A 121,587-nucleotide genomic window follows, 5' to 3' on the forward strand; every position below is an offset into this window, starting at 1 on the left:
ACTGAGGATAGATGAAAAACGTAAAGCGTCTCCGAATATGCAAGAATAATATGCATCAATTTAACCAACATGGTTGCGTTGGGCATTCTGCAATCATACTGGTCCTACTGTATAGTTGAGCATTTCATAAATTTTCAATTCTCCATAAAACTTCCCGAACTTGGAACAGCTAGAAAACGACAATTTCGATATGGGATTCTCATAAAGGTAATGAAACTTTCATGAAACCGTTGTCAATTTCACATGCTCCATAAGAAGGGGACCAAGCAATGACTATTATCTCTCAACTCGAAAACAATATTGAGTGAGCTATTTCTCTTCTAAGAGAGACCAAAGCACAAGATGGGACTTGTTACTGAATATGCAACCGTGAGGTAAATGGAAAAACAGTTGACTGTTTGGTATACGACTGCTTCTTGCTATAGTTCAGACTGGGAGCAACAAGTGAGACTAGTTGCCCCACATAACTATCAGCTCCAACCGATCCTTTGGGCTACAGAATTCAAACAGGACTACTAAAAAAATAACGCAAGGTATATTAGAATTAAACACCAGAGCAATATACTAAGTAATGAGGTGACTCTGGTCCACTTGAGTTACAAACTGCCACGTGGACTAAGTATACTAACTTTGTAGACCAGTCTTTGTATATAGAAGAGCAAGACAAGACGGACAAGTCTCACGCATCAGTCTCTTGGGTTTGGTGCTCAGTATATACAATTACGATTTGCTGTGCCTCAAAAATTAACATACAAGTACGATTGGTGCTTCCTATCACCAATTCATTCACACAAGAACTTAAGTACTGCGACTGCATCTATCACCCAGGTCATTTGTTTGTTCATGACCCACCAGAAAACATATTACTTCCAGTATTTTCTTTCATCCTTTCATCCCTTGACCTAACAGAATTTCTTTGAAGACATTGGAAAGTGACTAAAGCATCTGCCCACCATTGTCCCCATTCAAAAAACATTATTTTCATGTCTGGAAACAAAAATTCTCACTAAATACCCAACTTATGAATATTAACAGTTAATTCTAGAAAAATGCCCTATGGCCCCTATATGTTGAAGGAAAATCTATAAGTTTGCACAATCATCATAACAACAACAAAAACAAATCACATACTATCCCACTAGGTGGAGTCAGCTAATGATGTCATTATCACGATCCTATTTTAGTTTCCACCAGGAACACTACTGCCTACAATAAAACCCAAGAACTCGATTTTCTGGGGAGGTCAAATACAGGGTTTCCAATCCTAGCAGAAGAGGGCTATCCATATTGAATCTCGGAATGGTGGATATAGTCATGCGGATTGCGCAAATGTGTCCATAGTGACTAGGGTGGACCCACATTCAAAAAACGCCCTCCGGCACAACAGATCATGAAATGATAATTGAGGAAAGACTGACCATTTTCAAAGATGAGGCCATTAAATGCAGAGCAACCAGGGCCTCCACTGTACCAGAGCAAAAGAGGGTCTTCTTTAGGGTTTCCCTCTGTCTCAATGAAGTAGTAGAACATCTCGGCATCCTCAACAGAGATGTACCTAAACAATCAAGACAGACCCCAAATCACAATTTTCACTACTTATCCTGAAGGAAAACCAAAAAGAACAAGAAACAAACACCTACCCAGTTTCGAGCATAAAGGGAAGTTCACCATCAAAACCGGGCAAAGTCTTGACGATTGTGGCTCCCAGAGCTGCATTGGCCGAGAAGGCGACAAGAAGCAGCAAATGCACGAAAATCTTAGTCATCTTCGTGACGCCGCTTCACACACTCGCTGCTTCAGCAGCAACTTTGTGCAAAATTTCTTTACCCTTCTTTTCTTTTTCCTTTTCTGGGCCTCTCAAATCTTGGTGCAAGCTCTTTACGGCGCTTGTGTATGCACGAGAAGATGGAACCGTATATATGTTGAGGCGATTTCAAGAAGTGGGGTGGTGAGCTTGTCGGGAAAGATGTCATCTTTTCTTGAAATTTAAACGAGAGAAGGCGGGCAGCGGAATGGAAGTCTTGGTAGAGACCAGAGAGCGAAGGGAGGACTTTGAATTTTGGTTGTGCCGTGCGTTCTTGGGTCTGGGAATACGAGAGAGATTTAGAAAGGAGGGTTTGAAGCACGGTTGGTCAATGGAGTTCCGCAGGCGGTACTATGGCAGGCAGAATCACCACCCTACGGGCCGTGTCAAACGTCGTACGCTCTCTGTCTCCGCTTCCCAAATGGTCCGAGGGAGGAGGGTTCAAGAGTTGCCCTGAACAATTTTTTAACCTCGTTTAATGTCGAAAGTTCGATCATAACAGGGTCTCCAATAGAAATGCGAGCACAATGACGTTTGATTTGAAGTTTTAGAATGTAATTATGACTTTGTTCAGCTCGACAATGTAAGTAAGGGAAAGCGACACTTAAATGGCATTTCTTTCAACTTTATCCCAACGTACAACGTCGATCGTAACTTTAATTTGTTTAAAGGTTACCCCCGAACTTTATTCAAACGTCATCCCCGAACTTTTAAATTTATTCAATATGATCTCTAAATTTTTTAATTATATGGAGATGCTTAATGTTATCATTTCATTAATTTATATTCAATTTAAATTCATGGACAACATTGAGCATCTCCATATAGTTTAAGAACTAGACGTGAACATAAATCAAAAGCTTTAGAAACCACATCAACAAATTAAAAAGTTCGGGGGCGACATTACGCGTTGGAATAAAAGTTCAGAAATCATTGTGCCATTATCCCTATAAAGAACAAAGAACGAATTCTAAAGAATAAATCGAGTGGTAAAGTAATTGATTCTAGTTCCGCAATCACTTGGAGTCGCGCAACAAGAAAGCACACTCTATGAATCCTGGTTCCGATATAAATGACGACCCCGCCTTTAATATGAACAACTAAGTCGAACCCTTGCACCGAAAACAGAGGAATTAATGAACGAATATTCAAAATGCCGTGCGGCTCTCCCAAAGTAATTTTGATCATAATTACACTAGTTATTAATGAGATGATAATTGGGAAGAAGATCGAAGAGTGAGAATGAGAGATTGATAACAAGTAGTACAAGGTTAAGAATGGGTCTTTCCTTTTTAAATCGTAAGATATACGATGAAATTTTATCTGTCGGATGAGTTAGTGTAATCTTTATAAAAAGAATAATCAAACAAAGAAGCACAACAGCTATTGAAGTAGTCGTTCTTTAAAAATGGCTACTTCAATGGCCATTGAGCAATGGTCGTGTCGTGCCAAGGCCATCCTTGGGTCAAGCACAAACCATACTGAACAAACCACGCCGGCACAACCCTTTACTATAACATAAGGGTCATGCCAAGGACTGTCCACACAATCCGGAACGATGGGAGGGCGGGGGCGGGCATAAGTGCGTCAAAATTTTTAAAATATGTTGTCAAAATGAAGTTTTTATTTTTTTTGGTCGAATTGTCAAAATGAAGTTGTGTCCTAAAATTTTCAAATAATGCAACGAAGTCCTAAAACTTAACACTCGTGCAATGAAGTCTCCGTCCAAGTTGATGAACAAAAAATGACAACGCAGCTTTTCCGTTTACTTAAAAATTTGTCCACGTCGATTAAGATGACGTTTCTCCCTCTTTAATCCTTCAAAAATATAAAACTCTATACACAGTTAGCCCCATATTGAATTGCAATCCTTAAATTTTGGCACAAGGGACCTAATCCCCATATCGAAGGCTGGACAGTAGAAGAAAGAATGAGGGGGCCAACGTCTTAATCAAATGGCGTAACTCTTAATATGGTCAACTTGGAGTAACCTGCTATTGTGGCCTTCAATCACCAATTCTCCCGGTGGAATAAGGAAGAATACAAGAAGAAGGTTTCATGGTTGAGATAATTTCGATAGTACAAGTTGCTGTCATTTCGTGATTTGGGGAGTAAGATTGATATATTTTTTTGATGGTGTAATTGAATTAGTGATTAGTGATGCTTTGAACTTGAGCTAAGTACGATGGTACAAGTTGTTTTCATGGTTGAGAAAGTGATCATAACAATTTCTAGTATATTTTTGTGGGCCGGAAACAATTTTAAATTCTTATCAATCCATTGAAAATTAGCTTGTAGATTGGCGATTGAGACTTGAGATAGAGGGGACAAGAGACTTGTGAATACGGTTGGGCTAACTACATTTCCAATTTGTTGATGACCAGCCGGTCCTTCTTGTTAGGTTAGGGCTTCTTTCTTCTTTTTGTCTCTTCAATATTTTTATTATTTTTCAACCAACATGCATGCTGAATTCATAAATTTGTTATGGAATACCTAGAATTTTAAATGTTAAATTGCACTATATTAGAAATAGTCAATACCAAGAGTGAGAATGAGAGATTGAAAACAAGTAGGAGAAGATTAAGAATGTTTTTTTTTCTTTTCAAATCATAAGATATTTAATGGAATTTTATTTGTGAGATGAGTTTGCGTAATCTTTAGAAAAGATTATTCAAAACAAAGAAGTACAATGGCAATTGAAGTAGTCGTTCGTTATAAATGGCTACTTCAATAGCCATTGAGCAATGGTCACATCGTGCCGGCTTATCATGTCGTGCCAAGGCCATCCTTGGGCCGAGCACGACCCATAATCAACAAACCATGCCGGCACGACATATTATTACTATAGCAGAATGTCAAGCCAGGCACAGTCCACAAAGTGTCAAACAAGGGGAGGGTGGGAAGCGGGTATAAGTACACCAAAAGTTTTAAAATTTGTAATCAAAATGCAATTAAATCCTAAAACCTTTAGATAATGAAAGCAAGTACTAAAACTTAAGAATTCATGCAATAAAGTTCTTTCATTAGCTCCATCTAAATTGATGGACAGAAAATGATGACGTAGCTTTATTTATTAATTTCTCTCTCCTAGGTGCCGTTTACTTAATTGAGTTGTCCACAGTTGTTCTAAAGACGCTGCTTCTCCGTCTTAAACCCTTCAAAAATATAAAACTCCGTAAACAGTGAGCTTCATATTGAATTGCTATCCTTAATTTTGGCACAAGGAACCCCAATCCCCATATCAAAGAATGGCAAGTAGAAGAATTAGCGGGCCAGCGTCTTAATCAAGTGGCATAACTCTTAATGAGGTCAACTTGGAGTAATATGCTATTGTGGTTTTCAATCACCAACTCTCACCGCAGAATAAGAAAAAATACAAGAAGAAGGTTTTGTAGTTGAGCTAAGTTCAATGGTACGGGTTGTTGCCATTTCTTTATGTGGGTTAATCCAAAGATGCCAAATCGAGTACAAGACATAATAGTCAACTTCCTTGAAAGGAATCAAGCGTTTTGCTAATCAAGCCAGTCGAGGCGTGACAAGATCAAACGTGAGCGCATTGCTACCTAAAATCAACACTCAAAAGGCGAAAAGAGGCATTTGAAGGAGGAGCTTGCACGAGTGAAAAAGGATTTTCCATCCATGTTTGTTGGTTCTATGTAATGTTAGAGTTGGTGAGATTAAAGTCTTCCATGGTTCTCTAGTTTTGTTGTGGTGATTTGGGAGTAGGATTGAGATTTTTTTTTGAAGGTGTAATTGACATAGTGATACTTTGACGTGAATGTAGCCACTTCTATTTGAGATCAAGTAATGAAGCCACAATTTTTTTTAAAAATTTTGAACATATAATGTCCAGTTCTTTATGTAAGCAGTTTTTCATGTGAGTATCAAATGGGTTGAATAATCATCAAATTTGAAGGAACATTAATCAACAATAAAGCTGCATCAATAGACTTTGAAACTTTTTATCCATTGATAATTTAACTTTTCATCTAATTCTATTCAAAGCTTAATTTTCTGACAATTAAAGCTTAAATCATAGTCATGAGTCTTAGTTATAGATAGCTGAAATATCTCTAATGATTACTATATCATATGACATAATTATATTTTTTAGTAAAGTTAACTAAAATATGACAACAAATAATAAAGTGGTATTTAGTATATTCTAAACCATAACTACAAATCTAAATCACCAATATCATTTAACAACGATATGGCTCTTATAATTATGACTAAAAATATAATAAAGTACACATATTACTGTAAAAAAAATTATAAGTATCTATGAATCGTAATCATTTCTAGTTTTCTGACCAAAAAAAAAATCATTTCTGGTTCGCAATCTTAAGAATATGATAAGCCGATAAATTAGCTTTGATTTAACCTCATCTGTGGATATTATTGGCTTATTTTTTTTTATTCCTAACTTAACCAATGTGATTCTTGTAAACATGCAAACAAAGAGTCCAAGAATAACTATTCTGTCGTGCAAACCAAACTAGAGAGTAACTATTCCGTTCCCATTCTTGGTCTATCATATTCTTATGAATAGTTTTGGGAAATTGTCCAATTAGTTCTAAACCTATTTTACGAATGTTAATTCAATCCTCGACTTCTCAATTTTGTCAATTCAAAGTTCCAATGTAATCCTTCCAATTAATTTTCGCCGAAAATCGCTGATATGGCGGTATGTCATGTAGGACGACCAATAATGACTTAACCGCCAGATTGGAATTTCCCACAAAAAATGACCAGAAGGACCACATTAGAATTTCACGCAAAGTTTTAGGATTAAATTGGCAAAACTAAAACGTTTGGGATTGAATTGATATTTGTACAATGGATTTATGATTGAATGAGTAATTTTCCATAAATAGTTATCACGTTCCTGCTTTATTTCATTTAGTGAACCAAATGTCACGTATTCCACAAAACAATTTCACAAAAACCTGCATAGTTTAATTTGTAGCGTGGTTTTGTTTCCATTCAGGCTTACACTTGTTCTAAGGCATAATCAAATTAGCATTGTGGTAATCAAACTGCACCAGAGAAAATTTCACTCCATTGAGCTCAGAGATTTCCCATGATGGAACTTTAGAACTTTGAAATATCTAACCTAATGTCACCTTGGAGATAATAAGCAAGTGATCATAACAATTTCTACTACGTTTTTGTGGGCCAGAGACAATTTTAAATTCTTATAAATCATTGGAATTTGGCTTGTAGATTTGGCGATTGAGACTTGAGATAGAGGGGATGAGAGACTTGTGAATACGGTTGGACCAACTACATTTCCAATTTGACAATAACCAGAGGGTCCTTCTTGTTAGGTTAGGGCTTCTCTCTTTTTTCTTTTTTTTTTCCTCTTCAATATTTCATTATTTTCAACCAACATTCATGCTGAATTCATAAATTTGTTAAGGAATAACTAGAATTGTATATATATTATTCATGGTCAATACAATGGGTGGATGAGAAATTTAATTGAGATCTAGCTCGTGGGAGAGGGGTCTCCATGACTTTTAGCTATAATGTCAATGAGATCCCACAAAGGAGAAATTAGACCGAAGTCATCCTAAAATTGGAGAAGCCAATTACATGTGATTGGAACGTTATGAGTGGACCCAAATCTCAAGATCTCCTCATTCGATCTCTTTCCACTTTCAATTTTTCTTTAGAGCGTGAAGTTCAGGCTAGCAATCAATTTGTCTTCACTCGATATATGGGGGTCACCCGTCCCGACCATACTAGTAGATTGCGACTGGGGAACTACTAGGGCTTGTCTCAGTGTGCACCATTTCCACATGGGAGTAGGGAGGTGGGGCGTTTGAAACTCCCCTCTTTCGAATAAGGGGGGATTATGGGTTTATGGAGTTTTCTCAAATTGGTCCACTAGAGACTCGCCAAGCTTCTCGTAGAGGAGCTCCCAAAGTCCAAGAGTACACTTGGTATACCAAAAAAAAAAATTTGCAAACGAGGGATCGAACTTATCATGATGATAAGACAATAATGTGCTAATTATAACGTCCTATTTATTTCGCGAAAAATGATTGATTTGAAAAATATTATCCTAAAAATGATCTTTTTTATCCCTTACAAAAAATGAATTAACGAAAATAATTTTCTATCAGCTCGAGAGTTGGTCAAATAAAAAAATATCAATTTACTATCGATTAATATAGATTTAATATATATATGCTTGGGGAAATTTTCAAATCTCTAATTTTTTTTTGTCGATCCTATTCTCTCTCTCTCTCTCACTTTTGCTCTACCTCTTTGCAGAGTGTGGGAGTCATTCAAAAAAATTTCACATCAGTGTCATCCGTGTCGTGTAAGACGGCTAACGTTCACGTCATTAATTTCCAGCCGAAATTGATCAGATGGACTATATCGACAGATTAATAAAATATTTGGAACTAAATTGGCCAATTTGAAAAGTTTATGACTGAATTGGCACAAGTGTAGGTTTAGAACTTTTTTGATAATTTTCCCAAGATTCGACCAGTAGCCAAACTTAGCCCTAAAATTGTTCTACAATATGATATGGCAAGAAAGAACGAGACCCACGATGGTTTGAGCCATGGAATGCTTCCAATAACACATTCTATACTTTGCTCTCAATGCTACAAGTTCCTTATCCCTCAAAACCGGGACCATCTCATAAACTCATGGAAGCGAACAAAACCCCTTTTTTGGATAATCATTCCAATAAAAGAAAAAAGTAGTATTGACACATATCTTCTCTCTACTTCCCAAGAACGGTAGGTCCAACAATTTCTCTCCATCCATCAAGAGAGAAATAGGAAATCGAACGGGAGGTGGTCGAATCATGCCTCCTCCCTGCTTTGCCCTCATTCTTCACGTGGGCGTCATTGCAAATTCAAACGTTCGAGATCTGCACGAGCCCACGAGCCCTATGAGGGTCCGCGGGGAAAATTACCAAAAAAAATTCTAAATTTATCGCGATTGTTTCAATCAATCGTAAATCTTTTTTGGCTAATTAAGTCCTAAACCTTTTACATTTGTGCAAATTCAGTCCATCCGGCAAATTTTAACCGGAAATAGCTGGCGTGAATGCTAAATGTCCTAAGTGGCACAACCGGCACTGATGTGCCGGTGAGGACGTCAATAAACTTATTTCTTTCCGAATTATTTATTTATTTTTCTTTTCTTTACTTTTTCTTTCTTTTTCCCTAAACTTAGGGCCGGCGAGGGCTGCCCTTGCCGGCGTCGGGCGAGGGCTGCCCTTGCCGGCGTCGGGCAAGGGCAACCCTCGCCCTCGCCGACTTCCCTCCGCCATGGCTGGCAAAGGGAAAAGAGCAGAAGAAAAAAAAAGGGAAAAAAAACAGAAAAGGAAAAAGACGAAAATACCTTGGGCAAAAGTATTGTGGGGTAAACGTGTCATAAGTGGCATAGTTTGGGGTTTTTCGCATCACAAAAAAAGTTCAGGGTAAATTTGTCACAAGTGGCATAGTTTAGGATTTTTTTGTGATGTTTTCCCTTAATTTTTCCGTGAAAGTGCGATTGTTTTAAAATACTTTAGAGATATGAGATATTCACTTAAAAAAAAATTATATGTAATAGATCGAGAGAATTACTCCATACCGTCCAAAACCTATTGATAGGATTCCAATTCAGTCCTAAAACTTTCCAATCTTGCCGATTTAGTGATAATCCTTTGCTCGAAATTCTAATGCAGTTATTTCGATCCAATTTCGTCGATAATCGCTAACGTGGTGGTCTAATCATTATTGGCCGTCCTACGTGGCACGTCGCAACATTAACGAAACGTCAACGGTTTTCGGTGAAAATTAGCTAGAAAGACCACATTGAAATTTTGCGCAAAGATTTCTATTTAAATTGGTAAACTTGAAAAGTTTAAGATTGAATCGACATCCGTACAATAAATTTATGACTGATTGGGTAGTTTGCCCCTATTATATCTTAAAGTCAACTTAAAAACGTGAGTCAAAAGAGCGACGGAAATCGAGAAGTAATGCTTTGGACTTGAGAAGTAAGATTTCATATATCTAGTTTGGAGAATGAATGGACCATTAGTGCAAAAGGAGCGGGTGGAAATCGAGAAGTAAAACATGTGAGAGGAGGTAAACGGGAATGGGTGTCGTTCATTTAACTTAGTTTAAATGTGGACATGTTTACGGAATCGTATGGATTGGACGTTTTTCTAATAAAAAAAAATTAAAGTTATGTAAATATTTTGTGATTTTTATAGTACAAGCAAGTATAAATAAATCAAATCAATGTTAATTTGAACATATGAAATATTTTCTTCATAACTAGCCCTTCCAAAATATATTGAAAGACCCATTGTTCGAACGAATAGTCATGTTTTACGAAATACGCAATTCTTATATGAATGGACACATTACTTTACTAATAGATGCGACTCTCGACAACAATAGAAAATCCCCGATGAGCCTTTCGGACCCCCCCATTTGGAGGCGAGCCGAGCAGCATCATCCTTTCACGGCCGAGCACTGAGATGCTCTTACACCAGGCACCACCCTCGCCCCGCATATCCTCCGAAGAAGGCGGCATCCCCGACCGGAGTTTTCCGCCAAAACGACATCCCGAGTCAGCACAACTGGAAAACCACTCAAAAGACCCTTCTTAGATAGCGTGAGCCAATATCAGGGATGGATGGTGCACGACCAAGACCTCGTATAAAATTTTGCGGGACCGCTTTCAATGTTTTTAAAATTTCTAAACTCTCGAATAATAAAAAAATCGATTTAATATTTAAACTTGATAATATTAGATTTGTACATCATGTTGTCTATCAGCGTCGCACAAAAGTTTTTGCAGCACGTGTAAATCAATTTTCACGAGTCATATTCTTTGGTTAGATAAGAAGGAATGATCGGTGAGCAGAGGCAGACTTCAAATTGACCAGGGTCACTACAAACGAAAGACAGTTGAACATAAATTCCTTGGTCGCCCGATGCCATTTTTTTTGCTTTAATTACTCCGATGTAGACATGGCCACGGGCCGGTTTTGGCCCGGAACCGCCCGGGTCAAACCCGGGACCGGCCCGTTGATCGGGCCCGTGGTTCAGAACCGGAACCGGCCCGTGGCCTACGGGCCCGGTTTAAAAAAAAAACTGTAGATAAGTGGAAAAACTCTTTTTTTTCCTCAAATTTGATTACAATATACATTTTGATTACATTTTATATTGAATAATTCATTATTTCATAATTTGATAATTCATTATTTTTTTATTTCATAATTTATTTTTTTAAATTTTTACTGGCCGGTTCCGAATCGGGCCGGAACCGGAACAGGCCCGGAACCGCCGGTTCATACATGGCCACGAACCGAAACCGGCCGGTTCCGAGCCGTGGCCATGTCTACTCCGATGGTCCTTGTACTTTTGTTAAATCGCGGAGGCGGCCCATGCATTCTAAACAATTTAACATGCGACACCCATTGGAACCCCGCTTCGATTGAACTGATGAAATATGGCGAGGGCCGACTTTAGTGCGCGCATCTTTTCTAGTGCATGTACAAGGAAAGGTCTGTTTTGGAGAAACTTTTACTTTTCGATTTTTACTCGTTTTTTTTCCCAATCTTATGGGGCATGCGGTTTGACTTCTTTTATTGTTCGGCGTTTGAAATTATCGCAACAAAAACAAAGGTTGGCACTTAGATACAGTTACAATGTTTCCATAATTTACGTAAAGGTTTAGGTAAATAGTCATGTTTTATGGAAAATACGCAGCTCTCTTATATGAATGGACATATTCCGTCGCCAACAACTTAACTCTCGACAACGAAAGGAATTCCCTCACCAAGCCTTTCCGACCGAAGCTTGGTGGTGACAAATTCGCACCAAGTGGCTTCGTTGTTCCTTGGCCGAGCACTAAGATGCTCTTACGCTAGGCGCCTTGATGGGAGTTTTCCTGCGAAAGCGACATCCCGAGTCGCGCAGTTGGAACTCAAATGACCCTTCTTGGCTAGTATGAGCCCAATGTCCGGGATGGATCGGTCGAGATCAAGACATCGTATTAAATTCGGTGGGACTACTTTCAGGTTTCTAAAAGTTTAAACCATCGAATAAAATAATTAATTCGTTATTTAAAATTTGTAATATGATATTTGTAAATTGTTTTCTTCAAAAATTTTGCGCAAAAGTTTTTGCACGTGTAAATCGATTTTCACATGTCAAATTCTTTGGTTAGATAAAAGGAATGACAGGTGAGTAGAGTCAGATTTCAAATTGACTCGGGCCCTACAAGCCAAATTCTTGCGCTGCCCGTTGAATTCCAGAACAAACGAAAGACAGCTGAACAGAAATTCCTCGGCTGCCCGATGGCCCCGATGCATTTTTTGAGTAAATTACTCCGATGGCCCTTGTACTTTTGTAAAATTGCGGAGGCGCCTCATGTATTCTAAAAATTTTAGCATGCGACGCCCCTTAGAACCCATTTCAGATTTCATATTGAAAGGTCTGTTTTGAAGAGACTTTTACTTTTTGGGCTCCGTTTGTTTCGCATAAAATATAACATTTCTGAAAAATGTTTTTCGAAAAGTCATTTTTCAGGAAAATGATAATATCTTCTGGTGTTTGGCTGAATCTAAAAATGAACTGAAAAATATTTTCCGTCGTTTGGTATGAAAAATCTCGCTTGATTTTCCTAAATAAACATACATTATTCGGGTGCTGGTAACTTGTGCATGGGCAGCCGAAGAACCGGATATGAGCACTAGAGTCTCGAGTCTGGCCTTAATGAACCCCGACCCATGCATCGGCGATCAGGGCGCGGGCACAGGCACCTGGTCCCAGGCGCAACCTTGATGGACCTGAGCACAAGTACCGAGATCTTGGGCCGAGGTTTGGCCTCTGTGGACCCAGGCACGGCCTCTGTGGACACGGGCTTAGGTGTTAGGGATCCGAGCTCAGGTATCGGGATCCTACGCTTGGCTTTTGTGGACCCGAGCTTGGGTGCTGGGGCATCGGACACGGGCACCGGGATTTCGAGGCCAACCACGATGGACCCCAACATGGGCGCTGGGGACACTGGAGTCCCGAGCTCGGCCTTAGCCTTGATGGATCCAGGCCTAGGTGCCATAGACCTGGTCTTAGATGTCAAGGACTCGAGAACTAGCGTTAGGGTTTTTGTGCCCAAATGTCGAGTTTCAAATCTAAGCGCTCATACCTAGTCATATTTTGGAAAATAATTTTCGATTTTTCAAAGAGGGAATTATTTTCCTGAATTTAAGCATAGGTTTTCAGTTGACTCATTTCCCTAAGCTAACCAAATGCCGGAAAATGAGGAAAATGTATTTCCGAAAAATATTTTCACGAAATAACGAAGCCTTTTTTACTTTTTTTTTTTGCAATCTTATGGAGCATGTGGTTTGACTTTTTTTTTTTAATGTTCGATATTTGAAATTTTCACAACATACAAAGTTTGGCACTTAGATTCACCTACAATGTTTCCATAATTTATGTAAAAGTTTAGATAATATTTTAAATTTTGACTGGAAAATTAAAAAAAATTGAGTTTGACTTTTTCAGAAGTCAAAACAAACGAACTAAATCAAATTTTATGAGTAGGTGTTTTCACAATTTCGCGAAAGCACGAGAATTGCCAAAGTTCTAGCGATTATAGCGGCAACTGTGATGTCATTTGCTAAATGGTCTTTTTCACGAGTGCCCTTGAGACAATTTATAAATTTATGTTAAAAAAGAGATATTCGATTCTCAAAACATTGATTATGCATATCATAAGGACTTCATATTGTACTATTTCCTCATTTGATTGTTAATAAGTGCTCAAGGTACACTTTTTTTAATTAGATCCAATACTAAGAAAGAAGGATAGGAAATCTAATTTATAAAGGCGACCCCCAAAAGGTTCTAGGAACTTCGTAATCATGAAGGGCTATTCCAACTTGGAGAATGACACATTTGGCCCACCAAAAAGGGTTGGAGAATACAAGTTTGATGCTGGTGGAGTCAATGGATTGGCCAGTTGAGCCACCACTTCCAAAGGCTTTTGGGCCCATCTCCACTCATCCTGGTCTAGACATGGATTAGGAGTCAAGGGATCACACCAAATCTCTCTTGAGATTGGAGTATTTCCTCGGAGATACTAAGGCCGGTCCGCCGAACCGGAATACGAACCACGACAGACTCTCTTTGGGTGCTTCGATAGGCCTTGCTTAACCAATCTTCGAGATATAGTCTAACGTCATGGTTTAGCACTTTGCTATATGAATCGAATTTGCGATCTAGATTTCAGTATCTCCAAGAGTACTCTTAACGACTGTCGTCGAGGATTTTGCATAGAGTATGCAATCGGAGCGCACCGGCTCTGGATTATGCACCATGCGTAATAGGCAGTAATTATGTCTATTTGCTACATATTCAAACTCATGAGTCATGAGGACCGTCGCATGATGAATTTGGTCAACATCATCATTGACATCAGGAAGAATATTTGAATGTCGAGGTCAAACCATAGTAAATGATTCCAGCAACTAAGTTGGGCCGATGACGTTGAGCTGGCATGATTGGCCCTCCAAAGCATCTTAGTGGTTTTTGCCCAAAAAAAATTTGGGAAGATTGCATAACTTTTATTTTCTTTAATCTAAGGATAACATAGGAAAATATTGTTGCTATAGTGGCATTTGGGAAAAATAAAACTGATAGACCTAATCAGAAGTACAAATAGAAGATAAATGGGTAGATCGAAAGATAAGTTGATTTACAAATTTCATGTCAATGGGATAGCTTACGTATATTTTGAAAAATTAGTTGAGCCGAAAATTTGAATAGCTTGTGTAATCAATGTTTATAGTCCTTGTACCTTCGTGCTTGATGGTATAGTTCCTTCGGCTTGTTTTCCATCTACTTTTGTTAATGTCGACATTTGAAAGATTGTCATAAACTATTTCGACTAATATCCATCCTTATCATTGTTAGTAGAGTTTCCATAAAAAAATGTTATATTTTCGGAGTTACTCTGTTATCATTTTTTCACGATTATTTACTTTATTTCTACGATTTCCGTACCGATACTTACGAAGGTAAATGGGATTATTCGAGTCAACCTAGGGCTACGCATGACAACGATTATGTGCCCGGGAACAGATTCTGCTCAGAAATGATTCTTTTTTATTCTATGCTCGGAATTGATTCTGAGCATTTTAAGGCGTTTGTTAACGGCCCAAAATTCCATCCCTGGAATAGAAAAAGAACAGAAATGCGTTTGGTAACGCCACAAATTTTTTTTATTAATAATATTTTTAAATATTTTAATATTTCTTTCTTTTTTTTTCTTTTCTTTATTTCTTTTCCTCCTTCTTGGCCATGGCCTGCTCGCCGGCCATGACCGGTAAAATATTTTTTTATTAATGATATTTTTATTAAAAGTATTTTTTCTTTTTTTTGGCCATGGCCTGGTCGCCGGCCATGACTGGTAAAATATTTTTTTTATTAAAAATATATATTTTTAATTTTTTTGGCCATGGCCCTGTCGCCGGCCATGGCTGGTAAAATATTTTTTTATTAAAAATATATATATATATTTTTGCCATGGCCGGTAAAATATTTTTTTTATTAATAATATTTTTTATTAAAATATTTTTATTAAAAATATATATTTTTTATTTTTTTGCCATGGCATGGTCACTGGCTATGGCAGGTAAACTATTTTTTTTATTAATATTTGTTTTGGCCATGGCCTGGTCGCCGGCCATGGTCGGTAAAATATTTTTTATTAAAATATTTTATTCTCGTCAGATCCGGCGAGGGCGGTTCTCGGACCGGACATTAGAAGCTACATTAAAAATCAAGAAAAGGAAGAAGAAAAAAAATTGATTCTCAAAATTGTTCCTAGAATCAAGAAGCTACTTTTTTTTATTCTTGAAAACTTATTCTGGGAACAATTTTTGACAAAATTGTGCCCAGAATCAAAAAATTAAACAAACGCATTTGTTCCCAAACCGATTCGGGAACAAAAGAAAGAATCAATCAAACATTTGTTTGGCAAGTTGTCATGCGTATCCCCTACCGGCAAATGAAACGGACTGGACTCGACAGTTGATGGGGATTGACTTTTCTGATTTTGAGTTCGACCTCAAGCTATTTATATATCTAATTGAGTTGACCCTATGCTTGTCAATACTAAGCTGAACAGGCTTTGCGAGCCTAATCCAGCATCTACTATTTTCTCAAGAGAAAGTTATAGTTCTAAAAATAGATACCAAAATTCTTAAATCTACGTTTAGTAAATATGATTAAAATTTATTCAACAGGCTTTGTGAGCCTAATCGAGCATCTACTATTTTCTCAAGAAAAAGTTAATACTTCTAAAACTAGATACGAAAATCCTTAAAGCTACATTTGATAAACAAGATAAACATTTATTCTATCCTATGCTTAGTTTCCATCCAAGTTAGGATAAGACTGGACATAAGAGTGATATAGCTATGATACAAATATTCCATGTAAGGGTGAAATAAATGTGGGTAGGATTTTTTATGTCCAAGATATAAAAGTTAATTTTCTTAAATAACAAACTTCTTAAATTAATAAATTAAAATAATAAATAAATAATTAATTCTATATATAAAAATAAAATTCATAATAACAAAACAAAATAGCTTTTAGTTCATGTTAAAGATTCACGACTCCTCCGTAACAATTTGGTTCACGTTGAAACTCCATGAAAACGGCGAGAGAGTCAGAATTCTCGTATTCCATAACTCTTTGGTTCACGTTGAAGGTTCACGAAAACAATAAGAGAGTTGAAGCTTCTTTTTGTCTGTAGCTCTTTGGTTTGTTCATGAAAGTGGTGAAAAAGTCAAAACACTATATTTTCATAATCGCGAGAGCGAATGATCATGCTTGCTCTCTCTTACTAGATTTGGCATTGATGTCACTATCACTTGTTACATTTCTTGTCATAGTTGAACCTATGGCTTTGGAATATTGTAATGAGCTCATTTATTGTTTAAGGTTTTTTTTTTGGTCGAATATTGTTTAAGGTTTACATCGTACAATAATCATGGATTGATTACTGGAGCTCATTGCTCATTTATATCCCAATCTAGTCTAAATTTTTGGGATTTTTGCATGTATGATTTCAGGGTTTCGCTTTCCTTGAATTTTGTTGGTGTACAAGTCCAGTTTCAAAGGATATCGGAGGACTTTTGTGAAGGTTTCGCTTTCACAAGTGTCATATATGTGCTCATTCAACTTGTTGCTCTGAACAGTCATGGTGTTGGGGACGCCGGGGCAAAATCGTAGCAACAAATGGAAATCTCGGTGTGTGCTTACTACTTAAGATGGATTCAGTGATCGGCCGCCAAATTTGATTTGAAGAAGTCATTGATTTACTTTTTGAGCGGCTGACTCCTAATATTTTTATGATGATTCATCTTATTATCTGGAGTTTGTTTTATTTTGAAGTTGTCTGGGATTGGACTGCGTTATTTTTCTTTTATATTTCGGTGTAAATGAATGAAATCTTACTTTGCCAAAAAAAAAATTAGAATTAAAGGAGTCTTGGCCATTTTCCTTTTGCAACTTTGGAAGCGTTCTTCACAAGTAGTCTTCTTTAACGGTTACCAGCAAAAGAAAAAAAAAAGTAAACAATAAAATTCTTTTTTTTACTTATACCTTTTCTAATAATTGCCTTACTTTTCTCGTACCCGAAAATTAAATTAATGTCTATGAATATGCAATATAATCCTAAAATAAAATGAAAAGAAAATGACACCACCAGTAACAAGCAAGCCTCCCATTGATTTGATTCCGTTAATTCGCATAAAAAAACATGAATTTGGAAAGAAAATATCACAAAATGAAAAAAAATTGAGAAATGAAAACTTAAAAAAAGAAGTAAAAAAAAAAAAAAAATGAAAATGGGCTTCTCAAGGCTGGTGATTCTGGGTGTAGATGTAATCGAGGTGAGCCTCTAGGGTTCTTCGCATCAAGCGCTCCTCTGCTCCTCCTCCGCCGCCGCCGCCGCCGACGCCGCCGCAGTCTTCACCGACCACCTTCGAACACGCGCGCGGAGACGACAAGAAGAAAAGGGTAAAAGATCAGAAACGAACGAGCGGACATCTCGCGACGGATCGACGTGGTCTCGAGAAAACCGAATAGACTTCGAGGAGCTAAAAAAGCAGGAGGGAGGTGGTACCTGAGGCTGAGGCTGCGTCGTCGTCCATGTCGAAGCCGAAGCGGCGCCGCGGGACGCCGGGTCGGGGCGCGCGGCGGAGGAGACGGCGGCGAAGGAGGCGGCGAGGAGGGCCAAGAGGGCGAGGCATTTGACTCTCGGAGACATCTGCTCTCTCTCTCTCTCTCTCTTCTTCTTCTTCTTCTTCTTCTTCTTTGGTTTTCGAGTTTTCTCAGGATGGGTCAAACAACGCAGAACAAGACACGGAGAAGAAGGAGAGCCAGTTCGAACGTATTTATAGCGGGGGTGCGGCTGATGAATATCATTAGCAAGGGGGCACAAGTGGAATTGCAAAAGTCACGCCATCAGCATTAATGCCAAGGAAAACAATTCAGGTGCCATAACTTTTGTGCGTGATGCTCGTTTCAGAGTACTATAACTTATGTATGACACTTACTTGAGGATAATAATTTTTTTTCATCACTTAAGTGTTACATAATTTTTCAATCGATCACGTGAGTACCAAAAATATTTGAAAACTTTCACGTCGGATTTCCTGCACTTATGTGAATATTTTTAAAAAGTTATGGCATTCAAGTGATCAGTTGTGGCACTCAAGTGTATGGTTTTTAAAAGTTATGACACTTAAGTGATTAAAAAAAAATTATAATGCTGAAGTGAGCACCTTATGAAAGTAATGACATTTATACTGATCTTATCCTAAAATGTTGTGTACAATTTTTTTTTTCTTTTCCTTTTGTTCGAACGTTTTTTTACGTGATTTGAGCCCTCTGATTCCTCGATTGCATGTTAACATAGTTAATCAATGAATCAGATGACATGTTCGACATATATTCTAGCCAACTTTGCATGAAATTGGAAGACTTTTTTGTCTCGCCCCTGCTGCGCGGTGCATTTGATAGAAAGAATACATGGGGCAAGTATGACAATGACTTTAGGTCTATCGGGCGGGGAAAGGTCCCATGAATTTATTCTTTCCTCGATATGGACGAGTCTAGGCGGGCCACTGATTTAGGCCGGTCCGGCATTGTACTTGACGCTCTCAATCCCGACGCCTAGACCTTTTTCGTATACCAAACCCAAGTTAAGCCGGACCCGCCTATCAATCATGTCAAATTGGTACACATTCAAACCCATGAGTAATGAGGACACAAGCGTAATGAATTTGGTCAACACTATCATGCATGTCTGGAATGATATTGAATGTCCAGGTCAAGCATATTCGATTATTCTGTATACTAAGTGGACCGATGACATTGAGTGGGAATGATTGGCCCTCCAAAGAATCTTAGTGGTGTTTGCCAAACTAAAAAAAAAAAAAGAGGAAAAGGAAAACCAGTGAGATTAAAATTGTTTGACTTTGAGATTAATAATGATGAAGTGATCGGTACCTTTCATTTTCATTTTCTCCATTCAATATACACCAAGACTACCTGAACAGAATGAATTTATTCAAATTTGTTTTTTTTTTAATCTAAGGATGTGGTAGGAAAATACTTTTGCCATAGGGGCATTTGGTGAAAATAGAATCGATAGACCCTAAAATCTTTTTCCCCCATCAATACTACCAAAAGAAATATACAAATACATCAAAAGATAAATTGATTTACAAAATTTATGTCGACGGGATAGTTTATATGTATCTTAAAAATTTAGTCAAATCGAAAGATCGTAATAGTTGGTGTTGTAACTGTTCATATGCTTCTGTACCTTCGTACTTGGTGATAGAGGCCCTTCAGCAAGGTTTCCATCCACTTTTGTAATATTAACATTGAAAAGATTGTCGTAAACTATTTCGGCCAATATTCATCCATATAATTGTTAGTAGAGTTTCCATTAAAAAAATTATATTTTTGGAGTTACTCTTTTACCATTTTTCCATGATTATTTATCTTATTTTTATGATTTTCTTGAATTTCATGTCATATTATATCTATTCAATCCTACTCTGATTAGAAATTCATACGAGTGAATACAACCTAAGAGTACATACCACATGTGCATACACATATATTATACGAATTTGTTTGAGCTTTGAAATCAAGCTCTTAAATAGATTGCAACAGAGTCGAGTTAAATCATTTACATTTTCTATTCGAATAAAATTTCGATAATCAAACGAACTTGAGTCATTGCATCATCCAATCCCATATCTCATGTCTTCTTTCCATCCATGTAAATCTCAATATCTCCCCCTCCCAAAAATTAGTACAATGAGCTGCCTTACATTAGATGTTGCCAACAAAAACAGAAATTTTGTGTAATTTAACTTCCAAATTAATGGAAATTTTTATGAGTGGATTAAACTAAAGTCTACTAGAATTTCAAATTAGATCTTTCAGTTATATTTACTAATTTATTACAAGAGCAAGGATTTCATATTCTTTTTCCTCATTCTAAAAAAAACTTTTGAAATTGATCCTGGTTAGATTTTTTATAGTCTTAACAATTTCTTATAAATTGATTGGGCGGATAAAAAAATAGCTCTTAAGTGGGAAGCAATTACATCTCATAAATGGCAAAATACAAGGTATCATCTTATAAATGGCAGAGGGGTCACTGCTCAATTTGGTCTTACATATGGGTTAGGAAATAAATATAGAAATCAGAAGAATATATTAATTACTAAGAGGGAACATGAACTAGAGGAGGATAACAATCAACTTAGGGAGAGCCTTTGACTTAGTGCAAGGTAGGTGGAGTTGCAAGCATATGTATTATGATTTGGATCTAGATGCTTGTTATGGTGAGAAGGTGCAATTGTTCCCCAACTCTCATGTGCAAACCCACATGGGAACTTATGCAAACTCATACATCAATAGGGACTCTCCCTAAAATTCATCCTAAACCTCCATGGTTTTGTCATTTAATGAGCTGGTATTATAGACTAATATGGAAATTGATTAAATGAAGTTAAGAATAATATGAAAGATAAGAATTGAGAAATTTCAATATATGGATAAACAGTACATGAGCCAATTTATAAGCTTTATTGGATAACTATTTAAGGTAACAAGATAAACATAATACCAAATATAATCAATCAAGGATATATGCTATCAAAAGAGATATATGTAGAATTAGGAGAGATATGCAGAATCAAGTAAATATCCTAATATCGCTAGCATCCCCTCAAACGCAAGGTGAGTTGAAACAAACCAACTTGAGTTTGAAAAATAATCCGAACAATGTCATAAAATCTTCGATTGTCATGAGATAAGTGAGCGAGAAAGAGGAGTTCAATGGATCTGAGGTGGGGCGGTGCATGTCATGGCTCCAAGCTTCCGTTGACGACAAGATTTCACTATATTGCTCGTCTCACAGTGGCGAGTTTGGTGGTGATGTCGGCTTCTCGAGACAAGAAGTGAAAAGTTGAGAATCCGAGGCCGACAGCATATGTCCTTTGTGGTCTACTGTTGTCGAAACCGTCACTGAAGAAACGAGGTTGGTACAGCTGGCGTGGCTATAGCAAGTGGAATAAGCCAGGCTTTGTTGAGCGAAAGTTACTTTGCGAAGACGCTTCTTCATGGACACTACATGAGCACCCAACTAAGTAACCAGGCCATTTGTATCCACTATTCACTAAGCCTGTAATACCTAGACATAGCCACAATTGCCTTCTCATAATCTTTCTCCGCAAATGCACATTCTAGGATTGCATGTCTAGCAATAACCAAACCATCAACGATAAGTGATGATGTCATCCAAACTAGCCATAGGTGTTGAACCCAACTGTGCAGCCAATGAAGCGGCAAGGGTAGCACGAGATGTGAGAGCTATCACCCTTGCCAACATAAGAAGTTCATTCTCTAAGAAATTACAAAAATGTAAATCTTCAAGGCTCGGAGAACTTATGAAAATGTAAATCTTTAAGGCTCCGAGGTAAGAGATCAACTTGTTTTATAAGCATTGAGAAATAACATGCGCAATTGCAGCACCACTGACACCCAAATGACAGACATAAATAAGTATCAGATATAATGCAATATTTCCTAGGGCTCCTACTTTTCTTCTTTCTTTTTAATGCAAGGCGTGTTTTGAGGCTTCAAGGATACTAGGACTCCTCTCTATGCCACTGTTGTTGGCGAGGCCACGAAAGCCCTTGCCAACTTTGTTGGCCACAAAACCAAAAAAAAAGGCAAAGAAAATAAGAAATAAAAAATTCAAAAAAAAATTCAATATTTTTTTAAATTGTTCATATTAGCATCAGCTGTGCCACGTATAACGACTGGCATCCATGTCGGCAATTTCTAGCTAAAATTGATTGGAGCAACTCAATTGGCAAATGTAGGACTAAATTGGCCAAAACGAAATGTTTAGAACTAAATTAGCACAAGTGTAATAAGTTTAGAACTTTTTCGGCAATTCGATAGTGGATCGGGATCTTTTAAATTGGGTAATATCCATAATTAATCCTAATCCTATGTTTTTTCTATAATAAGTCCGGATATCTTATCCACATTTGACCCTCAATTCAATTTGGGAGTGTGAAAAATAATGACTCAGCAGTTTTTATCTCGTGAGGAGTCCTTATCAAATTCGTTCTCCTTATATTTTAATTTAAAATATTTTTCTCTCTCCCTTTTTATTTTCACCCTTTAATTTTCAGAAAAGTTGAAGTCTCTGCTGCCGCCGCTGCTGCAGCATTGAACAAATACTAATTTTTACTTTTATATTATCTTATTTATCTATTTTTAATTTCGTTATTCTTTCCCATTTTCGATGACAGGTCATTAGATACGATGTTATCTGTCCACCCATCATCGTCGTCATCATCACATAGTTAGCAAAAAGCGCGACAGATTCGGTCTAAAACTAACTTTCTGGTAAGCCCACGCATCAATCTCGACCTTTTCGAAAATATCTCCGTCGACCCAATTCGATTTCCGGTACGATTTTCCTGGGTTCATGCTGTTTTCGTATAAATACATCATCTTTCCCACTGCCGCATAAGCAGTGTTCGTTTTTCGAGAGGCATTGATTGATTCCGTAGTTTCGCAAGGCCAAGGCTGTCCGGGGAAAGCTTTAGTTTACTGTAAATGTTCTTCGCTTGATTTTTCTACTTCTTTTTCTTTTTTTTTTACTGTGAGTTAATTTCCTATGCATGCATTAGACGTTAGATGCTGAGGATCCCGAGTGATCAGTGTAATTGCTGCTGCTTGTTTGTGTCGATGATGATGTAAATGTGTTTGCTTACATATCTGATGATTTTTGGGTGTTGCTGATTTTGAAATTTCGGATGATGGGTGATTTCGTTTTTTCTTTTTTGGTTTGTTTGTTTCGATTTGGATTGATTGTAAATGCAATTTCGGATAATGGGTGATTTCGTTTCTTCTCTGTACTAGTCTGACTATAGCTGGAGTGGTAAAGCAAAGTTCCTCTTTTTTTCGTTGTCTTGTGTTTTTTGATTTTTTGAATTTGACCTCCTTGAAACTGAAGTAATTTCCGGTTATATGTTTGTGATTCGGGCTGGATTATGCAAACAGATTGGCTACGCCGACATGCCCTGCCACTGACGTTGGTGATGAACGTGGTGATGCTGATGATTGGAAAGGAGAATTTTTCCCGAGCATTCCTAACACTAAGTATGAGGTGAGGCTTTTCGGCGGAGAAAAGTTCCGCTTAGCTTCGATTTCATTGCAATTTTACTTAATCAACTTCGGGTTAGGGCCTGCAAAAGTTCACGGAAGATCGTGTTTTGTTTTGGCTACCACTTGCAGATTAAAGTTGTAAATATGATTATGTTGTGGTATATATTGAAACTTGAAAGAACTTTCAGTAATTTTGCTTGAGAACTCAAAGTCTAATTTTGAACTGTGTTATATACTGTTGGAAGTGCCTGCTGGTTGAGACTCTCAATTTGTATGACGTGTTTCCCGTTTAGGGTCATTCATGCAAGAAGAACCCACTAGCATATAAGTGGGAATAATGCCGAAGAGGAGATACTAGGCAAGAAAATGAAGGTGGGTTCTTTTTCTTTCCCTTGGTTTCTTTTTTTACTTTGCAGATCAGTTGGGCAGGTTACAAATTTTGATAGCTGGCTGGTGCTTGCAGGATTGGCTAAGATTCAGCTTCGCCTTTTGGCACACGTTCAGGGGAACAGGAGGTGACCCGTTTGGTGCTGCCACAAAGTTTTGGCCCCGGGAGGATGGCACGAATGCTTTGGCTATGGCCAAAAGGAGAAGTAAGAATTGTTTATCTAGGAAGTGCTCAATAACTGTGTTTCAGTTTGGAAAATATTTTAGTTTGGATTGCATATAGGAATCAGTGGTGACACCTTATGATTTTATTCTGCATTCGATGAACAAAACAGTGAGGGCCAACTTTCAGTTCTTGAAGAAACTTGGAGTTGATTGATGGTGCTTCCATGACAAGGATACAGCTCCTGATGGCAAGACATTGCAGGTGAGCAAATACTCGAAGTCATTTTTGGTATCACAAGTTCATATGTAGATTTCGGTTGTGCAGGAAAATTTTGGAAGACAAAATTTGTCGCTGCTTATAATCTTAGAAGAAAGTTTGAAAAACCCTTTCTTAACTTGTGCGAACACAGTTGCCCGTGAAATTTTTTAATCCAACAGTAGAGCTTAAGTTTGCTATGTCGTTTTTGTCTCAGGAATCTAATGCACCCTTGCTAATGAAAAGTCGAGAATCAGAGGCCAACAACATGTGTCCTTTGGTCGACTTTGCTGTTGGAACAATAACTTAACAAGGTAGCCGATACAACTGACATGGCTAGCAAGCAAAATAAACTAGCCATTGCTGAGCAAAAGTTACTTTACAAAGACGCGTCTTCACGGGCACTGCACGGTTGGATGTCACATCACCCAGGTAAGTGATCAGAACATTTGTGTCAACTGTCCACTAAGCCTGTAATACCCTATGCCTTCTCATAATCTTTCTTCACAAATGCACATGCTAGGATTGCCTGTCCAGCAATAGCCAAAACATTAGCAATAAGTGATGATGTCGTCCAAATTTGTAAGCATAGCTGAAATGCAGCCATAGGTGTTGAACCTAGTCGTGCAACCGGTGAGGCAACAAGGATAGAATAGGATGTGAGAACTATCACCCTTGCCAACATAAGAAGTCCATTTTCTACGAACTGACAAAAATGTAAAAACGTATTTAGGTTGGGTTCAGCTCATGCATCATTCTCAACTTGGTATCAGAGTCTTAAGTGCATCGGTTGCACTTTGCACCCTATGCGCCTCGTTCACTCGAGTGCCTCATTCGCATTTGACCAAGTGCCATAGTGGTCGTGTTACACATCCGTGACGGATGTATTTTTCGCGTCTTCATGGCCTCGAAAAGTAATTTTTCTATAACAATCAATTATGTAGGTAAGCTAGGAAACCAACCAAGTAGGAAGGAAAGATACATGGCATTTATTGAAATAAAAACAGTAGTTCTGGAAGTGGTGTCCACTATGTGAGAATAATTTTAAGGTACATTCGTAATCATAAATGTTGTGAAAGAAGTCCCTCTCGGAGAAAGCGCTGAAATCCAATTCCAGTTCCCATTCTCCAAATACTAGTTACAGCGACTCATATTTCTACAAAACCGTTACTCTTAGAGAGAAGAATAATGAAACAATGGTTATAAGGGAGGCCAAAACCATGATATATGCATTTGACAAAATCTTCACTCTTAGAGAGAAGGAATGATGAATCAATGGTGATAATGGGGGACAAAACTATGATATATGCAGTATAGACAAATACTAATGCTCCAAAATTGACGCCATCAAAGACAAAAGCCATGGAATTGATGGCTTGTGTAACTGCAACGAATGGAATGCCCAGAAATATGAGATGTTAAACATTGATATCTTTCGAGAATGCTCCAAATCCGAATCTCAGGCCAACTCCAACAATCACAGCAAGCCCTAGGCCGAGAACAATTCCCATCTACGTGATTTAATTGTTGAGAAGTTAGAATGCCTAGTAGTAAGTAGCACGTGTGGGCTCTAGCATTGCACGGTTGGATGGCATAGCACTCAGCTAAGTGATCAAGACATTTGTTTCCTCTATCCACCAAGCCTATTATACCTTAGACGTAGCCACATTTGTCTTCTCATATTCTGTCTCTGTAAATGCACAAGCTAGGATTGTCTATAGAGCTAACACGTGCTGCTTACTACTAGGCAATCTAACTTCTCAACAATTAAATCATGCAATGCTATGCCATCCAACTGTGATTGTTGGTGTTGGCCTGAGATTCAGATCTGGAGCATTCTCGAAAGATGTCAATGTTCAACATCTAATATTTCTGGGCATTCCATTCGTTGCAGTTACACAACCTATCAATTCCTTGGCTTTTGACTTTGACGGCGTCAATTTTGGAGCGTTAGATTTTGCCTATACTGCATATATCATGGTTTGGGCCTCCGTTATTACCATCGCTTCATTATTCATTCTCTCTAAGAATGACGGTTTTGTCGAATGCATATATAGTGGTTTTGGCCTCTATTATTACCATTGTCTCATTACTCTTCTCTCTAAGAGCAATGCTTTTGTCGAAATATGAGTCGCTGTTACTAGTACGTGGAGAAAGGGAACAGGAACTGGAGCTTGGCACTTTCTCCATGAAGGACTTCTTCCATAGCATTTATGATTACAAGCGTACCTTAAAACTATTCTCACATAGTCCAGAACTATTGTTTTTCATTATTTCAATAGATGCCATTTGTCTCTTACATTAAACTGTTTCCTTCCTCCCTGGTTGTTTTCCAAGTTTACCTACATTTGTTATGTAAAAAAAAAAAATTCGAGTGTATGAAGACTCGAAAAATACATCTGTCGCGAATGTGTAACACAACCACCATGGCGATTGGTCAAACGCGAATGAGGCACTTGGGTGAACACTATGAGCAGGTATGTATTTATTTTGCTATGGGATGCACCAGGTGCACTGGGGCGCACAAGGTGCGAAGTGCACTCGATGCACTTCGAACTATGATACCAAGTTCAGAATAATGTAGAGATAAGGCTACGTTTGATAGTTGGGATAAAATTCAGGATATGATAAATTTTATCCTATCCTATGTTTAGTGTCTGCCCAAGATAGGATAAAGTCGGATATAGGAGGGATATAACTCGGATAAAATTATCCAATGGGGGAGGTAGGATAAAAATGGATAGGATTTCTAATTTCCATAATATAAAAATTAATTTTCTCGAATAACAAACTTGTTAAATTAATAAAATTAAAATAAATTTGAATATAAATATTATTTGAATTTTAATATAAAAAAATTCAAAATAACAAAAAAATAACAAAATTTTCGTTTTTATTTATTCTTATTCTTATTTATATATTCAAAATTTCTTTATCTAGTGTGGTATAAATTTGATATATATAAATCAATACTAATATATATTTATTACATATTTTAGGTATATTATTATAGTTTACTATTTAATAAAATTTTCTTAGAGAATGATGGAGGGGAAAAAAGAAATAAAAAAACAAAATAATAAAAAAAGAGGAAAAATAATAAAAAATAAGCAAATAGAAATGAAAGTAGGTAAGAGTGTCGTGAGAGATTTTTATCATCTCCGCTTGTGCAATTTTTAGATTCATTTACATTGATATGACGTTCATAGCAAATAATAGACATGACAAGAAGTTAAAATATTCGGCTTTATTTCCGCGCTTCACCAAATAGTAGATAAGATATATCAAATCCCTTGAATTTAATATCTTATCATATCCAGTCCTATCCTGGCTAGAAATCCAGACGACTAAACGCAGCCTAAGAGTTGAAAATTTTCAATATAATTTGATATATTGATAAAGAGTACATAAGCTTATTTATAAACTTTATTGGATAACTATTTAAGGTAATAAGATAAATATAATACAAAATATAATCAATAAAGGAAATGCATTATCAAAATAAATATATGCATAATCTTTGATAAATATGCAGAGTCAAGTAAATATACTAATATTGCGGTCATCGACTATCGCCCAGATTTAATTTCGCAAAGCTAGCCAAATAACGAACTTTAAGCATTAAAAGTGCCGAGTTAAATAGAATTAAAGATCCTTGGCCTTTCATCTTTTCTAACTTTGCAAAGCATTCCTCATAAACAGTTTCCTCTTACGGTTAACAGCAAAAATGAAAAATAAGATATCAATAAAATTGTTTTGGAAAAATTCCAAATAAGAGCATGAAATGCCATCATTTTCTCAAATAAGGGCATGAAATAGATTTTGTGTCAAATAAGAATCTGAAGTGGCATGTCAGTCTCAAATAGTGGCGTAAATTGGCCATGGTAGTTTCAAATAAAGGTCTGACCTCGCCGATTGTCGGTCAGCGAAATATTCTGGTCGGTCAAGGGCATTGGTCAAGGCCATTTTCATCCAAAGATAATTTTAATTTTAAATTATTTCTTCTTTTTTTTTTCCTTTTTCTGGTTTTCTCTTTGTTCTTTGCCAATGGCTGAAGACTGACAAAGCCCGGGAAGGGCTGGACGAGGGTCATCCTTGCTCGATCTAGCAAGGGCCACCCTCGCCCCGCCCTTGCCAAACACTGGCAATCAAATCTTATTTGTGCCATCCTATCCTTTCCAATTTAACATAAACTAACGAATGGTAAATTTATCACAAGTATACCGGTTTGGGGTTTTTGGTGGTCAAAAAATTAGTTTGGGTAAAATTTGTCACATGTGTACTAGTTTGGGGGTTTTGGTGGTCCAAAAATTAGTTTAGGGTAAATTTGTCATATGTGTACCAGTTTAGAGTTTTTCATGGTATTAACCCTACAAAATTCAAATGACTCACAAAAGGAAATAGATCACACATTCTTTTTTTTTTTGTGAACAATGCCAAAACTTCGTCCATCTTATAAAAGGGGGAAAATTACCAAAAAAATCCTAAATATATTGCACTTGTGCTAATTCAATCATAAACCTTTTAATTTGGCCAAATTTTTTTTTACTGCAATTTGGCCAATTTAATCATAAACATTTTGACAATTTGCCAATTCAGTATTAAACCTGTTAAGTCACGTGGGCTTTCCCCCTTCTCTCTTTCTTTTTATTTTATTTATTATTTTATGGTTGTTTATTGGTGTTTAGGGCTTGGCCCATCTAATGTAAACGATTATCTATTTTAAATAGAAGAAGTGTGTCAAACCTAGTGACACACTGTATTCTCTCTCTCTAAAGACGCTCTCTTCTCTTCTTCTTCTTCGCCATTTTCATGGTATCAGAGCAAGGGTTTGTTTCATCCATTGTTTTGATCGGCCCTCACCTTCTTCTCCTTCTTCTTTTTTTTTTTTTCTTTTCTTCTAAAATGGACATACAACATCATGGCTTCTGAGCCACGGATTTGTGCAGCCTGCCCAGTGGTGTAGGCTGGTCTCCTTGTTCCGGTCCAGAGGTGCCGGTTTCTTTGCGTAGAGACCTAGCAAGTGTCCCTTTTCTTTTGCAACAACAATGGCAGGAGATGATCGACAGAAGGAGGTGAAGACGGGTGATGTTTCTACGAGCTCCAGCAGTACCGAGGGTGTTGTCTCTTTCCCAACAAGACTGTCTGATGAAAAATTGGAAGGAGCCCTAAGTTTTCAGATTTGGCGAAAGACTATTCTTGTCTGTTTCAAAGGTATGGGTAAGGCTAAATACTTGACTGATTTGCCTCCTGAGTCTACCGACCCTAATTATTTGAGTTGGGAGATTGAAGAGAACCATATCTTCGGACTTCTTTTAAATTCCATGGATCGCAAAGTTAAGGTTATGATTGCTAATTGTCCGACTGTTCGAGATGTGTGGAATCGTTTGGCACTACTATATTCAAACACCAACAACAAATCTCGTGTGTGTGATGTGTTGAAGAGATTATTTCAACTCAATTAGGAGGAGCGGCCTATTCAAGAGTTTTATACTGAGTTTCAGGCTCTGTTTGATGAACTTGATTTGTTGTGGCCGATTCCAACTAGTCCTAATGAGATGATTGCACAGAGGGAGCAGCTTGGTGTTATGTGTTTCTTGTCGGGTCTTCATCCCGGACTTGAGCCAATAAAAAATCAGATCCTCTCCGAGAGGGTTCCCATATCTATTTCTGAGGTCTATAATCGGCTAAGTAGTGTTACCATTGGGGCTCATATTCCGTCTGTGCAACCAGAATCTAGTGACAAATCCGCCCTGTTCTCTTTTTCTAGGAGTGGTGGATCACGTGGTGGTCGTGGAGGTCGTGGTGGCCGTGGTGGCCGTGGAGGCTGTGGTGGTAGTAAGGACCAACGTGTTTGTCATCATTGTGGTATGCCCGGTCATCTAATGAGCAACTGTTATAAGTTGCACGGTTATCCGAGTAGTAACAAGTTGGCTAATGTCTCGGCACTTGCATCTTCTGAGATCCAGGAGTCTTCTCCTGTTTCAGGGAGGAGAATGATTGAGATGACTGATGAGGAGTTTGCACGGTATACTCAGTTTCAGGTGGATGGGCAGGCTTCTACTGCTACATATGCACAGACAAGTAATCATACAGCATGTGTTTCCATGTCTCGTGGCAAATGGGTTGTTGATTCAGGTGCTTCAGATCACCTAATAGGAACAGTAGATAATCTCACAACCTATTCCTCTTCATCACATGTTAGTGCTATTACTGTGGCGGATGGCTCTTCAGCAATTGTAAAAGGGAGTGGGACTTCTAGTCTTACATCATATTTAACATTGTCTTCTGTGCTTTATGTTCCGAAGTCACCTTTTAATCTACTATCGGTTAGTCAGATCACAAAACAATTGAATTGTTCAGTCTCATTTTTCCCTGATGGTTGTGTTTTTCAGGATCTTTTGACGAGGAAGGCCATTGGTAGAGGAAGGGTCGAAGGAGGAGTCTATGTTATTGAAGCCACACCACCGTCAGTAGCCTGCTCCACCACATCCCCTAGTCCATATGAGATTCACTGTCGTCTTGGCCATCCAGCTCCTACCACCCTCCAGAAGTTATATCCTCAGTTTAAGAACGTTTCCTTTGAATGTGAGTCATGTCAGTTTGCTAAGCACCATCGTGTGTCTTATTTTCCTAGAGTCAATAAAAGAGTCTCAGCTCCGTTTGAGTTAGTCCATTCAGACGTATGGGGTCCTTGTCCTGTCGTGTCAAAGCTTGGCTTCAAATATTATGTAACTTTTGTTGATGACCATTCACGAATGACATGGGTCTATTTAATGAAAAATCGTTCTGAGGTGTTCCAAATTTTTTGTGAATTTTATGCTGAAGTTCGAACTCAATTCTCCACTTCTGTTAAGTGTTTGCGCAGTGATAATGGTCGGGAATATTTATCACATCAATTCATGTCGTTTCTTTCCCGTAATGGTGTTGTCCATCAAACTTCTTGCCCTGATACACCTCAACAAAACGGTGTAGCAGAACGCAAGAATAGGCATCTGTTAGAGGTTGCTCGTGCTCTCTTGTTCCAGCACAATGTCCCTAAGTCATTCTGGGCCGATGCAGTTTTGACCGCTTGTTATCTTATCAATCGTCTTCCTTCTGTTATTCTCAATGGAGAAATTCCTTTCCGTGTGTTGTTCCCTACTAAATCTCTGTTTCCTCTCTTTCCAAAGATGTTCAGGTGTGTGTGTTTCGTTCGTGATACACGACCTCAAGTCTCTAAACTCGACCCTAAGTCTCTTCGTTGTATTTTTCTAGGCTATGCTCGGTATCAGAAAGGTTACCATTGTTTTTCTCCTGATCTAGGTGGCTACATTGTCTCTGCAGATGTTACCTTCCATGAGTCTCAATCTTATGGCACCAAGGATGATTCTCCATCTACTTTCTTGGAGGATGTTCTGGTCCATCGTTCTCGATCGAGTCCTACTTCTGAGACATCATCCACACCCACAGCTCAATCTAGTCCTACTTCTGAGACATCGTCCACCCCCACAGCTCAATCCACTGACGTGTGGTATGGTCGTATGTATCATCGGCAGCCGACTCCTGTGATTTCTTCTACCCCATCCAATGTGCCTTCTGATGACTCATTGGATCCTCCTCCGGATGCATCTTCGCCAACGCCACCTCCGCTGGATACCTCTCCATTGATACTGGATCTCCCCTCAGATGATGAGCCCATTGCTCTCCGTAAAGGTATTCGTGCTTGCCGTGATAGACCTGTTTATACTGACTCTTATAAGGGTTTATCAGTTCAGACACAGGCATTAATTGCCACTTTGGATTCCATCTCTGTTCCACGATCAGTTTATGATGCCTTGGCTCATTCTGGTTGGCGTGCTGCTATGGTGGATGAGATACAGGCCTTGGTTTAGAATAAGACGTGGGAGCTTGTTCCTCTTCCCACGGGTAAGCAAGCTATTGGTTGTAAATGGGTTTATACTGTCAAGGTTAATCCGGATGGCTCGCTTGAAGGCTCGTCTTGTTGCTAAGGCATATGCTCAACAGTATGGTGTTGATTATTTTGAGACTTTTTCCCCGGTGGCTAAAATGGCCTCCGTTTGGTTATTTATTTCTCTGGCAGCCTCCCATGATTGGATCCTCCATCAACTTGATGTCAAGAATGCTTTCTTGAATGGACATCTTGACGAGGAGGTGTATATGGAGCAACCTCCCAGGTTTGTTGCTCAGGGGGAGTCTCATAAGGTTTGTCGGCTTCGTCGCTCCTTATATGGTCTCAAGCAGTCACCTCGTGCATGGTTTGGCAGGTTTACTACAGCTATTGTACGGGATTTTGACATGAAGCAGAGTATTAAGGATAGTTTTGTTTTCTATCATACTTCTCCTGCAGGTTGTATTTATATGGTTGTCTATGTGGATGACATTGTGATCACTGGCAGTGACTTAGCAGGCATTTCTAGGCTCAAGGAGTTTCTAAATAGTCAGTTTCAAACCAAAGATCTCGGTCCTCTAGGATACTTCCTTGGTATTGAAGTTTCTAAATGTAAGAATGGTGTTTTTCTGTCTCAGAGAAAATATGTGTTAGATTTATTGCAAGATACAGGGCTGTCTGGGGCAAAATATTGCGAGTCCCCTATGATTCCTGGTGATAAGCTCATGCCACAAGAAGGTTCCCCGATTCCAGAGCCTGAGAGGTATCATAGATTAGTGGGAAAACTCAATTATCTCACTATGACCAGACCTGATGTTGCCTTTCCGGTTAGTGTTGTTAGTCAGTTTATGGCTGACCCTCGTGTTCCTCATTGGGAGGCTGCTCTGCGGATTGTAAAGTATCTAAAAAAGGATCCCGAGAAGGGTGTTATCTATCAAAATCATGGACATTCCCGCATCGAAGCATTTTGTGATGCGGATTGGGCTGGATCTCCCGCTGATAGGCGATCTACATCTGGTTTTACTATATTTATGGGTGGTAATCTTGTCTCGTGGAAGAGTAAGAAGCAAGATGTGGTTTCTCGGTCTAGTTGCGAAGCAGAGTATCGCTCAATGGCAAGTACAACTGCTAAGATTATGTGGCTGCAGCAGCTTTTGACGGAAATAGGTTATTCTGTTGATTATCCTTCTAAATTATGGTGAGATAATTAGTCAGCCCTACATATTAGAGATAATCCAGTTTTTCATGAGAGGACTAAACACATTGAAGTTGATTGTCACTTTGTCAAAGATGCTTTGCTCAGGAATGTCATCGAATTTGGATATGTTCTGACCAGTGATCAACTTGCTGACATCCTTACAAAATCGAGTACTGGAAAGAGGATAGAGTTCATTTGTAACAAGCTGGGCATGATGAACATCTATGCTCCAGCTTGATGGGGAGTGTTAAGTCACGTGGGCTTTCCCCCTTCTCTCTTTCTTTTTATTTTATTTATTATTTTATGGTTGTTTATTGGTGTTTAGGGCTTGGCCCATCTAATGTAAACGATTATCTATTTTAAATAGAAGAAGTGTGTCAAACCTAGTGACACACTGTATTCTCTCTCTCTAACGCCGCTCTTTTCTCTTCTTCTTCTTCGCCATTTTCAAAACCTTTCAATTGTGCTAATTATTCCTAAAAATTTTGAAGATTTGTCAATTTAGTTCTAAACCTTTTAACAATTTGTCAATTTAGTCTTTTCGATCAATTTTGGTCAAAAATTGCTGACGTGAATATTTTTTAAATTTTTTTCTTCTTTTCTTTTCTTTTTTTTCAAACCATAGGTCGGCTAGGCGAGTTGTCAGTCGATCCTCGCTAGCCCATCCTCGCCAGCTACAGGCAAAGGCCGGTGATCCCCACCTGGTCGAGGGGAGGACGTCGTGGCCCTTGTCAGTCACAGGTGAGGGCTGCAAGCCTAGGCCCTTGCCTATGGCTGGCGACCTTGCCGGCCCAGGGTTAGAAAAAGAAAAGGAAAGAAAAAAAATAAAAAATTCAATTTTTTTTTAAAAATTATAAAAATTATCCACGTCGGCCGTACCATATAGGATGGCCGATGCTAACTAGACCGCAACGTCGACAATTTCCGATCAAAATTAGCCAAAATGACTAAATTGGCAAATCCTTAAAATGTTTAAGACTTCATTGGTAAATCTTGAAAATGTTCATGACTTAATTGATACAGTTAAAAAGTTTATGACTAAATTGATATATCGTCAAAAGGTTTAGGTTTAAATTGGCCAAATGAAAAGCTTATAACTGAATTAGCACAAGTACAATAGGTTTATGACTTTTTTGATAATTTTCCCTATAAAATGGTGCTATAAGGACCCACGTAGGCTGATTCTAAAGATTTTAAACTATACTTATTTTAATAAAAGTAATAGCTGAGCCATTCATCTCATGAGATTTTGCTATATATAAAGCAAGACATACCACTAGCCTGAATCTTTTCAGTTTCCTTCTTTATCATCCCTTCACTTCATAGATTATTATATTCTGACATGGTGCAATGGATAAGCTCAGAATAATGATTAAAAATCAGTTCTAAAAATAAAATTAAAAGGAGAAAACCTTGTTTAAGACTGCTGTCAACATCTTATGATTTCAGTCCGACTCTACAAATTCAGCACCTACCTTTAATTTGGAATAAAAATTTTCATGAAAATGACCCTCTCGATTTATTTTTCTTATTATTCTCCTCTCTTGTTCATCTCCTTTGAGGAAAATTCATTGCGAAAGCGATGGCTGTTTGAATAGTAAATCATTGTTCGTGTGTGTACGGAATCGGTGGAGAGTCCGCCTGAGATAATTTAGCTAATATTTCATTATATAATGATACATAAATTTATCGATTAATGATGCGTTTGTTTCGCGAAAATTTTAAAATTTTTAAAAACATATGACTATATCGCTCTCAAAAATGAATAAATGAAAAATATTATCGTCATTCATGAAAATAGTTAAACATAACTTATTATTGATAATGCAAATAATTTTTATTGAATAATTTTTTGGGTTAATACCATGAAAGACTCAAAATGGTTCGCATTTGATAAATTTACTCCAAACTAATTTTTTGACCACAAAAAACCCCAAACTGGTACACCTGTGACAAATTTACCCCAAACTAATTTTTTAACCATAAAAAATCCCAAACTGGTACATTTGTAACAAATTTACTCTCCTTTAAATTGAATTAAGACGACGAAAAAGACAAACCGGTACACTTGTAACAAACGGAGGGTGAAACCCCAAATTGGTACATCTGTCAACTGCCATATATCATCAAACTCAAAAATTAGAAAGTAAAATTTAACGGAAAATAACGGACGGTAAAATTATTACAGATGTATGAGTTTTGGATTTTTGGTGGTCAAAAAATTAATTTTGGGTAAATTTATCACAAATGTACCAGTTAGAAGTTTTTTGTGATATTAAGTTTAATTTTTTAAACAATATAATCAATCATTTTTCAAAAAATATTTTTGAAATCTTGAGTTTTTCGTGAAATAAACGCACCTTAAAGTTAACGGGTTTGCACATGCAGAAGACAAAATCTAATTGGGGTTTGTGCATATGTTTTAACCGAGGATTTAGCCAACCCTAGGAGCTTACTTTGCATTAGATGTTTGATTATCCGAGTGAAGTTAGCAATGGCCTCTCTAAAATGTTGAGGATGGTCAACTCTAGTTAGAAGTAGGGCTGAGACCTTGGACCAACCCTGGATCGGCCCAACCTGGCCGATCCTGGTCTGATTCCCACGGAGACTAGGTCAGTCCTTGGTCATTAGAACCTTGGACCTTGCATTGTACGAATTGATCCTCGGTCTTGAAACTTTAGGGTTGGTCCAACCCTAAAGTCTATATAATTATTATATTCTATATTTTTGTTTACTTTAAAGCCTACCATAGCAACTGTGCCTCTGTTCTTTCTGTTTCTTATGCGGTTTTGCCATGTAGAATTGTAAAAAAAAAATTTGTAGAAAGAATTGTAAGTCAGAAAATAGAAACCCACTTTTTTTTAATCAAAAGAAACCCACTTAACCGGTTAACCTAGCCTTGATTTGACCAAAAAAAATAGAAACCCTCCTCTTCGTTGCTTGTCGTCTCACTTTGTTTGCTCCCCGCTAGCCTATGATTCCTTGCCATGCGCCACTCGCCTCGCTCTTAGCTCTGCTCGCTCACCTCGGCCTTGCTTTCATGTGTTCGTTTATGGTTTGTTGCTTTTAGCAAATGGAGATTTCTATTGTTATCTTATATTAGATTTATGTTTGATATGTACCGGTATTCATAGTTTGGTTGCTCAATGTCGTAGTGTTGATGGATATGAAATTTGAAAGAGTATATATGTACTTGCAAGGAATATAAAAAATAAAACAAAAAATAATCGGTTGGTCCCGAATTGACCCTGGAACCGAACCCGACCCATAGGGTTGGTCTGGTCCTCGGTCTCAGGCTCAAAAGGGTCGGTCATTGGTCCCAAAAATTGAGGACCAACACTGTGCGGGTTGTTCCCAGGATTAGGCGGAGGACTGGCCCAACCTGGATCATGATCACCCCTAGTTAGAAGTTGACTTAATGGTGTAGAGGCCTCAAGTAGTGATAAATGAAATGAAAATATGATATAAAGATGCAGGACATATAAATGGGAATATATTGGGTTTTGTCTTAGAAAAAATTGATGAAAAAAAGTTTAGCATAATTGTGATGGAACTAGAAAAATGTGGTCGTCGCGAGAATTTAAACAGAGAGATCATTAGATGTTAAATCACGATCGTGCAATCAAATATGTATGGACTGAATACATAAGATTACATTTTTGTTTAATTACTTGAGAATGGGTTGAGATGCATGTGTATAGAGAAGTTTCGACAAAAGGACACCAGAAGTGCCATAACTTGTGTACGGAGATCACTTTGGTACCATAACTTTTTTTCGGATCAATTTGGTGCCAAGTCGGAGGAAAATAGATCACTTTAGTGACTCCGGCCAAAAAGATGACCTGGCATTTATATTTAAAAAAAAATGGTCTGAGTTATACACGTGGAAATTAGGTGGCTTTTTTTCGAATTTTTTAATTTTTTGATTAAAAAAAAAACGTTGCAGCAGCGGCGAGGTAGCCCTCGCCGCTGCTGTCGCCAACCCACCGCCGCCCGGAACGGCCGGCGGTGGTGGGCGAAGTGGTGGGCGAGGGCCGGATCCGGCGAGGCGAGACCTCGCCGTCGCGACCCAGGCAACAGCGAGGTCTGGCCTCGCCTTTGCTGGGCGAGGCGAGACCTCGCCGTCGCCTGAGTCGTGACGGCGAGGTCGGCCTCGCCTTTGCTGAGCGAGGCGAGACCTCGCCGTCGCGACCTAGGCAACGGCGAGGTCTTGCCTCGCCTCTCGCCCAACAAAGGCGAGGCTAGACCTCGCCTGGGTCACGACGGCGAGGTCTCGCCTCGCCTAGCCAAGGCGAGGCCAGACCTCGCCATCGCCTGGGTCGCGACGGCGAGGTCTCACCTCGCCGGATCAGGCCCTCGCTGGGTCTCGACGAGGGTTGCCAGGCCCCGGCCAAGGGCCGGCGAGCCTCGCTCACCACCGCCGGCCCTTCTCGGGAGTGGTGGGTTGGCGGCAGCAGCGGCGACGGCTCCCTCGCCGCCGCTGCAACGTTTTTTTTTCTATATAATTTTTAATTTTTTTTTAAAAAGTACACGTCAGCGGGCTAAACGACGTCGTTTTTGGTTTTTAATGCTGACTGGACCTCTCCGGCGAGCCATGTCAGCGCCACATCGAATTTCCGGCGAGCCACTTCAGCATTGGCACTAAAATGATCGTTTTTAAAAAAAAAAGTTGGCACCAAAGTGTTCCGAAAAAAAGTTATGGCACCAAAGTGATCTCCGTACACAAGTTGTGGCACTTCTGGTGTCCTTTTGCCGAGAAGTTTCACATCGGATAACTAGTGTGGTATAAAGTAGTTAATATATGTTAGTTGGCCCATAACTTATTGTTTAAGCTTTTGAGTGAAGGTGGATCCAATTGGACATGTTGACGAGCTCGGACTTGGACTCTCCCTCGATGATTTTCCCAACAAATAGTATCAAAGCTGATGATAGATTGGTGGGACCCCTAATATGTTCTGGTGTTTGATGAATATCTCAAGGAATGAATCCGGTGACCAACGCAGTTTTCGGATGGTGGGTCTTGTGGCGTAACAACGTGGGCACGATGGGTATTGATGGAGATTCAAGTTTGAGATATCATAATCTAGAAGGATACCTGAATTAAGGGAGATCAAACTTAATACTGAACTGACACGTGAAAAGGTTATTGTTGAGATGCACATTTGAGCTACGTTAGAAAAATCCCACATCGGAGAATTAGTGTAGTATGATGTAGTTAATATATATTAATTGATGAACATCTATAGTTTTCATACCTTCGGAAAATTACGTATTTAAAACCAAAAACATTATTGAAATTCATCTAACTAGTACTTCGTTAAGTTTGACATCATCTTTGATAACGGGCGGAGTGACCCAGATTGGAAACAATGCCAAATTGAATTGCTAATTAGGTAATTCATGCCACCATTTTTGTAATCACATCAAATATGTCTAAGTCAAGGAGCTTAGAAGCAACATTGTGCGTGAGGTTGTTCCCATCGAACATTAGGTGTATTATCTTTATAGGAACAACAAGTAGGAACTCCAATCATGATGCTCATTCTAATTCCCACTGAATTGTCCGAAAAGAGAGCTCACTACGTATCACGCATGATGGTTCTTTCGGTTTGTGCCCTCCTAATCATATGCACTCTTTCGCAACTCATGATTAATCATGGGTCAAGAGCAATGTCTTGCATCATTCTTTTGTGCATTTGGTGAAGGTGGATTGGGTGGGTTTTTGACGGTGAAAAAGTGAGCATCTTGCTTGTTTAGTAACGTTTATATTTCTCTATTTTTCCGTTCTTTTATTTTCCGAAATAGAAAAAGAATAAAAATCCGTTTGATAACGTTAGTTAATTTTTTTATTCACCAGAATAGAAAAGTGGTCAGATAATTGATTTGGAATAGAAATAAGAAGTAAAAAAATCTACTTTTCTGTTCACAGGAATAAATAGAAAAATAATATTAGCTCTCTCTCTTTCACAAGATATTCTCATACTAAATCCAAAACCCCAAAAACTAAAACCCTAAACCCCATACCCAAACCCTAAACCCCATAAACCTTAACCCCAATACCCGAAATCCAAAACTTGAAACCCCAAAACCCAAAACTCAAATCCCTAAACCCTTAAACCTTAAACCCTAAAGCCCGAAACACTAAACCCAAAACCTTAAATCATAAAATCGAAACCCTAAAATTCCAAAACCCCAAAACCAAAACCCTAAAATCGAAACCCTAAAACTTCGAAACTCCAAATCCTAAACCCCAAAACCCAAACCCTAAAACCTCATGTAACATCCTGAATTCAACCCACTTTTGTGATCAATGAAATGAATGGTTATTTCTCATTTCGTTTTAGTAAGTCTCGCCCGGAACTGATCATTCTCAGGATACTGACCAATAGGGAATGGCTAACTAGGAAAACGGTACGTGGACCCAAGAACTCGACCGTGAATCAAGCCTAATTCCGAGAAACGACGAGGAAATGTTTTGGGCCAACGGGGGCCGATCCAAGGAGGGTGACGGATTTGGTTTGGCCAACGACGTACGATCGGATCGCGGGTGATTCCTCACGACCGAGAGTACGCGTGATGAACAATCCTGAACTTGTTCCTAGCGATCGCGACCCCCCGGAACTAGCGATAAATCCTCGTGTTCTCTTGAAAATCGAGACCGCCACGACTCGAATATCCTAAGTCAATACGCGTAACCCCTAAACAGCCACCCGTTAGTGAGATACACTAAAATCGTACTTGAGTAGAATTGATCGTGGAATTGAATCCGGACTTGAGTGTCGAATTTCACGGACGTATGCGACTATTTTGCAAGGACAACGTCGTATAAGTGTGGCCAATTATATTTGAGATCGGTGTGATCGAAAATTGGAATTTCGGACCGGAAATGAAAAATTACCAAATTGCCCCTAAGCCCTAAGTGTTAATTCCGAATTTTTAGAGGATAATATGGTATTATTCAGCCCCTAATTGAGCCGAAAATTGATGGACAAAGATGCCCCCCATCACTTTTGCTTATTCCCCAATTGCCCTTAGATATTTTTGGTCTAGAACTAATCTTGGCCCTTGATCTTGATTGGATTTGATGGGTGCTTAAATATCGGCCATTGGATCATGTTCTTAGAGAGTTGGGTAGCCTAGACATTGTTAGTGGGGTGGTTCAACCACCCCCACTCACCCATTTTACACAAAAACCCACTCTCACTTTCTCTCTCCTCTCATTCTCACCATCACCATCACCGGCCACTCTCCCCCTCTCTCACGCCTCACTCTCTCCCACTCTCTCCTTCCTTGGCCGTGAGCAGCCAAGCCGCCGGAGCAGCCAGCCGCGGCCACGCCGCCACCGCTCGCCCCTCCCGTCCGCCGACCAGCTCACCACCACCATCCGACCGTCTCTCTCTCTCTCTCTCTCTCTCTCTCTCTCTCTCTCTCTCTCTCTCTCTCTCTCTCTCTCTCTCTCTCTCTCTCCGTCCTACCACCAGCACCATCATCCCCCTTCGCCGCCGTGACCAGCCAAGGACCACCGCCCGTTGCCGCCGCCGTGGGGATCGCCGGCGCCGCCGTTGAACCTGCTTGAGCCAGCTACCGTCCAGCCCATTTTCTCCTCATTGTTCAGCCACTTTTGAAGCTTAAAACCCGGTGAGTGGAAACCCTAACCCTTAATTACGATTATGTGCACTTTAGACAAGTTTTAGGGGTTATTAGGGTATTTTAGGGGTTGATTAAGTGGCCATTGATTAGGGTTGACTTTGTGGCTATTTTGGTGGTTTAGTGTGATGATTTAAATGTGATTTGGTGGCCTAGAATGGGCTAGTTGTTGACTGATCATTGTGGTCTTGATTTGGGCTAATATGTGGATCATTATGGGTGCAATGTGTGGGCTGAGCATTGGCTGATTTTGTGGTGATTTTAATGGCCTAATGTGATGATTTGGAGGTGGATTAGTGGCCTAGGGTGGACTGATTAGTGGCTGTCCATTAGAGGATTAATTGGACCTTGTTCGGTGAAATTGTGGATTAATTGTGAAATGGCCGGGAGTGCTTGAGTTGTCCATGTTGTGGCTGATTATATATGGTTTGGGGTGATTATGTGAAGCTATGATTGAGTGCTTGATGTGGTCGTATAATGAGAAGCTTCGTGGGCCGTAGATTTGTGTGATGTTCGATGGCTTAATCGCGTGTTTCCGTGTGCCAATTTATGTGCCGTGGCTATTGTGATTGAATTGATTCATTGAGCATGTTGTGGCATTAATTGAGCATGTGGTCAAGTTAAATTGAATGCTCAAATGTGGAAATTATGGATGCCCAAGTGTTGATTGTTATGGCCATGAATTGTGCATATTAATCATTGACATAACATGTGCATCATGTGAGTGTGTACGATTGGCATCGAGCATGTGATCACCTAAATCGTCCTGATGTGTTTTACGCGGGGTTCAAATAATAATTGGTGGATGTGTACGTGTGATCACATAAAACCCTGATGCGTGTTACGCGGGGTGTTGAACCCATCTTGATGCGTTTTACGCGGGACGATGGCCGGACTACTGGAAGATGGCCAACCTGATGCGTTTTACGTGGATTGTGTCATGAGCCTGATGCGTTTTACGCGAGCCGGAGATCGATCGATGAGTAAATGACCTGATGTGTTTTACGCGGGTCGAACCTGATGCGTTTTACGCGGGTCGGTGAATAAATGGAAAATCGGCAAGTGTGCAAGTGTGCAAGTGTGCAAAAGTGCATCGATGAGACACGAGTATGAGCATGAGCATGTGCATGACATGCGTCGTGGCCAAGTGATATTACGTGTGTGGCATGGTTAGGTTCTGCACTGTTATTGTTATTATTATGTGCCTAACCTGCAGGGTCAATTATATGTTGGATTTGGGCCGAGGGCCTAAGTCATGTGATTACTCAATTGTGTGCTTAGTCAATACTTGTCCGGGAGGTGCATGTTAGCCTAATTTAGGATTAGGGGGCCTACTCGCTGAGATTTATTCTCATTGTTGTTTAAACACCACTTTTCAGACCCCCAACCCTGAAGATGGTAAATGCGTCGCTTCGTTTTGGGATCCCGTATCGCATAGAGCGATCGGTGACTGAGTACCCCGTAGGGAACGTGGAGACTTATGTTAGGTATTACAATATAGTTTGGGTCGACGAGGGCGGGCCACATTTCCGGGCCCATCCTTATCTCGCTTGGTGTTTCCGGGACCAGTTCGGTACTCATGGACCTCTTAGGACCTTCGACGTTCCGTTCAATATATTAAGCCAGCCGAATCCGCAGGCCGCCGATGGAGAGGTCGTGAGCTCCGCTGCCACGTCCGAGGAGGATTCCGGCGCCCAGCCAGTCATCATCGGGATGGATACCGAGTCCGAGGGAGAGGAGCCGATGGACTGGGAGTCTGACATCGAGCCGGAGCCGAAGCCCATGGAGCAGGAGCTAGAGCTGGAGGATGATTCCGGGGTGGAGTCAGTGGACGCCGAGTCCAAGCCGGATTCGATGGATTCTTAGTCTGAGTCGTCTGATGACTCGTCCGAGTCCTCGGGATCCGATTCGGACCGGTTGCCCTAGGGTTCGTCCTTGACCATGGTTAGGTAGGGCCGACACTTTTTGATAGGAGCCTTTTTTATAGATAGTGCCTGACCGCCCGAGCCACCTACCCCTTTTTGATGTTAGTGGATGTTGACCCATATTTTGGTTGGTGTATATTGCCTGGCAATGGATATTGTAAATCTCTATTATTAATGCAAGTTGTATTTATAGTATTACTGCTATCCTTGGTCATGTTGTTTATTTACGTACGGATGTGATGTTGCTTCCGCATGTGCCTTGATCTCTGTTTTGGGTTTTGGGTCGGCGACGCGTCCTGGGACGTCGCACTTGAATCGACATCGGTTGGGTTGTCGCGTGCCGTAGGGTTCGGGGCGTGACACCTCAACTCAAAACCCAAAACATTAAACCCGAAACTCTAAAACCTAAACCCTAAAATCATAAACCTTAAACCCTAAATACCTAAACTCTAAATCCTAAACTGCAATTTTCTCAAACACCACCCAGTGCCAATTATATATCATAATATATTATGATTCTATTTCTAGGACAGTTTTATCCAAACATGAATTGTTAAGTCTCCACGGACACTTTTATAATTAAATGAAAAAATTGGGAGTACAAATTTTTAGGGTTGTACCAAGCGCATTTAAGTTCTTTTTCTATTCCAACAATAGAAATCTTATACAGTTACCAAACGCGTTCTTCCCCTTATAAACTCGTTCAGGGAATAAAAAAAGAGAAAACTATTTCTCAACATAAATTGGTCCCCAGGAACAGAAATATTACCAAATATACCCTTAGCATGGCAGATTGGTGATGAGGAAGGGCTTGTTTCCATGAGCTTTTCAACGATAACTTACCATGCCAATGCCATACACATTCATTCTCTCTCTCTCTCTCTCTCTCTCTCTCTCTCTCTCTCTCTCTCTCTCTCTCTCTCTCTCTCTCTCTCTCTCTCTCTCCTTCCTTTATGAGTTTGTTTGCTTTTGGGATATTTAACGACAACTTATCAGATCTAATGCAATATTCCCTAGGGGCTCCTGCAATTCTTCTTTCATTTGCAATGCAAGGCAAGTTTCAAAGCTTCAAGGATACTAGAACTCCTCTCTATGCCAATGTTGCAGGAGATCTCGTGAATATTGCATTAAATCTGATACTTATCTATGTCTGCCATTTGGGTGTCAATGGTGCTGCAATTGCGAAAGTTCTATGTCAATACTTAATATCTCTTATTCTCCTATGGAGGTTGATGAAAAAAGTTGATCTCTTACCTCCGAGCCTAAAAAATTTACATTTTCGTCAATTCTTAGATAATGGACTTCTTATGTTGGCAATGATGATAGCTCTCACATCTTGTTCTAACCTTGCTGCCTCACTGGCTGCACAGCTGGGTTCAACACCTATGGCTGCATTTAAGAATTGCTTATAGGTTTAGATGACATCATCACTTATTGCTGATGGTTTGACTATTGCTGGACAGGCAATCCTAGCATGTGCATTTGCGAAGAAAGATTATGAGAAGGTAGCTGTGGCTGCATCTAGGGTATTAGAGTCTTAGTGGATAGTGGACACAAATGTCCTAATCACTTAGCTAGGTGTTGTGCCATCCAACCGTGCAGTGCACATGCGATGCCCGTACCCACACGTGCTACTTACTACTAGGCAATCTAACTTCTTAACAATTAAATCGTGCATATGAGATTTGTTCTAAGCATAGGGCTTGCTATGATTGTTGTTGTTGGCCTGAGATTGCCCCTACACGACCTATCAATTCCTTGGCTGTCTTTGACGGCGTCAATTTTAGAGTATCAAATTTGGCCAATACTGCATATACCATGATTTTGGCCTCCATTATTACCATTGTTTTTGTTAGGATTGCGCAGCAAAAACCCGATACCTTTATCTGGGGAGATCGCCAAGAGAGAGTACAAGTCCGAGCCTGAGCTCGTCAACATATTTAGTTGGATCCACCTCCACTTAAAAGCTTAAACCATTGAGTTATTGGCCAATTAGGATATATTAACTACTTAACATCACACCATTTATCCAATGTGAGACTTTTCTAACACAACTCACTCGTGCACTTCAACAATCTCCCTCTCATGTGTGAGCTTAGTGTTATCTGCTCCCCCATAATTCAGATTTCCTTTTGCATCAATGTATCTAAACTTGAATCTCCAAGTCATTGAAATGCATCTGCATCACCAGACCAACTGTCTATGGTCTCTTCTCGCCAGACCAACCGTGTTGGCAATTTCCACTCGAAATAAGCATTGATCATGAGATTTCTTTCTTGAGATATTCACCAAATACCGAAACAAATTGGGAGGCCCACCAATCAACCATCAGCTCTGATACCATTTGTTAGCAATGCACAGTAAAAGCCCAATACCTTCATCCGGGGAGATCGCTAAGAGAGAGCCCAAGTCCGAGCCCGTCAACATATCTAGTTGGACCCACCTTCACTCAAAAGCTTAAGCCAATGAGTTATTGGCCAACTAGGATATATTAACCACTTAACATCACACCATTTATTTGATGTAGGACTTTTCTAACACAACTCACTCTTGCATTTCAACAGTCTCTCCCTCGTGAGCTTAGTGTTAGGTCTGTTCCCCCTTAATTCAGATTTCCTTTTACACCAATGTATCTCAACTTGAATCTCCAAGTCATTGGAATGCACCCGCATCACCAGACCAACTGTCTATGGTCTCTTCTCTCAAGACCAATCATGTTGGCAATTTCCACTCGAAACAAGCAACGATCATGAGAGGCCCACCAATCGATACCATTTGTTAGGAGTACGCAGCAGCAGCCCGATACCTTCATCCGGGGAGATCGCCAAGAGAGATGCCAAGTCTGAGCCCGTCAACATATCTAGTTGGACCCACATTTACTCAAAAGCTTAAGCCAATGGGTTATAAGCCAACTAAGATATATTAACTGCTGAACATCACATCACTTATCCGATGTAGGACTTTACTAACATAACTCACTCATGCACTTCAACAGTTTCATTATTCATTCTCTCTAAAAATGACGGCTTTGTCGAAATAAGGGAACTGGACCTTGGCCTTTTCTCCGGAAGGACTTCTTCCACAACGTTTATGATTACGTACCTTAAAACTACTCTCACATAGTGGACACCACTTCCACCTAGTGTTCTTCAGTATGTCCATAGATGCCATATATATGTGCATTTGCGGAGAAAGATTATGAGAAGACAGTTGTGGCTGCGTCTAGGGTATTACAAGCTTAGTGGATAGTGGACACAAATGTCCTAATCACTTAGTGTTGACACCTAAATTTTGATTAACCATTTAGTAATTAATTGCATAGAAATTAGGGATTAAATTTTAACCCCTAAACAAAAATATCAAAATTGCATAGCATATAGTTTAGGTTCATATAGGTTAATTGCATTCCACATCGAACCAGCGGTGGCAAGTAAGCTGAAAATTCATCATGTAAATCAAGCTCGGGCGCCGAACGAAATTCCGCTCATTCAGAGGATGGGACAATGGGTCTTGGTTGTTTTATTTTGAGCTTAAATTAGCCCATTGAGAAAAGCTCAAATTAATTGAACCCATTCAGAATTAAAATAAAATTAGATGATAAAGCCTAAGCTGAAGCTTACTAGGATTAGAGAACCCAGTCAATTAACCTAGGTATGCGATATAAATATGCCATTATGCGTCATAATCAAAAGGGGCGCTTATAATTCCTAGAAGACAATCCTTGAGAGCAGAATTTTCAGAGAAAGCGAGAGCAAGAGTAAGAGAGAGAGTCAGTCGCATACGCGCCCGCCCCACCGTTGCACCTCCTCGCGACAGCTTGGAGACTCCGCTGGGGACTTGAGTTAAAACTCTTAGTGGACTTAGGCCAGTTTTTCTTTTCAAAAAAATATTTTTGTTTAGCAGTGAGGATCCCGGGTACGTCCCTAACATTTTAGGTGTTAAATGTTTTTGCAAAATGGGCGATATAAGGGGAGGCGTGATTGTTAACCATTGTTTTCCAGGGAGGTGTTTTGATGAATGGTTTATTTTATACACGAAGTGCATTTTGATATAACTTCTTGTGCATGCCTTGCATTTGCACTACACCACATACGCTACTCGCTGCCGGACCTGGGCGGTACAGGTTTAGGATGGTGCTGAGATAGTGGACACCCCGACCACACCCGTGTGGTACGAGTCATCCTCCTCGGTCCCGAAAGTTCTTTTACAGTGTCATTGAGTTACCACCACGGTTGCAACCCTGCAACCAGGGTCGGCTCCTTGACTGAGCCGGAGTCAGGGGAACCCCGGCCTAACCACCACCATGACTAGTTTAGCCTGGTAATCCTCGTGTCTCCACTTTGCAAACCAGAGTCTAGATAGAAATCGAACCTCACATTTCATGCGCATATCTATGTGATTGCCATGGTCCTACCTGGTAAAGTAAGCCTTCTGAACCTTTATCTTGCAATTTACTTATTTTCTCATTTTTTTGGGTCGGTCCATGATGGGTCTAGATCGGTTTTCAATTCGAAAGTAATAATCATTGAGTCCTTTGAAAATAAAAAAAATAAAAAAGAAAGAAGGCTTTTTGGAGAATTTATTTTCAATCTATGTCTTCATTTTCCTGGATGTGTCATAGGTCATTATTTTCACAAGAGGTTGTCATCGTTTTTATAACAAAAAATGGCGAAAAAAAAAAGCTTTTGAGAATTTGTTTTCATTTCATAGTTTCTAGGGAGTCTTAATTTTTGGTTTTCCTAGTTTTATGATTGGGGATTTCGATGCGTCTATTTCCTAGGTTGTGTCTAGAGTGTTATTTATATTTCTTTGCTTAGAGCACTTTTCCATAAAGTCTTGTTTATATACGAGTATTTTTATGAATAAACTAAGAATGAAAAAGACTAGAAAGCGTGTCATGGACCAACCTTGTCTTGACCATGTGCTTATTTGGTTCATTTCTCTTGAATTAGGTGACTACGGATCATCCACAGTTATCGATCTAACGCTCGAGCCTCGCCAAGGGGAAACCTAGCCGAGTTCCTTCGTTGTTGCTCCTCCGCCACCGTGAGCTCACCGCCCAACACAAACCACAGCTCCATCCACCACTTGCCGTTCTCGCGGTGACTAAGGCTTCTCTGCATAAACAGCATCCTTGTCTTTTTTTCTCGGAGCCCCATACGTTGGCCAACCGCCAAGCCGAAACGCCCCTAGCTGTGAGCCACCACCGCGAGGAAGTTGATACTCAAGCTAAGTGATTATGGATCGTCAACCACCGGCCGTTCCCACCTGGCCATGAGAGAAAACAAGTGCTCAGAGTGAAGTGCCGAACCGCCTTGCTAATATCGAGAAGGACCTGAAGCAGGCCTCTGTCATTCTCCAACAACTCTCAAGGCAAACGGCGCATCTGTCGGACTGCTTGAAACAACTCACCATGACCCGTCCCTTTCCTCAAGGGCCAAGGGTGATGATTCAAACGAAGCCCTTCAGCACCGACTCGAATGACAAAGCAGTCGTACCTGGCAGTACTATTGAGTCCCCTAATCCTAGGGAGTTGAGCACCTTGCGTCCAAAGTTCGTAAAGCACGAACAAGGTAATCGTGACCACGCCGCCTTCATCGCGCCGCCTCGCTGCCACCACCACACCGACGACCCCGCCTGAGCCTCCCGTCGCTGCTGCCCCGACGGTCGCAGCCGCTCCTCCACCGCCGCGTCGCTTGCACCCTTCAATCGTGATCTCCAGCCAGCTCGCGAGACAGCAAGCACCAAGCTTCACCTGACTTGCTTCTCCGACGACAGAAAAGAGAAGAAATACAAGTTCTGTACATTGGAGGCTACACAATTTCATATACGGCTACAAGACAGCGAGAGGGACGCGCCACCTTGCCGCCATCGTGACCTCGCACCAGTAACGTAACAATACCAACAAATCCAGTAGCATCGGCTATTGTCAGTTGATCACTCACGCCTTCCTTGTGTCTGACGGCACCCTATCCGCGCCGTTGCTGCCTCGGCTTGCCTCAGCGACGAAGTTCCAGCGAACGCCTAGCGACTCTCACCCGATACCAGTGGCGCAAGCGAGAGTCAAGCAATCCCGTTGGTGTCCAGCCTCTCAACGCTGATCCGAACCACACCGGAGCTTCTCCAAAGCGACAATACTAGTTTCGTTCTCCTTATTCAGTAAACCTGACGAAGTCAACATTTTGTGGTGCCCAATTTTGTCTCTTTGCTAATTTCTTTTGACCCGCTAACTACACTCCCATTATGTCAAGTTCAGTGTAATCGTCAAGCATCTCCAATCCACACATGAGACAGGCACCACCGAGAGGTCCATCTTTGGCCACGAGTCATCACCGTGAGCATCCACGGTCGAGAACCCCACACCGCGAGTAGCCCCGTCGCTAAGTGCCACCATCGTGAAGTAGCCGTCCTTGCCGCGAGCCTCGCCGCGGCCAGCTTGGTCGAGCAACCGTGAGATACCATTCCGCAATCCCGATCCGCCGGTGATTCAAATTTGGAAAGTAATCCGCAAATCAGGTAAAAATCTCTATCCGGTATATTTTCAAAATATTTAAATTCTTAGTTTGAATATTTTGAATATTTTGTGAATATTGTGCGATTGATTAGATATCTTAGGATAATATTTGCGATATCTGCAATATTCTAAGATACCCTAAACTAGGAATTTTTTCTAATTTGGTAACGTATCTGGACGACTATCCGACCTTATCCCTAAGGTACGATACGCGGCGATACCGAAAATCGTTATCTTATCCATAATCACTTGGATACGATAATAGATTTTATTCGCTTTCCAAATTCGAATAATCAGTTTTCCGTTGATATCTATAACCCTATAGATATGACTGTTAATTTGATTTCTTTTCCTAATTCAAATTTGATAAAAAGAATCTTGCGGATTGCGTGGATTGTTTGAATGCAGTTGTTATCTTTGTTTGTTTTTTTTTAATAAAGAAAATCCAAAAATATGTTAGCTAGGATTTAAATTAGAAATTTTGCATGTTTAGGGAACCCTAAATGTATCTACAAGATAGGATAATTATTTAATTTAAATTAGGACTTGAGATAATTTATTTCCTAGTTTAAATTAGGTGTTATTCTAATCCTAATAGATTATTTAGGTTATTTTAAGATTCCGAATTTCCATGAAAATCCCAAAAAAGAATGAGTTACTTTAGGATAGATTAGGATAGATTGTATTCTTAACTTGAGTAACTTTTAATTTCGAGTTTTAATAAAAAAAATATCAAAAAAAGAGTTGTTAGATTGCGTGTTATTTTAGACATTTTTTTTATTTCGAATTTCATTGGAAAAATACCAAAAATAAATCATTTGTCCGTCGTTAGAATTAAGTCACGTCGTCGCATGACATATAGTTCGCATGCTAGGTTGCATTAATCGCATGTCATTTTTGCACATCATTGCATATAGGTTAGTTTGCATTTTAATAAAGCGCAAACCCTAAAGAACACCTCGAGTGCCTTGCTTTGTTAATTAGAAATCATATTAGGATTATCTGTATGATTTTATACTAATAATGCATATGCTTGCGTTGCTCTAAGGTACGTCATTTTCCTAATCTTGCAATTTATTTATTGCTTTCTTGGGTGTTAAATTAGTGGTTTGCGTACCCGCATGAACACCTCACATGTTAGTGATTAGGTAATAAAATGGATTCAGACTGCTGCATAGACATTTTTTGAAAAGAAAAGGTACCGAAAGGGCGTTAGACTAGATCTAGCGTAATCAAGTCCCCAAGCTTAGAATCTCTGGTTCGTAGGAATAAAACATATCTCGCTATATTTTATTTAGGTTTCTAATCGACCTACCACAAATAGATTAGTGGCAACTCCAAGTATTGAAAACTTTTGCATGTTAAAAAAAACTTAAACCCTGAGTTGCGAATTGGTAGGGCTTGAGAGAGCCCGAGTTAAGCTTAGACTTAATAATCCATTAGCCTTATAAATTTAGGTCGCAACACTTAGCTAGGTGTTGTGCCATCCAACCGTGCTGTAAAGATGCAGTGCCCATGCAGTGCTCTCGCCCATATGTGCTACTTACTACTAGGCATTTTAACTTCTTAGCAATTAAATCATATAGATGGGATTTGTTCTTAGCTTGGGGCTTGCTGTGATTGTTGTTGTTGGCCTGAGATTGCCCCTACACAACCCATCAATTTCTTGGCTTTTATCTTTGACGACGTCAATTTTACAGTATGATATTTGGCCTATACTACAACATGGTTTTTGCCTCCATTATTACCATTGTTTCATTATTCATTCTCTCTAAGAGTGATAGTTTTGTCGAAATATGGGAATTGAACCTTGGCGCTTTCTCTGGAAGAACTTCTTCCACAGCATTTATGATTACATATCTTAAAACTACTCTCACATAGTCGACACCACTTAACCCAGTGTTCTTCGTTATTACCATAGATGCTAATATATGTACATTTTCAAAGAAAGATTATGAGAAGGCAAATGTGGCTACGTCTTGGGTATTACAATCTTAGTGGATAGTGGACACAAATGTCCTAGTCACTTAGCTAGGTGTTGTGCCATCCAACCGTGCAGTGCATGTGCGATGCCCGTGCCATACCGTGCGGTGCGCTTGCCCAAACGTGCTACTTACTACTAGGCATTCTAACTTCTTAACAATTAAATCATGCAAATGAGATTTTTCCTTGGCCTGGGGCTTGCTATGATTGTTGGCGTTGGCATGAGATTGCCCCTATACAACTCACCAATTCCTTGGCTTTTGTCTTTAACGGCATCAATTTTGGAGTATCATATTTGGCCAATATTGCATATACCATGATTTTAGCCTCCATTATTACCATTGTTTTATTATTCCTTCTCTCTAAGAGTGACGATTTTATCGAAATATGGGAACTGTACCTTGGCCCTTTCTCCGGAAGGACTTCTTCTACAGCATTTATGATTCCGTACCTTAAAACTACTATCACTTAGTGGAAACCACTGTTCATCATTGTTTCCATTACGCTTCCTTCCTACTTGGTTTGTTTCCTAGTTTACATACACAATTATTGACGATGTGTCGTGGACGTATAACATGACCACCATGGTGCTTGTGTCAAACCCGAATAAGGCACTCAGGTGATCGCATGGATTTATTTTGCAGCGGTTGAGAATAATGCGGAGTATAACAATTGAGAACTTTAAATATAGTTCAATATATCGATAAATAGTACATGAGCCTATTTATAGGTTTTATTATATAACTATTTAATGTAATAAGATAAACATAATATAAAATATAATCAATCAAAGATATGCACTATCAAATATATATATATGCAAAACCAAGTAACTATCCTAATATCGCTAACACTTGCAAAGCATTACATAAAATTCCTCTTTGAGTATATACACAATCAAAGACAAAACCATTGTTATGGAGCTATTCTTTTTCTCTTTTATATTTTGGCCAGCATAGAAGGCTCGATTTCAGGTCAACGCGACTGTCGCCCATATGCTTAATTTCGACAAAACCCTAACGGGGAATTAAAATGAGTATTAAAAGTGCAGAGTTAAATTAGAATTAAAGGAGCCTTGGCCTTTTATCTTTTCTAACTTTGCAAGCGTTACTCGCAAATAGTCTCCTCTTACGGTTACCATCAAAAGAAAAATAAGAAGACAATAAAATTCTTTTTTACTTATATCTTTTTTAAATTATCGTTTTATTTTTCACCTACCCAAAATCAAAATCACTGTCTATGAATAAGCAATATAATCCTAAATAAAATGAAAAGAAAGCATACTTCCCATTAATTGATTTGAGCAATACACGCAAAAACACATTTATTTGGAAAAACAAAAAAAAAATATCAACAAAGAAGATGACGGCGACCGTCTAGGGTTCTTCAAGGCTGTGGATTCTGGGTGTAGATGTAATCGATGTTACTCTCAAGGGTTCGTCGCATCAGGCTCTCCTCTTCTACCCGGCCGCCGCAATCTTCACTGACCTTCGATCCCGAACACACAAAGATGATGACGCCGACGCCGACGCCGATGCCAATGACGAAAGGTAAAGATCAGAAACGAACGAACGAACGAACATTGCGTGATGGATGATGGACTAATGCCGAGAAAGCAACAAATTCGAGGAACAAGAAGCGCGCAGGTGTACCTGAGGCCGAGACTGTGCTGTCGAAGCAGCGCTGCCACAAAAAGCCGGGTCGGGACGTGCGGCCGAGGAGACGGCGATGAAGGAGACGACGAGGAGGGCCAAGAGGGCGAGACATTTCACTCTCGGAGACATCTTCTTCTCTCTATCTCTCTTACTTCTTTCGGGATTTGATGTTTCTTCAGAAATACAGAACAAGACACGGGGAAGGAGGGCAAGTTCGAACGATTTACAGCGGGAGTGGCTGATGAGAATTAAGTGGAAGGGGCAAAAGTGGAATTGCAAAAGTTATGCCAGTAAAATGGCGAGAAATGATCTTAAATCGAGAGTGGAACCCGCAAGGAATAATCAAATTTCCTAATTTACTCGATTTGAGCAATCAAGTCCATCCTAATTTATTAATTAGAATGCCCAGACAATTTGTTTTCCTTTTCCTTTTCTCATAATGTTTTGACATGATCCAAGTCCTCCAACTTGATTCGCACAATCTAATCTCCTAGCTAATCTAATTTGTGCAACCTAATCCTTCCTAATTTATTAACTAGCATGTGTATAATCAAATTTCCTAATTTATCTGATTTGTGTAACCCAATCCTTCCTAATTTGTTAACTAGCATGTTTGTAATCAAATTTCCTAAATTACTAATTAGAATGTCCAAGCAAAGATGCAGAATTCAAATGATTCACGAAAGGAAATAGATCACACTTTCTTTTCTTTTTGTGAACAATGCCAAAACCTCATCCATCTTATAAAAAGGGGAAAATTACCACAAAAGTCAAAAATCTGTTGCACTTGTGTCAATTCAATCACAAATTTTCAATTAGGTCAATTAGTTATAAAACTTTTGACGATTTGTCAATTCAGTCTAAACCTTTTAATTGTGCTAATTTTTTCCTAAAACTTTTGACGATTTATCGATTTAGTTCTAAACCTTTTGACGATTTGTCAATTTAGTCTTTCAGCCAATTTTGGTTAGAAATCGCTGACGTGAACAATATTTTAATTTTTCTAAATTTTTTATTTTATTTTTTTGTTCTCTTCTCTTCTTTTCTTTTCTTTTTTCCAACCCTAGGCCAGCGAGGGAGGTTGCTGGCCAATCCTCACCAACCACAGGCATGGCCGGCGACCTTGCCGACCTAGGGTTAGAAAAAGAAAAGGAAAGAAAAAAGAAAAGAAAAAATAATAAAAAATTACAAAAACTATCTACATCAGCACAGACCGTGCCATGTAGGATGGCCGGCGCTAACTAGACCGCAACGTGAGTGATTTCCAGCTAAAATTATTTGAAAAGAATAAATTGGCAAATCCTTAAAAGGTTTAATATTTAAATGGTAAATCTTGAAAATGTTTAGGACTAAATTGACAAATCGTCAAAATTTATGATTAAATTGGCTAAATTGAAAGGTTTATGATTGAATTGATATAAATACAATAAATTTATGACCTTTTTGATTCCCTATAGAAGGGTGGTATAAGGACCCACCTAGGCTGATTCTAAAGATTTTAACCTATACTTAATTTAATAAAAGTAATAGCTGAACCATTCATTTCAAGAGATTTTGCCATATATGAAGCAAGACATACCACTTGCTCGAATCTTTTCAGTTTTCTTCTTTATCATCCCTTCAGTCCATAGATTATTATATTCTGATTGACATGGTGCAATGGACAACGCTCAGAATCATGATTAAAAACCAGTTCTAAAAATAAAATTAAAAGGAGAAAGCCTTGTTTAAGAATGCTGTCAACATCTTATGATTGCAGTTCAACTCTATAAATTCAGCACCTACCCTTGATTTGGAATAAAACCTGTCATGAAAATGACCCTCTTGATTTATTTTTCTCATTGTTCTCCTCTCTTGTTCATCTCCTTTGGAGAATATTCAACCGTTGTTCATGTGTGCTCGGAATCGATGGAGAGTCCGCATAAGATAATCCAGCAGAGATGTCATTATATAATGATACAGAAATTTATCAATTTAGGATGTGTTTGTTTCACTAAAAATTTAAAATTTGAAAAATATTTTTCAAAAAATTGGCTATATCGCTCACGAAAATGACTTAATGAAAAATATTAACATCATTCACGAAAATAATTAGGCATAAATTGTAATTAATAATGAAAATAGCTTCTATTGACTAATTTTTTTAAGCGATGTAATCAATCATTTTCTAAAAAATGGTTCTCAAATCTTGAGTTTTCTGTGGAACAAACATCAAGTTAACGGGTTTGCACATGCAGAAGACAAAATCTAATTGGGGTTTGTGCATATGTTGTAACCAAGGATTTAGCCAGCCTTAGGAGTTGACCTTGTATTAGATGTTTGATTATTCGAGTGAAGTTAGCAAATAGCCTGTCTAGAATGTTGAGGATGGTCGACTCCAATTAGAAGTTGACCTAATGGTGTAGAGGCCTCAAGTAGTGATGAATGAAATGAATATAACATAAAGATTCAGGACATATAGATGGGAATATATTAGGTTTTGTCCTAGAAAATTTTGATGAGAAATAGTTTATTGTAATTGTGATGGGACTTGAAAAATGTAGTCGTCTCGAGAATTTAAATAGAGAGATCATTAGAAGTTAAGTTACGATCGTGGGATCAAATTTGAATTGAATATATGAAATTATGTTTTTGCATGATTGCTTGAGCATGAACTAATAAATATGCAACTATCGGGTGAAGATACGTGGTTATAAAGTTGCCGAGTTATGTGCCCCATCACCCGAGTTCCAAAAGACTCGACACTAATTAGTAACCATAAATTGGGTTTGTAAGCCACATAATCCACGTTGGGATCATACTTCTATCGAAAATACTTGATTACTTGGGTAAGGAGTAGATATGACATGGATGAAGAATTGGACGAAACTTGGAAATGTTGATAAATCGTTTCTATTAAAGACCAACATCTATAGTTTTCATAAGTCGGGGAAATTACGTATTTGAAACTAGAAACATAGTACTCCGTCAAATCCGGGATCATCTTTGATAAAATGGCAGAGTGACCCAGATTGAGAACAACGGGAAATCGAATTGCTAATTAGGTAATCACACCACCATTTTTGTAATCACATCAAATATGTCTTAAGTCAAGGAGCTTGGAAACAACAATGTGCATGAGGATGCTCACACCGAACATGAGGTGTATTATCTTTATAGGAACAAGAAGTAGAAACTCCAATCATGAAGCTCATTCTAATTCCCACCGAATTGTCGGAACAGAGAGAGCTCACTGTGTATCACGCATGATTGTTCTTTCGGTTTGTTCCCTCCTTCCTAATCATATGCACTCCTTCACAACTCATGATTAGTCATGGGTCAAGAGCGAGACTTAGCATCATTCTTTTGTGCATCTAGTGAAGGTGGATTGGGTGGGTTTTTGACGGTGAAAAAGTGAGCATCTTAGCATGGCAAATTGATGATGAGGAAGGGTTCGTTTTGATGAGCTTTTCAACGACAACTTACCATGCCAATGCCATACACATTCTCTCTCTCTCTCTCTCTCTCTCTCTTCCCGAGTTTGTTTGCTTTCGGGATAGTTACACAAATGGTCTCTAAGTTTTAGCTCAATATGCAATGTTTTACACGAAGTATTAATTTGCTCATTGTGATATTATAATTTTAGCCTAAAGTACAATGTCATTCCTAAATTTTTTAATTGTTCAATTTGGTCTAAATGTTCAATCTAGTCCCCAGACTAGTCATGGCCACGGGCCGATTTTGGCCCGGAACCGGCCTGGGTCAAACTCGGGACCGGCCCGTTGATCGGGCCAGCGGTTTGGAACCGGAACCGGCCCGTGGCCTACGGGCCCGGTTCCGGTTCCAAAAAAAAAAAAAAAAAAAAAAAGAAAAAACCTGCTGCTGCACATCAGCCCCACCCCCACGTTCCCACCCCCAACTCCAGTCCTCCTCCTCCAAATCCCTCCTTCCCCCCTCTCCCCTGCGCCTCCTCCGGTCTTCCCATTTTCTCCTCCGCCCGCCCCTCGTCTTCCCAGATCTGACCCCCGCTGCCGTTGCCCCCGCCCATGGCCGCAGCCGCCGACGCCGATGCCCCCTCTTCCTCCCCCCTCGCTACCCTGCGCCTCCTTCCCTTTTCTCCTCCGCCCGCCCCCCGTCTCCCCAGATCTGACCCCCGCCACTGCCCATGGCCGCAGCTGCCGACGCCGACGCCCCCTCCTCCTCCCCTCCTCACGACCCCGCCCAGCCCCCGGAGGAGGAGGACCCCCCGCTCCTCCTCCCCGTCCCCGTCCCCGTCCCCGTCCCCCTCCCCCTCCCCCTCCCGGCCCCCTCCTTCTCCCCCTCGCCGCCGCCCCCGTCTCTCACTTCATCTCCTCGCCGCCTTGAACCCTGCCTCCGCCACTGTGGCCAAGGCCGCGAAGCCCGAGCAACGACCGACGGAGGACCAGGCGTGCAATTTTTATTTTATAATTTATTTTATTAATTTTTAAATTACGAACCGGAACCGGAACCGGCCCGGAACCGTCGGTTCCGAACCGAAACCGAAACCGAAACCGCCCCCTTGTGGTTCCGGTTCCGGTTCATACATGGCCACGAACCGGAACCGACGGTTCCTGAACCGTGGCCATGTCTACCCCAGACTATGTGAAAATATTCAATGTTATCCTTCCATTTATTCAAATTCAGGAACAATCATTCCATTGAATATCTTCAAATGATTCAGAGACTCAATTAAACAAATTAGCGATTTAGGATTAACATTACACATTGAGCTAAAGTTTAAGGACTATATTGAACAAATTGAAAGTTCAGGGATACCATTGTACATTAAAATAAAGTTTATGGACTATTTCGATCATTTTTTCTTTCGCTTTTCTATATGTCCAAAAATAGCTCTCCTAAACTTTCTATATCATAATTTGTGTGGCAATGGGAGGCCCCAAACTAAGGGTCCTTTTGGTTTGACTTTAAGGGAATTGTCTTTAACAAAATGCAAAAATCTTTGAGCTAAAAGGGATTTTTGAAATGCAGGTATTGTTTAGTAAAGTATATTTTTAAAATCACATTTGAAAGAAACGTAAACATAAATACCGTTTGGTAAAAAGTATATATTTTGTAAATAACTTTTGCTAATATATTTTTTTAAAAAGTCTGAGGTGGAGCTCAGCCACCGGTGCCCGCTCGCCGGCTAGCCCAATCTCAGACGAGGCTACCTAAGGTCACGCAACCTCTCCCTCAGGCGAGGCTACCTGAGTTAGCCTGGGGTCACGTGACCTCAAGTGTCGCCTGGGGTCCCGCGACCTAGGCAATGCCGCCTAAGGTCAGGCCAGGCAACAGTCGCCTTAGACCGCACAACCCAGGCCAATGCTTGTCTGAGGTCGCCTTAGACCGCACAACCCAGGCCAATGCTTGTCTGAGGTCACATGACCTCAAGCATCGACTGGGTTGCAAGACCCAAGCAACGGTCACCTGGGGTCCCGCAACCCAAGCGATGCCGCCTGAGATCACACGACCCTAGCCAACGGTTGCCTAGGTCGTGCGAACCCTTCACGACCCCTCAAGCGGCGGTCCGAACTTGCTTCTCTGGGTAAATTAGGAAAGATGATCAATGAACTTGCATTCTGAGAGTGCAACTTGCCAAAATACCTCCGAACCTACCTTGGGCCAAAGGCATAGAGGCTTTCGGAAATGCAATTTCCCCAAAATTCTCCAAAAAATTTGCCAAACACTATTTGCATTTGGCCCATTGCAAATGCTGAACCAAACATGCCCTAAATCACAATAGAATTGCCCCCCCACGAGAAATCGTTTATAACATTAACAAAAATATCTTTTTGACATTCCATCATGAAAAACTCGAGCACGAGGATGGAGTGTTGTACAGACTAAACTACCCTTACAGGCCACGCGTCTATTAGAGGCGTTGAGGACAGATAAGCAAGCAATCGATGATCATCCGATCTTCGTGGTTAATCAAGGGGGGCTGTAATCATACATGAACTGGTAAAAACAAGTGAGACGATGAAGGTTCCGTCTGAGTATTGTACATACACAAATGAAACTTGTGACTTGCTGAATTGATGAGAAACTTACACGAATGAATGCATTTTGAGGGATGAGTAAATCGCTACGATGCTCGGAGATAAATAAATTAAGGAATGGGAATACGCATATTCATCTAAACAAAACCAACAGGCAGAATATAGAATCCGATCGACTGTAAGAACCTATACTTGCAACTTTCACTGCAAACATATGGAGACTACAAAAGATTAATCTTGTGACATAATGTCCACGTAGTTAGAAATATTACTCTTAGCTTCATCTGTTATTTTCCAGCCCGGGGGAGTTTACTCAACCCATTCCCCGGTTTCCCCCACTGCTCATGTGAGTGCGCAACTCCATATGAAGACCTCCTTTTTTGTAAGCATATAGCATTCCTGCTCGAATCTGCCCGCCCAACCCAAGTAAGAATAAGCAAACCTGACAGACCCGTCTTTTTTACCTCACAAGTAAAGACGGTTGCTCATTTTTAGTTAGCAAGGCACTGTATTTTCGGTCATGTAGCCCTAACATCCTCTTATAAACTCCAGGGAGGAGATGATGAGCACTAAAAGCCTCCCAAAGAAATGAATATAAACAATCATCTATAATTACCAGATATCCGGAAACAATTGTTCATACCAATCCAGCATATGACATAACTATACAGAAAGAGCAACACTTTCTTGTTTATACTTCAAATTCATCTGATTAGATCTACTAGGTTTTGGTCCAACTCAACTATCGGATTAGAAAAGGGCACATTCAAGTAAATTTCATATTGGATTAATTTCACAGAACCAACAAAATTCTAAAAAAAAATTCATAGTAGTTCCCAAAAACACATGGGATATCCTCACAATTTCTCAAAAACCTGAGGGATGTTAAATTAACTTACTCCTTTGTTTAGAACTGCAAGGAAATATTATTTTACTCACTATAACTTTTAGAGGAATTGGAATTTCCCCCAAGAGAAATCTGTCTCTCTCTGAATTCTTTCGGGTAATTGACCTATTCCTATAGAAGCTTCTATTTCCTATATACATCAAAGGCATCCACTACACAATGACTCCCTTAACACAAAATTCTTTGGTCCCTAAAAGCAATCCTGAAGTCAAAACCTTTTCTAGAACTCGAGCTCATCCTTCATAAGACTCCACAATCAATCCACCACAGCCGTTTATTTGCAGATACACACAAGTTAACAATGCACATGCTTGATAACTTTGTCTACTTAAATGTATTGACCCGAATTGTGGTATTCATCTGAGAATGAGTGGGATTTGAATTCATGAAACTAGCGCTCTTTTTCACCTTTTTTTCCCTATGATACATCAAAACTTTGATATAGACCACCCTTTGATTCCTTCCACTCACATGAAACCAATTAAAGTTTTCTAGTTAATCTAAACTATCCTTACTTCTCTCCCTTCAATCTCTTGCAGTTATTGATCTGTCCTTTTCATAGACATGGGTCAGAATTTATTTGCAGTAATTCACTTTTTCGAAATTTTAGAGTATCAATAAGCCACTACTGATCAATCTTGAAGAGCAAATCCTCATAAGCCTACTTAGCAGTCGAAGGGGATTTGCCCTGGTTGCTATATTGGTGAAGAGTAAAATGTTCATCAGCAACTGCATGTCGAAAATACTTGAAACATATGCTCACAAATTGTTAAAACATATCCAACAATGCCTTCTGCAATGGTCAATAATTCTCTCCACTTTTCGTTCTTTCACATACAGAAGAGAATGGGTTTCCTTTAAGAGTCCTCTAAGCCAGTTCAAAATTCTCTAGCCCATAAATCAGACGGGTTGGTGTCATCATGCCAAGAAACAGGGCACAGGATGTCATCAAGAATTGCTAGTTTCTAAACATCCCAAAACACCAACTACAACACGCTTTCAGTGAAACCTCATCAGTATCAAGATGACATTTTCCTATATCTGCAGTAAACCCACCTAGGCCAGATGTATGGCAACCAAAATAAAAATAAAAGAAAATAGAAGATGTGCACTCAAGCTCAAAACACATATAAAACAGCTCGTTTTCTCTACATGAAAAGTGATAAAATGACTAACAGACTTAGCTGGACTTTGCAGGGAGCTTGAAAAGGTTCACAGCAGCTAAAAGATGAACAGAGCCAAACTACTAATTTCTTACATCTTCACCGAATTCCCCATCTTCAAGTTCCTCCTCATACCCACCACTTCTATGATAACCATTTCTGTGATCTCTCTTGTGTCTCTTATGGCGGCTTTCGCTGTCAGACTCGGGAGTGGATTCAGGCTGCACCATAAGTTATGCAAAAACAAAAAAAAAAATCAGCACACTAGTGCTGTTAGGAACAATTGGACAAACCTCAAAAAGGAGGACTTGAAAGAATAGAGTATAGAAATGGCCAAATGATATGGAGATGAACAAAAGAGGAAGTGGTTGACTGAGATGAACAAATGAGGACTTCAAGTATTACTCTGACCTCCTCGTTGACGGAGTGAAAATACCAATTAGTAAGACAAAACGTCAGAGAGAGCGAAACCAACAGCATTTTCACTTGCCCTCTGATTCTCTCTTTCCCTACAGCAGTGCACCACCAACCACTCTATAATGTATATTGCCCTCAATACAACAGATCTCCCCAGAAAAATCTAGCAAGATAATAAATGCATCCTTCGAATAGCAACTGAAAGATAATAAGGGCACCAGTTTACAAGACAATAAACATCCTATCCTAGTCTCAGCAATGTCACTTCAATGGTGCTCTCAGTTTCAAAAAGAAAAAAAGGATAGCTGTAGCAGGTAGGGGTGTAGAAAAAAGTCCAGTGCCCTGAAAAGCCTGAACTGACCCAACTTTTTTGGATCCGGGCTAAGCTCGGTCCAGGCTTTCGGGCCTGACTTGTAAATTTTCCGGGCTGGTTCGGTTTTCGGGCCTCAGTATCAGAGGCTAAAAAAAACTGGCCCCGCCTGAGAACACATATAGAAGATATGAAAAAGTTAAAACACAAGAACCCTAATACTCATTCTCATGCCTCCTCCTTTAGCTCTCTCAACTTCATATCTAGCTCTCTCAACTAGGGGTGTGCACTGCTCCTATTCAACCCGAAACCGGTTTAACCGGTTTGTTTCACGGGTTGCACCGGTTTTGAAGCCTCTTTTAAACAAACAAAAGAATACTTTTAAACCCATTGAGAATCGAACCATGGTCTTCAACATGAACAAATAACAATATAAACACTCAACCAACATATGTTTTTGTATTGAAATGGTGCAACTTTTATATGTCATTACAAAAATTTGATTTTATAAAAAAACAAAAAATGGGCCGGTTCTCCATTAGAACCACAAACCAAACCGGAACCAAGCGGTTTAGGAATCAGCGGCTCCAGGTGGATTCTAATATTTTGGAACCAGGAGTCATGGGGTTGGTTCCTAGTTCTAGTCCGGGAACCAATCACCCTTAACTCAACTACCGCTCATCTCCAGCCTTGATCGATGCCACAACTCCAACGTCTGTCTAGGTATCCAACAATGACCAACCATGAAGTTCGACCAAACATCCACCAATTCTGGCCACGCAACGACAGTGGGTGATTACCCTGACCGCTTCAAAACCAAGCAATGACAACTGTGTATCGCTAGAAAACTCGTGAAAAGTGACCACAACCAGTGATGGGACATCAGTAACCTCAAGCGTCGGTTATCTGTTATTGCCTTTTCAACTGTGGTTTGGTACCCTTCTCGGTGTATTTGTTGGTTGATGTTTCCCATTCTTTCTGTGGTGGTGTTAATTTGGAACTTTTAGGTATTTTTTTGGCCATTTTGAATGAAACTTAGGAATTTTTTAGATTTAGGTCACCTTTTGCTCCTCATTTGCAGTTTTCTCAGTGTCTGTCAAACCAGGCTAATCCTGAACCAGGATAGATTTGGTCAGGCCAGCCAGCGAACGAGACCGGGTTAAGCTTTCGGGCTTAGAAACATCTGGCCCGAAAAGTTCAACCCGAGCTTTCGTGAACGCCCCTAGCTACAGTTGCTTCTACAGATATGAATACCGGTGGTAGGCAGTTCAAAAATAATGATTCAGATTCATTCAGTGTGTGCTGCCTCCAAGGATTGTAAGTACTATGCCACTCAACCTATATCCCAACAAACATAGAATTAGGCCCCAAAAGTGAGAATAAATGCTTCTGCTTGAAGCCAATGACTGGTGGAGTACCACCCTTTTAAAACAAATTCTCATCTAAACATATGAGCTGGAACTAATCTTATTTACGTCTTGGTTTCATTGGAAAATGCTCCGCTATGAAAAGGAGCAACAACTATGAGCAGACTAAAATCTGAGCTTGAACATTCACAGGGAAAAGGCTGCAACAATCCAAGTTTTGTTGATGTTGCTGCAGTACTGCAGCAGTTGATCACTTCTTATGACGATCTGAAATACTGGTAATTACCATTTATCTCATGGGCCTTGTTAACGAGTGCTCCTAGGGCACTTGATAAGCATACTTTATATGAACATTTGATTTTGATGAATATGTGTTCACGTTGAACTGTCATCTTGTGTCACTTGAACACCGCATTTCGACGGGATTTACATTCATGCAGCTTCTATCCACCTACTAACTTGAAAAAATTTCGTTAACCTTTCTAACATGATATTATAGCCTGGTTCAAATCCTTCATGTCCATTTAAGTTTATTCCACGAGCGGTTCCCCATTCTTTAGTTCTGGTTGCATTCTTTTTAATATCTTATTCTGATTTGCAAGAGAGAAGGGTTGCTACAGTGTTATCCCTCGTTGCTTAAGTGGGGTGTTTCAATGGGCATATATACATGTAATCTCCCCTCACCAAATAGCTTAAGCTTTTGGATGTGATTTTCTACACACACACCCACTATGCTATGGCTGAGACTGCTCAAAATGAAAGTACATATTAATGTCTTATAACTCGGAAAAAAGAGCGAAACCTTTTGGTTTTGTTCCACTGAGCATTCTAGGTGGAGAAAGAAGTATCCTACACTGTAAATTGTGATGCTGACATGCTCTAACAAACATGACTATTCTGTCCAGAAACCACAACTGACATGGCAGCTCTCTTTGTGGTATGAAACCACGAGATTTAAGAAATCCAGCCAAAACTGAAACAGAGAGACAAGTCCACTTGTATAACTTTTGCACATAATCTCCTCTAAAAGGAAATGGCAGCTAGCTCAAGCTAAGAAGCAGAGGAAATTCTAGGTACCTGTGTGGCCTTCTTATGGTCACCATTGTGTCTATGATTTTTTTCAGAATGCTCTGCCTCAGCAATGTCCATATAATCTGCTGTTCTATGAATATGCCTGTGACGCTTCCTTTCACGATCTTCACCTGATTTTTTCCTCTTATATGATGCACGAGTCTCAGACAAAATTTCTCGGTCACTGTCTGCTCCGTTGTCCCTCGATTCCTCCTCCTCTCTATCATACCTATCCTTTTCTCTCCTATCTTTCACTCTTTTCCTTTCTTTTCCCCGCTTCTTCTTTTCCTTTTCTGCCTGCAAAGAAGCAAAACAAGTATAGACAATAAAAACTTGAGGCAGCAAGTACCAACGCACGAAATTTTGCATGGTCATAATAATTTTGACTTTTTAAGCCTTCTCTTTCGCCATAATGTTAAGGTACTAAAAGTAAACACTTGAAGTACTAGAACTGAAACAACACAGATCAAAATGCCATAGGAATCTGTCCTTAAATTGAGCTAAAAAGAATGAGCATCTTGCTACATTCCATCTGATTTTTGCATCACTACTTCAATTGCAACATAGCACCGAATTTTGAGGTTCCTTTGGCCTCACTGTGTTCTGGCAAATCTCTTGAGATAATGGAGCAAAGAGTATATCATACATTTTTACTTTCATTTACCAATTGAAAATAACAAAACCAAAGGAGAGACAATCAAGAGTGTACACTCTTAAATAAAATATCTAGTACATGAATTAAAGCAGATAAGTACCTTTTCCTCCTTGTGTTTTCTTGTTTCGTGATCCTTCAATTTTGTTATGTACTCTTCAAAAATATCCTGACAATAGATATCATCACCGATTGAACTGCACAAGAATTTTTGTGGCAATGTCAGATTCTAGCGTATGCAACAGCATCTCAGAAAAAAAATGAGAAGTAAATTGAAGCTGGATATTCAAATATCAAGGTAGGATAAATACTGTGGATTGACAACCAAATATCAGACTTAATTCAGTTCCCATATGCAGAAAAATCCCCTCAGCAAGTTAAATTAAAATAACATAGCAATTAGATGACAGGTTTAGCCCATTTACACGATAGTCTGTAGAATAACAAATGAAGTATGGCTGTTTTCTTCAAACAACTACATGCCATGATATAATCAAATTTAACGTTGTCCTAAGCTATACCTGTACTCATGACTATTTTCAATCAGTTGTTTGCACTCATCCCATGTTGAAGATGGAGTTATTTCCTGGAAATGAGTAGATGAAATTTAGATAGCAAAAACATATCTCTACAATATGCAGATACATAAGATGAGTGTGAAGGTATATCGTTGACATCCATTCTCAATACCCTTATAGTCGTAAGTAAATCGAATAACTTATCACCGAGTCGTTTACGCTTTTTAGCAACTCTCTCTTCTTTCTTCCGAGCTCTTTCCAGCAAGTCATCAAACACTAACTGCAAAAAGCAAGAAAATCCAGGTCAGATGTTTCTATTGCATGATAAAGTCTTAACTGTTTAAGCTGAGCTTATATATTAGGTTCCTTCTCTCATTAGTCTCTCTTCTCCTTCATCCAACCCATTTTAGAAGTCAGGCTCATATCTTCCGTATTTAAAAACATTTCACAGACAAATTTACTGTTTTTCCTTGCTTGCAATTGAGCTGAACATTCTAAACTCAAGCCCCTGCCTAACTTCTTGGTGAAAAAATCAGCCACCTTGCCAATCAAAGCTATCAAATTCTAGCATATCGTTGAGAACTTTTGGTATGTCAATTATTAATAAGTTGAGATATATTTTCCCAAATTCTGGCCCGTCTCACCATCCAAACATTAAATATCATGGTTCAGCCGGAAACCGCAAGTGCTGAATCCATCCATCAGTCTGTCAGTAGAATGTAATCATCCAATTAACAGTCCCTTTGTACAGTCACCCAATCAACAGTCTTTGATCTCATAGAAGACATCCAGAGATTTCAAAGTTTCAACTAGTAATTATAAAAGGTTTCACTAATAGAAGTTGAGCTGCTTAGCCTATCGATTCAATGAAAACAATCAATTCTTTCTCCATTCATTTAAGCTCTTAGTCACGAGATATATGAAACTCACCAGGGTAAGAATGAATTTTTTAAAAGAACTGTCAACTGCTTAATTGTAAAACCTATGTGATTGACTTAAATATTCCGAGGTAATTTACAGGAATCTAAGCAACCAGCTTTTGTCAGCAAAAATCACTTTGTTGATTCGACATGGTTTCTGACTGACTTTCTACCATATCATGCCTAAAAAATCATGATTACTTCAGTTGTTTGATTAGGTAGAAATATTTAAACATTTAACGTCTTTGCTTTCAGCACACATGATCATATAACAATAACAATTCATACTTCAACTATTTACTCCAAATAGTACCAATAAAATACAGGCTACATATAACCAACTTTCAATGTAGTGCAACAGCAAATTTCAGAGGCCCAACAAACAAGGTATGAATCGTAACAAGGCCCCAATAAATTGTTCTGAAATAGTCTGTACTGAAAAAAAAAAACACTATGTGGACCATTATTGAGGAGCCGGAAGGAAGAAGCAGGTGGTGAGAGGGAGGAATTAACAAGCTGAGAAAATAACTTACTTTAAAATTAATTTCTGATATAGGTGCGCCACGCATATCATCTGCAATGGATCCTCTCAGGTCTTCAACAGTCCAGGTTGATGTTAAGGAGATCTGATACAAGCCAGAAGATTAAACAGGACGACATAGGCAAGAAACAGCAAAACCCTCAAATCAATCTTACCTTTCTAAGTTTTACTGCATCATCTACTTGAGATTTATCCTCCTCATACTGCCAAAGGAAGAAAAGTCAGAATTTGCCACTTTCCAAGCACATATTTTTCATGTTCTATAACGGCATCATAGACACAACTCAATAAAGTAAATTTTCAAGAGCCATAGCAACAAAATTAGTGAAATTGGCTTCAATTGACCATTGCATGATCTGGAAGGAGACTAAGACATGAGATGGCATTATTCAAAATAACTTTGAAATCATACTTCAAAATCAACCAAAGAAGTAATAGACTCTTGTGTTTCACCGAAAGAACACTAAAAGATAATGAAGAGCAAAATCTTCCTGCAGCATTGGCGTACTCAGTGAAAGCACTAAGCAGAAAAACAATTCATTTAATAAATGCTTATCATGTAATTCCCAAAGGGGGAAAAAGAAAGTATGGGGAAACAGGTGAGTTCCCTATATAAGAGTGACTATATTGATACGATGTATGTCGCCAACTTGAAAGCTCTAAGTGAAGAAAATAGAGAGGGGCATAATCTGAACGAGTGATTCAGGTAGTTCCGTTGAACCATACGTGTTTATGCTATTTTATCTACGGAATTACAATGCAAAATGAGGCACGATGCATGTTAATCACAACAAATCTGTCACAAATCAGGAATCAAATTCTCAAATGTAAGACTGCAAGTTCAGCATTTGGATCCTCTTACATGATTGCATCCCTTTGAATAGCAGAATATCAATATAATGGATTAACGTCCTTATCCTGGTTGTGTATAGCAGCTGCAATATTGCACTCACGCAGCTACCACTATTGGTCACTACTGCGACAAGAACAAAATGCATGCCAATGGCAACCAATTCCAGTCTTATTGCTGAGATACGACCTCACGAGACCTCTACTACAATTTGAGACCTTGGTCCTTAATTAAAGTAATGTTCACGTCTCTAACCCTTCTGCTAACTCCCAGCATCCCCACCATAACATGACAGCTTTTAACTGTAAAATCTAAAACCCATATTTCAAATGTCCTAACCATACTGAAGAGGTTCGTCTAACATCTTTATTCACAGCCACACAACTTTTTCTCTGGCATAATAAATCTAGGATCTATGATAGATGCTCTAAAATCTGAAAGGAGTGACTAATGTATTAAGATGGTGAAGACACAATCTAGTATTACAGAAACTGCTCTTAGTGGAGATAACTCAGTAAACCTTGGGAAGAGATGGTACCTAAAAGCAAACTAATTTACATTCTTGAGACAAGGCTTCACAATACAGACAAGTACATTTAGTAAATAGAATTAGAGTTCAATTTTAGTGGAGAAATCATTCAGAAATCCTAGAGTCTTGAAATTACTTCTAAAAGTTGTAAAGTTTTTAAGAACCACCATGAGACCAGCAATGCAATATAAAAAATATTGATAGAAGGGAAAGCACCTATGATACACAAATCATCGCCAACAAGAGAATTCAGAGCAGTGGGAAGACCTGAAGTATTAGTTTCATGACGATAAAAGTAACAACGCTGGCTGAAGTAGCTCCAGTTAGGGGCATTATGAGAGATGCTAAAAGGGCCAATACGTGTGTATTAATAAGTGGAGTATTGACATGTAAAGATTCACTTAGCCACTGCCAGCCAGGTGTAGTCCAATGAAGGCTTGGTTGACAGTTTTACTTGGCAATCATGTCCTAGAATCATTAGAAATAAGATCCAGAATTCAACATGAATCATTATAGAAGGATGGAATTATTTTGCTGTTATTGATAGGCACAATTCATTTACACAGAAACATGTCCGAAGAAAAACTTATATGGGTTTCAGCTATTAAATAAATTAAGAAAATGAATTCGAATTCCAACTCAATGTACACCAAAAATACTTGACATAAAGGCATACTTCACCTGTTTCTGTAGTTCCTCGGCAACATCTTCAAACAAATCTTTTGGCGTTGAACCTGCCGTATTTGACGCAACTGCCATATATGCTGGTAAATCTTTAACCTAGAACCATCACAAGTAAAACAGATAGGTAGTTTAGTAACTAAACATATTCATTCTATAGAGGAAACAGGTGGACTCTAACCGTCATGTAGTAATCACGCCAAAGAGTCTTAGCAGTTAGAGTGCCAGCAGCAACATGTTCTTCCATCAATTTGCGGAATTCATCACGGTTTTTGCGCTCTGCCTTTCTCATTTCCTCCTGCATCAGTAAAAATGATAGGAAAACATCGGAAACAAGAAAGAAATTAAATGGGTTCACCTTATCAAAAAAGAAAGAAATATTATGAAGATGAAAAACATTTAACTGCCCGATGACAAATAAAACAACACCTTCTGTATCTTCCTCTGCTCCTCCTCTTCTTTCTCTAGTTCATGCAGATAATCCTGAAAAATCACGTTCATCAGGCCAATATCAAATACCAAAATAATAAAATCCCCAAGAATTAGCACAAACCTGGAATATCTCTAACCGATCGATCTTTTCAAGGCGTGAACATCTCTCATCAGCCTCCAAGCGATCTTGTAGTTTGCGCCACTGACTGCTAGCCTACATAAGAGAAGGTAATCAGTGGATGGGAGAGATTAAGAAGTTCCCTAATAGAGGGACTGGACATGGAAAAAAAAGCGTACCAAAAAAATAACATAAATGAGAATTGAAAATATGCTATCAAAGAGGAGTTTGCTGAAAAGTACCTTAATAAAATCGCAAGACTCCAAGAATTGCCTGTATTCCCTTATATTTTTCTTCCGCTCCTCCAAAGATCTCTCCCGCTCCTAATAACAGTGAGTTTACACATACTTAGTTTAAGAATGTAGATGAAGTTACCCCACAGATTGATAAATTAGATACCAGATTAAACCAACCATAGATCAATCAACTACAACCAGATCAAGCGAAAACCAAAATGATTCTCGAAAAAGTACTTCCCCGTATGCTTTCAAAAAAGGAATTTCCAATTTCTTGTTAAGTACTTAGTTTCAAATTCAAGCTTCTACATAACAAATTTTAGGTTCAATTGAAATGTTGCAGCGAAATTTTGCAAGGAGCAGCTATCAATGTCCAATAGGTTTGAATGACAGTAAATGATCACTATGTAGCGTCATGTGAATGGAAAGAAATTATTCACTTCTCAAAATTAGAGATTTGCTGCCAAATTCAGGCACCTTTTCATATGCATAAAAATCAGTCTGATTCACAAGCATGCGTAACACAGCCCAAAAGCACATCAGATTTTTTCGGTAACTGCCTCCAGATGCCACATCTCACAGCCACATAACTCAAATAGTATATTTGAAAAGCATAAGAAGCAGTTCCACTACTTAAATTTTCTGGGTGGCAATACCGCAATGCTTTTACCCTCACCATTAGACTTAACAGATCTCTTCTAATTGATTTGACACAACAATATCCTCACAGTACCCTTTATTTTATATTTCTTTTTATGCACTAAACACAAAAGTGTACGTGGACCAAAAAGAACTAATAAAATGTACTGCAAAAAATAATGTCAATCAACACTCGGGTAGCATAATTTAGGTACCAAAAAAAACCTTTTCCTAAAACCAAAAGGAAAAGAATACCTTCTTTTCCAGCTCATTAATGAAGCTCTCAAATATATCCTTCCGGTCTTTGTCTCTTTCAACAGCTTTGAAACGTTCATCTTCTTCAAACAATGTCACTACTTTGCTAAACAATATTTAATTATATAGGGACATTAGTGACAAATGAAAACTGACATAAAGCACCAAAAGAAAACCATCACCAAGACACACCTCCATCTTGAAGAAGATGTCAGCTCTCTGCATTCCTGGGTCAAAATTTGGTAAAGAAGAAATGAGAAAGCAAGAGGGGAAATGATAAATTTTTTAAAGTGAGAGGCAATGAATGACTCACTTCTAACATTTGCTTGAAATTATCCCTAGCTTTTTTTTGCTGAATGCGTCTATCCTCAACTTCCTGCTTTTTCCTTTGACCAACAAACTGTCCCATAAAATTCAAGTGAATTACTCAAAAGAAAGGGAAGATAGGACGACCATTACAGAGCTTAAAATTTAAAGTTTTACCTCGTTAAATGCTTCCTTCCTCTCTCCAAGTGTTTTTAAAGCACCATACCTTTTATCATTTATAATTACTCTCATTGCCTGAAAAGTCAGTGCTGTTATCAGTACTTGAAGTAATCTGAGTGCAAATAAAAGCTTCAAAATAGTAACTTACCCGCTCCCAAGTCCAGTCAGAACTGATATTTGCATTCTCCAGAAGTGCATTAAATGCAGCTTTAGCTTCCTAAACAAGTCAGGATCATCATAACTCTAATTACAGTACCCAGGAATATCTCTTAAGAGGACCAAAATATTGCAAATCATGTGTCATACCAGCTTATTGGCATATGGTGATGATTCACTATTAATTAATTTCTCTTCGACAAGTCTCTCTGCCCCTTCAGCAATCACTTCATTTTTCTTGGCTTCCTGAAAAGAAGTAAACAGTTAAATTGCTTATAGCATAGGAACTGCAAACTAGAAGACACCATTACAAGATAATTTCAGGCATACTTTGTCTTGAACAGACACTCCAGCTGAACAGGGAATATCCTGAATAGTGGACTTCTCGGAATCAATCCTGCAAATTTAAATATAGAAAGTTCAATCCCCTAAAGCTACTTGGCTAACTTTCTATAACATGATAGATTCCTTATTAGGTTACATTGGGGTTGTGCCATCATCAATCGTATCAGCAGCAACTTCATTGCTCCCTTGAACAACAGCCATTTGTTCAGCATCATCCACAGATATATCCAAGACAACAGCCGCCAACGTTGAAGCAGGCACTGGGACAGATATTTCTTCTGATTCAGCAACCACTGCTGACTCTGTGTCCCCAGAGGCATTAAGAGGTGCCACTGGAACTGGGCTCGATGTAGCTCCTTGAGATGTCAAAGATGATATATTTGAACCATCGAGTTCTTTAACTGGAACCACTGAAGTAGAAGACGAAGGCAGGGACTCTGATTGTGTTCCTGCGGCCAATTTTCTCTTTGTCTCTTCACGAGCCAACTGGAATTAAAGAGTGTCAAAATAACATAGCACAGTAGAAGGGTAAAGAGAAGCAAAAGTGGATGCGATTTAGGCACCTTCAGTTCAGCAGGCATTTCCCACTTAGACTGCTTAGTAACCTTGTTGTAGTAGTATCTACATGTCAATCAATAGGAGAGAGTCAAAACAACAAGGAGCATATAGGGATAAACATTAACTTGACTTGAAAAGCACTTACATCCTTCCGTCAGAACTTGTAAATTCCTTCCAGTCGGTTGAAGCATCTGCACGCTGTCACAGTAAGAGAATGACAATGAGCAAAAGAGAACACTTTCAATGGAAAAAATATACACATGGTCAACTAGAAAAACTAAGTAACTTTTTTTGGGGGCAAAATGGAGAAGATATGGAAAAATCTAGTCCACCAATAAAATAATTAAAAGAGATCACGACAAAGTCACTGGCAGTTGGCAGTTTTCACATTTAGATGCAGCATGTAGAAAAGGGCAATCAAAGGTGAAAAGTGCACCACAAAAGTAAACTTCGTCATATATGATCATTAGCATGGCACACAAAGCCCACATCCAACTCAAGTACACCCTTAATATGAGCATCAAGCGCCATACGTCAAGTCAAGATGACATCAAAGCAAATCAAAGTCACATTATATATACTGTCCACATGATAAGTTTCGACAATTGCTAACAAGGACAGGAGAGATAATACCCAAGAGGATCGTAAGATCTTATAATAATTGAAAATTGAAAAACAAACAGGGAAGCCACATTATGTATAAAGGTAATATGCATATCTAGTGGACAGCCGGGAACGAATATATTTTTCAATCCTTCAGTTTTTTTAAAGTTAACTTCCTGATATTAGCATGCAGAATATGAGGTTCTATTTTTCTTCCCGTGAGGAAACAAGCTCATTTGTGGTGATTGACTAGAAAGCATAGTAATTTTATTTGCTCGAAAAACCAAGAAACAATTTACCAGAATGGAAGAAATGAGAACCGCCCAATTGATTAAATAACATTCACAAATTTGCATGGCTAAATTCATTTGCCCATCCTTCTTTTGTGAATGTTAAAGACAAAACTCATTGAAAGCATACTGACTACCACAGGGGTATCATCCCAGAACAGAGCTAGATATGAGAGACTGGGTCTATCAAATCTACCAAATAAAAGGCGTCACTTAATGATTTTTGTGTAAACCACAATTCAATAACTGTACAGATCTGTTTTTAGAAAATCAATAATCTACTCTTTGTTCTGAAAGGCCCTGATAATTTCTCCCTCCAAATTACCCAAAAATAAGCAGTAAGAATAGCTCAAAGCATTCTTCTCTTCTTCTTATCAACCAAACTGCAGACCTTTTTACGCCCGGATTTCCTCCTTAATAGCAGCAGCTTCACACCCACAATTGCCGAGGCCTAATGCTATTGCCTTGTTTAATCACCGCGCAGAAGAAGGTGACAAACAGATACACTTGAAGTTTTATAGAAAAAAGCCCCTATTCACCAAGCTGAAGTTTCTCTTTTGCAGATTGTTAATGGTCTAGTATTTTACCCACAAGCAAAAAGGCAACTCTAGAAGGAACTTTTGGTTATTAGATTATATTGGCCAGGAAAGCATCCATACCACCAGGAGGTGCTAAAGAAAGTAGTGCACGGTAGGACTCGACAGCGAACCCAATTTATCAAACTGATATCTCAGAAAACTGTGAAATCTCTCAATGTACCAATTGTGAGCCAATCCTCAGAAAGAACATTCCAGAGAACACCCTCATCAGAAAGAAGAAATAACAACAGTGTTTTCTTGATGGGAAGCAACTTGGAACAATTCCAGAGACAGCTCACTTAAAAGAAGATCCATGGACCACCTGTCATGCCAGAAGGAGATGGAGGAGCCATTTCCCACTTTGAACTCAAAATGCATAAAATCAGGATAACCTTTCCTTGTTTCTCTCCAAACTACAACACAATGACTTTTATTTGCTCCTCATTATTTCAGGACCTAAGCTGACTCCCAATTGTACATATTGCCTGGAAGTAAAGCACCTTCAGAAAGCATCTTCACACGGAAAATCCTTTTGATGAAACCTAATGACAATTTCCCATTACAGGAAGAACACCTCGAATCTCGCTCTTCTCTCGAACAAACACCAAACAACCACACTTACCCAACTTAAAGTCTCACAATGTGCACAGAAAATTAAAAACCATGTCAGCCTCCAATCTGACATGCTCCTAACAAACTTGAGACACCTATGTAAGTTTTTTTGTTTGGTCAAAAAACACCTATGTAAGTTCAATTAACAGCAACTGCTGCAACATCATATCAACAAAAAATGACTCAATTTGTAGAAACAGATTTCTCGGTTACAACACTGATGATAATGCCTAATAATTTCTACTCTGACAGATCAATAAGCATCTTCATATAAATAAGATCACCACATAAACTAAGATACTCATGCTAAATGCACAAATGTAGTCGTATTTGCTTCTCACGAAACACAAAAGTTTTTACCATGGGTACAAAACTCAAATGATTTCCTTTTCAACCAAGTGACAAGCCAGCTCTTCTTTTGTGTTACCTCTGTGCTCAAACAGGAAGAGCAATGAAATGCCAGATACAAAAGTTGGAATGGTAATCAATACACATATAACATCAAATCCTATACCAGATGCGAAGTAATTTATGTTACATTAGGAAAAATTACCCTGGATCACTATATTACGAGCTAGACAATGTACAAGTAGAATTTCACAATGAATGCGATTACAGTCAAGCATCAAGTGAAGAATAGCCTACCTCAGTGACCGTCATCAACTCAAAAGGCTTCTCCCATGTAGATTGTTTTGTCTTCTTGTTGTAATAATATCTACAACAGACAACAGAGAGCAAAATAAAATCAGGTACTTTTAAAGCTAGATTAATGAAATATTAAGAGGAAAAGGAGTAGACAAGAAAAATTTGCGTACTTCAATAAATAGAAGGCTGTAAGAGCCACTTTGCATTTACTTGTCATCCAATTGTAATATCTAGATCCACTCAATAAAATAAAATTTGAAGCATGACCATTCTCGCTCATTTTTAAGGCAGCCCGGCTCTAGAATTCCTCAGCAGACAATTGATATTACCCTGTTGCAAAAGCAACTCAAGCTATTGTTTCGGTGTCTCTGCAACTAACTTTACCTATAGAAGTGCTTGCCAGTTGACAATAGAAAACAATCCCATATCAGCAACATCGGAGATATTACCCAAGTGGATAGCTTCTATATAGATGGGCATAGCCGTAGGGCTCCTTTCACTCCATTGTGCTCTCATTTGTGCCATATTCTCCATAATATACAAAAACCTCCCTTACATTGTCCACCCATCTTCTTCATAGGTCTCACCTATTCCTTAGGTCACAATATCACAAGCACAAGAATCCCCACATTGTATTCTTAAATGGGCAAATACAAACTTCTCTCCTCTAAGCTTAAGTTTAATTCAAAAGGCAACAGTTTATTTTGATTGACCCACTTTTTTGGCTAGTCAACTCTAATTCACTTGTATACAGAGCCTATTCAGAAGAATGTGGAGATACTAAGACAGAACGAGTCAATCCAACCGCTTTCATGATAAAGTAACGAAGGGAACTGAATACAAATTTACCACCAAAAGTATTAACCATTTTCTCAAGCTATAAAGCCAACAATCTTTGTGCTTTAAAGTTCGTCTTTTCTATTATGTGTATTGGCATTCATTGCAAGTTATCCACCAAGAGAATATTAATTTCTAGGACAGCACTATTTCAGTTATCGTAATAGTGGCAATACAATTGCCACACACTGCGTGCAATAAGCATTATAAGTTCTCATCAGTCGAAGAAAGGTTGCCCTTCATAAGCATTCTGCACCTACCAAGATGGTCAATCCTAGTTATTATGGTTATTTTTTATATGAGAATTCCTTTCCTCTTCAGGAAAGTGACTCTAAAAAAAAATCCATCAAAATCACATACTTTCTTCCTGCAGCAGAGGTATGCTCTATCCAATCGGTTTGGATTCTTTGGACAGCTTCAGAAGAGTTATGCTGAACACTTGGCTCCTGAACATTTCAAACTAGAATTTCAAGAAGTTCTTCAAAGTATCTATGAAAAGAGAATGTTCAAAGTATTGTTGCAAGTGAGAAAATTATGTGGCCAATGAAGTGAAACAACTTAACCATATTAAATTCATACAAGTGCTAGTGCAGCAGAAACTGCAGGCTGCTCACTGGTAACCGGCAATACAGTCACAGGGGTAGTCTTCTGGCTTTCAGATGGCAGATTAACTTGATCCCCACTTGAGACTCCTGAAACCTGTGGTTGAGACATTTGATGGTAGAGAGATGGGGGCCTTGGAGCAACAAAGTTCCCTTGCTGCTGTCCCCCATGAGAAGCAAACTGCAACTAATGCAGTCCATGAAAGCCATGTGAGGAAAGAGCTTAAAAGAAATTTTCAATTGATAAGACTTCTGATCTTACTGTGTATGATGATGACAGAGGAGCTCTTAGGCCGCTCCCTGCAGGCACGAAGTTATTCGGAACAAGACCACTAGGCTGATGAGGTCGTGATGACTCAGATGCGATGGGCTTATTTTGCTGAGAAATAGGCAATGGCGGAGGAGGAGGAAGGATATTCTGAACTGGCTGGCCAGGCCTTGGAACTAAATGTTGAACTGGTGGAGGAAATTGGGGATGCTGAGGTGCAGAAGGCAACCCAATATTCCTGAGTAGAGTAACGTGGCTAGGAGGCTGAAAATGTTGAGGTACTGTTGAAACAAATTGCTGTGGTTGCTGAGGGGGAAGCGCTGGCCAAGGCTGCAATAATTTTAGATTAAAAGAAGTTTTAGATTGATGCTAATCACAGTAATAAGTAGGACACAAGTAAAATGGAAAATGCAGTACTGGAACAGGCACTGGCTGAGTAAAATTCCTTGGAGGATCTGCAGAACCGACTACAGGAGGCTGTAGAGGCTGTAGTAAAATAAGCAGTCAAAAAGAATCAGCCATTAAATTATAGGACAACCAACATTAGAAAATGAAAATGAGTGATGAAGCTATTCCGAAGGCAAATGAATACGTATACTCCATGCCAAACACCTATAAAAAACAAGAAGACCGATTTCTTGATCTCCATTCACCCATGGAAAGTGGGAATCAATTCCCCCAGTGCATCTTACAATTTACAAGTAGAACTCACAATTAAGATATTTGAAGTCGAATTCTTAAGCCGTGAAGATGGTTATTAGGTTTGCTCAGCAGATAAGCAGAAAACACGTTGGCGTTCTTTTGTCTACTGTAGCCTTGCTCAATTGGTTGCCAGTGAACTTATGCCCTCTTACTTTCCCACACCTCTGCTTTTCCAAATGGTATTGAACTCTTGTTTCCAATTTATAAAGATTGGCAGGTTCTTACAATTTCTAGCCATCTTATCCCTAAACCAGAACTGTTGAATGTTGATCATTCTGTCTCTCTTCTTGTTTTCTCACTGTCCAATGGCTAAATCACCTTCTACACTTTCTTTTGGTTGTAATTTACACCGTATCTATATGGCTTGCTTTTCCACCAAGTCTTCCTAGACACAGCATCAAACCATTCCAATCAATTTCTTTGCATAATGTAAATGAGTCCACAAAATGGCAGATTTCCTGCAACTTAAAGGTTTAATAATCTTCGCAGGGTTACGTAATTCGTTTCACCCAGATTCTTCACTTCACAATGCAAGTATCCATGTTTAACTCCCCATAACCAAAACAACCCCCTCCCCTCCCCCTGAGGGACTCATGCACCAATTTAGATATGGAAAAGATGATATCTCTTAGGCATAATCTTGGTTTTAAAAGGTACTTAGGTATTATTATAGCAATTATGTCTGCTCAAGACTCTGTAAACAGATTCGGTCATTTTGAGAGGACATTAATAATGCACGAGGAATAAAACTATTTCCCATAATAGTACCTGAAAACCTGAAAATTGAGTATCGTTGGCCATTGGAACTGAGTTACCAGCTTCAAGAATATACTGCAACAGAAATGAACACGTTAATCTTTTGGACTTTGCAGCACAATGAAAACAAGCACAAAATTAAATACAATAAAACATGCTTATCTCCGTATATCATTAAATAGAATTACAGATGAAACTATACCCTCGTGCGGTTATGCCACATACGTCACTGTATTCGTATCTTAACAATCGATTATTGTAATAGTCTAAGTTACAAAGGTCTGGATAAAACCATACCAAGCAAATACTTGACCATTCGACCTAATCGTCAACCTAATTACCCTTTCCCCTGATCAATTTTTTCAGTAATGTTTTCCCATTGAATCAGTAATCTCTGATAATTGGCTTTTCTTTTCCCAAATAATTGTTATTTCCAACTTACACAGCCGATAACTTGACAACAGAAACTATCACCAAGCCTCTAACTAACATGAATGGAGATGTTTCTCGTCACTACTGACTCTCTGTTTGGTTACTTCCATTCTAGTTATCCCTCTTACTGATAATTGGTTAATTTGCTGAGCTAGTACAGAGTTCTTAGCAAGAATTCTTTCTGATTTGATTGATATTTCTTCTTTGAGACCCGAGAAGCCATAATGACATTGATGCACATTGCAATTTATAGAGACAAATCACCGTTTTTCCTCAAAACCCAGATTCCAAACATCCGGCATGCAAGCGATTAGTGACCATTAATGCCATAGTTGATGGCATTCCTTTTTTAAGCCAGCACTCAAGGAACCGCAGGCAGTCCATACATTACGAGCTGCGGTCCATTTTCTCATAATCACAAGCAATGTCTCAATTGGCTTCCTAATTAATTCCTCCAACAAAACTTTCAACAATTCCCAAACTTAAAACTCTCGTTTTAGGAGACTGAGCAAGTCACCAAAGTCAAAATAGCCCTACCGAGGCGGCCAGTATCAGCAATATTTAGATCACTGAGGAAATAATTATAGACAAAATGAAATTAATAGAGAAAGTTATTGCAATCAACCTAACTTGATATAAGCTTCTCAAACAAGGTAAAATAATGTAAGAGGATAACTGATCTATAACCTCTTTTCATGTTGTTCTTTTGTCAATACGAATAACCTTCAATGCTAGTTTCGTGACCTTTTGAAGATGTAGAAAGAAGTTTCAACGAAGCTATTCGTAATAAAGCTTTGGTTTTACAGCATGGGCACAAATGAGCTCTCTAACACCTTTGTGGTGTTTTATGTGTGACTCAAAAAACTTGGTTCTTGCCCTTTGCAGGTAGTTCCTTGACATGGCAAGAAGAAAGACCTTGAGAATATGCAAATTATGTGTTGATCCTCCCAATATGCTCACTTGTTATCTCCCCCAACAATATGATGACATTATGAAAAAAGATTTTAAGACATCTTTTGGATTATTACCAGATATCTAATCAGAGCCAATTGCAACTAGATGATAGATTCTTTATTAAGAAATCATGTTCAGGTATCTGAGTTTGATGCACAAGCTTCTCTCCAAACTACAAGCAAATAAAGGAAGGTGCACTAAGTTGGAAAGCATTTTGAAAAATCAGATACCTATAAATAATATATCATTGCCGTTGTTTTAGTTGGTCATGACTGTTTGAATCATTCATGTCCTCCAGGTAAACTTTAACTGATCAACTACCATGGCAAAGGATCATTGATGATTTTGGCTATATTTTTGTGTTTCATATTCTTGTTTCACAATGGGCAAACAGTAAGAATTTCGGTTTAAGAAGAAAGATGTTGTTCAACATGTATGAACTTCACTTGACTATTGTGGGTCAATCTTCTAAATTGCTAACTCGACATAGTAGCTTATATACCTTATAATATGTGTAAATTTATATGAAATATCAATCAACACTTCTCCGATTTCCTTGAAGAGAGAAGCTTAAGTTAGATATTATGTAAAAATGTCCATACTCTTCTCCAATCCAATCATCTCATTTCCTCAATTGACTTCTTGTGCACAAAATGCATCTGAAACGTGCAATTTTACAAATATGGAGAATCAATAGCTAAACCTAAGAATAAATAGATTATACCAGTATACCCACAACATTCAGTATTCTTTTATGAATATCTATGGAGATATTTACAATGCCAAACCAAGATAATGAAGTTCAAGAACAAACAACTATCAAACCAATAACTACTTAAACGTAAGCACAAAATTTTCTAATATACAATCAAACCATACTCACGATCATCTACCATCGATGTCCAAAATACATTTTTTTATTAATATCTTGGGTTTAAAAGGCGTAGTATAATAAATTAATTGCAGCACTATGTTTGCTCTGTGCTATTAACCTATAAATAGACACAAACCACATGTCCAATCCATGAATTTGCACAGGTCCTCTATTAACGCACAATGAAACGGGCCACTTCAAATCCCAAAATGAAGACTTTAAGAGCACCGTAAGCATAAACATTCTAAAGAAGTGCTTAACCAATATGGTGGCTGTGTGGTAGTGCTGATGAGCAGCAAGCTCCACTCTCCCAACTCTCTTTAACAATGGAAGTTACGGTCGTAACAGGAACTTGGCAAATTCCAGAAGCAGAAAGAGTCAAAGGCTGAATTTTGGGCTACAAACATTCTTGGTAGGAAAACATCTTCTCTGTTTGTAACTGCAAACAACAACAACAAAATTCACAATCATTATTTAACACAAAGGCCTCAAAAGCAATGTCAAGCTTGAAAGTTAAAATCAATTCTCTGTTAGATGCAAGATTTGTTTCACTCAGTTTTCCGTAAAGATGGCAGGTCCCACCACATATTGAGCACATGATTTTGCCAGGAAAAGGCATTTGAAATTGACACGGAGATGCAATTACTCAAAATAAAATGCTTTTTGTCCAATACAAGCGCCATCATGGCCGTGATCCCCTTTACTTCATATATCTATCCACAAATTTGGTAAATCTACACTTGATAGCTCTTATTAAAATACTAAGTCCATTTAAGAGACCCGTCTCTATCATTTAGCTCATTGTTAAATAGCCCTTGGAAGATAGAGTATAGAAGTGTAGATGACCGGATACAGATAGAAGACATCTACTCATTGAAAATCCAGATTTCCACGTGCAAGGACATTCTACCAAACATCAATCCAGGTGCAATATAGAATCTAATCAGCTGTCCTCGACGATGCCATCGCATTGAAAGACACGACAAAAGAGCATGGACAGAACGCATGCAGAGTGCAACATGGCATGACTAATATGAATTCTGATTCGCTTCCTTAACACGATCCGACATTCAATAGTAGAGTGTGCTTGTTCAGCCGGACATACTAAAAGCCAGAAAAACTGACTTGAAATCAAATAGAACGCTCGCCCGGCCCCTCTTTGATAAAACCATCACATTTATTTGTGGCAACCAACTCGAAGACCTACATTGCGCGGAGACCTTTGCCTACTCCGCTTCATCTTCTTTTCATTCCTTTAGCTACTCAGATGCTTCGTTTGCTACAATCTTAGTCGAATGAGCCCCAAAGGAAAAAAAAAAAAACGAGTCCTAAGCAGCAATTTGGTCGAAATCAAATACCCAAACCAGCCAACCATTGTCAGAAACGGCCTGCAGTGCCACTTCAGCAACGATATCCAAGTTCAGGAACGTAACTCACAGGTCAATCTCTAGGTGAACTCTCCCTCTTCCTTCAATTTTCTCTTCCAAAATCCTCTCCTAAATCAAAAAAAAAATTCACCCACCCCCCACCTTCTTTACGATTCAGAACACAAACCCGCCGTTCTTGATTCGACAATCACCGAGGATCGTCCAAAAGAGAGCGAAAAAGGCAAAACCCGACAAAGGAATCGCAACTAGCGACCGACCATCATTCCAATTTGCGACAAGGAAACGTGGCAGAGAGCGTCTCGTACCTTGGTAACCCGGGTCCGTTCTGGGTCCGCAAACCCGGCAAACAACTAGCGAAGGGGCGCCCTGGTGGGTCGTCCTTCTTCTTCTTCTGGGTTTTGGGTTCTGGGAAGCGAAGATATTGATTGGATTCGTCTTGTGTTTGCCGGTTCAAGGGAAACGGGAATGGCGATGCTTGGGTCTCTCTGGTTTGTCGTCCTCTGCTCCTCCCTTCATGCGGTGAGCAAATTGGAGCGACCCCTTCAATTCTTGATTGCTCTTTCCCCCCGTTCGCTATTGCCAGACACGTCCTTACCGTTTCATAATCGCCGCATTTATTTTCTTTCCTTTGCATTTTTTTTGCCATAACATTTTTATTGCACTCTTGAGAACGGAAAAAACAAAAGTAATTGGATTATTATTATTATTATTATGTCCATTTTATTGTAAGAAAATTTTTACTCACTCACCGTTGAGTGATTGACATGTGTATTTTGGAGAAAGGTATATGACTGAACGCACCGAAAGTCAATTATTCGCCGTTGAATTGAACGTATAAATCTCTTTTTCACTGGCGATCCGGGAAAAGCTAGCTAGCTAGCTAGCATATGCATCACATGCATGTTCCTTCGCAATATGTAACCGAAAGCTGTCTATTAACTTTATAAATATGTCATAAATCCTAAAACTTATCAATTAAATGATGATCGTGCGGTCATCAAAGCCATACTTTCGATACGATAAACATTCCTCTTACTGCCCTTCAAATTGCATGAAGTCACATTTGGCGATTTTCTAAAACCGCACACATCCCCCTATTTGGCAATTTCCTCTTAGCTTGCTTGGGCTCAGCCCTAGCCCTCCCTAATCGGCTCAATCTCGAGCCTGAAAATGACGGATGTATCCTTAAAACTCGACGTATATGCAAAACGATCTAAATGTTCAATATAAGAGAAAATTTCAAAAAAGGGACTAAAGTGAAGTATTTTTTTCTCAAAAGAGTACCCAGAGTGGATCTTATATCAAATGAGGCCCTTAATGGCCACCTTAGTCTCAACTAAGGAGAGGTCAAGAGACAGCAAGTTCACAGGAAAGAAATTGAAGATTTTGGAGGTGATGAACGAACACGCACCGTAGCTTCATTGGTCTTCTTCAATTTGGGGCTTCTTCAAAATAGGTAAAATCAAAATATCTTGCACAAAATTGCACCTAATGTATCTACCGGAAGAAGCGCCTGAGCTGCACGTGGAAGTCAACTAGCAAATATTTGGCCGACCAATGAATTTGGGGCATAACTTGACTTAGTCAGTCACTTCAGAACTTCATATGAAGCAAAGTCCCTGGAGTCTAAGTTGGTTACTTCATAACATTATTTGAAACAAAATCCACTTTGGAAACTCTTTTGAATAAATGGTTCTACGATAATTCCTTTATTTGAAAATTTTCAATTGTATGTGAAATCCAAGACTCGGCAATGTGAAAATTACAAACACGACAATGCTAAATGAAGAAAAGAATATGTATTTTTCATATTATGATTGAGTAATTACAAGGTGTATATATACAGGAATAGAAGACCTAAATTAGGTAACAAAAACAAATCAAATATTTACAGCTAACAAATCAAATCACATAATATTCCAAATAATTAGGGAGAGATTATAGGAGATTTTCCAACACTCCCCCTCAAGTTGGTGAGTGAATATTTTCCATGCCCAACTTGCTGATAATCTCCTGAAATCTCGACACCGGTAGGCCCTTGGTCAGTACATCTGCTAGCTAATCTTTGCTAGGAGTGTAGGGAGTACTAATCAAACCAGATTCAAGCTTCTCCTTTATAAAATGCCTATCTACCTCAATGTGCTTGGTTCGATCATGCTGAACCGGATTGTGAGCAATGTTGATTGCTGATTTATTATCACAATAGAGTCTCATAGTTCCTTCGTGTTCCACTTTGAGGTCTTCAATGATAATCCTGAGCCACAAAAGTTCACATATCCCATTCGCCATTGCTCTGAATTCAGCTTCGGCGCTAGATTTAGCAACCACATTTTATTTTTTACTCCTCCAAGTGACAAGATTTCCCCCTAGAAAAGTGCAATAGCCGGATGTTGACCTTCTATCTATTGGTGACCCAGCATAATCTGCATCAGTATAGGCTTCAAGATTCAGCTTGTCACCCCTTTTAAACAAAATACCTTTTCCAGGAGTAGCTTTGAGGTAGTGAAGAATCCGGTCGACAACTTGCATATGTTCTTCTTTAGGATCATGCATGAACTAACTTACAACTCCCACAACATAGGCTATGTCTGGCCTAGTATGAGACAGATAAATAAGCCTTCCTACTAACCTTTGATATCTCCCTTTTTCAACTACGCCACTCTCTCCCTGTCCATCCATTTTATGGTTTGCATCAATAGGAGTGCTCACCGCCTTACTATTGAGACATCCTGTTTCCTCGAGAAGATCAAGTACATACTTCCTTTGGGATATAAAAATACCTTTCTTAGAGTAGGCCACCTCGATACCAAGGAAGTATCTCAACTTTCCAAGGTCTTTGATCTCGAACTGTTGAGCAAGACTGCTCTTAAGAGACTTTTGTTCAGCTTCATCATTACCAGTCACAACTATATCATCTACATACACAAGTAGAGCCGTGACCATACCTTCATTTGAATGTTTGATGAACAGAGTGTGATCCCCTCTACTCTGCTTGTAACCCATCTCGAGCATTGCCTTCGTGAACCTTCCAAACCAAGCTCTTGGGGACTGTTTGAGACCATATAGAGCCTTTCTAAGCCGACACACCCGATTGTTTCCAAAGTCCTTGTCAAAACCTGGTGGAGGCTTCATAAAGACTTCCTCCTCCAAATCCCCATGTAAAAAAGCGTTCTTCACATCAAATTGCTACAAAGACCAACCAAAATTTGCTGCAAGAGAAAGTAGCACCCGTACTGTGTTCATCTTTGCTACTGGTGCGAAGATCTCTCGATAATCCACCCCATAGGTTTGGGTGTACCCCTTTGCGACCAGCCTTGCTTTATACCTCTCCAAGGTCCCATCAGCTTTGTACTTAAGGGTATAAACCCATTTACATCCCACTGGTTGCTTGCCTTTGGGTAAAGTCACAACTTCCCATGTATCATTCTTTTTCAATGCATTCATTTCCTCCGTCATAGCTTGTATCCAATTCCTATCCTCAAAAGCTTCATGTACTGAGTTAGGAATAGTAATTGAATCAAGAGTAGTAATAAAGGCTTTGTGTTGAGTAGATAGTTTATGGTACAACACAAAATGGGAGATAGGATGTTGGGTACATTTCCTGGTAGCTTTTCTCAAGGCAATAGGTAAATCCAAATCACTTAACTCGGGTTCATTAGAAGAAGGGTGAGTGATTTCATTTCCTGATAACGGTTCGGATAACGGGACTTGATCCAGTTCCGGATTGAGCTTCGTCCTTCTTGAGTAAACTTGCAGTTTGGTTGGTTCATTCTTAGTAGAACTAGATGAGGATGATGATGAACTAGGCAGAGGACTTGACGGGGGACTAGAACTGGACAGAGAACTCGATGGACTTGATGAAGGACTAGGTGGACTAAGAGGGCTAGGACTAGATAGAGATGGGGAAGGAGATGAAGTTGGATTGAACGAAGTAGGATTGGGCGACGCACTAGGTAGTGGAGGCAGTAGTTCAAACCCACTATCTTCATTTGGAGTCTCCCCCTGAAGATGGTGGTGGGAAGGAAAAAATGATCGGTTTTCATTAAAAGTGACATCCATAGAGATAAAAACTCGACGTGTTAAAGGGTCATAGCATTTATAACCTTTTTGAGTATTAGAGTACCCAATAAAGACACACTTTAGAGCACGGGGGTCGAGTTTGTTTCGGTTGTGATTATGAGTATGCACAAAAGCAACACAGCCAAAGACTCGAGGGGGAAGGTGATATTTATGGGAAACATCAGGAAAAAAGGTAGACAGGAGCTGTAAGGGACTTTTATTTCCTAAGGTTTTGGAAGGAACCCGATTAATCAGATATGCTGAAGTTAAAACAGCTTCCCCCCAAAAATACTTTGGAACAGATATTTGAAAGAGAAGAGCCCGAGTAACATTTAGGAGGTGCCTATTTTTCCTTTGGCTACTCCGTTTTGTTGAAGGGTATCAACACAGGAAGACTCATGAATAATACCCTGAGTTTGGAAAAAATGATCAAGATATTGATTGAAATATTCCTTCCCATTATCAGACCTAAGTCTCCTAATTGACACCCCAAATTGATTGACTATCATTTTATGAAAGTTTTGAAAGATAGATTGAACATTAGATTTGTCTTTCATAAGATATAGCCATGTAGTACGAGTACAATCATCGATAAAAGAGACAAACCATCCAGCTCCTGTAAAATTAGCAATTTTAGATGGACCCCACACATCAGTATGGATAAGAGAGAATGGTGTTGAAACTCTAGCATTATTATTCAAAGGAAATGAAACACGATGATGTTTTGCAAGTTCACAAACTTCACAATGAAGATTTTCAACAGCAACATCTTTAAAAATGGAAGGAAACATAGTCCTAAGAAGACTAAACGGTGGATGTCCTAACCAAAAATGGTGAAGCCAAATATGAGATGAGTGGATAGGATTGCAAGAGTTGTTTCCTGGGTTACAAGACTTGTAAGAGGTACTATAACCCACAAGAGACCAACCAATTTTGCTCGAATTCTCAAGGTAGTAGAGCCCATTCCGTTCCTTAGCAAATCCAATCGTCCTCCCCGTTTTCAGGTCCTGCAAGATACAATGATCAATAGAGAAAAGCACCTTACAATTCAGATTTTTGGTAAGTTGATTAATGGAAAGGAGATTGGTGGACAGCTTAGGAACATGAAGGACATTGTCAAGTTTAAGTAAGGGATTTAGAGTTATGGTTCCTTGGCCAGCTACGGTAACAGGAGATCCATCTACTATGGTAATACTCCTATTTCCTGGTGATAGTTTATAAGTTTCAAATTTAGTGGGATCATGTGTCATATTGTTGGTTGCTCCTGAATCAAGAATCCATGAATTAGGGTACCGAGAAGCTGTTGAGTTTTCGAAAATTAGACACGCACCTGACTGGATTAATGAACACATATCAGAAGACTTAGATAGGGAGTCAAGGAGAGCCCTGATTTTACCAACTTCTTCTCTGTTAAATATCTCCTTACTAACAGGTTTGTATTGGTCCATAGGGGCAGCTTCACCTTCAATGGTCATGTGCGCTTGTGGCTGTCTTTTAGCTCTGCTGAGCACCTGCGTTCTTCCATGAAGCTTGAAGCAATTTTCTCTTGTATGGCGTGGTTTCTTGCAGAAATTGCACCATAAACCTTCACTGCCCATTGTCTTAATTAGATCCGGTCTCCTGTTTTTGTCAGGATTTGTTTCCTCCTTAATTGCTTTCATGGCGGATCCTTCGGTGTGTTGGTCTTCAAACATTACAGTCCGTCGGCTTTCTTCTCCTCTTACAGTAGAAAAAACTTCATTCAAGGATGGCAGCCGCTTCTTTCTGAGGATCTGAACTCGAATCTGATCAAAGTTTACATTCAGACCTGCCAAAAACTCAAAAATCCTATCTCTCTCTATATGGTTTCGGAGAGTATTAGTGTCTTCAGCACACCTCATCTCTAGATTCAGATTGTGATCTATTTCAAGCCAGAGACCTCTCATGAGATTGTAGTATTCTGTAACAGAACGATTACCTTGTTTTGTTGTTGAAGCCTTCGTCTTGAGTTCATATATTACTACTGCATCTTGAACTTTTGAATAAGACTGACGAACAGCCTCCCATATGTCCTTGGCAGTAGGGAGAAACATGTAGTTTTTGCTGAATTTGGGTTGCATTGAGCTCCACAACCATGACATAATTGAGGAATCTTCTTCGTCCCATGTCTGAAACTTGGGATCACTTTTTTCTGGACCGATGCCTTCTAGATGACTGAGCTTCCCTTTTCCTTTAAGAAACGTTCTCACAATCTGTGCCCACTGAAGATAATTTTTTCCATCCAATCGGTATTCCTTCATGTTGGGAAAATCTCCAATCGATGAGTTGGATAGATCCTGAAGAGAGGACCCAGTTTGGTTGGAGATAGCCTTCCCTGAATCTTCCATTCGGCAACTTGAAAGGACAGATTATAGTAAGAGACTAAGAAGGGATCGAGTAACAAGGGTGTTTATCACACAACTTGAAGGCCAGCAATAAGGCTGGCTCAGTCAGCAATAAGGTTGAAACAGAATGGCAGCAATAAGGCTGAAAAAAAGGGCTGCAATGAAGCAGCAGTGGTGGGAAAAGAAACAGGCAGGAAATTCATATCAGAAAACCAGGCTCTAATACCATGAAGAAAAGAATCTGTATTTTTCATATTATGATTGAGTAATTACAAGGTGTATATATACAGGAATAGAAGACCTAAATTAGGTAACAAAAACAAATCAAATATTCACAGCTAACAAATCAAATCACATAATATTCCAAATAATTAGGGAGAGATTATAGGAGATTTTCCAACACTAAACAAGATAATTTTTTATGAGCAAAAAAATAATTATGTAAATGGTTTATGAATTTTGGTTTAATGTGCAATGCAGTCCTTGAATTTTACCCTAATGTGCAATATAGTCCCTGAAATTTTAATTTGTTCAATGCGGTCCCTAAACTTTTAGTACATATTCAATTTAGTCCTTAAATTATATGAAAAATGTTCAGTGTTGTATTTCCATCAATATTGAATATTTTCAAATAGTTTATGGATTAAATTTAACATATACCAAAAAGTCCAAGGACATTGTATATTAGGCCAAAATTCTTGGATCATATTAATTAAATTAAAAGTTCATAAATTATATGACACATTAGGCGAAATTTCAATGACCATATTTCTCATGAGAAATGAACTTTGAAGAGTTCATATCCCCAAATTTTCAAGATAATTTAAGAAAAATTTTGGAAAAGAAAAATTATGTGTCAAACACCCGTGGATGTTGACAAATGTAGTTTTGCTACGTTCATCCACTAAACACAAAAAAAGAAAGGAATAATAACACAAATGATATATGAACTTTGATTTGATGCGCAATATAATATCTAAACTTTCAATTTATTTAATATGATCCTTGCATTTTTTGTATATATTCAGTTTAGTCCCGAAACTATATGAAAATATTCAATGTTCTCAATTTTCATTTTGTTCAACATGATTTTTACACTTTTGATATATGTCCAACTTAGTTCATGAATTATATGAAAATATTCAATTTGAAAGCTTAGGGATCGCATTATATATTGAGCTAAAATTTGAGAATCACATTGTAAATAAGCTTAAAGTTCACGTAACATTTGGATTATTTTCGAAAAAGGAATCTCATTCTAGAAACCCACGGAAGCGATCGCACAGTGTTTCTTGCATGTCTGACAGCGAACCATCTCTTATCGATCCCCCACTCCTGGAAGTCACTCGACTGTTCCAAGTAACACGTAGATCTCCTCCAGTCACCATCAATATCCAAAGCCAAAGAAAATCCAAGAAAAAACATTCTTCAGCAGCCACAGAAACGCTTGCCCTTCAACTTTTTCTCCAGTGATCTCTGAGCGTGCGTGGGGTCTCTTCTTCCTTGTCGCCACTCTCGTCTCTCCGTCCACCTGGAACTCTTCTCCATCTTTCTAGACCCTGCTCGGCCAATTTCCATGCAGGGCATCAGCACCCCGTTTATAAAACAATGGCTTCTCCTTCGAAGTTTCACCGCTCCCACAAGCTCCTGCAATGGCGACCCTGCTCATCAACCCGCGGTGCTCGCCGTTATTGCCTCTCAAGAAGAGCAGCGTCGGACACCCATTTGGCCAATGTGCCCGGATACCCTTTTCTCTCCCTTCCAGGCCCAGCTCCGCCGTGAGGCCGCTCAGATCGTCCGTCAAGGACGACCGCGAGAATGAACCCACCACCAGTTCTGCTTCGGTAGCCGCGGTCTCTGAAAGGCCACCAGTTCTGCACGAGGATGGAGAGGCGGAGAGGACCAGGGCGTCCGAAGAGAGCGAGGAAGAGGAGAGGGAGAGGGAGAAGCAGCAGGAGATGGACTGGAAGAGCGACGAGGAGTTCAAGAGATTCATGGGCAGTCCTTCGATCGAGGCCGCGATAAAGCTGGAGAAGAAGAGTGCCGACAGGAAGCTCAAGGAGCTGGACAGGGAGCGCAGCGACAACCCGATCGTGGGGCTACTGAATCGGATTGCGCGCGATAGTTTGGCCAGAGAGAGGGAGAGACTGGAGAAAGCTGAGGAGGCCTTCAAAGCTCTTGATCTTAACAAGGTAAGTGAATGGAAACAACTTTCGTTAACACTTGATCTCTGAAGGAGTGTTTCCCGTTCTGGCGAACAGAGCGATCTTCGCATTGCGAAGGATCAAATCCATCAAATTTTAAGCATATGTGAGGAAAGAACATGTGATTGGTTGGTTTTGTTTGGTTGACATTATTAAGGATAGAGAGATATGTGGACAGTATTGACTGTTGCAGTGGTCCTCTTAAGCAGTTTGGCCGGAGAATTGACTTTTAACTCTTGCTTCTTGTGTGTAGAATTAGAACATGTGCGTTGATTCTGGTAGTTTGTAGGATTTTTGTGTCCTTTGTGGGGAAGACTCTGTAACGCCTAACAACTGGTTATAATATTAAGTTGTATTAATCGCGTAACTAAGATGGGACTCGCCTGCCAAATTAAGGAGATGTGCGTGGATAGACTTTGCACGTGGGTATTATTCGATAGAGTTCCGATTACATGATCGGATGTCGATTAGTAAATATTTCTTTTGTAATATACAGAGTCGATTAATAGACCTGCAATAGTTGTTCTTTTTCGATGAATGTTCAGTGTAAGCAATGCCCCAACACTACCTATTCTGATGGCATAAGTCGATACTGTCTTTGGTGCATAATAATTGTTATTCACAGAACAAACGCATCTCACTGTTCAAATTTCTGTTTGGCAGTTGAGAAGCTGTTTTGGCTTTGATACGTTTTTTGCAACTGATGTTCGGAGGTTTGGAGATGGGGGCATCTTCATTGGTAATTTGAGGAGGCCCATCGATGAGGTCATTCCTAAATTGGAGAGCAAACTGTCTGAGGCAGCAGGTCGGGAGGTAGTCGTGTGGTTCATGGAGGAGAAGGCAGATGACATTACTAAACAGGTACTTCAAGAAGAGCTTCATAATGATTTACTATCTATAGGCAGCAGCACCTAATAGACTATTCAACTTTTCATTGAGCCAGAGCCTGTTATGCACCATTTCATTTAAAAGATTTTGTAACAAGATTTGTTCCTTGAATTTTTTCTAAGCCTGCTATACATCATTTTGGTTATACACTTGCCTCAATGTTGGGTATATTAGTAACTTGAGCATTAGTCGTACTGCAGTAAAGGCAAATGATCTTGCGGGACCATTGCCAAGTTGAAACATTTCCATGTCTCTGTTGATGAATTCATCTATTGTCAAAGTTGGATGTAAACTTGTGAGTAAATGCCTTTCCAGGTTCTTTGCAGTTAATCTACTTGATAAGTCACTTGGAAGAATAAATGCTGCATCCTTTTAGACAATACTATATTGTATCTGGATAAACTGTCATGTTTCCTTGTCACTGATTCAATTAATCCATGAGTAGTGTTGTAGTTTTGATGCCCATTGTCTAATCTCATAGATGTTCAATACTTCCGAGTTTTTCTGAGGTCAGACAGTATTAATGCTAATGAAAGGTCCCCATGACTCCAAGTCTCCAATGTATGTGTGTAGGCTTGTGTGGTGCAACCAAAATCAGAAATGGATCTGCAGTTTGAATCTACCAGGCTGAGCACTCCCTGGGGATATGTTAGTGCAGTAGCATTGTGCGTGACGACTTTTGGGACCATAGCTCTAATGAGCGGCTTCTTCCTCAAACCAGGTGCTACTTTTGACGATTACCTCTCAAACGTTGTCCCTCTTTTTGGCGGTTTCGTTTCCATTCTGGGAGTCTCTGAGGTATTATGCTATACCGTCTTTTACTTTGATGCTTTTCTGGACAATTTATTGTTTGCCTCAGCTATCTCTACATCTGGTCTCTTTGAGTAACTGAATGGTTTGGTGAGAGGCATGCTTGTTTTCTGGAGCTAATCATAATGAACTTAAACGATGTTGGGCTATCTAGAGCTATGCTGGTATTCGATCTTGTGAACATTTGGTTCATTAATCAAACTGAAGACTATATGGTTGCGTGCATCTTTCAGATAGCCACGAGAGTCACGGCAGCTCGATATGGTGTGAAACTGAGCCCGTCGTTCCTAGTCCCATCAAATTGGACTGGATGCTTGGGAGTCATGAATAACTACGAGTCCCTGCTACCGAATAAAAAAGCACTCTTCGACATTCCGGTGGCCCGTACGGCCAGTGCTTATTTGACATCACTAGCACTCACAGTTGCGGCATTTGTAGCCGACGGCAGCTTCAACGGCGGTGACAATGCACTGTAAGCTTTATCGAATACCATCAAACTTTTCATGTTGGAAGACTCTGGGAGTGACCTTAGTAATTATGAGCGGCATATACATCGTGAACATGCCCGTCCTCATATCTTTTGCAGATATATAAGGCCACAATTTTTCTTTAACAACCCTCTGCTTTCTTTTATCCAATTCGTCATTGGACCTTATACCGATGATCTCGGTAATGTGTTGCCCTATGCTGTGGAAGGCGTTGGTGTTCCTGTTGATCCCCTCGCTTTTGCTGGACTTCTTGGTGAGTTTTTTGCATTCACAAGCAGATTCATTGTACCTGCCTCTGTTAGACTGATTCGAAATTTCGAAGACTGTTGAGGATGAGTACTGTTCCTTGAGTCTTATGACCTTGGAATCAATCCTTCTGCTTCCACCTTGCAAGTAACCAATGCAGCAGACGCTAATGGTCAGCTTCTGCAGGAATGGTGGTGACTTCCCTAAACCTGTTGCCATGCGGAAGGCTTGAAGGAGGTCGCATTGCTCAAGCCATGTTTGGCAGAAGCACGGCCACCTTGCTATCCTTCGCCACTTCGCTTTTGCTCGGCATTGGCGGCCTCAGCGGCAGTGTCCTGTGCTTAGCCTGGGGACTCTTCGCGACCTTCTTCCGGGGTGGAGAGGAAATACCCGCAAAGGACGAGATCACTCCCTTGGGAGACGATAGGTTCGCCTGGGGGGTCGTCCTTGGCCTCGTTTGTTTCCTCACCCTCTTCCCCAACGTCGGAGGGACGTTTTCAAGCTCGTTCTTCGAGTCGCCGTTCTTCAGAAGCGAGTTTTGAAACGGAGGGTGATTGATCCAAGGGCAGTGGACTTGACGGTATAATGATTGTCACAGTGATGCTAAGAGAGACGTGTGCAGCATAATCAAATAGAAGGAAACCTATAGTAATGTTAGGTTGTGATGTGAATGAAATGGCAAGGGTAATGGCAGCTCACTGGTGTAGTTTACATCTTACTCGAGCTTAATATGAAAATTTACTGTAAAGTCCAAGTATATTATATATATAGATCAAACTTTTCTTTTTTGGACGTAAATATAGATCAAGCTGAATGGTATTGCTTTTGCGATGTTAATTCTGAGGCACCATCTTATCTTAATTTACCGAATAGTACCTCGAAACTCTTAAAATTTGTAAGCAAAGTATAATCATGTGTCGCAACTTTCAGATCGTGCAATTAAATCCTAAAATAAATAAAACTATCAAAATCATCCCGGTTAGTCAATTTTAAGATTGAGGGTCTCCTTACAAAATTTATTGAATTGCAGAAATTTCAAGATTAATCATCCATCGACAGAAATACGAACTTTTGTGACGTCGAATAAATAATTACTTTTTGTTTATTCAATGCGAATACACTTTCATTTTTGTCTCTGTTTTTCGTCCTCCGCTCCTTCATGCGGTGAGCATTTGGATCAACCTCTTCAGGTCTTGATTGCTCTTTTCCTTGTTCTCTGTTTACCAAAGAAGTTCTTGCCATTTCACAATAACAGGACTTTTTGCCATACATTTTATTGCACTCTTGAGAACGGAAAAGCAAAAGTAATGGATTTTTATTACTATTATTATTATTATTATGTCAAACCTTCGTAGTAGGAAAATCTTTATATGGTCATTCTTGAATGATTGACATATATATTCGGAGAAAATTTCCGTGACTTGTGTCGATAATTCACCGATGAATTTATAATTCATTTTGTTATTGGCAATAAAAAAAAGGTAGAGATCTTTTACACCTCATCCATCGAGATGTATTGTCCGGCTTGCACATGAGATGGGATGTCGAAGTAATGTTCTAAGGGTGAGCAAAAGAACGGGACCGAACTGATAACACGTCCGGTTCCCGATTTCTAATTGCCCCTTCTTCACTCACATCTCTCTTTCTTGCTCGTGATGCTCACTCTCAGACTCTTAGTGACATCGCTCACGACGCTCGTCGCTCACTCTCAATCGAGCCCACTCTCAGACTCTCTTTCACTAAACATTTGAAGAAAATGCGACCGATTTTCCAAGTACCTTTTCATTTCCCGCTCCTTAAAGTTTCGGCCTTTCCGGGTGTTGTGTTTTTGCCGCACATCTCTAACTGTTCTTTTTTCATTGTCCGCTTTGGTTGGTCGCATCCGGCTCATCGGGTCTTGGCCGTGGATTAGGTTTCGGGTTTTGGTTTTTTTACTTCTTTGGTAGTAAAATTATCACAGTCGGTTCCCAAGCAGCACCTAGGACTACAGGGCCAGTTTCCGGTTTTAGGATAGGAACTGGCACATCGAATAACTAATGAATCTTAATTATCCCATATCTCTTGACAACGGATCCGTCCACTTAGGTTTGACTTTTTTATGTTAACCGTGTGGTGTACTTTCGTCTTCTATGCCCTCGTCTCTCCTCGCGTTCCTCTGCATGCCATCTGCGCTCTCTTTTGCTTCCTTTCCGTTCTACTCAAGGCCGGGGCCGGCGAGCAGGCTCAGGCTTCTTCCCGTGGTGGTGTTCGGTACTACCTTTTTCCGATGGTGGCCAAGCTAGAAGAGAAGGTCCAAGCTATCCGGGCGAAGATCGAGGGCGCCGGAATCCGTCCCCTACCCTTCTCCGTGGCCGATATCAACGGTATTTCCCTGACCACCCGTACGTTCTTCAAGTACGCCAAAACCTTCACCAACATTGCCAACATGAAAGATGAGGCGCAGAGATCCCAGGTACACGCCACCGTCACAAAGGATGGCACCATCGCTGATGTCTCACATGTGTCGTTGCGTGAGTTCGTGAATCTTTGTGAGTGGCTGACGAGTGCGGCTGGCAAGGATGCCCTGCAGGCCGCGCCTTGAAGGAGGAAGTTGGCGAGGAAGCTACGTGCCTCCAGTGACCCTGTTGGGGCACGGTTGGCTCTGGCCATGTCGTATATGGCCTCCGAGTATCAGTCCGAGGCAAAGAAGGCGCACACTACGTTTGAGGCTAGGGTCTCCGATCTACGCGGGGAGACACGAGAATGAACCCACCATTTCTTCTTCAGTAGCCTTGGTCTCCGAAAGACCAGGTGGGCACGAGGATGGAGAACAACGAGAAGGCCAAGTCGTATGAAGAGAGCGAAGAAGAGGAGAGGGAGATAGAGAAGCAGCGTAGGATCAAATCCATCGAAGTTTAAGCATATAGGAGGAAAGAACATGTGGTTGGTTGGTTTTGTTTGTGATGGGTTTTCTTTGTGAATGATGGGCCGCTCATGATGGGCTAACCCAGCCCATGAAAGGAAATAACTGCACTTGGCAGTTATTATCTAGACACAAAAAGTGAGAACACACGTAAGAGTGTGTGTGGGTTTGCATTTTTTCATTATCAGAAACTTATTCTCACAAAAGGACAAAGAAGAAGGGATTTTGTTCAACGATCTAAGGATTGTTCTCTCTCTCGACGTTGCAAAAGGAACATTTAATCCGTGGAAAACAAGGTACGTCCCTCTTGGTGATGTACTTTAACGATCGGTGATTCAAGTTTATACTGGGTACGTTTTTCGTATACGATTTTTGGGCGATACTCGTTAGTTCGAGTTTTATGTCGTTTAGGAATTTGTTTCCGTCTTTCCGCATTTCTAGGAATCTGTTTCCTTCATTGGTATCAGAGCGAGTGTTCTTGTTTCCTGATCGTTGCTAGTGTGCATAACACGGAATATTGGCCGGAATTCGTGAAACGGCGCCGACGAACGCTCGGGTACGAAATACCGACACCCGACCGTACTGGTCCGCATTGTTTTTCGAAATTCCGTGCGGTAAAATTAAATTTTAAAACTGTAGGGTCGTAGTACTCGTCGAAACGAGAATTTTGATGGGTGGCACGCCGCAGGGAGGAGCCGCACGCGCCCACACGCGCCGCCGCAAGTGGCGGTCTCGCCGGCACGTGCGTGGCACGTGCGTGGCGGTTCCTCCCCGCGCGCGTGCACCGCACGCGCCATGAGGGCGTGTGCGGTGTGGCTGACGTCACGCTGACGTCAGCCATGCGGTTGCTCAACCGGGTTTTTCAGACCCGACCCGACCCGGATCCGACTTGACCCGATAGTCCACCCGACCCGTAGACTTGACCCATTGACCATTGACCGGCGTTGACCACCGTTGATCTGCGTTGACCGGCATTGACCGGCGAACAAAAAAAAAATTGTACCTTGGATTATGAGTAATCCTTTTATTTTTCTGCATTTGTTGCAGGAATAATGGTACGAAGATATCGAACCCCTATTATCCCTAGAACGGCGGCTCAAAAGAAGAAGCTTGAGAAACTAAGAATCAAGCTAGCTCTTTACCGGTGGGATGCTGATGATGACATGATGACACACATCATCAAGGTCAACCAAATGATACAAGATATCATTTGGAACGGTTTCGTAATGCCAGAGTATGTGATGGTCGGAGCCCTCAAATGTACCATTCCTGATGAGTTGGGAAGAATGATTGATAGGGTTTGGGACACCTTAGAAGGTCCGAGCTATAAGATGATTGTGGAGCAATTCATGATAGAGTACATACGGGTCGGGGCAAGATGGACGTCAACCCTTGCATTGAATCGGTCTCGGCGCAATACGTTGCCCGAATCTAGGGGTTTTCCGGGTGCCTCCATTTGGATGCCAAAGAAAATAGATCTTCCTGAGGATTTTCATAAGTCATTTCCGGTTTATAGAAAGAGGATCACCACATGATTGTGTTTATCTTTTTTTTCGTAAGCTCTTATGGATATGTTCACTATAGGTTGGTGTTAAATATCTTGGGTGGATAGTTCTTTTTATGTTGGTGTTTATGTTTATTTCCTTTGATGGATTCATTCCTTATGTACATAGTGTTAGGTAAATGAATGTTGATGGATATTCATGTTGTGAATAGTTTATAGTACTATTCTGTTTTAATATTTATCTTATTAGTATCATATGGAGCTGAGTGGGAGTTCTAAAAGTTTTAGTAACTTTAAAGAACGTAATTTTACCTTAATGATTACATTAACGGTAATTTCACATTAGTTTTTTTATGATGATTGGGAACATAGTGAACTTTCGAATCTAAAGCCTATGTGAAATTATTCATTAATATAATCAGTTTGTGTAAAATTGATGCATAAATGAGTGGCATTAATAATTCGTGCGTATATATATGAAATGTTCAGATACCATGACTTCAGCATCAAAGAATATAGTTGCTGAACTGAACAAAGGAGAGAAGTTTAACGGTGATAATTATGAAATTTGGCATATGAAAATCCAATATGTGTTGGAAGAGCAAAAGGCTCTTGAAGCTCTTAACCTGGTTATGGTAGAGCCTGAAGACGAAAACACTGCATAACATAAGAGAGATAAGGATGCATTTCTTTGTATGGAAAAGGAAGAACTCCCTTGCTCGCATCACGTTGCTGAGTAGCATGGAAAATGATGTCATGCGAGAGTTTAGGCGTTTTGAAAATGCTAAGGAGATGTAGGGAGCATTGGCAGCAAGGTTTGGTCATACATCTGTAACCAAGCTTAGACAGCTCACTATAAGATTTGACTCATATAAGAAGCCACATGGTCAGTCCATGAAACAACATTTAAGGAAAATGTCAAACATGATTAATGAGTGAAGGATGCTGGCCATGTTCGGCGATGAGCGCAAGTGCAAGCGGTGATTCGTTCTTTGCCTCAAAGTTGGGAGCATATGAAGTTGCACCTAACTCACAATGAGAACATCAAAACCTTTGAGGATGCAGTGCGCCACTTAGAGCTAGAGGAGGACCGTCTCCTGGCGGATAAGCCGGTAATTGACATTTACTATGCAGGTTCTAGCTCACAAGGGCCTTCGAGCTCTAAGCGCAAGCGTCCTGATTCGTTCAGAAGGTGGAGAGGTAAGAGAGCGAGTTCTTCGGGGAAGAAACCAAGAGATGAACAACACCAAAGAGGAAAGCGTCCTCATGAGAAAAAGATGTCAAGAGTGAAGTGCTACAACTGTAGCAAGAAAGGCCACTTTGCTCGCGATTGTCGTGAGCCAAAGAAGGTTAACTCATCTTGTATTATTGAGAACTTTGTTTATGTATCAAGTTCTATATTTCTAACTGAATCAAATCCTTTGTGGACTGTAGATTCGGGAGCAACAAACCATGTAGCGAAGGATAGAGAAGCCTTCATAGAATTCCGACGAGTTCCAACAGGAACTAAATGGATTTATGTAGGGAACAACTCCAGAGCTGAGGTTAAAGGAATTGGCACCTGCCAGTTAATTATGCGTGGTGGACGCACTTTGTTCCTACATGATGTATTATATGCTCCGGAAATTCGTCGGAACTTAGTGTCTGTTTTAGTGTTGATTCGACTTGGTTTTAATTTGAACTTCCATAACAATGGTGTAGACTTATATTTAGGTACGAGTTATTATGATTGTGGTTATTTTATAGATGGTTTTATTGTACTGGATGTTGATTCTGTAAATGTCAATGTTTGTTATTCCCACTTCACGTCTTCTACTTCGTGTGATAATGATGTGAACGTATGGCATGCTAGGCTTGGCCATATAGGCCAACAACGAATGAATAGATTAGCCAAAGAAGGCTTAATGGGCAATATTGAAAAAGTCGATTTGCCCACTTGTGAACACTGCCTAGTTGGGAAAACAATAAGGAACCATTTGGAAAAGGAACAAGAGCTGAATTTCCTTTGCAGTTAATCCATTCTGACATTTGTGGTCCAATGAATGTGAGGGCTAGACATGGGGCTGTTTATTTTATCACATTTATTGATGATTATACTCGATTCGGATATGTCTATTTGATTTCTCATAAATCTGAGGCTTTTAGTTGCTTCAAGATATTTATGAACTTAGTGGAAAATCAATTAGATAAGAAAATAAAAGCATTGAGATCCGATCGAGGTCGAGAATATCTATCTGATGAGTTCAGAAATTTGTGTGATGAAAAGGGAATAGAAAGACAGTTGTCTATTCCCTATACTCCTCAACAAAATGGTGTTGCGGAAAGGAGAAACAGAACCCTACTAGAAATGGTTAGGTCCATGATGGCGCAGGCTAACTTACCAATCACCTTTTGGGGTGACGCTTTATTAACTGCTGCCTACATACTTAACCGTGTGCTTTCTAAATCAGTTATTTCCACTCCGTATGAGTTATGGACAAGTAGAAAACCCGTTTTGAGTTTTCTGAAACCTTGGGGTTGTGCCGCTTATACACATGAATCTTCTCATAAGTATGGGAAATTAGGTCCTAGAGGTAAGAAGAGTATCTTCATAAGGTATTCGAAAACCTCAAAAGGATATGTATTTATAGGTGAGCAAGAAAGTGGGAGTATAATTGAATTTGAATCACGAGATGTCACATTCTTAGAGAATGAGTTTCCTAAGAAGGGCGAAATAGGTGAGAACTACTCACTATTTAAAACCTTGGGTCCTGATAGTGAAATCGATAAAGTTCGTCCAAGTGGAAGCAATGTGAGAAGTGAGGAATTGAATTCGACTCAATCTCAATTGCAACCTTTTGATGAGACGATTCCGTCATTATCTAATCCAAGTGGGAGCATAATGGAGAATGATATACCACGTGTACAATCTCCCATACGGCGAACAAGTCACAAAAGTATTCCCCGACAACGTTTTGACATTGAAGGGGAAACTTTCATGATCGCTCCACAAAATGAAGACGAGCCAAGGAATGTAAATGAGGCTCTAAATTGCCATAACAAAGAAAAATGGATGATTGCAATGAAAGAAGAAATGGAGTCAATAAAGTCAAACCATGTTTGGGAACTGGTTAATCTTCCAGAAGGACGCAAAGCTATTGGGAATAAATGGGTTCTCAAAATAAAACGTAAATCCGATGGCTCAATAGAAAGATATAAAGCTCGCCTAGTGGGGAAAGGGTATAATCAACAGGAAGGAATTGATTATGAAGAAACTTTCTCTCCTGTAGTGAGATTTACCTCAATTCGCCTTATTCTGGCAATAGTGACAAACATGGATCTTGAATTACATCAAATGGATGTAAAGATTGCTTTTCTAAATGGAGAATTAGAAGAAGAAATTTACATGGAGCAGCCAGTAGGCTTCATTGTGAAAGGCCAAGAACAAAAAGTATGTCGACTTCTAAGATCGATATATGGCCTTAAGCAGTCTTCGAGACAATGGTATATACGTTTTCATAATGCCATAGTGGCGTTTGATTTTACAATGATTGATGAAGATCATTGCGTGTATATCAAAAGATCCAAAGATCAATTTGTGATTTTATCATTATATGTTGATGATATACTGATTGCCGGAAGCAATATGGAGTTGGTTAATACTATTAAGAGTTGGTTATCGTCCAATTTTGAGATGAAAGATATGGGTGAGGCTGCATATATTCTTGGAGTTAAGATTTCAAGAGATCGTTCCAAGAGATTATTGTCTCTTTCGCAAGAGACTTATATAAATAAAGTTCTTGAACGATTTTGTATGCAAGACTATAAACCCATGGATACTCCTATTGCAAAAGGTGAAGGATTGAGCCATAGGTTGTGTCCTAAGACTCCACAAGAGAAGGAACAAATGAAACGTGTTCCTTATGCTAGTGCTATTGGAAGTTTAATGTACGCTATGATGTGTACAAGACCTGACATATGTTTTGCAGTTGGGATGGTAAGTAGGTACCAATCCAATCCAGGTCAAGCACATTGGAAAGCCGTAAAAAGAATCATGAGGTATCTAAAGGGTACTGCTAATTATTCACTGAGTTATCAAGGCAAGGATCTGCGACTTGAAGGCTACTCAGATGCTGATTGGGGAGGAGATTTAGATGAAAGGAAATCTACCTCTTGCTTTGTTTACTTACTAAATAATGGCGTCATATCTTGGAGCAGTAAGAAACAAACATGTATAGCATTGTCCACGATGGAAGCTGAGTTCGTGGCGTTGTCAGGAGCAGTACAAGAAGGTGTTTGGCTTAAGAGATTTTTGGATCATTTAGGTGTTGCTAAGAATGCTGAAAACTCATTGTTAGTCAATAGTGATAGTCAAGCAGTGATAGCATACACCAAGGATCCGAAATATCATGGCAAGACCAAACATATAGATACCAAGTATAACTTTGTCAAGGATATGGTTGCACGAAAAGATGTGAACTTGCAGTACATATCTACGCAAAAAATGATAGCTGATCCTATGACGAAGCCAATTCCAAGAGATGTTTTCTATGGTCATGTAAAATCTCTGGGACTGCGTAGAAAGTGATGTACTGAATATTGTATTTTTCCCTGAGTGTTCACATTTAATGAAGTTGCTCTCTCATTATTAATGCCTATGAATTTATTTAATATTTATGCATCTCAATGCTTAGTGCATTATATCGAGAAAGTATGTCTGACAGATGAGATTAGCCCACTTACACGGGTAATCGCCTTTATTTACTGTGCGATAAATAGAGATGAGATAATTTTTTTTTAAGCTTATAATCTGGGTGATAATTGAGAGCTCAAGCTTAAATTACAAATGTCGCCTTAACTGAATATTAAGATGAGGATATAATATTTACTATGTCCGAAGGTAAAATAACCCACATATTTTACTTTATCTGTCAATGATGCCAGATGTGAGTTCTGATGAATTCTTTAAAAGAGCAGATACGTGAACTCAAGTCTAGATATTAAGTATATCTAAACTATCATCTGTACGGCATTAAGTATAAAGACATGCGCTCCTAGGGGAAGGAGAGAATGCCGTAATACGTATTTCATACTACGTATGCATAAGACGACCTATAAGAGTGGCAAAAGTTTTTGATCTCAACTTTATGCAGTGTGAGACTCTTGAGGATAAGAGTTCCTCATTAAATGCCCTCGCGACTCTAACTTATTCTCAAAATTTCTATTCAGTGTTCGCTATCTTAGGGTGTTGCCAATGGTCATGAATAATTCGATCTAATGGGGCATTTCTAGAAAAGCGAATTGAACTGAAATGGAGAGGATTAAGGAAAGGGGAAGATCAATTTATTTGTGATGTCATATTTTTTTTTGTATTCACAGGTCGACCAATTATGATTTTGAGTAAATCATAGTTGTGAATACAATATACGAGATACTAAAAGAGATCAAGAGAGATATAAATGTGACTGATTGATCTAGGGTATTGCATACTATATCTACTCGATAACGTAATGCCCAATTTGAGCTGCTATGTGTTCCTAACAGATGCATAGCAACGAGCTCTCGAAGTATGCTGGTCGCACGGATTATTTGTTGATATGAACATTGCATAAAAGAGAGAGTTAATGTTTAGCCCACCATGTGCGAGTGGGAGATGATGGGTTTTCTTTGTGAATGATGGGCCGCTCATGATGGGCTAACCCAGCCCATGAAAGGAAATAACTGCACTTGGCAGTTATTGTCTAGACACAAAAAGTGAGAACACACGTAAGAGTGTGTGTGGGTTTGCATTTTTTCATTATCAGAAACTTATTCTCACAAAAGGACAAAGAAGAAGGGATTTTGTTCAACGATCTAAGGATTGTTCTCTCTCTCGACGTTGCAAAAGGAATATTTAATCCGTGGAAAACAAGGTACGTCCCTCTTGGTGATGTACTTTAACGATCGGTGATTCAAGTTTATACTGGGTACGTTTTTCGTATACGATTTTTGGGCGATACTCGTTAGTTCGAGTTTTATGTCGTTTAGGAATTTGTTTCCGTCTTTCCGCATTTCTAGGAATATGTTTCCTTCAGTTTGGTTGACATTATTAAGGATAGAGAGATATGTGGACAGTATTGACTGCTGCAGTGGTCTTCTTACTCAGTTTGGCCTGAGAATAGAGTTTTAACTCTTGCTTCTTGTGTGTAGAAGTAGAAGATGTACGTTAGTTCTGTTAGTTTTTGTAGGGTTTTTGTGTACTTTGAGGGGAAGACTCTGTAACACTTAACAACCGGTTCTAATATAAAGTGGTATTAATCGCGTAACTAAGATGGGTCTCGCCTGCCAACTTAAGTAGATGCATGTGGATAGACATTGTACGTGGGTATGATTCAATAGAGTTCTGATTACAGGATCGGATGTCGATCAGCGAAAATTTCTTTTGTAATATATAGAGGTTATCAATGAACCTGCAATAGTTGTTCTTTCTCAATGAATGTTCAGTGGAAGCAATGCCCTAACACTACCTATTCTGACGGCATAAGTCGATACCGTCTTTGACGCATAATTATTGTTATTCTCAGAACAAATGCATCTCACTGTTCAAATTTATGTTTGGTAGTTGAGAAGCTGTTTTGGCTTCGATGCTTTTTTTGCAACTGATGTTCGGAGGTTCGGAGATGGGGGCATCTTCACTGCTAATTTGAGGAGGCCCATCGAAGAGGTCATTCCTAAATTGGAGAGCAAACCGTCTGAGGCAGCAGGTCGGGAGGTAGTCGTATGGTTCACGGAGGAGAAGGCAGACGACATTACTAAACAGGTACTTCAATAAGAGCTTCGTGATGATTTACTATCTATAGGGTAGCAGCACCTAATAGACTAATCAAATTTTCATTGGGCCAGAGGGTGTTATACACCATCCGCTTGAAAGATTTCATACATGATTTCTTCCACGAACTTCTTTTGGAGCCTGTTATACATCAATTTGGTTATATACTTGCCTCAATGTAGGGAGAATTGTAACTTGACCATTAGTCGTACTGCAATAAAGGCAAATGATCTTGTGAGACCATTGCCAAGTTGAAACATGTCCATTTCCCTGTTGGTGAATTCATCTGTTGTCAAACTCGGATGCTAACCTGTAAGTAAATGCCTTTCTTGGTTCTTTACAGTTGATCTGCCCAATAAGTCACTTGGAAGAATAAATGCCAAATCCCCTTAGACGTTACTAGTTTGTATCTCGATAAACGGTCGTGTTCTCTTGTCGCTGTTTCAATTTCTCCACGAGTAGTGTCTTAGTTTTGATGCCTGTTGTTTAATCTGATAGATGCTCAATCCTTCTGAGTTTTACTGAGGTCTTACAGTGTTACTGTTATTGAAAGGTCCCTGTGACTCCAATATTTGTGTGTAGGCTTGTGTGGTGCAACCAAAATCAGAAATGGATTTGCAGCTTGAATCTACCAGGCTGAGCACTCCCGGGGGATACGCTAGCGCAGTAGCATTGCGTGTGACGACTTTTGGGACCATAGCTCTAATGAGCGGCTTCTTCCTAAGACCAGATGCTACTTTTGACGATTACCTCTCAGACGTCGTTCCTCTTTTTGGCGGTTTCATTTCCATTCTAGGAGTCTCTGAGGTATGCTATACTGTCTTTTACTTCAATGCTTTTCTGGACAATATGTTGTTTGCCTCAATTATCTATACGTTTGGTCTCTTTGAGTAACCGAATGGTTTGGTGAGAGGCATGCTTGTTCTCTGGAGCTAAGTATAAGGAATTTAAATGATGCTGGCCATCTAGCTGTGCCATTATTCCTTCTTGTGAACGTTTGGTTCCTTAATCAAACTGAAGACTACATCGATATGTGCATCTCAGATAGCCACGAGAGTCACGGCAGCTCGATAAGGTGTGAAACTGAGCCCGTTGTTTCTAGTCCCATCAAATTGGACAGGATGCTTGGGAGTCGTTAATAACTACGAGTCCCTGCTACCGAATAAAAAAGCACTCTTCAACATTCTGGTGGCCCGTCCAGCCAGCGCTTATATGACGTCACTAGCGCTCACAATCGCGGCATTTGTGGCTGACGGCAGCTTCAACGGGGGCGACAATGCACTGTAAGCTTTATCGAATACTGTTGAACTTTTCGTGTTGGAACACTCTGGCAGTGACCTTAGTAAGTTCTCTTATCCTTTGCAGATATGTAAGGCCACAATTTTTCTTTAACAGCCCGTTGCTTTCTTTTATCCAATTCGTCATTGGACCTTATACCGATGATCTCGGTAATGTGTTGTCCTAAACCGTGGAAGGTGTCGGTGTTCCTGTTGATCCCCTCGCTTTTGCTGGACTTCTCGATGAGTTTTTGTGCGCTCAGAAGTTGATTCATTGCAACTTTCTCTGTTAGTTTTCTTTATTCTTTCTTCTCCTTTCTATTGCATTGTGCTATATCGTCTATGTAGAACGGGCATGCACTACATATGATTCGGACAGATTCGAAATTACGAAGATTTAGTAGGATGAGTACTGTTCTTCGAGTCTTTTGACCCTTCTGCTTCCACCTTGCAAGTAAGCAATGCAGCAGACGCTAACTCAAAAAGCTTCTGCAGGAATGGTGGGGACTTCCCTAAACCTGTTGCCATGCGGAAGGCTCGAAGGAGGCCGCATTGCCCAAGCCATGTTCGGCATAAGCACGGCCACCTTGCTATCCTTTGCCACTTCGCTTTACTCGGCATCGGCGGTCTCAGCGGCAGTGTCCTATGGTTGGCCTGGGGGACTATTCGCCACCTTCTTCCGGGGCGGAGAGGAAATGCCCTCGAAGGACGAGATCACGCCCTTGCGAGACGATAGGTTCGCCTGGGGTGTCCTCCTCGGCCTCATCTGTTTCGTCACCCTCTTCCCCAACGTTGAAGGGACGTTTTCGAGCCCGTTCTTCGAGTCGCTGCTCTTCGGAAGCGACTTTTGAAGCGGCAGGTGATACTAAGAGAGACGCTTGCAGGATCATCACATAGGAAACCTATAGTGTTGTGTAGGATTGCGATGTGAATGAAATGGTAAAGAGTAATGGCGGTTCACTGATAATTGTACAGTTTATCTTCTATACGAAATGTTGCAGTTTGTGCAAGCAGAGTCTATCAACAATTTTTTTTTGGATTAATTGGATTATGAAGTTCATTGTTCGAGCTTGACTCAATTAGATTTCCGAACCCATCAACACATTCAATTGAACTCACAATTTCTAAAAAATTTCAGCCAATGAGTTATGGGCTAACTATGATAATATTAATTGCTCACACAAATTCTTTGATGTGAGACTTTTTAACATAATTCACATGTGTAACTCAACAATATGCCCCTCATGTGTGAATTCAGTGTTAGATGTGCTCCCTTTAATTCAGGTATTTTTCTGCATTAAGTTATCTTTCCAACGCCAACCTTCGTGTGCATAGTCTTTTTTCAAGGCCGAACCATGAGGTTGCCATCGGAACTTGTCACAACGCCCACATGCCTGGCAGCCGCCTTGGTCACCAAATTCTTTTATTGGGATATTCACCAAACACATCATAGTTGGCAAATTACTTATTAATTTAAACTTTAGAGTGAAAGTGGGCAATTGGATATATTGACGAGCTCGGACTTACGCTCCCTCTTGGCGACAACGGATTTCTGTTGCACATTAAAAACTATTTAATCACATCGGTCTGTTAGTTTTACGACCGAGGATCTCTTTACAAATACCATCAATTTGCAAATATGTCAAGGTTAATTGTTGAATAATACTAACAATATGTGCATTTAATAAACAATATACGTTAATTTTACCTTTTGGTTAATCTAAATCTTGCTTTGGATATACTTTTATCTTTTCCTCAACTCAAAGCACCCGATACTTTTCCTAATAATATTTTTAAAGTTAGATGATATGTACAAATTTGACACGAAAACAAAGAAAAAGTTATCTTTTCCCTTTTTAACAATACCAAAAGAAAGATTGCATGACAAGTAATGAAACTTGTCGATTTCGTGCTCTTCAATTCTAAACTTTTTTTTCTCTGACCAAAAAAAAAAATTCTAAAATTTTTTCTACCAAAAAAAAATCTAAAATTTTAATATATATATTTTAAATCGTAAAAAAAAAATTACAAATTTCAAGCTTAATACAGTTGTAAAAGTTGATGTACGAATTGATAAATTTTAAGATTTGCCGACCAAAACTACCAGTTTGCGTCATGCTTCTACTTCTTCCGGACGGTTGGACTTTTCTGTTGCCGTCGCCTTCTTCTTCTTCTTCTTCTTCTTGCAAGAATCACCTGAAGATGCCGCCGCCTCCATGAACGCAGCAGCGCCCGAGCCATGTTGAAGCTCCACCAGCTTCAGCTCGCCACAACCCCTCACCGCCGCCCCGTCCCTCGCCGACCCATTACCGCCGGCAGCTCCCCGATCACGCCGCATCAGCCATTGCCGCCCAATCCCTCCCTCCGCTCCCCACCTGGCGCCCGCCTCCGCGCTTCCCGGCGCGTCTCCGATTTCCCTCAGGTCCTCCGCCGGCGACACTCTTCGCGTGATCGTGATCTTCGCAAGTCTTGGTCTTGTTTCGATTGCTGTCGACTGATGGTGCTTGTTCGTGCAGGGGGGTGGCGGCGGGAGTTTGGTGGGTGGCGCCGCCGCCTCCAGGAACTGGAGCCGGGCCATCGACTCGGTGTACGGCGGCGGCCGGGAGGACGACGACGGCGGCGAGGACGGCAGCGATGAGGATGAGGATCGGAGCTTGGACCTGTTGGTTAGGTTTGTTCAGAACGTGTTCAGGAAGACCTCCAGGAGGGCGAGGAAGGCCGTGCGGTCGGTTCTGCCCGTTTCGATCTCGACCCAATTGGTGAGCCGTAATTTCCGGTTCTTCTTAAAATGGGTTACCGAGGATTTTTCCTGTGGATTGGGAATTGGTTCGCTAACGTTTTGCAATGTCTTGAGCTGCTCTCTTTGTGTTCGTCCCAATGTCCGTGGCTCATTGTGTTGATCTGTTGATGATTCGCTTCATGTTGATTCGCACTTTGTCTAGAAGTACGAGGTGGTTTAAACCGCTGTTGAGTGATTGTACACTGTCGATAGGTTCAAATGGTTGTGTAGGTCAGCTGGCTCATGTTAACCTTCTGTCTGCTGTTCCTCAATTGTAGTCCCTTTCTATTAGTGAATTTGTCCATGTCAACTGCTGATGTTAGAAGGCTTGAATTGGATGTATCATGTGTCTCAAGGTAAAGTGTCTCTTTTTGCTGTTCGAATCTTTGACCTATGGAGAAGAGGACTCATGCTATCCAAGGAAAAAGCTAATGTTGCAGTTCCTTGGGGGTGGATAATCATCATTTGAGTTTCCCTACATCACTTTTCCAATCATTGTTGTCTTTGGATGGTTACTGATTAGTCAGTGAATCATTCCTTTCCAATTTGCAGGTCAGCTTTTCCGTGAATGGAATCCTGATTTTGGCATTTCTGTGGGTCTTGAAGGCATTTCTGGAGGTAAGTTAAGATTTCCAGTGTCTCCAATTTCATGTTTCCATATCATTTTGAGTGGGTTTAGTGACATGCTGTCTGTACAAGTAGCCATAGTTTGAATAAAGAACATCACTTTGGCACTTGAGATGGATTCAGCCTGCTTCCGAGCATGTTTACTCAGTTTGAGCCCATGTTGTAGTAGCAAATATGTGATGGCAGGGTATAACTTCATCGTTATCTTGACTCATCAATCTTCTTTGCTTAATCTTCTTTGTTCCGCTTGTTTGCCATCTGGCTCAATCCTTGCCTTGTGAATGCTCCTAGAATGTTTTACTTTTCAACTGATTTACCAGTTTTGTGTGCACCCATGCCCACCCCCGACCGAAACCACCAAAATAAATAAATAAAGAGAAAGAAAAGGAAAATGGATAGAATTTATACGGTCATTGTGAACTCTTGTTATAATGAACATGCAAAGACCAGGCAAATTTACAATGAATGCCTCCAAAGTGTTTAAAGTGCTACATTGTCCATTGCAAGCTAACAATTATATGGTACTTTGTCGCTTTTTTAGTGGGAACATGAGAATTTGGGAGCCATAGTAGCTTCTTCTTATACTGCCAGAGATCCCTGGCTTTTCCTCAGCTTATTGAATTCCTGTAAGAGACACTATCCCAAAGAACCTTTTAACTTTTCTGGCCAAAAAGCCCTGCTCGTGTCTGCTTGAACTTTGATGGCCACAGTACTTGGCGAATGCTTTTTCCCAAGATGCCTAAATTGGGATGACGATCTAGTTGTCACATCACATTGGGGATCACAATGGAATGCTCTGATTATTTGGACTGTTGTCTACTCTATTTTGAAATCAAAGTCTTAAATTAAAAGAAAGTCGTATGTTTTTCAAAAGTGCAACTGATATTATCCTACTAGTTGTGTGTACTTCACAATATTATCGTAAAACGGGCAATAATTCTCTCTTATTGTAAATTGAGAAATGTATGAATCTAAGCAATTGAAGAAAATACCTTATGAAAGAAGCGAAGTGATACTGAACGGTTAAGTGAGGGGGAAACAAGATCGATTCTACGGAATCTCACTTGACTATAAATGCTGGTGCACTCAAATGGCGAAGGACTATCAGGCTTTTTTATCATCAGAAAGAGGACTATAGGATAATTTTGACAATCATTTAAAAGGGATTTTTCCATGCAGTTGTTTAACCTAATTAAGAAGTCTAGTTTCTAGCCCTCTGGTATCATGAACTTTGCAAATCTAGCACCAGAAAATCGTAATCATTGACAATACCTTTTAGACTTGTATAGATATTCAAGTTGGAAATACTGATGGTTCTTTGGTGCTTTCTACGAATATTTATCAACAAAATACTGCAGAAAATTTCACTCTTCGATGCACTTTGGATTTGAACATAGCTTTCCAGATGTGTCTTTGTTGCTTAATACTTGTTTAACCAGAGTATTCTGCGAAAGCACTGCTCTTATGTCGAAAAAATGATGAGATATGCCGCATTCTCTTTTATATTGCATACAACGATTAGAAGAGTACTACAAATAACATGAATTTCAATTCATACATAGTCTACTATATGCAGAGGGTCATTATTCTTCCTCAATTGGGCTTCATGCTTTGTCTTTAATATGATTACTTCTTTAACTTTTTCTGGTATGTATTCCTGCGTACCAAGAATTCCCTGTAGTTGTGAGATGAATTTTTGCTTGTAATCAATTTGGAATGATGCTCAGTGCAAACCATATATTTTGGCCTTTTCTGTTTCTAATCGTTTTACTTCTTCAATAATTGTGTCTTCACCTTTTGATCAATCAATTTGACTTCTGGGATGCATCTTTCTCTATCATCAATTGCAGAAATACATGCCAAAGGAATAGTGCCTGATTGATTGTGTTGTTTGTTTATACATTATTTCTGGGAACTCATTAATTAGTAGCTTGGACTTGAAGTACTTAAATGAAAGAGTTTTGTCACAGCATGTTTTTCAAAATGATATATAGGTCAGTGATTGGTATGGATCTATGCTTTAAGAAGCATTTTACTATCATGTAACTTCTGCTTGATTTGATGAACATCAGTTGCATGTCTAGACTTCGAAGCATTTTATTTAACAATCGCAGGAAGTGCCTTCGTGCCTCTAATAGAGAGTATACAGTTGATAAATGTTGAGCTGAACTGTTCTTTGTTGATTTTTAATGCAAGAAAGTTGCCATCTTGAATAATTTGATAAGGTTGGATATTGTCCCCAAAAATCTGTTGGAAAGCAAAAGCGTTCCTAGGATTTCTGATGTCAATTTGAAGGCTTTCTTCTCGTTGCGTAGACTAGATTTGTTTTTATCAGGTTAGTTGGCACTGGGGCTTGGTTTTACTGTACTGCTCCTACAGCATATATGTCCTTTTCCCCCAGCTTTTGGCCAAATGCTGCTGTTTTTCTCTTTTTTTTCTGAGGATTGTGATTGTACTTCTGCCTACATTGGGTCTTTCAAAATTTGCGCCCTAATATCTGTGTGCTTTTATCAGGTTGTATGTACCCTTGGAAGCGTTGTGTTTGTTAGCATCTTGCTGATCCGTGCAGTGTGGTCTGGGGTTACTTACATGCAAGAAAACAGAAGTTATAAGATGAATGAAGCTGATGACGATCATCGTGCATGGACCGGGGCGCAGCCAGTTACGTAGTTCTTGTGCACCCAACCGAACTGGAAATTGTGCGGGAAGGATCGAGAAGGCAATAGCATCATCCTTCCCAAGAGCAAATTCATAGATTACCATCGATTATTCTCGTGCCAATTCATTTCTCAGCAGCTATGCGTCCTTGCATACGGTTACTAGGGGACGTGTATTTCTCAGCAGCTATGCGTCGTATAATCCCCTGCTTGTGTCAATCGGGATGAAAGGCGGCATGTGTATTTGCATGTCGGAACGGTCCTTCTCCGATTCTTGTCTGCTGAGAATAAGAGGTAAAGAATACCTCTCTTGGTTAGACTTAAGGTACATGCCCCATTTTTTTGTGACCCTGTACTAGCTGCTCCTTTTTATTTTTCTTTATATTGTACTGAGCTTAGTTTAAGATTACAGGATATCTTCAACGGCTTACCTACTTTTGAATATTGGTAATAAATGAAGGACCACATGAGGTGTCTTTGTTTTGGTCATGTCGAAAAGGAAGGAAGGAGAGGCAGAGTGAGGAGTTGATTGGGCCTCGCTTAGCAATGAAGTTGAACCATGTTGACATGACATGTTGGTGTAGCGCCCTAGCGGGCCGGTGCATTATCGATGCGACGTGACAGAATTAATCATTTTATCCTTGTGAGATGCTTGTCATAGCGTTAAAATTTTTAAATCATCATATTTATTGGCTTGTTAAACTGCACATCTTTGTCATGTGGTATAATTCTCATATGAAATTGCATGGACAAATGATCCTTTAACAAGTTAAATGATAAGAGATTATTTTCGAACAAGCTTTTTAGGCCGTGTCAATATCGAAGTGAGAACTTGTCTTAATCCTATCGTGTCCTTTACCCATTAAGAAGTTGTGGGGATTGGGGAGCTTGGTAAACCGTCATATTCACGTTCATTAGCAATTATTGGATCGAAAGTGAACTTTCATCGAACTTTTTCAACAACTTTACCGTATTTAATTTCTTGGCAAGATGAACAAACCCCGCGAGCAGACCTATCCGGTGGGGCAGGCGCGGGCAGGCTCGGACCGAGCCTGCTCGGGCCCGAACTTCCCGGGATCCCGCCAAGGGCCCGCCCGTGGGGGGACAAAAAAAAGCACCACGGAGCATGCCAAAGCCGCCCATCGGCACCGTTCTCTTTCTCTTCTACATTTGAAATTTGGGTGTCATGCCATGCTATCAGCATTTACGAAATTATTAAAATTCCAAAGTTAAAAATTTATCCACAAAAACGAATTCAAAAACCTTCCCGAATAATCACATTCCGGGCCGGGCCGGGCCGGCCCGGGCCCAAAACCCTTGCCCTTGCACCGGCTCCGGCCCGGCCCGGCCCGCCCACCGAGTGGGACCCGCGAGCACGTGACCAACCCCGAGAATCCGGCACAAAGCGGCAAAGATTCAAAAATTTAAAAATTCAAAAAGAAACAAACGAAGAAAAAGAGCAAAAGAGACGTTCGAGCTAACCGCGGTTAAGCCACGTGGGCCCCCCCAACCCCAACGGACACAGCCCCGCCTCCCCCCAATCTCGGCCGCCCAACCTAACCAGCCGTACCAAACCAACCATGGTTAACTTAACTCCACCCCCCCACCCTTCCTGTCTCTCTCTCTCTCCTCTATATATCGAGCCCTTCTCAGCGCGACGGAGATCACGTACCCCGTTTCGTTTTCGGCTGAGCGAAAGAGAGATTTCCTCTAAAGAAGGCGTCTTCATAAACGCCTTCGACCTTCCGTGCTTCCCCCTCCTCTCCCCCCTTCCCCTCCGCCTTCGTCGTCCGATTCCCGGCCCATTCTCGATCCCTTCCTCCCGGCGAAGATGAGGGAGTGCATCTCGATCCACATCGGTCAGGCCGGCATCCAGGTCGGGAACGCCTGCTGGGAGCTCTACTGCCTCGAGCACGGCATCCAGGTTCGTTCGTCCCTTCGTTCGTTCGTTCCTCCCTCCTCCGCCCGTCGATCTCCGTGCGTTTCTCGGTAATGTCGATGTGTGGATCCGGGTTCAGTTTTCGTCTCGACTCGTTGGATCTGTGAGGTTTCGGGGGGGTGATTCGAGGTTGCATGGCGTCGGATCTGGATGTACCGTTAGATCCGCGCGTTTCGCTGTCGGAGTGTTCGGAAATGGTGTAGCAATGTGGATGGATTTGGTCGCGATCTCCGTGTGTTTCTCGATAATGTCGATGTGGATCCGAGTTCAGTTTTCGTCTTGACTCGTTGGATCTGTGAGCTTTCGGGGGTGATTCGAGGTTGCATGGCGTCGGAGCTGGATGTAGGTCGTTCAGGCGCGCGCGGGGACCGTTGGATCCGCGCGTTTCGCTGTCGGAGTGATCGGAAATGGTGGTGCAATGTAGATGGATTTGGTCGCGATCTCCGTGTGTTTCTCGATAATGTCGATGTGGATCCGAGTTCAGTTTTTCGTCTCGACTCGTTGGATCTGTGACGTTTCGGGGGGGTGATTCGAGGTTGCATGGCGTCGGATCTGGATGTAGGTCGTTCTGGCGCTCGGGGATCGTTAGATCCGTGCGTTTCGCTGCCGGAGTGTTCCAAAATGGTGTGGCAATGTGGATTGATTTGGTCGCGATCTCCGTGTGTTTCTCGATAGTGTCGGTGTGGATCGGAGTTCAGTTTTCGTCTTGATTCGTTGGATCTGTGAGGTTTCGAGGGGTGATTCGAGGTTTAGTGGCGTCGGATCTGGATCTAGGTCGTTATGGCGCGCGTGGGGACCGTTAGATCCGCGCGTTTCGCTGTCGGAGTGTTCTGAAATGGTGTGCAATGTGGATGGATTTGGTCGCGATCTGCCCTGGATCGGGTTTAGTTAGGATTCGAGGGTAGAGTTAATGTCATTTGATGTGTGTCATGTGCGATTTGATCGGATCTGCTGTTTATGAATCGGCAGATCTGATTTTCCCGAGGTTGTTCTGCCTGATCTGACGTATCGTTTTTGTTCAAGCTTGAATCGTGCGTGAATTCGAGGTAAACTGTACGGATCTGCTTCTGTATGTTGCATTCGCGGAGTAGTAGGATCTTATGTATCATTTGATTGGGACTAGTATTCAGAAACATCCGGCGGTGAATCGGTTTAGTGAGAGCGGAGTTTGGCTTCGATGATGAAAATTTAAACATGTAATTTTGAAGTGCGTGTAAGATTCCACTGTTGCAAATGCTGAATATCTGCGTTTTTTTTCCTGTTCTGCAGCCTGATGGCCAGATGCCGAGTGACAAGACTGTTGGCGGAGGTGATGATGCCTTCAACACCTTTTTCAGCGAAACTGGTGCTGGGAAGCACGTTCCCCGTGCCGTCTTTGTAGATCTTGAGCCCACCGTCATCGACGAGGTCAGGACCGGAACCTACCGCCAGCTCTTCCACCCTGAGCAGCTCATCAGTGGCAAGGAAGATGCTGCCAACAACTTTGCTCGCGGCCACTACACAAGTAATTTTGCTCTGTTCTGTCATTAACATCGGTAGTACATTGGCTTGTTCGTCACGGTGTAATTTAAATTAATGTGTTTATTTCTCTGTTACAGTTGGGAAGGAAATTGTCGATCTCTGCTTGGACCGCATCCGAAAGCTTGCTGACAACTGCACCGGTCTTCAAGGGTTCCTTGTGTTCAACGCTGTTGGTGGAGGCACTGGTTCTGGGCTTGGTTCCCTTTTGCTGGAGCGCCTGTCTGTTGATTACGGCAAGAAATCCAAGTTGGGTTTCACCGTCTACCCATCTCCACAGGTGTCCACATCTGTTGTGGAGCCCTACAACAGTGTCCTGTCGACCCACTCCCTTCTGGAGCACACCGATGTTGCTGTGCTTCTGGACAACGAGGCCATTTACGATATCTGCAGGCGCTCCCTTGACATCGAGCGTCCCACATACACCAACCTGAACCGTCTTGTTTCTCAGGTATATCTACAATCACCATAAAAGTTCAGACTTTTGTCGATATTCAGCTCTAGAAGTAATGAACGACGTGATTTTGATATCTGAATTCAGGTGATTTCCTCCTTGACTGCCTCCCTGAGGTTTGATGGTGCTCTGAACGTGGATGTGACTGAGTTCCAGACCAACTTGGTCCCATACCCCAGAATCCACTTCATGCTTTCATCGTATGCACCCGTCATCTCAGCAGAGAAGGCCTACCATGAGCAACTTTCAGTGGCTGAGATTACCAACAGCGCATTCGAGCCATCCTCCATGATGGCCAAGTGTGATCCTCGCCACGGGAAATACATGGCATGCTGCCTCATGTACCGTGGTGACGTGGTGCCCAAGGATGTGAACGCGGCTGTTGCAACCATCAAGACCAAGCGCACCATCCAGTTCGTGGACTGGTGCCCTACTGGATTCAAGTGCGGTATCAACTACCAGCCACCCACCGTTGTCCCTGGAGGCGACCTTGCCAAGGTCCAGAGGGCCGTGTGCATGATCTCCAACTCGACCAGCGTTGCCGAGGTCTTCTCGCGCATTGACCACAAGTTCGATCTGATGTATGCCAAGCGTGCTTTTGTGCACTGGTACGTCGGTGAGGGCATGGAGGAAGGAGAGTTCTCTGAGGCTCGGGAGGATCTCGCCGCCCTTGAGAAGGATTACGAGGAGGTCGGCGCGGAGTTGGCCGAGGGTGAGGATGATGAGGGTGACGAGTATTAGGGTTGTGTCTGCGCCATGATCTCTATTGGCTGTTGATGATGTTGGGTTCCTGTGTGTTTTCCAGAACTGTGGCTTTAAAGACTCTTGCGTGTTCTGTTATTACTATGAAGTGAAACTGGTGATTCGAGTATGCTGCTTTATGATTCCTTTAAATTCTGGTTCTTCGTTGATATTCTATGTGTCCGAGGAGTATATATTCTTCATAAAATTATGTTGTTCCTCAGCTAAATCACAAAAATAAAACATTTCAAATTCAATTAGTAAGCCTTTGCCAAGAATATACGCCGATATAATTCTGGAACAGCAAACTTTTTTGCAAGATATCACAATGGAAAACAAACCAAAATTAATTATGTTTTTAATTATTGGGCTTGGGTCCGAGCAAATTGGACTAGTGCGCTGCTCTAATGGGTGGATGGGCTCGGGCGTGGATCGACATTTCCAGGGTCAAATTAATGGATGGACGGGCTTTTCCTTTTGTGCCTTTTCTTTTATAAGAATTTTTTTTTATTTGTACACATAATTTTCTCTTGGGAAAATTTCAAAAATGGGCTTGAAGTTGAGTCATTTTCTCAAATAAAAGCATAAAGTGCCATCATTTTTTCAAATAAGGGTTTGAAGTGGTATATTAGTTTTAAATAAGAACCTAATCTCACCGGTCAAAGGGTATTTTTGTATTTTACTTTTTGAATTCTTTTCTTCTTTCTTTTTTTCCTTTTTCTGTTTTTTTTCTTTTTTTCCAATGATGCTGGGAAAGAAAGAAGAAAAAAGGAAAAGGAAAAAAGAAAAAGGAAAATAAAACGAAAGTAAAAAAAAATATACTTATAAATTTTTTTTTAAAATACACCGTTTTTTACAATACTTTGTTCTTATTTGAGAAATTTGATCCTTTTGAAATTTTTCTTTTTCTTTGACTATCATTTACATCCTTTTTTATAATTTTTTTTACAAAAAATCATATTAATTTGTCAGCAAAAAAATTCAGGTGTCAACATGACATGAGAAGTGTAAATATGTTGAGAAAGGGGGCAACGTTAATTGTAAATATTGAATCAAATCCTGTGATTTAGAGGTAATTTGATAAGTTAACATAAAAAATCATGTTTTAGCCAAAAATAGTGTGGAAATAGCACCGCCCTAAAAGAAATGGGATGGTTTTTCTCTTGAAATTGATTTTTGGTAAATTCCAGTAAAAATTTACAAGTGGATTGTGATGTTGTGAGTCTGGAAATCTCTCCTAAAACATGATCTTATGCCAGATAAATTTATCTAAACAGGTCAAATACTTATTAATTTGGACAGCCATTTAAGTTAAAGCCCATTTAAACTTTCCATGGTCAACTACCTATCAATTTTCCTAGAGCAATTACATGAATTTATTTACCATGAATTCTTATTGAATTTAATGTTGCCTTGGTGTAATAAGATGGTATTAATAGGAAAAGATATCATAACCCATGAATCTCCACTCTATCACATGAAGTAATGACAAAGAAAACAAGCCAAACTTAACTTTGTATAGATAAACCCTATGTACAAAGTCTTCATCTCATCTTAGGCTATAAAAATAAAAATATCGGAAAGTAGCAAAGTTTTTCTTGCGTACTTGGATTAATTGTTGTCCCATCTGTCGGTTAGTATTACTAAGCGGCTCGATAAGACCCCATACCTAGAGCTAACGTCACATAACACAATTGAAACATTGTAGAGTAAGTTAAACCTCGTTTAATATATCTTTTTAAGCAAGAGCTTAAATAGCTCCTAAAAATACTATTATTATGTCTATTAAAAATATGAATTTCATTATGTAAGGTATTGATTATAGAAAAAGGAAGAAGTAGAGCCAAAAGAAAAATGCCCGCTGCTACCATAGTAGCATCATGTATAAGAGCCGAAATAGGAGTAGGGCTTTTCCATGGCATCAGGTAACCACACCCCCGATTTAGCAACTGCACTATTGTTCATTTGTTGCCCAAACAAGTAAATTTACTATAACTTCTATATGCGTCCTTCATATTAAATTTGAGCGTTACCTTCTATTAGTTTCTCACAATAATAATACTAGATAAATAGTATCATGGTGTATGCAACTCACAACTCGAGTTTAATTGGGGGAAATATCAGGTGCTTAAGGGGAGACTTCTTTCTAAATGTATTTTGAAAAGTATTTTTAAATCTTTATATTTATAAATGATTTAACAATGTCATTGTTGGTGCCCGAAGCATAAATTGCGATATCTTGCAAAGCCACAAAAATATAATAAATTTAAATTTTACTCATAAAACAGTCGATCATCTTTTTGTTTTCCAAATATAAATGAACTTGTAAATTCATTTTTGTAATTGAACTAAATGAATTATATATATATATATATATCTCGTTAAATGTTGCCAATCTGTAGAAGAAAATCATTAATATAATATGACATTTATTGGGAATATCATATCATAACTAAAAAATCTCATTATTCAACACATATAGTAATATAAGGTAATATGGATGTTTTTCCTTGCATGGAAAATGAGGGTCAGAGTTGCTTCAGTTTGACTTCTTTGTGAGAAACCTTTAACATAGTAAATAAAAAAAAAGGTGGCATGATTTTTCTCTCAAAACTTATTTGTTGTAATTACCAATAACAACTTATCAATGGTCTAGCAATTACATCAATTAATTTACCACGAATTCTTATTTAATCTAATGTTGCCAACTAGTTAGCGTAATAAGATGTTATTAATAGGAGAAGATATCATAACCTACGAATCTCTACTCTATCACTTGAAGTAATGTCGATGAAGACAAGCCAAAGGGTGGATTAACTTTGGACAGCATGTACATTAACTCTGCACAGATAAACTCTCTATATAAAGTCTCTGTCTCATCTTAACCTATACAAATAACAATAATAGGAAAGTAGAATCATTTCTGTTGCTTCTCCCTTTTTGCTAGAGTTCCTTTAGTCCATTTATGGGGAAAAAACCTAGTTTGGGTCGCCAGAAAATCGCGATCGCCAGAATCCCTAAGAAAAATTATCTCCAGGTGACTTTCTCGAAACGAAGATCGGGGCTGTTCAAGAAAGCGAGCGAACTTTGCACTCTTTGCGGGGTTGAGATCGGGATCATAGTATTTTCTCCGGCTAGTAAAGTTTTCTCTTTTGGCCATCCTGAAGTTGAACTAATCATCGACCGATTTCTCGCCCGCCACCATCCGCCTCCTCCTGATACCAGCGCTCATCACCAACTCTTTGAAGCTCATCGAAACGCGAACTTTCGGGAGCTCAACATGATATTGACTCAAGTCCTTGATGAACTAGAAGCTGAAAGAAAGCGAGGGGAAGAGCTCGACGTGATGCGAAAAGAGAGCCGAAGGCAGCGTTGGTGGGAGGCTCCCATTGATGAGCTTGGCTTGTGTGAGCTTGAGCAATTGAGAATGTCAATGGAGGAGATGAAGAAGAATGTGATGAAGTTGACCAGCAAGTTGATGGCAGATTCTTCTCTTCCAAATGGTTTGCCATTTTCAGGGGTTAATAATGGATTAGGGCTTTGTGACCCTTTTGAGGACAAGGTCCTTCAAGCGAACGGTGCTTCCACTTTTTCTCAGATCTTCAATTTTCATCATGAAAGTGGACTTTTTTGATTATTTTCCTGATATTTCTTTTTTGTTTAATCCGAAGGAATGAAGTCTAGTATCTCACTAGCAAAGGCTATCCACTTTTTTGTCTCCTTGCTCAATTTTTAGCGCTTGAATTCGCAGATGTATATAAATAATACAAGAGAAAAATTTACCATGTGATTGCAAGAACATCCAGTGATGGGATCTGTAATGTTTATAATAGTGCTTTTATCAGTTCTTGAACTGGTTTTGTACAATCTGATACGTGCGAAGACAACTTTGCTTATCAATATAGTACTGGTTAATGGTATTTTCCGAATATTTACAAGGAACAATTAAGTCCATAATATGGTCACAAGTTCTCATCTCAATTTCTCTAAAAGAGCAGCAAGTATAACACAACAAAAAATTCTTTTGTAAGAGAGACCTAGTACCTGCCTTATTGAGTATATGCCTATTTAATTTCTTGAGAGCAAGTGGTCAAGAATTCGCAGGATATACCGTCATGAGATCATCGTAAGCATAATGATAGTTCAATAAATCAAAAGCCATCTGTTTTTTTAAGTACATGTTTCGATGGCTAGTTACTTCTCATTGTCTATATGATTGTGCATTTCAAACATGAGCAAGAGCAAGAATGTTGAGAAGTACGTCCAATCTCTCCAGCAATCAGTCCAACCAAAACCCGACCAATCCATTATCGCCGCCAAGGTCATTCTTTTCTCTCCATCTCATACAAAAAACGGCAAACTGCGAAATGGGTATAGAGCAATCGGTCCTGATAATCTGTAGAAATTACAAATGAGAGAGCCCTTCGGTTTTCTCCTTTTAATATTCATGTTGAGAACATCAAGTGTTTAGTGTTTTGGATGAAATGGAATAATAACGGTGGAGGATTGGCAAGATTTGCTGTTTCTTTTGTTTTCCCCTGTTCAAAGAAGCCCATGTGGGGAGCAGAAGACGAAGGAGGAAGAGAAGGCCAGAGAGCAGGAGCTAAATGATTCTATTCAAGATTGCTGTCCTTCAGCCAAAAGTGCCAGTTGGAATGCAATTTGTTCTTGTATTGTGAGTCGTGCTTCTAGCCTCTTTAGAGCAATACTACTTGTTGACTTGTGCACGAATTGTACTTGTCTGTAGATTTTACTCTCTTTAATATAGTTTGGTGTGTTAGTATGCCTTTGTTTAGCTGTCTTGCCTCCTACATTCGAGCTATCCTACAGTCTGATTATAATGATCAATTCGGATTTAAGAAACAATAGAGGATTGGATCAAGAGACATTGGAGAAGGTTGTGGAGTCAAAAGAAGAAAGAACATAATTAGAAAAAGCCCACTGAGACTCTGTGCTCTCTCTCTCTTTTCCTCATCCATGCACACAGTAACCAACGTCCGCATGCAGACGCCTTATAGGTTTTTCAACTGCTCGGTATTGCTTGGGTCAGGTCGAACTTTCTTTCACTGTTGCCATATGCCATGTAAAATACCTGAATATTGTAATTTATGCTCAGATATCTAAGATTGTCTGTTCTGGTAGTTTTAGTACAACATTGATGATCTGGTCTACAAAAAATGCACAGAGGACTAGCCCCATCACTTTCAAAATTCGTTGCTACTTACATGTTAATTACTTTAGCGTTCGAAATCGACTGCTTCAGCTCCAATGACTCCCGAGTTGTTCATGCAATAGAAGAAAAAGACGGAAAAAAGCGAAGCCGGTTTGGCTGCTCAAACGAGCAGAAAGGGCCGAGAATGACTGCATGAGGTGTTATTCTTAGTACTTTTCCTGCTGAACTTGGAGAAGCCTGTTTGGAGGATATGATGCTAATGTGGTCTGCCGTCACTTCAGCGGGCGCGAGTTG

At 39.9% G+C, this 121,587-nt stretch overlaps 8 protein-coding genes and 3 long non-coding RNA genes across 14 annotated transcripts; 7 read left to right on the forward strand and 4 right to left on the reverse strand.

The window, feature by feature from the left end:
* Positions 1 to 1,420: 1,420 nt before the first annotated feature.
* Positions 1,421 to 2,238, reverse strand: LOC130135070 (uncharacterized). Its single transcript, XR_008814539.1, has 2 exons — positions 1,641 to 2,238; positions 1,421 to 1,555 (listed from the first exon to the last, which is right to left on the reverse strand). It is a non-coding gene; the product is annotated as an uncharacterized LOC130135070 (long non-coding RNA).
* A 15,322-nt stretch (positions 2,239 to 17,560) lies between these two features.
* LOC130135116 (phytosulfokines 4-like) lies at positions 17,561 to 18,329 on the reverse strand. Its single transcript, XM_056303503.1, has 2 exons — positions 17,978 to 18,329; positions 17,561 to 17,834 (listed from the first exon to the last, which is right to left on the reverse strand). Exons 1-2 carry the CDS (start codon positions 18,119 to 18,121, stop codon positions 17,709 to 17,711), a joined length of 270 nt encoding a protein of 89 aa, XP_056159478.1. The 5' UTR covers positions 18,122 to 18,329; the 3' UTR covers positions 17,561 to 17,708.
* Positions 18,330 to 22,898: 4,569 nt separating this feature from the next.
* On the forward strand, positions 22,899 to 24,381 carry LOC115664298 (uncharacterized). The gene is made up of 5 exons (XR_008814533.1): positions 22,899 to 23,009; positions 23,461 to 23,566; positions 23,859 to 23,937; positions 24,029 to 24,158; positions 24,288 to 24,381. It is a non-coding gene; the product is annotated as an uncharacterized LOC115664298 (long non-coding RNA).
* Positions 24,382 to 59,325: 34,944 nt separating this feature from the next.
* On the reverse strand, positions 59,326 to 82,431 carry LOC115690892 (pre-mRNA-processing protein 40A-like). 3 transcript variants are annotated; one of them, XR_008814559.1, is made up of 30 exons: positions 82,183 to 82,430; positions 78,242 to 78,304; positions 77,189 to 77,257; positions 76,766 to 77,101; positions 76,481 to 76,690; positions 76,262 to 76,347; positions 75,065 to 75,134; positions 72,482 to 72,534; positions 72,342 to 72,399; positions 71,915 to 72,264; positions 71,764 to 71,830; positions 71,584 to 71,679; positions 71,426 to 71,494; positions 71,275 to 71,352; positions 71,105 to 71,191; positions 70,984 to 71,018; positions 70,792 to 70,897; positions 69,904 to 69,984; positions 69,665 to 69,757; positions 69,541 to 69,594; positions 69,293 to 69,409; positions 69,112 to 69,210; positions 67,207 to 67,254; positions 67,044 to 67,136; positions 65,763 to 65,870; positions 65,594 to 65,658; positions 65,176 to 65,269; positions 64,427 to 64,717; positions 61,269 to 61,476; positions 59,326 to 59,594 (listed from the first exon to the last, which is right to left on the reverse strand). XR_008814559.1 is itself a non-coding variant. In XM_056303381.1 (30 exons), exons 2-30 carry the CDS (start codon positions 78,272 to 78,274, stop codon positions 59,499 to 59,501), a joined length of 3,168 nt encoding a protein of 1,055 aa, XP_056159356.1. In that variant the 5' UTR covers positions 78,275 to 78,304; positions 82,183 to 82,431; the 3' UTR covers positions 59,326 to 59,498. The 3 variants fall into 3 exon arrangements, 2 of the variants coding, with proteins under 2 accessions (XP_056159356.1, XP_030473240.2); XM_056303381.1 differs by having other exon boundaries at positions 61,351 to 61,476; positions 82,183 to 82,431; XM_030617380.2 differs by having other exon boundaries at positions 61,351 to 61,476; positions 76,481 to 76,684.
* A 4,403-nt stretch (positions 82,432 to 86,834) lies between these two features.
* LOC130135111 (uncharacterized) lies at positions 86,835 to 88,679 on the reverse strand. Its single transcript, XM_056303490.1, has 2 exons — positions 87,267 to 88,679; positions 86,835 to 86,943 (listed from the first exon to the last, which is right to left on the reverse strand). The coding sequence occupies exons 1-2, from the start codon at positions 88,300 to 88,302 to the stop codon at positions 86,909 to 86,911; spliced, it is 1,071 nt and encodes a 356-aa protein (XP_056159465.1). The 5' UTR covers positions 88,303 to 88,679; the 3' UTR covers positions 86,835 to 86,908.
* A 1,155-nt stretch (positions 88,680 to 89,834) lies between these two features.
* Positions 89,835 to 93,733, forward strand: LOC115690875 (probable zinc metallopeptidase EGY3, chloroplastic). The gene is made up of 6 exons (XM_030617356.2): positions 89,835 to 90,491; positions 91,167 to 91,364; positions 91,965 to 92,189; positions 92,435 to 92,673; positions 92,788 to 92,942; positions 93,122 to 93,733. The coding sequence occupies exons 1-6, from the start codon at positions 89,952 to 89,954 to the stop codon at positions 93,475 to 93,477; spliced, it is 1,713 nt and encodes a 570-aa protein (XP_030473216.2). The 5' UTR covers positions 89,835 to 89,951; the 3' UTR covers positions 93,478 to 93,733.
* A 1,219-nt stretch (positions 93,734 to 94,952) lies between these two features.
* LOC115690907 (probable zinc metallopeptidase EGY3, chloroplastic) lies at positions 94,953 to 105,869 on the forward strand. 2 transcript variants are annotated; one of them, XR_008814590.1, is made up of 5 exons: positions 94,953 to 95,387; positions 103,972 to 104,119; positions 104,711 to 104,935; positions 105,173 to 105,411; positions 105,494 to 105,869. XR_008814590.1 is itself a non-coding variant. In XM_056303462.1 (4 exons), exons 1-4 carry the CDS (start codon positions 95,368 to 95,370, stop codon positions 105,200 to 105,202), a joined length of 423 nt encoding a protein of 140 aa, XP_056159437.1. In that variant the 5' UTR covers positions 94,953 to 95,367; the 3' UTR covers positions 105,203 to 105,467. The 2 variants fall into 2 exon arrangements, 1 of the variants encoding a protein (XP_056159437.1); XM_056303462.1 differs by lacking the exon at positions 105,494 to 105,869 and having other exon boundaries at positions 105,173 to 105,467.
* LOC130135102 (uncharacterized) lies at positions 95,401 to 103,625 on the forward strand. The gene is made up of 2 exons (XR_008814591.1): positions 95,401 to 95,854; positions 103,378 to 103,625. It is a non-coding gene; the product is annotated as an uncharacterized LOC130135102 (long non-coding RNA).
* Positions 105,870 to 107,519: 1,650 nt separating the features above from the next.
* On the forward strand, positions 107,520 to 111,952 carry LOC115690877 (protein SHORT HYPOCOTYL IN WHITE LIGHT 1). The gene is made up of 4 exons (XM_030617358.2): positions 107,520 to 107,827; positions 107,922 to 108,164; positions 108,737 to 108,802; positions 111,326 to 111,952. Exons 1-4 carry the CDS (start codon positions 107,645 to 107,647, stop codon positions 111,479 to 111,481), a joined length of 648 nt encoding a protein of 215 aa, XP_030473218.2. The 5' UTR covers positions 107,520 to 107,644; the 3' UTR covers positions 111,482 to 111,952.
* A 1,265-nt stretch (positions 111,953 to 113,217) lies between these two features.
* Positions 113,218 to 116,250, forward strand: LOC115690876 (tubulin alpha chain). The gene is made up of 4 exons (XM_030617357.2): positions 113,218 to 113,392; positions 114,677 to 114,911; positions 115,006 to 115,376; positions 115,467 to 116,250. Exons 1-4 carry the CDS (start codon positions 113,300 to 113,302, stop codon positions 116,118 to 116,120), a joined length of 1,353 nt encoding a protein of 450 aa, XP_030473217.1. The 5' UTR covers positions 113,218 to 113,299; the 3' UTR covers positions 116,121 to 116,250.
* A 2,782-nt stretch (positions 116,251 to 119,032) lies between these two features.
* Positions 119,033 to 119,772, forward strand: LOC115690913 (agamous-like MADS-box protein AGL61). Its single transcript, XM_030617411.2, has one exon. The coding sequence runs from the start codon at positions 119,086 to 119,088 to the stop codon at positions 119,752 to 119,754; it is 669 nt and encodes a 222-aa protein (XP_030473271.2). The 5' UTR covers positions 119,033 to 119,085; the 3' UTR covers positions 119,755 to 119,772.
* The last annotated feature ends 1,815 nt before the right edge of the window (positions 119,773 to 121,587 follow it).

Source organism: Syzygium oleosum, unplaced genomic scaffold, assembly GCF_021117445.2.
Source record: "Syzygium oleosum isolate NSW1041296 unplaced genomic scaffold, Sole_v2.1 Sole_v2.27, whole genome shotgun sequence".
Classification (NCBI taxonomy): domain Eukaryota; kingdom Viridiplantae; phylum Streptophyta; class Magnoliopsida; order Myrtales; family Myrtaceae; genus Syzygium; species Syzygium oleosum.

What these genes read in the sequence shown, in the direction of transcription:
- LOC115690907 (XM_056303462.1), top strand. Translation starts at nt 95,368, where the DNA reads ATGAGGCGCAGAGATCCCAG. An exon ending in ATGAGGCGCAGAGATCCCAG is followed by an intron (nt 95,388 to 103,971) that starts GTACACGCCACC and finishes TGATGTTCGGAG; the next exon opens with GTTCGGAGATGGGGGCATCT. An exon ending in CAGACGACATTACTAAACAG is followed by an intron (nt 104,120 to 104,710) that starts GTACTTCAATAA and finishes ATTTGTGTGTAG; the next exon opens with GCTTGTGTGGTGCAACCAAA.
- LOC130135111 (XM_056303490.1), bottom strand. Translation starts at nt 88,302, where the DNA reads ATGGAAGATTCAGGGAAGGCTATCTCCAACCAAACTGGGTCCTCTCTT. An exon ending in GTGTTCATTAATCCAGTCAG is followed by an intron (nt 86,944 to 87,266) that starts GTGCGTGTCTAA and finishes TGTATCTTGCAG; the next exon opens with GACCTGAAAACGGGGAGGAC.
- LOC115690913 (XM_030617411.2), top strand. Translation starts at nt 119,086, where the DNA reads ATGGGGAAAAAACCTAGTTTGGGTCGCCAGAAAATCGCGATCGCCAGA.
- LOC115690875 (XM_030617356.2), top strand. Translation starts at nt 89,952, where the DNA reads ATGGCGACCCTGCTCATCAACCCGCGGTGCTCGCCGTTATTGCCTCTC. An exon ending in CCATTCTGGGAGTCTCTGAG is followed by an intron (nt 92,190 to 92,434) that starts GTATTATGCTAT and finishes TGCATCTTTCAG; the next exon opens with ATAGCCACGAGAGTCACGGC. An exon ending in CGCTTTTGCTGGACTTCTTG is followed by an intron (nt 92,943 to 93,121) that starts GTGAGTTTTTTG and finishes CAGCTTCTGCAG; the next exon opens with GAATGGTGGTGACTTCCCTA.
- LOC115690877 (XM_030617358.2), top strand. Translation starts at nt 107,645, where the DNA reads ATGTTGAAGCTCCACCAGCTTCAGCTCGCCACAACCCCTCACCGCCGC. An exon ending in TTTCGATCTCGACCCAATTG is followed by an intron (nt 108,165 to 108,736) that starts GTGAGCCGTAAT and finishes TCCAATTTGCAG; the next exon opens with GTCAGCTTTTCCGTGAATGG. An exon ending in TCTTGAAGGCATTTCTGGAG is followed by an intron (nt 108,803 to 111,325) that starts GTAAGTTAAGAT and finishes TGCTTTTATCAG; the next exon opens with GTTGTATGTACCCTTGGAAG.
- LOC115690892 (XM_056303381.1), bottom strand. Translation starts at nt 78,274, where the DNA reads ATGGCCAACGATACTCAATTTTCAGGTTTTCAG. An exon ending in CTCAGCCAGTGCCTGTTCCA is followed by an intron (nt 77,102 to 77,188) that starts GTACTGCATTTT and finishes AAATTATTGCAG; the next exon opens with CCTTGGCCAGCGCTTCCCCC. An exon ending in ATGGGGAATTCGGTGAAGAT is followed by an intron (nt 59,595 to 61,350) that starts GTAAGAAATTAG and finishes TTGGGCGGGCAG; the next exon opens with ATTCGAGCAGGAATGCTATA.
- LOC115690876 (XM_030617357.2), top strand. Translation starts at nt 113,300, where the DNA reads ATGAGGGAGTGCATCTCGATCCACATCGGTCAGGCCGGCATCCAGGTC. An exon ending in GCCTCGAGCACGGCATCCAG is followed by an intron (nt 113,393 to 114,676) that starts GTTCGTTCGTCC and finishes CCTGTTCTGCAG; the next exon opens with CCTGATGGCCAGATGCCGAG. An exon ending in TGAACCGTCTTGTTTCTCAG is followed by an intron (nt 115,377 to 115,466) that starts GTATATCTACAA and finishes ATCTGAATTCAG; the next exon opens with GTGATTTCCTCCTTGACTGC.
- LOC130135116 (XM_056303503.1), bottom strand. Translation starts at nt 18,121, where the DNA reads ATGTCTCCGAGAGTCAAATGCCTCGCCCTCTTGGCCCTCCTCGCCGCC. An exon ending in CGACGCAGCCTCAGCCTCAG is followed by an intron (nt 17,835 to 17,977) that starts GTACCACCTCCC and finishes GCGTGTTCGAAG; the next exon opens with GTGGTCGGTGAAGACTGCGG.